This window comes from Nuphar pumila, chromosome 4 (assembly GCF_984573655.1).
Source record: "Nuphar pumila chromosome 4, dmNupPumi1.hap1.1, whole genome shotgun sequence".
In the NCBI taxonomy this organism is placed as follows: Eukaryota; Viridiplantae; Streptophyta; class Magnoliopsida; order Nymphaeales; family Nymphaeaceae; genus Nuphar; species Nuphar pumila.
In genome coordinates, this window is record NC_143252.1 from 5,721,603 (window position 1) to 5,865,781 (window position 144,179).

At 37.2% G+C, this 144,179-nt stretch overlaps 3 protein-coding genes and 2 pseudogenes across 4 annotated transcripts; 3 read left to right on the forward strand and 2 right to left on the reverse strand.

Annotated features, from left to right (window-relative positions):
* Positions 1 to 16,568: 16,568 nt before the first annotated feature.
* On the forward strand, positions 16,569 to 21,055 carry LOC149839162 (DNA replication complex GINS protein SLD5-like). Its single transcript, XM_090003941.1, has 5 exons — positions 16,569 to 16,709; positions 18,581 to 18,703; positions 18,790 to 18,869; positions 18,974 to 19,083; positions 20,979 to 21,055. Exons 1-5 carry the CDS (start codon positions 16,569 to 16,571, stop codon positions 21,053 to 21,055), a joined length of 531 nt encoding a protein of 176 aa, XP_089860067.1.
* A 2,108-nt stretch (positions 21,056 to 23,163) lies between these two features.
* LOC149839163 (calcium-binding protein CP1 pseudogene) lies at positions 23,164 to 23,616 on the reverse strand (annotated as a pseudogene).
* A 28,596-nt stretch (positions 23,617 to 52,212) lies between these two features.
* Positions 52,213 to 102,169, forward strand: LOC149839164 (uncharacterized). Of its 2 annotated transcripts, XM_090002332.1 has the most exons (16): positions 52,213 to 52,512; positions 52,767 to 52,961; positions 66,849 to 66,923; positions 67,053 to 67,217; positions 67,467 to 67,630; positions 70,339 to 70,554; positions 83,886 to 84,012; positions 85,220 to 85,408; positions 86,534 to 86,620; positions 86,750 to 86,907; positions 99,115 to 99,234; positions 100,172 to 100,397; positions 100,725 to 100,784; positions 100,848 to 101,021; positions 101,204 to 101,313; positions 101,799 to 102,169. In XM_090002332.1, the coding sequence occupies exons 1-16, from the start codon at positions 52,336 to 52,338 to the stop codon at positions 101,962 to 101,964; spliced, it is 2,409 nt and encodes an 802-aa protein (XP_089858458.1). In that variant the 5' UTR covers positions 52,213 to 52,335; the 3' UTR covers positions 101,965 to 102,169. The 2 variants fall into 2 exon arrangements, with proteins under 2 accessions (XP_089858458.1, XP_089858459.1); XM_090002333.1 differs by lacking the exon at positions 85,220 to 85,408 and having other exon boundaries at positions 52,220 to 52,512.
* A 1,905-nt stretch (positions 102,170 to 104,074) lies between these two features.
* On the forward strand, positions 104,075 to 111,130 carry LOC149839165 (GDSL esterase/lipase At4g16230-like). The gene is made up of 5 exons (XM_090003942.1): positions 104,075 to 104,128; positions 104,683 to 104,811; positions 110,683 to 110,734; positions 110,799 to 110,846; positions 110,907 to 111,130. Exons 1-5 carry the CDS (start codon positions 104,075 to 104,077, stop codon positions 111,128 to 111,130), a joined length of 507 nt encoding a protein of 168 aa, XP_089860068.1.
* Positions 111,131 to 118,715: 7,585 nt separating this feature from the next.
* On the reverse strand, positions 118,716 to 124,400 carry LOC149839166 (GDSL esterase/lipase At4g16230-like; annotated as a pseudogene).
* Positions 124,401 to 144,179: the final 19,779 nt, after the last annotated feature.

Here is a 144,179-nt window from a genome sequence, read left to right on the forward strand (position 1 = left end):
TTTAATGAAGTTACTCTTTACTTGTCTCTCTTTTGTGACTCTCTTAGTGAAACCCCAATGCACCTTTGATTCTTGAATAACCACAAAGCAATACCATAATTTTTAGCATAAAAAAAAAAAACTTCATATTGTGGACATCCAGTATAATAGAACAAAGGATAACAGTAATGAGAATACCTTAATTGTCAACTAACAAATTACAAAATGCAACTCGAGTTCAAGATCCATTAGGAGGAAAGAAAAGGAGTGTGTGTAGTGTGTACAGCTACAAGAGAACAAGTTAGCACATGTGGCTTGAAAACAATTAAATTGATCACAAAACCAAGATGAGCTGTAAGTAATGTAATCAAACAGGGCCACATCCATGCAGAATATATGACTCAAGTCTGCTCTAAGTTGTTCAAGCCTCAATTCTTATCCAAATTTCCTCATGTTTACCAGCATAAAGATCTAAATTGCTTCATGAAGAATCATTCTGCATAATCTGAACCCATTAAGACAGTCAGTTCGTCATGATGAAGTAATGAACCCATCCACCTTAGCATTTGGCTTAAAAACATAATCACAATATCAGCATTTTTTTCCCATTAAAATCAGTTTCAAGGAGCTTCCTAAAAATGGAAAAGAACTATAAATATATCATGATAAATTGAAAATGCACCAAATTAAACTTCTTACAGTATAATGCCCAAGAAATTCATTCAATTTCATTTTTGCTATTGTTTTGATTCTTTAAATGCCAATATTTTTGCAAGAAAGCATTCTTTTTCATTCTACCAAATAAATAGTCTTATTGGTTTAACCCCAGATTCATTCTAGTGTATGAATGAAATACATTTATTTCATCATTTATAAGAAAGACGAATAGACAACAAGTTACGGGAACAACATAGGTGGCTATAGATTAAACAACAAGCACTTCAGCCAGATCTTCAAGACCTTATCCAATGCCTATATCCTTTAAATATGCAATGATATCTTTATAAACCTTGCATCCTATCAACAGCTCAACTTTGAGACAACAAACATTGGAAAGCTTTAGGATGAAAAACCAATTCACTTTGCTACAAGAAAGCAATGTCCTGGTATAATATGAATAACAGTTTGAAAAGCACTGAGATCATGAATATATTAACAGTAGTACTACATGCATACCATAAGATAAATCCTATTTTAATCTAATAATTTCAACATCATGATAAACCCTTTATATCTTAGAATGGACTCATAACTATGAGAAGCGCCACAATGAGGAAGCGGTGCCATACAGCATGCCTCCAAACATCATTAGAGAAAAATTAATTATATTAGAGAGATATAGATCATGGTTAACATGTGATTCAACATCCACTGCCATGGATACGAATTCAATGTTTTTATATCTAAAAGTAAAAAACAAAAAAACGGCTACAGAAAACTATTGCACGAGTCCAATTATGGTATGAACTTGTTATTGTTTCTTTGAATACATAGATATCCTTTCGTGACTTCAGACATGGAATTGTCGTGTATTTCCCTATGGCGAGCAATGTGAAATTTCACTACAGTGAGCAGTGTAAGTTCGGATGATCTACATCACAGACTCCTCCAGCAATAGTAGTACTAGAAAAAGTTCAAAATGTCGGAAAGAAAAAGAGATTGATTCATCTGTGAATTTTTCCCGGTCAGATCACAACGGCAACAAAGTGAAAGCTAAAAAAGGAAAAACGTTTATACAGTACTACTATATCTTCTCTCTTAGTTCAATTCCCACGGCACATGCAACTTACGCGCGAATTCTCAGGTAGGAGCCATGCTGGAAGACGAAATCCCAGCACTAGAATTCCACGGCCAAAACAGAGCCAACAGTACCGCAAACAAGGTGAAATACACGATGAAGACCTTAACACAGAACAGATAGTCGACATCAGACGTCTTGCTAGAGACGGAACCAAAATCATCCAGAATCATCCCGATCATAGCATCCAGGTGCTTCTTGACATGCTCTTCGACGTCAGCCGAGTTCACCACCTGGAATCGAGCCTTCTGCATTGCCCTAACGACGGCTTTCACCTCCAGATCATCGAATTTCTCGGTGTCCCTCCGTTCCACCATCGACGCATCGTCCAGATCGCCGATGACGACATCTGAACAGAAACTCACTTCTTCGCTGGCTTCCGGCGGATCAAATACCCCTGATTCCGAGCGATTGACGACGCCCTGCAAGAGGAGAAAAGAGACCGGTGAGGAAAAGAGCAAATCGCCTTCCAATAGATGGAATCCGAAGCAGAAATCCTTGGACACTTCATGATCCGAGCCGGAATTCCGCAGTAAGGACAATCAGATTGTACACGGGAAAAAAAGGCTTGAAGAAAAATACGAACGTACATTCTCAGACGGGGTCTCCGGCGTCGATGCCGTGGAGGCGTCTGGTTTTTTCGGCCAAATCACGACCGGCCGACGAGCTACGGTTTTGCGGGGAGTCCTCATCATCTTGGGCGGGAGTGACCCTCAGAAGTCAGAACCAATATTTCGGACCAAAAGGAAGGAAGATGGAGGGAAACAACAAGAAAGCAGCAGCCTTTTATACTGCCGTGGCAATCATATGCGCTATTAACGAAAAAACCCTCCATTCTTCTTGGAAATGACGTAAAAGCCACCCCGGCACGAACTTGCGTAGACCCGACGCTCCATTTTATGGGACTCGGGTCGGGTCTACGCAATACAGAGTCCGACCTAATAAGATTCAGATTCGGATTCAGAGTTGGATAGGAATGGGATCTGCTAACACCAAATCTAGATCCAACTAAATTAAACTCTAACATTTATATATATTTGGATTCAGATTCTAGTCGGATTTGGATCATAATTAGATGACTCAGATTCAGAAGCAAAATCCAATACCAAGTTTGGATCCGATTATTAATAAGGTCCTGCTTTGACTACCGGATCCAACTAATCTGGTTCCCATTCAGACCGGCCTACCTGTTGGCAACCCTACCGAAGTTACAATCTAGGGCCAACATCTAAATTTTAATTACAGAAAGGGAAACCAATACAACCATATTGGCATGTCCCGTGTGTCTATGTTACGTGTCTTGTGTCCTTGCTACGTATCCCGTGTCTGTCTCTAGCGGGCTGTGGGTAGTTTTCATAATTTTAAAAAAAATAGAAAAATATAGGTAATGAGAAATTAAAATTACGTTGGTAAAAACAAAAATAGCCACATGGAGAAATTATGCAAAATTAATGTTACCATGAATTTTGTGTTTAACTCATTGCATTGAGATAATGTTAAATTCATATCACAATAAAAACGTTGGGGGTGCCTCACATGTGGTATACTATTACAAGGAATTTTTTGAATATTATAGGGTTGACGGGATCATACCTCAAACTACAACTCTGAGCATACCTCAACAAAATGGTGTGGTTGAATGATACAATATGACTCTTCTTGACATGGTTAGATGCATGTTGTCTAATGCTTTGTTACCCAAAGTATTTTTTGAAGAAGCGATACATACAACAACACATATTCTAAATAGGATTCCTTATAAGGTTATTGTTTCTATACCTTATGAGTTACGGATTGAAAAAAAACCTAACCTAAGTCACTTTCGTAGATAGAGTTCAGTAGCTCATGTAAATGTCATAGAACGATCAAGAGATAAACTCAATACAAGATTTATAAGGTGTATCTTTATTGGATATTTCAAAAGATACAAATGTTATAAATTTTATCATCCTCATAAGGATTTAATTGAAAGTAGAGATATTGTAACATCCCAAATTTTAAGTCCTGAAAATCATAAAAAAAAATAAATTATTTTATAAAATTTGCAGTAGTGTAAAATCAATCAAGAATAAAACTTGGTGCGTCACAATTATTTTTAATTTACATTCAAACAGGCATTTGAACTTAAAAATTTAAGCATCCATAATTGAAATAAATGATTTCACATGTTCATCAATAATAATAATAATAATAATAATAATTAAGAATTAAATCAATTTATATATCAGAGTCCTAAGCAACTAATATGCTATTGTTTATTAACTTTAGAGGGTTGGGAAAGTTGTGACTCAGTTTCCGTCGCAACTTCTTGCTATCTCATGTGAACTCAATCACCTCCTAAAAAATATTATAAATTCATATAGTTAGACAAACATGTCTCAGTAGGGCAGAGCTATACTAAATAAGTAATCTAGAATTCATAAGTAGGAATCTCTTCAAACTTTTATGCATTTACAATTTAAATATGATAATGTTTAATAAGTAATGCAACTATCTTTAGTAAGCAAATATACTCTTCATAGGTGAAACTTTGACAAAAACATGGTCTCCCCCATCGAAAGTGACCTCGTGATGTTTCAGATCTGCATAGCTCTTTTGAGGACTATGAGTAGTCAAAAGTCTTTTTAGAATTAACACTACAGAACTATATGTGATTTGATCGTTCTCTCACCAACCTCGTTCCAACAAATAAGTGACCTGTAGGGTCGTCCATACAACGCCTCTTAAGGGGTCATACCGATACTTGAATGGTAGCTATTATTATAGGCAAACTCGACTAGCTTCAAATGTTTACACCAATCGCCTTTCCACTGTAAGGAACAAGACCAAAGCATATCTTCCAGTGTTTAATAGTCATTTCTGACTGTCTGTCCATGTGTGGGTGAAAGGATGTGCTAAACTTAAACTTTATTCCCAAAGCTTTTTGAAGTTACCTCCAAAACTTGGACGTAAACATTGAATCTCTGTTAGAGATGATCGAAACAAGTACTCCATGTAACATGATGATCTCATCAACATACAAATCTGCTAGACTCTCTAACGTCTGGTTCACCCTGATTGGTAAAAAGTGTGTCAATTTCGTAAGGCAATGTACAATCACCCATATGGAATCGTACTGTTGGCGAATCCTAGGCAAACCCACCACAAAGTCTATGGTAATATCTTCCCACTTTCACTATGGAATCTCAATCATTTGTAACACTCTGTCGGATCTCTGATGTTCTATCTTGACCTATTGGCACACTAAACATCTTGATACATATTCGGCAACGTCTATCTTCATATCATGCCACCAATAATGTCTCTGAAGGTCCTTATACATTTTTGTGCTACCCGGATGTCTAGTGAACATAGACCAATGTGACTCGTCTAGAAGCTCTTTCCTCAACTGAGGCTCTTTTGATATCCAAAGTCTTTGGTCATACCATATGCTAGCATCTTCCTCCAGATGAAGGGTTGACTCGTTCTGCTTGCATGCTGCAACCATTTTCATGAATCATGGGTCATCCTTCTGTAGAGAAATAATTTGATCTATAAGTTTTGTTCTTACTGTCAAACCGGACATCTGTATGTGACATGCTTCAGTGGCAAAAGCCTCTAATCGATTAAGTCTTTCAGTAATCGCCACTCGAAGCTAATAAGGCTCGCAAGACTCTCTTCCTTTCTACTCAAAGCATCTACAATAAATTGTAGGCTAGTAAAAAAAATAATAAGGAACCAAACAATTTTCTCAATCATAAGTGTCGAGGTGTAATACCTTAGCAGGGGCTACTTCCACCTCATTTTTCAAGATCACGTGACCCAAAAACATAACCGGCTTCAACCAGAATTCGTATATTGAGAATTTAGCATATAATTGGTGTAGTTGAAGTATCTCAAGGACAATCCTCAAATGCTCTCGGTGGTCTTCCTCACTCTTAGAGTATACCAGGATATCGTCTATTAACATAATCACGAATAAATCAAGTTAAGGCGGAAAGATCTGGCTCATTAGATCCATGAAAGTTGTTGGAGCATTGGTTAGCCTGTAGGGCATCACCAAGAACTCGTAATGGTCGTACCGCGTTCTAAAGGTCATTTTATGCACATCTGACTCCTTAATTGATGGTAACCCGATCGAAGGTCTATCTTAGAGAAGACCTTAGCATCGCGAAGTTGATCAAACAAGTCATCGATCCATCGAAGAAAGTACTTATTCTTAATCGTTGACTGATTCAGCATACGATAGTCAATGCACAAACGTATTGACTCATCCTTCTTCTTGACAAACAAGACTAGAGCACTCCATGGTGAAACACTTGGTCGTATAAAGACTCTGTCCATCAACACTTGCAACTGCTTCTTCAGTTCTTCTAATTCAGCTGGAGCCATGCGATAAGGTGCTTTAGATATTGGGGTCATTCCCAACATCAACTCTATGGCAAAATCAACTTCTCTTACAGCGGCATGTCTGGAAAGCCATCCAAAAAAATATCTGCAAACCTCTGAACCACATCAAAGTCCTCCATCGGGGTCGTACTAGGGTCTATCAAAGACACAATGGCTGCAAATGTCTCGCAACCCTTCTCTATAATTACTATGCTTTCAATGCCGAAATCATTTATCCCTTACTTGCCTTTTTACTCGCCTTATACTCAAGTATAGGATGATTTGGGCAAATAAACTGGATACATCACTCACGACATATCATACAAGCATAGTGCTCATACATCCAGTCTATGTCGAGGATAGCATCATAGCCACCATATTCAATAATATAAGATTGGCAGAGAGATTATGCCCTTAAATTAATACTTCTACATTAGGCAAAAAGGTAGGAGCGATAGAGCTATCGCTCGATGGTCTGATTACCTCTAAAACATATCCCAGTAAAATCAGTGTGATATCAAGTAACTTAGCAAACTGTGTAGATACAAATGAATATATAGCGCCAGTGTCAAATAAAACTTTAGCATCGAACTTCGTAATGAAAATAATACCTTCAATTATGTTTGCATCCTCTTGCAATTCCTCTGTAGAAGTCGCATAGACGCGACCAGTAACTCTCTTTTGTCCTTGAGCCTGGGAAGGATGTTGCAGTTGTTGAGGATGTGGCGGCGGCCCTCGAGGTATAAAGGTTCCTTCTTTCTGAATCGGCTCCTTAGGGCAGTCTTTGAAGAAGTGTCCCATCTCTTCTCATCTCATGCATGCTCATGTTAGCCTGCGGCATACTCCTTGGTGAGTCTTGTTACAGTATCGACAACTTGTAACTGGTTGTTGTGGTCGACTACTTCCCAATGGCCCTTTGGCCTTCTTCGTAGGTGGTGCTTTATTGGTCTCGGCATCAGGTATAGGGGCTTTGTTTATATTGCCCTTCAACCTATCAAAATGCTTGGGCTGAACCTTCTTAGAAGACTCCTAGTTGTCCTGAAGTACCATGGCCATCTCCATGGTCTGGTTGAGGTTCTAAGGATGACTCATAAGCACTTGGATCCTTAATTTATCTCGTAATCCATAAATGTACTTCTTTGCCCGCACTTCGTCAGAAGTGTACGTGTATAGACAATACTTCTCTAGGTTCCAAAATCATGTGGTGTACTTCACCACTCCCATGAAACTCTGTTTGAGATCTAAAAACCCTTGCATCTTGTGATCTTGAGCAAACTGAGGAAAGTAGGTGTCCAAGAATACCCCATAAAACTCCTCTCAGGTCAATGTATGTCGCTCCTCTAGTGTGTAGCGTACCTCTCGAGTAATTTTCCACCAACTCTTGGCATTGCCTTGGAGTCGATAGATAGCAAAGGGTACCTGCCTCTCAACGGAGACCTCGAGAATCATGAAGATCTCACTGATGGCATGGACCCACTCTTCTGCTGAGTTTGAGTCCTCCTTTCGAGTGAAGGCTTGGGGATTCAGTTCCATGAAACGTTTATAAAACACTCTGTGGGTCATGGAACTAGTCGCTTCATTGTCATCCAAGTGATGGCTGCTATTGTCATTACCCCCGTTCCTAGCGAGGTCTTGGCATCGGACAATGACTATAGCGAGGACTTCCACAAGGAAGTCCCTCTTGGCGATCCATCCACAATACGGGAAGACATCTACAATACAATTTAAATTAATTTAACATCTAAGTTTTGCATACATTGTTTACTTATTTTGACCACCCTACTAGGCATCTAAATTCAACTTTTACACAGTTCATATATGGCAAGCAAATTTGCATAAATCTTCATGACAATCATAAAAGAAATGTAAAGATTAGAACATACTCACATTGATAGGAGTCGATTGGACAAGTTTGAGTCATACTTTCCCTCTGTTCTGATATCAAGTTTGTTTTTATCTAAAGACAAATTGGTATCTTTAGAGAATCTAATCCCTGCTTTGATACCAAGTTTGTAACACCCAAAATTTTAAGTTTCAAAAACTATGATTTTTTTTTGAAATGCTTTTAAATTTTATTAGAAAATTTGCAGCGGGGTAAAATCAATCCGGAATAAAACTTGGCGCGTTATAACTATTTTACATTGATATTTAAATAGGTATTTGAACTTGGAAATTTAAGTATCTATAATTGAAATAAACGATTTCACATGTCCATAAATAATAATAAAAATCAAGAATTAAATCAATTTATATATCAAAGTCCTAAGCAACTAATATGCTCTTATTCATTAACTTTAGAGGGTTGGAAAAGGTGTGACTCGGTCTCCGTCGCAACCTCCTACTATCGCATGTGAATTTAATCACCTCTTAAAAAATATTATAAATTCGTAGGGACAAACAAACATGTCTCAGTACAACTGCGCTATACTAAACAAGTAATCTAGAATTCTTAAGTAGAAATCTCTTCAAACTTTCATGCATTTACAATTCAAATATGATAATGTTTAACAAGTATTGCAACTATCTCTAGTAAGCAGGAAATTACAAAAGTTAACATTTACCAATCATTCATTCAAGTAAAATGCAGGGACAGTTAAATATGTATGAACTTACCAATGCAGAAGCCCTTCTTATGCATAAATCAATTCTTATATTTTCTTTCTTATATGATGCATGTCATGGCCATCTAATGTGCATACAATTAGGTTTTACTTGTTATCCCTATGAGTACGAACACAAAGTGAGTACCTGGTGAAGGACCGTGGCTTAGAGATGTTTTCATATAAAGTGACTTTGGCCCGGTCGGGTACCCTTCCACCAGTCGGTGTACAGGACGACAAGAGCGACAGAGACTCCCAACAACACACGTTCATGATGCATCAAATTTCCCTCATGAGTTCTATATCATCTACGTTGCAGTCTATGTAGAGGCTTTTCCTCTCTTCGTGGGTGGAGAAAGGAACAACCTTACGTACTCAACAAGTTTTCATGAAGCCAACTCTGTACCGCTTGTCCTCTCTTAGTAAGTCAATGATTTAGTGTTATGGTTTCACTTATTTGCATTAATTTCTTCCATGTAATGCCATAACCAAATTTATGAAAACTGACTCACCCATTTTAGGCCCACAAATTGCAAGCTTTAAATAGGCATACAATCATCCATTCATACATCTTGCTCAGTAACCATGTACACATACATAACCATTATGATAAGCTTCCAAAATTTTGCATGCATAGCATCAATTTTAATAAGAAGTCACATATATCACAATTTGCAGTTTTGGGGTTCTATCAACCCGATCTTGGAAATTTCATTAGGAATTACAAGAAGTGAATTTTACTTTCTCAGTTTTTTTTAAATATACATATGTCTTAGGAAGGCAATCCAAGAAACAGAACTGAAAAAATCATTATATTAAAATCAGGAAAATTATGAGACTAAACCTTGTTCAGAAAAAATATAAGACAATCCTTGTTTGCTACATAAATTATTTCTCGGTTTGAGGAATTTCTCTAGACTTTCAGATAAATCTTTTCACAAAATCGTTTTTACAGGATCATCTTATATATATTAAGATTCACCTGGATTTTTCTTGATTAATCTTGATTGGGTCTTTATAGCCCTCAAAACCATGGGTTGGAACAGTCTTGCAGACAATGCAAAAAATTTATGCTATATTGCAAGGGACATTTTAGCCTCATGACTGATCCAAACGAAGCAAAATAAGACTCCAAATTCAAGCCTTGGATATATAGAACACTTCAGTATTTTTATTTGAATTTATTGGCTTCATTAACATTAAGATATCAATGTTTTGTTTTAAACAAGTCAGATTTAAAATGATGACAGAAAAGAACAAGATGCAAACTCATACAAGATTCATCAAGAAAGAACAAGACTCAAGGTAAAGATCTATACCAATCATGATTTTTGATGGTCTAAACATGTTTCCATCATCATACAATAAATATTTGTTCAAACCCATACTAATCTTGTTAAAACAACAACATATATCATCCAAGAATCGTAAAATCATTAAAAAATAACTCAAATAAGATTACACCTATGCAAAAATCATAATAAACCCTAAACAATAAAAGAAATATGGATTCTTTGTACATTAACATGTTAATAATGCTAGATATAAAACGATCTACCCTATCTACTCAGATCTTTTTTCTTTAACAAGAATGACCAAAACCCTATACTGAGGGTCGGTTCTTGAACCAAATATTGGATTTTGCAAAAAAACCCAACTCTATCCGACTATTACAAAGACTAAAAATGTTTTTGTATAGTGGACAGACTTGAAAAAAATTTAGATGATTGTAAATTTTGTCAACTTTTTGGTGTCTTAAACCATTCATAAAAACTCATCTGTATGCGAGAGTTACGAACATTTTGTTGCAGACTTGCACTTTTCTATTTTGACTATCACAAATCCATGCTCATTAAATGAACAAAGCTCAAAATTTTACAGTAGATGCAAAATTTTATTAGCTTTCCAACGCAATAAACCACTGATTAAAAATCTTTCGGATGAGGAAGATTCGTGTGTCAGGTCAGAAATATGATATTGGTTTTTTTTTTAGAAATCCGAATTGTAAAACATATATTTTCTTAGAAAAATGCCCATAGAAATTCTTTAAAATTTTACAAAACATTAATATCATTATAATCTACTGTCCCAAATCAAAATATTTGGAAAAAGAATCAGCTACCATGGATCTTTTACAGTTTTTACAATTTTATTTTATGAAGAAACGATTTGTAGAGAATTTTTCTTTCGAAAACCCCTTCCAACTATATGATCTGACAACTCTAAACCAAACTCATATATGGGAGGAATGATTTAGCGTCTGTACTCATGAAAGATTGAAGGTATTCATACCCACAAATTCTGAATTACGTGTAGAGTATAAAACTCCCTACCTTAATGACAAAAATCGATTCAGTGAGAGTAGATGACTCTCCTTACGCAAACCGGCCATTCCACATGAACAATGGCCTCACTCACAACCTTCCAATGCTTCTCTCATGTGCGTGGAAGCCTCCTATGCTGAACCAAAGGGGGAAGATCCAACGTTTTTGGTATAGGGAAGAAAATAAAGAATGGGAGGTTCTTGGGAGAGTGAGAGTTATAAAAAAAAACAAGGGAATAATGTGGGGGCATGGAGCCCTCCTATTTGTATAGGATTAGGCATTTAGAACAAGGGATTAAATTAATTCTAGCTTTTGATCGTAAGGCTAGAATATAGTATCAATTTTTTTTTCTTGCTTGCCAAGTAAGCAAGTTGACTAGTCAACTTAGAGTTCTAATTTTTTTTGTAGTGTGTTTCCTTCTTGGTTCAACCCTGAACCTTAATTTGGACTCTCTCTCTAGAGGTGATGCCACCCCTTATGGCGCCCTCTAGATGGACGTCCCTCTCTAAGAGATTTAAAATAAATAAACTTTTAATTCTACTTGATAATTAGTTTTTCGATTTTAAAGTTTCACACTTTTATTTTTATACCATATTTTTAAACCTTTATTTCAGACTGCCACATAGGATGGGATGGCCCACCTATGAACTCCTACCGATTTATTGAACTTAATAAATTTCTAAGTTTCGCTCCATTACATAAAATTCCTGATTAATTTCAACTAAATGCACATTAAATTCCTATCAAATTTGAAAGTACATGAAATGTCGATAGCTAAACTTGAATTTAGGCCTTTACTTAATTACATGTTACTTACTAAAGTTTGAAAGCCCTTATATTTGTTTAGGTATTCTCTTAGAGGATAGTTCGAATTCTTCAGAAATATTTTCTGAGAATTTCGAATTCAATAGGGTCGGCTAGACCCCTGGGAGAGCAGGGTATTTTTCTTACCTTATTTTTTTTTCTAAATCCCACAACTCTATAACATATTGCCTATCAAAATTTTTGATTTACCAATTCATAGAGAAAATAAGAAAATTCCTCGAAAAAAAAGTGTGTTACAGATATTGTATTCTTGGAATATCAAAACATGAAACCAATTATTCCTGAAATAAATAAAGATGATCATCGTGATTTATACTATGACTCTGATGACTCACAATAACAATTAAGTAATAATGAACCAACTGTTAGTTCTTCATCTTCTTCTCATCATACTCATGTTGGTCACAAGAGGTCTAGAACTCCTTCGTTATACTTAGATGGCTATTATCTCTATTTGTCGGAGGAACTGTGTTATGTCTTGGAGCTTGATGACATAGATTATAACCTGTCATATAATATGAAAATAAAATCACATAAGTCAACAGACATAGATTATAACCTGTCATATAATATGAAAATAAAATCACAGAAGTCAACAGACTGGGTATATGGATTAGAAAATTTAGTCAATTGAGAAAAACCAAGTCTAAGAATTGACTGATTAATCTAAGAAAAAAAAGTCATTGGACGTAAATGAATTTTCTGAATATTGTAGGGCCAACGGGATCAAAACCAATATTTCAGACCAAAAGAAAGATGAAGGAAAACAACAAGAAAGCAACAACCTTTTATACTGTCGTGGCAATCATATGTGCTATTAACTAAAATACCCTTCATTCTTCTTGGAAATGACGTAAAAGACACCACGGCAAGAACTTGCATAGACCCGACCCTCCATTCTTCTGGGACTCGAGTCAGGTCAATGCAATACAAAGTCCGGCCTAATAAGATTCAGATTGGGATTCAGATTTGGATATGAATGGGACCAGCTAACACCAAATCTAGATCCAACTAAATTAAACTCTGACATTTATATATATTTGGATTCGGATTCTAGTCGGATTTGGATCTTAATTGGATGACTCATATTCAAATGCCAGATCCAATACCAAGTTCATATCCGATTATTAATCACGTCCTGCTTTGACTATCAGATCCAACTAATCTGGTTCGGATTCGGATTCAGATCAGCCTACCTGTTTGCATCCGTGTCGAAGTTACAATCTAGGTCCAATATCTAAATTTTAATTACAGAATGGGAAACCAATACAACCATATCGGCGTGTGATGTGTCCTTGTTACGTGTCCCGTGTTCTTCTCTAGTTGTCTGTAGTCTTCATAATTTTAATAAATAAAAAAATATATGTAATGAGAAATTAAAATTACGATGGTAAAAACATGAATAGCCACACGGAGAAATGATGCAAAATTAATGTTACCATGAATTTCGTGTTTAATTCATGGCATTGACGTAATGTTAAATTCAGATCACTATAAAAACGTTGGGGGGTGCCTCACATCTGTTGTATACTGTCACAAGGACACCAGTTTAAGACGTGAGATTGTAAAGTTTTAAAAATAAGACACAAGAATATGATTTTTTTTATTTGTCAGTCAATTAAAGAATATTTTTTGATATCCAAATAAAGTAAATTAAAATTTTTAATACTATTTTAGTTAAAATTACTTTAACCATATTAAAGTCTGCAATTAAAGGCTCTAAACAGCAGTTGTTCAAGTGCACTTTCCAAAGTAGGGATGGCAGTGAACAGGGGGAAAAGGGGACCCCGCCCTGCCTAGCCCAGTTTGGACCGGGGATGGAAGACATGAAATGGGGATGGTGGTTAAAATCAAAACTCGTGAGGGGATGGACTTGCGCTTCCCCCCCTCCACCACCAACCTTGCCCCATCCCGCCCCCAGGGGCGTAGCTAGGATTCATGTGGGGGGGGGGCAAACAGGAGTGTAGCAAAAAAAAAATTATTTGTGTGATAGTCGGGGGTTCTGGGGCAGTGCCCCAAAAAAAAAAATTGAGATAAAATAAAAAATGGCTACAATTATTAATAAAAATCTATTTCATATGGACAAATCAAACTATTTGCTGCAGTTAGGGCTGGGCTGGGCTACAAAAATGGATAAAAATCTATTTCATATGGAATAAGGGCTGGGCTTCTAAAAAAAATATTTTAACTGTTTCGGGAGGCAGGACTGGGAGCTACGCCTTTGCCCGCCACATCCCCAATCTTTCTTTAGGGATGGCAATGGACTGCGAGGAAACAGGGCCCCACCCCGTTTGGACTGGTGATGGAGGACATGAAATGGGGATGGAGGTTAAAATCAAAACCGGGTTTGGCAGAGTTATAAGTCCCCTTTAGAAGTTAAAGGGCAGTTGCCCCAAGGGGGTTGGCAGAGTGGGGTGGGACCTTGGCAGATAGACGGGCAGTCAATGTTCGATTCCCATGGGCATCACCCCTCTCTGCAAGCCAATGCCTAGTATAAGCCCTAAGGTAGGGGTCCTAACCTTGAAGTTTTATGCTGCCGACATGATGACTTAGGTATGTCAGGTTGAGTCAACTGGATCAGATCTTTATGTCAAGTGCAGTTTCTTCGGGTTATAAATAAAAGAAGAAGTTATAGGCAGTTATAAATTTCTCTCTTAGGATGATAATTTAAAAATGTAGTTTTTATTTTCTTTTATTTATTAATTATTATACACAGAAGCTGCACTGAGTATCAGGTACCAGACTGTGCTGGTCTCAGCCTATGTCGCAGAGAGACACAAGCAGACAAGTGTACATGGACACTGATGTGCACAGACAAATAGAAATAAACTTTTTTTTTTTTTGAAAGGCAAGTTGGGGTTAGGCAGACCCCTACCAGATATCTTTCAACCCCAATGTGGCAGAGGGATTCGAACCCGGGCCTTCAGCTTGGCACAGGACCCGCTTACCACATGGGATACCACCTCGGTTGTAAATAGAAATAAACTTAACTTGGAACATTTTCCAAATACAGGCTGCTCCAGAAGTTAGTTGGCTACAAAAATTTTCACTAGGTTTTTAAATTCAAATAGAATAACTAGTTTCCTCTATAAAAAAAATATTATTCTACTTGATAAGTCACAATCGAATAAAAAATACCAACAAAAAAAGTAAGAGATCTACACGGTTTTCTCCAAATTCAACATGTTATCAGCACGTGTCAATCATAACGTGACACTGTTAAAGCCAATAAATATTTTTAAAATAATATTAAAAACTATTTTTTAGTATTTTTATATTTATTAAAAAACAGCCGATTCAGGCTTGCATCATATCGATTTTTTGTTGGATACTATGCGTATCGGTCGATACAGGCCGATTCACATGACAGAAGGGCGCATGTGTCATAACATTTTGAAATGTAAGTATCATTAAAAAAAAATCAAATAATGTAGGTATGTTTTTGGGTATCGTCTATTATGTAGGGGGCAGTTATGAAAAAAATCTCAAAAACAAACAGCAGGCCTACTTACCCAGTAGCTTTGAGGGAAAATCAAGTGCAATGTGATTGTACACTTTAGCGTGCTGCTGCACCTAATCGCTATACAACATGCCAGCTGGTGGGGCCAACAGCCGAGGTGGGTAATCAGGCACAGCAGCACACCAAAAATATGCAATCGCATTGCACCTTATCCTCCTTTGATTTCCTAACAATGGGGTAGCCATGTATTTTTTTTTTTTAATAATTCAATAGAAACCTCCTTCCCACAATTACTGACCGCATATTGGCTGGCCTCCGGTTGGTAAAACCCTTGAGGTCCCGTCTGACTCTACTCATCACAGAGTATGCTCGGCTTTGATCTTACGCCAATGGATGTCAAGTGTGGGTTTCAAACTTGTGACATCTCGTCAACTTGGTGACATTCACAAGTCGCCTCTACCAGATGAGCAAAGCCCTAGTGTGCGCCATTTTGATAAATTTATGGCGACAAATCCAATATGGCAATATGTCATTGATTTAGAGAAGAGCTGGACCCAGTATGAGCTAGATCCAACTCATATCAGGAGATCGTGTAACAGACATTGGAATCCATTTAAGATTCAGATTTGAGAACATATATGGTCCGGTCTTGTAGGACCAGGGTCCAAAAAAGGGCAAGCACACATAATTGGATCTGGGTGGAAATAAAGTTTAGCTCAACCCATTCAATATTTTTTCTTTTCTTTTCTTTTCTTTTCACAAAAACAATAGACATTTCCATTCTTATCCCAGCATCTGAACACTTAGAACTTAGAAGTCAGAACCGAATCAATACTGGGATCATACTATGTGACCTGAATCTTATTTAGACCCAGAACTGGACCCGATTTACAAAAATGGTCACAATAGTCGACTCAAGCATCTGCACGACTCGGCCAATATCTGATTCGGTTGCGCACCCAACTTATATTTGCCACTGTGACAACAATCCAAGCACCCATTTTCCCCAGCCGGTTCGTCTTTGAATAGAACCGTCTAGTTGAATCGGTCCCACTCTCGAATCGCTCCTATTGGCGGGAAAATAATACGCCCTAGCTCAAATAGAAGGAAACGTTTTCCCTCTTTCAGAGAGAGAGAGAGAGAGAGAGAGAGAGAGGAAATCCGGCGAGAATCGCAGATCCGAAAGTTCCAATTAGGGACTTCGTTCGTTAGCAATGGCTTCTTCCTCATCACCATCGTCCTTCTCGGGCGTGGAGCTATTGAAGCGCGCGTGGAGGAACGAGAAAGCGGCCCCAGAGATCCTCCAATACGAGGAAGAATTGGTCGAGACCTTCCCCGAGCAAATCCGATCGCGAGTGAGTTTTTCTTGAACGGATTTTGATCCAGTAGGGCCTAAGCAGCATTCCCTTTTGAGACAATCGCAATTCGGTCTCGTTTCCGCTTCTTGTTTCGGGATGCGTTTGGATTCACCCACTTATCGGATGAAAAATTGGATAATTTGCCTTTTCACGTCCCAAATTTGTTCCCATTTTTGGAATAAGTGGATGCATAAGGCCCCTCATGGCGTGTTTGGATGCACCCATTTATACAGATACACGGGAATCACAGCGACACTCCATTCTGGATCCTAATGCAATATCCCGACTTATCCGGATTTTGTGGGTATGTGGGTGCGTGTGAATTACCTCCTTACAGAAACAACATCTGATGGGAATACATGTCGATTGAACCGCCATCGTGGAATTTGATGAACTAAATTCCTTATTTGTCTCTTGATCGTTGCTCATCGCTTAAAATTATTCTTCTTCCATAAAATAACTTGTATTGAATCACTTCCTTAGAATTCGACGAATTGAATTCAGTTTATCATTCTAAAACTTGATTTTTGCTTATCATTTTAGATGGCCACTGTTCTTAATACGAACCGGTTGCTTGGACTTGTTGATTTTGATTTTGTAACATTCAAGTTCGCATTAGGATCTTTTCATGTGCAGGCTAATATTATTGATGATGCTTATGCTAGTCAAAGGCACTGAAGTGTAAGGACAAAACAAAAAAATCTACCATTCTTGAGTATAATTTTCTCAGATGTCTCCTTCTTCATTGTAGAAGTTAGAGTTTAAAAAATGATTTGCTAGCATGGTGGGAATATATAAGTATGTTCTTATATTTCCTATCTGGGGCATGCTTAGTACCCTCAAACTACAGATGTAGTGTGCAATTACCACATTCTTGTAGGTCAAATATCAGTGACGTGATTGTTTCTCACTCAACTATGATCCAAACGATGAACATCTCATCGATAGTGCCACGTTATTATATTCTATTTACTTATACGGTTACACCATTCAGTGATGATGGTTGCCGAAAAAAATCAGAAACAACTTTGTACTAGATCAGGAAGCTATGCCAGTGAATGTAACCTATTTTGGCAATAACTTGGTCATTTTACTCCATTTATCATCATTAGCTAACTTTGGAAACTATTCAAATACTACCCTTTTCTTCCTCCAAAGACCAGAAATGGTTCATCACTTCATCCTGGGTTAACTATGGATAGTTTGAGACTTTATGTTGGGATTTACTTGATGGAGACATGGAAGGTTTATAGCTTTTTCGCTATTTGATGCACGTGATTACCTCGCTTAGGTGTCAATGTTTGTTTTCAAGTTTGTTTAATATTTTAATTTCAAATTTGGTGATACATATTGCATTGGTATTTGTTTCGTTTTATCTCATGCTCTCATATCACAAGTATGTTTTGATTTTTCAATCCGTTATTCATGAATGAGACAATTTGCCTATGCAATTTTCTGAATAGGCATCAAAATCTACAGAACCAAATAGATGTGCATCACTGTGATATACTAAAGTAGACAGGTGTTTTGATCAAATGACGGCTTGTATTGACTGACAGATTGAAATATTTTTTTATATATTATAAGACATAATATAAGAAGCCAGAATTTACATGATGTATTTCATCTTTCAGGTGACACTATAAGCCTAACAACTGAATGCAATTTCTGCTTCATGTCACATTTAATAGCCAAAGAACAAGCTTCACTAAAAACTCTCAATTTTATCCAGATTTTAATGCATATCAACTGTAGCTGATATTTCAATGTGTTGCATTAATGGTCCTTTTTCTTGTTTTCCATCTTCATGTCCAATTTGATGTGCAAAGGTTGAATGGTGTTATGTCTTGATGACTGAATCTGTTCAGGACGATATCATGGATAAGTTTTCTGGGGGTGGAACTGAAGATCTCATGCTATCCCTTTTCCAAATGGACTTGGACCGTACATTATTTCTTTTGCGGTCCTATCTCCGGATTAGGCCACAAAAGGTACCTATCAGCTGTTGATTGGATACTATCTCAAATCTGTCATGTTTTAATTCTTTAGAATTGTTTTTATTTGTTCAACTTTACAGATTCAAAAGCATGTGTTCCACATTTCTAAAACTAAACTTTGGAATAGGCTTTCTAAGCAAGAACAGAATTTTGCTGCAAAGTGAAAGCTGTTCCCTTTATCCAATATGCAATCAAAGTTGTATGCTTGTGGACTGTATTCTTGTTTTGGATTTGATATTATTTACTCATCATGGTGTTGGCCAGGTGTACAGATATCATGGAAAAACATCTTGAATGGTCTGTGCTCGAAAAATTGCCTTATGGTTACCAGTCTATTTTGAAGCAATCCATCTCTAGTGAAGAGATTGACATGGGTATTTACTGTTGCCTGCTCCTATTTGTGAATGTGTGGAATCCTTTCATCCATTTATGTCTACCTGGTGTTTTGACTTGAATTGGATGTGTTTCTTTGGATTTTTGGTTATGTTAAGCTCCTTTGAATGTTGCTGTTGGTCTTTAATGCTTTGAAATGTTATTAAAGGTAGAAATCTTTGAAACTTTGTTAACAGAAAGAAAATTCTAACTCTTGTTCAATGGGGATGTTGCTCATGTAACATTTTTCATAGCTTTATCATGAACCTCTTGTGGGCTTGTCATGCTACTGTAAACCGGCAACTTATTCTTGTGGAAGTCTTCATATAAAGTTATAAACAGTCCCTAAAGGAAGCCCTATATACATGATTTTCTCAACCGTTGTGATTCACTTGCATCATAAAAGCTATGATGAACTCCAATGATCCAAGTGCATCATTTCTGTTATGTGCTTTCGCTCATGGATGTGCACAGCATGTTGAGGCTTTTGCAGTGAGAGTAGCACATGACTATGATCCATCTATTTCACTTTTTCCACATGCATTCTGATAATTTTATCAATATAATCTGTGCACTATTTATATTGTTTGAGAACCACGTATTTAGGTTATCACCATAAACTTATGCTGCTCATGAATGTGTTCTGTTTTTTTATCTTCAAAGATAGCATGATGAAGATATGCTTACGTAAAAAATTGAGGTTAATGATAAAGATGTTGATGATTAGAAAACTCCGTTGACAGATTTGGGAAGATAAACAAATCTGCTACAGGACTTGTGTCTCGTTAACTTAGACAAGGTATTATCAACTGATTTTATCATAAATCTTTTCTTGTATTGGGTCTTTGTAGAAGCCTTAGCACTGCATGTACATCATGCATTATAGCAGTCCATCAGGCTCACCAAAGCCTGAAGTTTGAGCCAGACCTTGCTTTTTCACCAAAGGGGCCTAAAATTGCTGGACCTTGTCTCATAGAGCAAGCTGAACCTGCTATGGTCAATCTAACTGGCTTGCATGTATATATTTGTCTTAGCACTTTGCACTATAATGCAAAAGGGCATTTCAAAGCTGCTGTCACATAAAAACTGCTAGAAGGATAAGAGTTGTTACTAGGACCTCTATTAATGACTGAAAACCTCACCATGTTGGAGTCTTGGTGCTTCAAATGATCTTACACTCTTTAATGGTGTCTTGAGAATTGGGAGCAATGAGTTTCATAATGCCTGACCCTAGCAACTGCGCTTGATACCTCCACCTGTTGAGGACCTTGAGGAGTTTTGCCTCACAAGTGCATTTAAATGCATGCTGCTTCTTTATTAGAGGTGCCACTTATTAATTAAGGTCCTTTATTGACTTGTAAAAGTTTTCATGTAGACTATTCTCTCACGTGTTGACCTTTGCCATGGCTCTAGCTGTTTGTTCTTCGTTAACTTGGCATCCATGTGAATGATCAACTCTTGCATTGTGTTGATTTTTTCTGGTACTGACTTGTGCAATTTCTGATTGACTATTTCTGAGTTTTGGTTGGAGTGTGCACCATGCTTTAATGTCAAAGTACCTGATGCTACGATGTTCCTTGCAGGAGCACACCAAGATCAATGGTTTCTTTTATCTTCATGATCTTAAGGCTACATCTTACAATTAGGTGTCCCTTTTCTTTATGCAATTTGTTTGCATTTGCTACATTATTGACTATTCTGCTGTTCTTATCATCTCTCGCTTGTGATTCACACTTTTTCTGCTTGTACAATGTTGGAAGGAGATTTTGTGGATGAACTGGTGTTGATAAAGGCTACCTGATTTTTCCGTCTTTGTGTTTGCCTGTTGGTGGATTGCAATGAACATGTGTACACGTATGGATTGAATATTTCCCTGACTTTGGCTTTTGCTCTGCAGTCCCTGAACCCCAACTGGACACATTTGTTTTTTACAAAAGCAGGCAGTCTGTTGGATCCTTCCAGCCGGATGACTAGTAAGTATTAACTCTCCCTTTCTCTATCCCTTTATTTTTGTACACATAATATTTTCATTTTTCATCTTGAAATTGGATGGCCAAAAGGCTATGCTTCTTCATGAAATTTAAATCCTACCATTAGTTTAGGCTGTCAGTTTTGAAGGTGAATCATGGTGCTTTCATCCATGATATATGAGCAGGTCGCTTGTGTCAGAGACTGTGGCTTGCATGTCTATGCAAGTGTGCATGTGTATGCCCCTGATCAGTGGGAATGACAAATGGTTGGAATTGATTCAGATATTCAACCAGTTGATTGCTGTTTATCTCAGATTCATTGCATCCTTACAGATCTAATCATTAATGTGATCAGATCTGAATTGAGTTTTCAAATGTGAATCAGATGATCATATGAAGCCCAAGTACTTGCAAAATTGTATCTGACAAAGACAATTAGCTTGATTGAATGTGGGGCTGTAGGGGAGTGTTTGAATTCCTTGGATCAAAGAACCAAGTATGAGATCTACACATGGGGCCGGCACTAAATCTAATAGACCCAAATTCCGGATCTCATATTCCCTAAAAACCAGGAATCTGATTTCTCTTTCTGGTTCAAAATGCAGGGTTTCAGTTACATAAATTATATAGGATTTTTTATAATATTTTTTGCCAAAAACATAAATACCGTATTTTTTTATATTTACATGGTGAAACCACCTACAGGATCAGAGATCTAGTAGTGCTGGCTTTGCCTGCCGTACTTACAGTCGTTGTCTTGGCAGCTTAAAACTTTGCAAGCTTATTTATATTTGTATTGATTATTTATAAAAAAACACTTTTTTTTATATTTTATAAATTTTATTTTTTATTACTGGGATTTTGCGCAAAAATGTGAGATTTACAAAAAAAATAAATCATTTTTCGTGACTTTTTGCTGCCAAGATTTTGGCGTTTTTTTTTTCTTAAAGTTTTGTAACTATGGCACTATGCCAGTGATCCGGTCAAGCATTGAATACCATGAGTCCAGTAGGGGGATGAGAGTATGTGGCGTGGCATTCAATCATTGGGCAGCAGCTGATTGATGATCTGTTCTCTATGTTGGGACTCTTTGGTATCAAGCCAAACGCAAAATCCAATGGTATAATTACATAAATCGCGGTATTTATGTTTTTTCATAAATTTCACGATATTTTGAAAATCTTTCAAGAAATTGCCGTTTTAAACTTTCAGGCGATTTCTTGCGATATTTGTCGCACTGTGAAAATCTTTGTGCGACCCATTTAAAGCGCAAAAAAATGAATGACTGAACAAACAAGGAAAAAATGCTGGTGTTTTTGCCTGCCGTTCATTTAATTGATGAAATTACCGGCGGTGCCGATGACCTGATACGGTCTCCAACTTCAGTATCCTCAGATCTAGATTCTAGAATTCCTAGATTTTAGCATCTCTTTCGATTATAATAAGTTAGCCTCCGAATCTACCAACGGGGCTCCACGTGGTCGGTAGGAGCTGTCAGTACACGTTTCCTTGTGATGGGACATTGCAAGTTCAAAACCCAGTGGTATGTTGAATAATAACTGATAGTTCTGCCCTTCAAACAAAAAAGAAAGCCTCCCAAACTTAGTTTTTTTACAATGTTATTAGTATCGGTGCTTATCGGCCAATATGCATTGAAAAAAATTAGATACGCTGCAGGCCTGAATCGGCTATTTTTAATAATTATAAAAATATTTTAATGGTTTTAACATGTGGCACGTTATAATTTTTATTCTTTTTAGGCCGATACAGAATGATTCACTTGAGTTGCTGTATCGGGCCCATACAGTTGAATCGGTGGCCTATACCGATACTGACAACATTGGTTTTTTGTGGTTACGAAACTTGAACCGTGGCAACCAAATTGAACATAATCAAATTATAACTTATTCCATCAGAGCCCACAAATACGAGAGAGAGAGAGAGCAAAAACTTTATCACATGACGAAGAACGTATGTGTATGACAAACTCTTTTTTTAATGAGCAAGAAGCGACCCAAGCAACGGTCGATCGAGAACCGAAGCAACCAAGAAACGTCAGATCAAAACGCGCCCTTCAACGTCCTCCTCCACCCAGATCTACGGTCAGGAACTTTACCAAGGCGTCGCACGAGACCCCGTCGTCTCGTCGCCGCCGCACATCTCCAGCATCGCCCTGATCTCTCCGTCGCCCGACGGGAATCCCGTCCAGCTCATGTATCCCTTTAGGTCCGAGAATCCCACGATCCCGTCGCCGTCGCGGTCCATGACCCGGAAGGCATCCTCCAGCGCCCGCTGCTCGGCTGCCTCCGGCTGCGACCGGCGGCTCAGCACCCGTTCGAACTCCTCGAGCTCGACGAACCCGTTCTTGTTGGCGTCCGCGATCGAGATCATCGAACCGATCTCATCGTCGTCGGAGGCACAGTCGCCGAAGAAGCAGGCGTAGAAGGCTCGGAGGTCGCCGGGGCCGATCCGACCGTCACCGTCCGCATCGAGCACGGCGAACACATCCCGGAGGTCGGGTTTTTCGGCGGCCGCGGACGGCGGGTGCCTCTCGGAAGGGCACATATTGAACCGGAGTATTCGTGAGGGAGGGACGGCCCGGACGGGAAATGAGAGGACCCTCCCTTAATTGGTTTCTTTGTGGTGCTGAGTCGGTAGTGGAGGGGACCGAGGAGGGGCTTGGCTTTTATGGAGACCGGGGGTGTTCTTCTGGCTCGGACAATTTTGGTGACCTGTGGCGTGATGTCACTATGAATCGTGTGGTTGAGGACTTGGGATCTAGGGATGGCAGTGGATCCGGGCGGGGGCAACGGGCCCGCTCTTAAAATGGGGATGGATACGCTTTCTCCTGCCCGTCCCAATTCCCCCCTTCCTCAGCCCCACCCCGCTCCTAATCCTTCTTTAAGGATGGCACCGAAAGAAAATGGGGCCCGCCTCACCCCGTTTGGATTGGGATGGAGGATATGAAACAGGGATAGAGGTTAAAATTCAAACCCGTGTAGGATGAAGATCCGGATTTTGAGACGGGGCGGGGTGGAGACCTTGTCCCCCGCCCCAGTCCACTGTCATCCCTAGCGGGATCCCAGATTCCCAATTCTACATGAAAGTTCAAAAAACTTTTCAAAAAAATGAGAAGGAAGACGCGGGATTTTTTTTAAACAATAAAAAATATTTTACCACCGGCCACTTGGCAAGCGGAGTGAGTGTGAGGATGCTGAGACGAAGTCAGTCACTGAATCAAATCCCATTGAAGCCCGGGTGTGTCTGTAGCTTTCAGAAGTGGGTCACTTAAGTCAGGTTTATCGTGGGGCCCCACCTGAGTTTTCCTTGCTTTTGTGAGGGTTTCTCATCATAAAAAAAGATAATAACAAATAAAAACATTTTTTTAGCATTTAATATGAAAAATAAATTTTTATTAAAATAAAATTAAAATAATATTGTATGTAGTGTTGGTGTCTTGAGTTGGTGTATCCAAGTGTGTCCACTCGTATCAAGCAGCTGATATGGTGTGTCCGTGTGTCATAGGGTGTCAACGGGTTCAACGGTTTGGTTCGGATCCAGGTGGAAGCAGACCTGAACCTGATTTTAATCGGACCCACTATTAGAGAATCCATACTTAGATCCGATAAAAACTACATGAACCAGACTCGGGCCATACCTGTTAAAATAATATTTATCATTTTTACATTAAAAATTATGGGTTTGGGTCGAGCCTAGGTCTGGACCTAGGTCTTTATATTTATCACCATACCTTGACCATATAGGGTGGTTTGGTAAGGGTCGGATAAGTTGACACCCCTAGTCATAGTTGTCCACATATCCCATTATCGGGAAAAACTCAACGAAGCAAAATCTCGTGATATTTTAAATATTTTGAATTTTTTTTTCTTATGGATAACCAGAAAAAAAAAAGCGAGTGACATCAGGTTGGGCATACAGTAGGCTTTTGAGTGAGACGGATGAAGTAATTTTAAAAAATATTATGCGTCAATCAGAACATGACACATGTTAAAATTATTAAAAAATATTTTTAACATTTTTTGTATTTATTAAAAATAATAAATTCAAGGGTGAAGCATATCGATTTTCTGCCGATACAATACATATCAGCTGATAGACCCTCATACTGACAACATTGCTTGGCCCAGCCCAATTATATAACTAGGCCAGACTAGGTCTTGACCTCGTTAAAAAGATATGGAAACAAACTCAACAATAATCAAGCCAGACAAATGATGGGCCTGAGTAGGGATGGCAGTGGACCGGGGCGAAGGCTGAAGACAAGGTCTCCACTTTGGCCCCGTCTCAAAATTCTGCCCTCCATCCCTGCTTTTATCTCTGTTTCATGTCCTCCATCCCTGATCCAAATGGGGCGAGGGGGGGTGGGGCCCCATTTCTCCCCGGTCCACTGTCATCCCTAAAGGTATTTTAGTTATCTTACTAACGGGGATCGAGGACGGAGCAGAGAAAATGCCTCCATGCCGCACGGGTATGGGTGAAGTATGGACGGATTGAGGTTTTAAGTAGGAAAATGAGAAATTGTGAATAAGCTGACAAGTTTGGATCATGACAGCTAATGAATCTGTCATGCATTTTGGATAATGGATCCAAGATCTTTCCAAGATCAAGAATTGGTTTAGATGATGGAATGGGTACCGGGGAAAAAATCGAGACCTGATCCAGTTAGACTGGCACATAAAACAAACAAACACCAACCATTCAAATCCTTAGCTACCAAAAATTCCTAGTTATTTGGTTCCAATACTCTTTGACAGGGGGCATGTGAAGTCAAATTTATTGTGTTTGCAAGTCTTGGACACCAAGTTTCTAGACTCTGGAGTCTTCGCCAATGAATCATAAATAAAATGAGAAAATAGTCACTCTTTAAGAAGAAAATGAACAACCCAACTAAGTGGGGACCTTCAGTTTAATGGGGTTTTGTTTTATCTTACCAATTAAAAATCATTTTTATAAAGTTTCCAATATGACTTGCATATAAGTAAATATGGGACAGGACTCAAAACTAAGTATCCTTGTGATTGAACTATGCCCATCGAGGTGGTATCCCATGGGGTAAGCCGGGTTGGGTGCCAAGCTGAAGATCCAGGTTCGAATCCCTCCCCACGTGGGGCTTAAGGATGTATTTGTGCATAATTTTGCACTTAGTTATCAATATGGGTCAGATCATGCTTAACCCAAGTGCAACCATTTTTTTGAAGAGGACACCTAGATTTGGATTTGCATCTAGACCATATTCAAATCATTTAGTGAATATTCAAGATTGGCTAGAACATGAGTTTTCATACTGAATATGCCTCAAAACAATTGAAACCAATGTTGTCAGTATCGGTATCAGCCCTGTATCGTTTGGCCAATGATTCAGGTGAATCGACTCAAGTGAATCACTAACAAATAATTAAAAATGATTACATGTCAGTCAATCAGAATGTGACACATGTAAAAGCCAATACAATAATATTAAAATATATATAAAATAATTTTAAGTACTTTTACATTTATTAAATAATAGATGATTCAAGATAAAGGGTATCGATTTTCTGCTGATACGATACGATTTTCTGCTGATACTATACATATCGGCCGATACACACCAATACTGCCAATATTGTTTGAAACCTATTGCCTTCTACGTAGAAAATGTAACAACATTTGGAATAAACCTAGTTACAATCTTCACTTTATTGCACTTGCTTACTTGATTCAGCCTTGATGCAGAGAGTGTCGTGTATGCTTACTTCAAACCCTATCTGATCTTGGTCATTTCTCCAATCATTTGCATTCCTATTTATGTTTTAAGTAAAAGATTAACTTTTAAATAAAGGAGAGAGAGAAAACCCAACCAAGAACTTCCTACGTCAATAAAAATAACCTTGACAAAAAATCACAATTAAAAAAAAAATTGAATATAACATTCCTACATCACAATTAAAACCAAAATTCAATATAACATTCCTACATCAATAACTCTGATCTATTGGAATCACCGTGGCCCTTTTAAAAACATGTTCTACTACCCAACCAAGAACTTCCTAAGTATTGTATATGCATTTTTAAGATCCACTACAAATATGATGAATTAAGATAGTTCACCCACAACCAAACAAAAAGCATACCAATAGTGAATCTCACTATGATCTCTCTTAGCTGATAAAAAAAACCCTACATCATGCATATCAAAGATGCAGGTGACTATATGTGCATAAGACCATGCAGTGGGGGGGGGGGGGGGGGGGGGGGGGGTAGGAATAAACTAGGGTGGACACAAATGCTGAAAAGGGAAAACAAACACAAAAAACTTAAAACTTGATTAAATATTCATGCTATAAAAAAACTAAATAAAAACCCATTTCCTTACGCCTAAATTCTAACAATCATCTTTCATATATGTAATAATTAAAAAAACCTTAAAATTCAAAGCTTATAACCAAAATCAAGCAAGTGGAATCAAGTTTAATGTTGATTGAAAAAAAAATACATAACTAAATGCTAATTGGAAGAAACACAAAAAACCTTAAAACCTAATGAAATATCATGGTTCATACTATTTAAAAAATAAAAATAAAATAAAAAACTTAAATCCTAAACAAACATCATTCACACACACACAAATATATATATATATATATGTATATATATATATGTGTGTGTGTATGTGTGTGTGTGTGTGTGTGTGTTAATTGAAAAAAGAAACCTAAAATTCTAAGTTTCTAATTAAAATTAAGCAAGTAAAATCATGTTTAATATTGATTAAAAATAAAAACACTAAAATACATAATTGAGTATTCACCTCATTTAAAAAACAAAATAAAAAACCTAAATGCTAATTAAAAAACACAAAAAAACCTAAAACTTAACTAAATATTCATGTTATTTTAAAAAGCTAAATATATAACTTAAAGCCTAACCCCTAAATCCTAACAAATGCCATTCATATATATAATAATTAAAAATCCTAAAATTCTATGTTTATAATTAAAATCAAGCATGTGAAATTAAGTTTAATGTTGATTGAAATGTAAAAACACAAATGCTTAATTAGTAATTGAAAAAAAAGGCACAGAAAAACGAGAAACCTAATGAAATATTCATGGTTCATGCTATTTAAAAGATAAAAACTAAATAAAAAACTCAAATGATACTATTGGGACTTGAGAGAGAGAGAGAGACCACCATATTCCAAAGGATGCGACCTTACACTTGCACTAGATAAAGTCGTCGAATGGGAGAAGATACTCGTTTGATGGTCGGGGAGTTGGAGATATATAGGGGTTGAGAGAGAGAGAGAGAGAGTCGAGTGGGGTTGGGGGCACTTTCATGACCCTTGACTCAGGCCACTATTTAGAGTGTCGGGTTAGGGTGGGCACTACCCACCTTGACCTAATACCCTCATAAAGGGGTTTTTCCAGATCAAGGTGGGTACGTGCCCACCTTGGGTCCCATGTGGCTCCGCTATTGATACCATGATTGGTCAAATATATACAATGGTAAATAGTAATTATTTGCATATATAGCCACAAATATTAAAACCCAAATGGCGAGTTTGCCAACATTGTTAAAAAAAGATGCATGAATCATTTTCATAGTGTCCCTTCAATAGCAAGTTTGCCAACATTGGTTTGAAGAATCATTTTTCCCATGTCTTATATTTAAAAGAAAAGGATAAAAACATTACTCACTATTTCCCACTATCTATTATCCTCTTTCAATCATCTTCATTAGCCGATAATGGAAGATAGGTGGATGTTAGAAAGCAGATGAGATATGGTTTCAAATGAGACTGCCACAATGCATCCCTCCTTAGGTGGGATGCAATTAGTGACAATCTTCACTTTGTCGCACTTGCTTACTTGATATTGACTCGATGCAGAGAGTGTCACATATACTTCTTTTAGATCTTATATGGTATTGGACATTTCTCTAATCATTTGCTTCCCTATTTTTATTTGAGAGAAAAGATTAATTTTTAAATTAATGAAAGAGAGAGAAGAAGGGGGAAAGCACAAAGCATGCTCAAATTTAATAGATTATAAAAAGGTCTCAACTTATCAGTTATTTGCAAAGCATGCTCAATTTTTTAGTTATTTTATTTTATCACTTGTGGTGTCATGTTTGCGTGAATTGCTACAAGAAAACACAAATTATTCACTTGACCACTACTAAACAATATTGCTCAAAAATAAATTACATCAATTAAGCTAGAATCCTACTCCATTTAATTGCAAGATTTAGAAACAAATTATGCTATAAAATTAGATCATTTTGAATCGAGCTATTGCAATGATTTTCTATTCAATTTGTTTATAAATTTATTTTTTAGGTTTGTAAATGACTCAATTCAAGACAAGCCAGTTTCATCGATTTTGCAAAAAACATCAGCCAACTACTACAATACCCAAAACGTCTTATGTTTCATTTCATGGTTTTATGGGCCAATTTAGGTCCATTCAAATTGGTTTTGGTAACATTGTTGCAAACTGTTCATTGACAAGTTTCTAAAATCTAAATAAAATTTGGTTAAATATAATAATAAAGATTTCAGGCATATTTTCTTAAATACCTGATATGTTGTGTGTTTTATTGTAAACTTTCTATTAAGAAAAAGACAATTAAAAAATCAATAGTCTGTCTTTGTTTTATTTTTTTGCACTTAGAATTTTTCTTAAATACCTAATATGGTGTGTGCTTTATTGTAAACTTTCTATTAAGAAAATAGACAATTGAAAAATCAATACTCTGTGTCTTTGTTTTATTTTTTGCACTTAGAATTTTAAGTCATGCCCTATTGTCAATGTAGTATACTTAGAAATAGTTTATGGCCAATGAAATATACTTCAAATTTTAAGATATGTTGAAATACCTTCAATTCCTAATGGATATATTGAATTTGCTATGTAATGCAATTGTCAGATTTAGAGCAAAGCAAATGAATTTCAAATCCACTAATAATAAAAAAATGCTTAATTTTTCTTTAGAAATTCAAAACTACTTAGCTATGTCAAACACACCTCCTTGATTTAATTCTTTTAAATAATTTTATTATATAGCTCTTTGACATAGAAATGCTAGATTTTATTGCTAAACTTAATGTCTTAAAAAATAATAAATTTATTTTGTATTTTTAGTTTGCATAAATTACCTCATGCGATATTCTTTAACACTTAATTTGGAATCTTCACATGCCTAGTTTGGTCGCATGCAACCTCTTCCTTTTAATCATTTTTTACTAAAAAACTCTTTTATAGTATATTATAGTCCATTAGTACATTTGATGTGTCACAAAAAACATTAAATTCCTTTAAGATGAGGTTTCTCTTTGAGTTTTGCATGAATTGTCTCATACGACCTATTCTGATGCTTTTACTATATGAATCCTCATATGCTACTAATCTACCTGTTATATATAAATGTTTATTTAAAAAAAACTGATATATAAATGGAGAATGAGATGCATGCAATCCAGTTTTTTTTAATAATGGCAAGAATATGCAAAATATTGTTTTTTATTTTTCTTCTTCTTGTCTATTGGGTTGCTGGCATAAGGGCTTGACAAGTAGCATAATTTTGGTTTGAAGTTGTTTTATTCCAGCAATAGTAGTATATGATTCAAAGTGCTTTGTTCCATCATGCGCAAATCCCTTCCATTACTAGTATTAATCTTGGTGTAATTCCTTATTGAATGCATTGTATTGATTTATGATTCATTTATTTATTTTTTTGCACTTACATTTTTTCTAAAATACCTGACACGTTGTGTGATTTATTGTAAACTTTCTATTAAGAAAACAGACAATTGAAAAATCAATACTCTGTCTTTGTTTTATTTTTTGCATCATCAATGATAATGGTTTGTGATATTGTGACATAGATACAACTAAATTTTGATTTGGGATGTAATAGTTTCATTTAATTTTCGTTGATCATCAAGAGACCTTTTGTAACCAATGCATCTTTTTCAATAAATTTATTAATCACAAGCCTAGTGCTTTTATACCTTTTGGGATGTTTTTTCCTTGCTTTATAATAATGCTAAAGGATGTCTACTGGAAATTCCTCTTGAGTGCAGAAATCAGTAGCATACCAATTATCATCAATTGGTTGCCTATGTCTGTCACATAGACACAGACACAGACACAACAATAGAACATGATATGAGCACAAATGGTGGTACGGCATGAGTCTTGAAAAACTAGGACAGATGTACTCCACCATATAATATGCATAAATGTGCCCTACTCTGATCCATGCCTACCATCATTATAACATTATAAAGAGTTTTTTGTTCATGTTTTTCTCAAATCTACCCATACAGATGTGTTCTACATGTCTGATTTTGTAGGAATCAATTCTTGCATCATCTAAATCCAACATGTGGGTAAATTTTTATAAGTTTTGAACACAAGTCATCCATTAAAATTTGGAGTGTTATACCCACCAAAATTAATCCATGTGCTTATCAGATCTATAATTGTACTCGCATATGAATCCTGATCATACAACCTACTGTGTTAATTAGACCAAGTTGTTGATCTTTTTTGAGGATTTATATGAAAAAACTGTACCCAACACAAAGACCTGGTCGCGTTGGCTTCGCCTGCCATACTTACGTTTGTCATGCGAGTGGCATAAAACTCTGAGGCTAGGACCCCAACTAGAAATCATAGTTGTATGTTGAATCTTCTCAATTATACCTTAAAGATGTACTTAACATAGTTTATTTGATAAGAATCATGTTTTGGGTCATATTTTTTGTGTTGGCGTATCTGCAGAATCAAACACAGAAAGCATACCTAAAGACTCCATGTGTGCGAGTGTGAGAGCTCGGCGTTCTCCTCAACCGATTGACGCTCACGATAAGCTCAGTCCTTAGGTCGACGGTGAGCAGGACCTTATACCACGTAAACCTTATATGGAATTTGGGTAAGCTAATAGCTATGAATCTTTCATCATTTTCATGGCAACCTACCCCCTTATATAATGGGGAAAAGAGGCAATTACGGGAATGTGGCATCTCCGCATTCACGTAACTCTCACCCACTAACTCCTTGTTATGTGGCCCACTAATGGTGTCAAACCGGGTCACCCAATGGGTTGGACCTAAATCTGTTATGTCCAACATTCTTTCACTTGATCCATTGACACCAAAAGTGCACTGAATCAAGGTTTATACCATTATCTCGATGTAATTCTTTATGTGGGTTCACATGCTACCCTTTATCACAAGAATGAATCATATGAGTCATGGAGATGAACACTCGTTTATGAAATATCATATTTCCATGTACTACACTATAATTCACCTTTAGTGCTTTAGCAAGTTGAAATTACTTTTATGAATAGGTTGGTCTCTTACCTATTATATTGGTCCTTCAATATTGTTAATTTGCTATTCTTTCTAAACATATGAGAGATTCTGTATGCAAAATCAACAATATACAAAGCCATAGAGAATCAAATTCATATACACAAATGTGATCACACAATGTATTGTTATATATAAGAAGGAATAAAAAAGACCCATCCCCTTTACATGTTGAAAATATAATCTCGGTGCTAGCCCTTTAGTAAAGAGATCCGCAATCATTTTCTTCATCCCAATTATATCAATACATACTAGATGATTCTCAGTCCTTTCCTTAACAACAAAGTATTTTAACTCTATGTGTCGACATGAGGTTGTGCTTTTGTTGTTAATTGAAAAGGACACGACTGCTTCATTATCACAAAAGATCTTTAGTGGTCTCTCAATAGAGTCCACAATACCAAGACCTATAATAAAGTTTCTTATCCAAAATGGCCTGTGACAAAATCTCGTATAGAACAATAAATTCTGCCTCCATGGTATGAGCAGCAGTGGTAGACTATTTTTAGTTCTCTATGAGACATCACCACCCGCTAGTAGAAAAATGTATCTAGTAGTGGATTTTCTATTGTCAATATACTCTCCCAAGTCCGCATTAAAGTATCCAATGAGCTCTAGGTGGTCAGCTTTCCTGTAAGTCAACATATAGTCTTTCATTTCTTGTAAATAGTGCATGACGTTGCCTTCCAGTACACAATGCTTAGATTTGACTGATATCTTCCAAGCATTCTAACAACAAATGCTATATCAGGTATAGTGAAGGTATGCGCGTACTGCAAACTCCTAACTACTGAAGCATATAAGACAGCTGCCATCTGAGCCTTCGCAATATCATCCTTAGGATAGTCCTTCAAGCTCAATTTATCCCCTTTCACTATGGGTGTTGAACTAGGAGAACAATTCTCCATCTTATATCTTTTAAGAACCTTAAGGATATACGATTTTTGAGATAGGCAAATGACACCCTTAGTGCTGTCACAACGGATTTTGATTCCAAGAACATATATGGCCTCACCCATGTCCTTCATATCAAAATGAGAGGAAAGAAAATCTTTTGTTGCATGTAATAGACTCAAATAATTAGTTGCAAGAAGAATATCGTCAACATATAAAACCAAAATTATGAACTTACTCCCACTAGTCTTTATGTAAATGCACTGATCAACAATGTTTTTAGTGAATCCAAAGCTCATAATTACCTGATTATACTTTTTATACCACTGGTGGGGAGGCCTGTTTAAGTCTATAAATTGACTTCTTCAATTTATAAACTAAATTATTTGAGTCATCTATACTGAAACCAGGAGGTTGTTGCATGTATACCTCCTCGTTCAAATCCCCATTCAGGAAGACAGTTTTCACATTCATCTGATATAGCTCTAAATCAAAATGAGCTATAAGCGACATGATTATTTTCAATAATTTCTTAGTTGAGACAAGAGAAAAAGTCTCATTATAATCAATGTCCTCTATCTGTGTGAAACCTTTTGCAACAAGCCTAGCCTTGTACCTCTCTACATGACCTTCAGAATCTTTTTTGGTGTTGTAGACCTATTTACAACCAACAAATCTAACTCCATCAGGTCAAGGTACAAGATCCTACACTTGGTTCTTTGCCATAGAGTCAAGCCCTCCTTTCATGTCATTGATCTAATGTATTGATCTTTCACTTTCAATGACTTCTGCAAATGTGAAGGGATCTTTATCAATTTCTATGAAATCATTAGACTCTTACAAATATACCATATAGTCCAGATGAATAGCAGAGTTTATGATTCTTGTGAACCTCCATACAGGCGCTACAGGTGATTCAAAATGATCACATGTATCCTGTTGTTGTATATCCTCATCAACAACCGGATCTATTTGGAATTGATGTTCATTGACCGAAATTTCTCTTATATTATCTAAAGGGACAATGATAGAAAAAATCATGTCTTTATCCTTAACAGGTATAAAACCTGAATCTTGTATTTTCTCAAAATGAATATTTTGAGATGCATCTATCCCAATAGAATCACTTTTCAAAAATCTCGCTTTATCTGTTTCCACTATTTGTGGTGTATGAGATGAACTATAAAACCTAAAGCTCTTTGACATTTCTTGATAACCAATAAAAAATCCACTAGTCGTCATACGATCAAAATATTTTATCTATGGGTTATACAATTTAGTTTCTGTCGAACATCTCTATATGCGCATATATGACAAAGAATGTTTCCTACTTGTTCATAACTCGTAAAGAGTTTTCTGAACAGCCTTCGTAGGAACCTTATTCAAAATATGCACTGCTATCTTAAGAGCCTTACCCCACAAGGTTAAGGGAAGGTTTGAGTGATTCAACATCACTCAAACCATTTTCTTAAGTGTACAATTTCTTTTTTTAGCTACACTATTCTGGTAAGCACTAGCAGGCTTGGCATATTGAGGTATAATACCTTCCACTTTAAGAAACTGCGCTAATGGTCATTCCTTTTATCTCATCTCAATGAAACGACCATAATATTTGCAACCTCTATCAGACTTGACAACCTTAATAACTTCATCGGTTTATTTCTCTACTTCTTTCTTAAAGTTCTTAAAAACCTGAAAGACTTCTGATTTTTTAAATAATAAGTAGAGATACATATACCATGAGTAATCGTCTATAAAGGTGACAAAATACTTTTCACTCGTATAATATGGTGAAAAAGGTACGCAAACATCCGTATGCACTATTTCCAACTTTCTATTGCTACGTTTGACATTTTTTTTATATGTGTTAGATTGCTTAGCCTTTATATAATCAACACATGAATTTATATATGTGAAATCAAGAAATCCAATAATTTATTCTTTCACAAGTCCTTGGACTCTCTCTTTTGAGATATGTCCTAACCTTCGATGCCAAAGCTGATAGAATTGATAATCTTTTAGGTCACGTTTCTTACCAATCATTATGTTCTCAATGGAGTGAGATTCTCAAATTTAGAATTTGGTTCTTAATCGATACAAATCATCACACATGTATGCAGAACCTATATTCATTGAATTTTTCATAATAATAAGCTTGAAAATTTCAAATTTAAATATAAAGCCAAACTTATCAAGTTTTAAAATTGAAATCAAGTTCTGACTATAGGATGAAACATAGAATGTATCGACCAAATTCAATATGAATCCCGACTCCAACATAATTTTGCAGGTCTCAACATTCTTGACATGTGAACGAATCTTATTTCTTAAAAAGATGTTTCATTCATGCTATGTTGGTTTCCTCTTGTTCAGAAATGCCTACAAAGAGTTGGTAATGTGTATCGTGGCACCATAATCAATCCACCAACTATGCAATGGAACATGAATTAAATTAACTCATGAAAAATAAATGACTCGTTACCTTTATTTTTGAGCCACTTCTTATACTTCAAACAGTCCATCTTCTTATGCCCCTTTTTTTGCAAAAGAAACACTTCATATAAAAGCTTTTTGACTGGGATTTGGCTTTCACCTGAGAGTTGAAACTCTCCTCAGAGGCTTTCTTCTTATTCTTCATTTTAAAAGAGCTTTTCTTTGGCCCCAACCTTTGTTTATTCTTATGTGAGGTCATATGTTCACTTGGCACCCTCTCACCCTTCAATCTCTCCTCTTCGTCAACACACTTGGCCAATGGGTCAATAAAAAACCACTCATCATTATGTGTGTTGTAAGAGATTTTAAAGGGTCCATACTCAGTAGGTAACGAGGTTAAGATCAGATGGACTAAGAAGGAGTCAGAGATGATGAACTTCATGTCATTCAGTTGAGATGCAATGTTTCTCATGTCCAAAATATGTTGTCGAATGTGACTCTCACCAGTATATTTCATAGACACTAATTTAGACATGAGCGTAGTGGCCCTTGCCTTATTAGAACTAACAAACTAAGTCTCAATGACTCCCAGAAATTCCTCTACTATTTTATAGTGAGGAATAACACATCGAATATTCTTAGCCACTCTTGATGGCAAAAGCAACAGGCTAAGTCTATTCGAATGCTCTCACTTCTCATAAACAATCTTTTGTTCGGCTATACTCTGTTCTGTAAGAGTGGAGGGTTCATCAATTCTAAGGGCCATATCAAAATCCATATAGCCCAAAGTGAATAACACATATTTTTTTCAATCAAAAAAATTTGATTCATCTAAAAGGGGGATATTACTGAAACTTTCGATAAGAAAAGAACATGATACAACAAAGAACAAAAATCGAAGACATTATTATTATTGCTCAGACGAGACTCGTGATAAAAAGGTAAAAGTTACATTCTTTATTTTCACCTTTTCTGAGACATGCATATTTGAGTCATTATCGTTCCACTTTGGTGAAAACGACAATACTCATAGCGGCTCTGTCTCTTCAATTCTCAAAGAATTAACTTCAGTTGGTGAAACTAACAGATCACGTAACCATGAGGCAATTCAGCATTGTACCTTTGGGTATGAACATGCTTCATGGGCTGAAATACACATCTACTATTACATCTTGTGTGAATTTGGAACACAACGACCTACCTTTGGGTAAAATCGATGTTTCATAAATTCACACATAATTATAATAATGAATCTTAATACGGTCTAAAGAATTCTTAATCAACACAACTCAAATCACTTTGGTGATTACATGAATAAGTAAATGAAGATCTTTTACCAAAAATATATTCATATTATGGAGCATGTCCATGCACACATTTTAATGCATGTATATTCATGACAAAATATACTTTATATTGTTAAAATAACAGTTCATGCTTCAACTTATATGCATAAACTAGTTTTGATAATAAAATATCATGAATTTAGTCATAATTCATGCCTCAAACATTATGCATAACTTAACCAACATACAACACATGAATTAACATGTATAAGACATGCATTCTTTAGAATAAATACTTTATAAAGCATGAAAAAATAACAAAAGCATGCTCATATGGGTAAAACCTGGAGTCCTCAAGCAGGAACCGGTCTGTAAACACCCTAAACCGGTCATCTAAGGTTCTGAACCTGATGAACTGGTGCATAACATGAATAACAACTCATAAAACCCTATAACCGAATGAGAAAATCCCTGTATTTTCATAGATTCATGAAAACATTGTCTTTATATCTCAAAACTGGTGAAAATTTGAAAGAAACTAATAAAAAATGTTTTCAAACCGGTCTTGAAAAGGGCCATATCAGTTCCTCATCCGGTTCAATTTTAAATAGTGTTTGGATCATGTTATGGATCTTATCCAGTTGAAAAAAAATTGGGTCTGACCCAATCCAAAGAGGATCTGGGTCATTCAGATTAGATCCATACCCGAATACTTGATGGGTCTCGATCATAACCCAGTTCAAATATAGCCTTGAATCTTAATCCGGTTCAACCAGATCGGACTAGACCTAGAACAAAATAGGTCTGCATCTGATCCAAAATACTATTTTAGACTCAGACCCATACCCGCTACTAAATGGGTCTAGGTCCACAATATCAAACCCAGACCTGGATACCTTATGGGTACGGGTTCGGTCCTGGGATAAAACCTCAGACCGAAACCAGGTGGATCTAGGCAGACCCGATCCACTCAAAATGGGTCGGATCGGGTCTCCACCGGGTCGAAATACCCAGTCCAACCTAGGTTACCTCTTTAAGAGAAAATAAAACTTGTGTTCAGTTTCTGAGAAACTGACACACACGTTCATCCTCAACAGCGATTTGCGCCGCCTACCACTGCCGATGACCCACGTCGTCTGGCGACTCACGACGACAAAGTCTTCCGCTCCCCGACGATGGTAGACTCCACAACAACCCCACGACTGAAGGAGCAAAGAAAGAAGGTTTTCAACCCCGGATGCCACACGTCGCTGGATGGACACCGACAATCCTGCAAAAACACCCCCTGCCTTGGCGACGTCTGCAACAATGCTTCAGGTGACGACCCCAACCAAGGTAAACCCCTCTGCAGCCATATGTAAAACAAAGAAGATGGGTAAAAAAGGTTTTTTTTTACAAAACAGGATTGTCGCATGTCATCGGCAATTTGGCTTTCCGGCGAAGACATCCCTCCGCTCGACGAAGGTCTGCGGCATCCCCAACGCTAATCGACAACCATGCAAATCGATGGCGTAGGTAAAATCCTTAAGGTGACTATTTTTTTTAATTGTCAGGAATAATAGTCGCCTTACTGCAACAGTCGCCTTACTGCAACAGTCGCCTTACTACAACAGTCGCCATCTATAGGCGACCGTTTGCCGAATACCGATGAGCCACGTCGCCCCACGATGACGGGCTGCCGAAAAAATATTGTTGCTCCATGGCGACTGTCTCAGTCGCCCTACAACGATAGACTGCCAGAAAAAATCAGTAGCCTCACGATGACAATCGCTGTCAACCTACGACTTACGTTGCCCCACGACAACAGTCGCAGTCGACTCGCAACGCCAAAAACAATGCTTTACGCATGCGCAACGAAAATGCACGGTGTGGACCCATAACCCAAAGTTGGCATATCTATAGAATCAAACACATAAAGCATACCTGAAGACGCCATAGTGTGTGAGTACGGGTGCTCGGCGTTCTCCTCAGCCGGTCGACGCCCACGATGAGCCCAGGCCTTAAGTTGACGATGAGCAGAATCCTATACCACATAAACTTTATGTGGAATTTGGGTAGGCTAATAATAGCTATTAATCTCTCAACATTTTCATGGCAGCCTACCCCTTATATAATAGGGGAAAGATGCAGTTACGTCAATGTGGTCTCTTCACATTCACGTAACTCCCACCCACTAACTCTCCATTATGTGGCCCACTAAAAAGCCCACTAATGGTGTCAAACCGGGTCACATAATGGGTTGGACCCAGATCCGTTATGTACAACATTTTGGACATAAAATAAAAAATTTAAGTTGTAACATTTTATTACATTATGAGCCATTGATTTTTGAAGATCATAAAAAACATGCATGTATCTTATAATCACATGATACAAAACTTGTTTTCCACTAAATAATGATTGTAGATCATATCTGTAGAGTTTGATCAACAAAAAATGTTCAAATTTTTTGAAAAATTGTAGCTTTTATTAGTTGCAAACAGGTGCTCCAGGAGAGCCCTATCATTATATATATATATATATATATATATATATATATATATATATATATATATATATATATATATATATATATATATATATATATATATATATATATATATATATATATATATATATATATATATATATATATATACAACAACAACAACTACGCTTTCATCCCAAAACAATTGGGGTCGGCGATATAAACCAAAAAAGAAAATCATTCTGAGTCTTCCACATGAATCCTTCTCCTCCAATCATTTCTATCCAATGCCATGTCCTCAGTGAGGTTCAAAGCATTCATATCCTTTTCTATCACCTCCATCCATGTCTTCCTAGCCCTACCCCGACCTCTTTTAACTAATATATTTTCCCATTTCTCCATCCTTCTAACTGGAGCATCATTAGGCCTTCGCCGAATATGTCCAAACCACCGTAAACGATTCTCTCTCATCTTATTTGAAATGGGTGCAACGCCTACCTTCTTACGTATCTCCTCGTTCTGAATCTTATCTTTCATTGTATTTCCACACATCCATCTCAGAATACGCATCTCAGCTACACTCATTTTTTGGATATAATGTCTCTTGGCAGCCCAACATTTCGTACCATATAGTAAAGCGGGCCTAATAGTCGTCCTATAAAACTTTTCCTTCAACCGCAATGGCATTCTATGATCGCACAACACTCCAGTTGCACTTTTTCATTTCATCCACCAAACCTTTATCCTATGATTTACATCTCCATCAATTTCTTCATACTTTTGAATGATAGATCCCAAATATTTGAAACAATCATCCACCAGTATTTCTTGCTCACCAAGCTTCACTACACTCCCATCACTACTTCGTTGCTTACTAAACCGACATTCCATGTATTCTGTCTTACTCTTACTCAACTTAAAACCTCTAGATTCCAATGTCTGTCTCCATAATTCTAACTTAGCATTAATCTCAGCTCTAGACTCATCAATCAAAACAATATCATCAGCAAACAACATACACCACGGTACATTTTCTTGAATTGATCTCGTAAGCTCATCCATCACTATCGCAAAAAGGAAAGGGCTTAAAGCAGATCCTTGATGTAACCCAACCGTTATCGGAAAATTGGTTGTCACCCCTCCACACGTGCGGACATTGGTTACTACTCCTTCATACATATCTTTAATTATACTAATGTACTTGAGAGAAACACCTTTCTTCATCATTGTCCACCAGAGAACGTCCCTAGGTACTCTATCGTATGCCTTCTCTAAATCAATAAAAACCATATGCAAATCTTTATTTCTCTCTCTATATCTTTCAATAAGTTGTCTAAGAAGATGTATAGCTTCCATAGTTGATCTACCAGGCATAAAACCAAATTGATTCTCCGATATCGTGACAACCTTCCTCAACCTAGACTCAATAACCCTCTCCCAAAGTTTCATAGTATGACTCATGAGTTTTATACCATGATAGTTTGTGCAATCTTATATATCACCCTTATTCTTATATAGAGGCACCAAAGTACTCTTCCTCCACTCATTAGGCATCTTATTTGTCTGCCAAATCTTGTTAAAAATATTTGTCAACCATTCTAAACCTTTCTCTCCCAAGCATTTTCAAGCCTCGATAGGTATACCATCTGGGCCAACTGCCCTTCTTGATTTTATTTTCTTCAAAGCCTCTGCAATTTCTTTCTTTTGAATCTTGCGCATGAAGTCACGATTCATCTCATGAAAATGAATGAAGAAGTCTCCATGATCTTGAGCATGATTTTTATTAAATAGCTTATCAAAATAATGTTTTCATCTCTTCTTAATCTCCTCATCTTTGACTAAAACCCTTTGTGTTTCATCTTTGATACATCTAACCATATCCAGATCCCTCGATTTCCTATCTCTCATATTTGCAAGCCTATAAATATCCTTTTGGTCCTCTTTGGTATCCAACTTGTCATAAACCTCCTTATATACCTTATCCCTCGCGTTCCAAAATACTTTTTTAGCTTCCTTTTTTGCTATCATATACTTCTCCAAATTCTCATTATCACGACTCTTAGATTTCTATAACACTCTCTTTTAACCTTAATAGCTAATTTGACATCCTCGTTCTACCACGATGTATCCTTACCTAACGGTGCACCGCCTTTAGACTCACCCAATACCTCCTTAGCCACCTTTCTCATGCCACCCGCTATCTTATTCCATATTGATTATGAATCCTCCTCGAGACACCAATCAACTTCATCAACTACCTGCTCTACAAACATTCCTTATTTAGTTCCTTTCAGTGCCCACCACTTAATTCTAGGATCTATCATATTTCTATTCCTTTTGCGGCATTGTCTAATTCTAAGATCTAAAATTAAGACTCTATGTTGTGTAGCTACACTTTCTCTCGGTATAACCTTACAATCGATGCAACAACCCCTCTCTCTCTTTCTAAGTAGAAAATAATCTATTTGACTCGTATTAACTCCACTTTTAAATGTTACTAGGTGAGACTCCCTCTTCCTAAACTAAGTCTTTGCTAAGATCATATCATAGGACAAACCAAAATCTAAAATCATTTCTCCACTTTCGTTTCTTTCTCCTATACCATAGCCTCCATGAATACTCTCAAATCCATCCCTACTAATGCTATATATATATATATATATATATATATATATATATATATATATATATATATATATCACATAATTCAAGCTTTTATTAGTTTTAAAGAGGTGATCCAGGAGCGCCCTATCATTATATATAAATATATATAACACATAATTTCCAAATTGAAAAGGAAAAATCTTGGAGAATTAAAGCCGGAAACAGTTCACTTTTCACCTTGTGCGGTCCATATTGAACTACAAACAAAGTTCAACAATATTGCGGAAGCTTCCCTCAAACATGTATTACCCTGATTTTTGAACTAAATCCATATCCGAAAGTTATTGGGTGAACACATAGTTTTGACCCAGTATGGAACCAGATTGGATCAATGATGTTACAGATAGTTTTGTGCAAACTCATGTCAGATTAGGAATATATATGGTTGGGTCTAATTGGGTTCTCTTCAAACTGGTATAAAAATTTTATGGTTGGATATGGATCACATATGATATAACTCAATTCATTTTAAGTTTTTTCACTTGAAAATCAATAGATTCTACCAAATCGTGCACCCAATGGACTCGGATTATAACCAGATTCGGGACTGCACATTGAGTTCCAAGTTGGATCTGAAAATAGGACTTGACTCACATTTCAACTTGGATCCAGAGTTGCTTGACATGACCTGAACTGGACCCATTTGGTTAGACCTGTATGAATTTCCTAAACCATATCCAGGTCCATTTATTACAGTGATCATTCTGGTCTAAGGTCCGAATCGGCCGGTCATACCCGATCATGTACTGGTGTAACTGACGAGCTTAATTATTATTGAATAGGTTGGCTAAGACTATTGGGGCTGTACTGAACGACATTAATTAGAGCAGGAAACCACATAGGTTAGGGAAGCTAAACGACATTAGACATAACATCTTGTGGACAGAGCTCACAAGGACACTCCAGAAAGGCGACCTCTTCCTCAAGTCTTTCTCTTGGTGCAGTCCCTCCCTATATGTACGTGCAATCACCAACGGCCACCTCTTCTATAGCACTTTCGTCCTTTCTTCTTTTGTTAGTTTTTTTTTTTTTGAGAAATGGTTTTACTCAAGTTTAGGGTAAAATTTTTAAAGGATATGTTAGAAGGGTATTTAAGTAATTTTATCATGCAAGACTGGTAGAATGTCAACTGATCAGGTTTGGTTTGGACCTTGGTTGTGGGTCTGGACTTTGGTCTAATCAGGTCCACTATAAGAGAAATCATACCCCAATCTTTTAAGGATTACATGAACCAGACTCGGACCATAATCGATAAAATAATACTTTTTATCTTTTCTACATTAAATAACTGTGGATCTTAATCGAAACACGGGACTCGGTTTGGTGTGAAATTTCACAAATCATACCCAGTGATCCATATATTAATTGAACCCTGCAGGTCTGACCCATATTTTAGCCGGACCGTCTTATTTATCAGCAAACCCTGACACTATGGGGTTTGATATGGGTCAGATTTGGATCACAAGTTGATGCGAGAGCGGGGCAGAACACCCGGGTCCATAAAAGGTCCAATTGGATCCATTTTTATTTTGGGTTTCTATCTTGATATTTTTGTTCTTGTGTTTGAATCTTGGATTCACATTTTTAGGATAAATCTTATCTTTTTATAAGGTTATCTTAAAAGAAGTTTCTTTTCTTTTTTAATTAAATTAAATATTCTTTAAAAGGAAATTAGATCTCATTGTTAAGGCAAAGTTGATATGAGAATCCCAGTTAATTTCTTTTGTTTACATTTCTAGTTGAATTTTCCAGCTTTTTTTAAATAGTTGGTAGAGATAATTGTAGTTTGGTAGCTTAGCAACGGATTTACATCACAAGTGATTTAATTCAATTCGTTTTAAGTTTTCCACTTGAAAATCAATAAATTCTACCTGTTCTCAGAGCACCACATGGACTCAGTGGCGTAGCTAGGATTCATGTGAGGGGTGGGGGGGGGGAGCATACAGGGGTGTAGCAAAAAAAAAATATTTGTGTGATAGTCGGGGTATCGGGGGCCCGGAAAAAAATTTGAGATAAAATAAAAAAATAGCTACAATTATTAATAAAAATCTATTTCATATGGACAAATCAAACTATTTGCTGCAGTCAGGGCTGGGCTACAAAAATGGATAAAAATCTATTTTATATGGAATCAGGGCTGGGCTAGGACTGGGTTTTAAAAAAATATATATTTAACTGTTTCGGGAGGACCCCCCCCCCCCCTAGCTACGCCTTTGCATGGACTCAGACCATAACCAGATCCAGGACTCCACATTGAGATCCAGGTTGGATCTGAATCTAGGACTTGACCCACATTCAACTTGGATCCATAGTTGAATCAAGCACGAGATGACCCACGCACGTACCCGTTCACTTCTCCATCTTCAACTAAAACTTTAAACTCATTGATAATTCAGGGGAAGAGTTTTTGCCCATAAGGATGCTGGACTATTGGAGTCCGACCAAACCCCAAATACTATCTTTGTCAAGGGTTGGACCCGCACCAGACCCGGGTGTCCACGGATTGGGTCCAACTATGAGCTGGTGGTACCAGGAATGGTTCACCAGACCTGGGTCTGGATAGATAACATAAAACAGATACTCCAAATTTTAATATTTTTTACAAAACCAGATCTTAATTAGAACCTCGGTGAGACCTGTGTTAGGTACGGAATTTTCCTAAACCATTCCCAGGTCCATATATTACCTGGACCAAGTGGGTCTAACACTAATATCCAATCAGACCCGAACCAAGCTCCATATGGATCCGAATCAGGTCATACCCCCTCGGTGACTGGTCTAACTAGGAAGCTTAAGTATTAGGTTGAGTAAGACGAATAGGACACTAAACCACACAGAATTAGGCAACTAAACGACAATATTGGACATTAAAGCTCTCAATTGATAGCCTAACTTCATTTTGTTAGTGACTCTCTCTAGATAGACTTGACAAGGACACACCAAAAATGAGGCCTCTTCTTCAAGTTGGACTCCTGGCTGCACTCCGTCGCTATAAATACATATTCATGAAATCAATCCCCACCCTCATCTGTAGCACTTACTTCCTTCTACTGTCACTACAATCATGATACTCCCTCAAGAGTTCTCCTTCTCCACCATCTTCATGTTGATATCACCAATACTTCTTGTTCTGTATGTATTCTGTGTCTCCATTGCACACCATAAGAGGACCGTGATAGGTTCCAATAAGGAGGAGGATAGAGTGGAGAGAGAGCAAGATTTCGGTTTTTCTGTTCCTGTTGGTTACAGATTTGTGCCCACTGATGAGGAACTCATAGATTATCTGTGGGAGAAGAACTGTAAAGGGTCTTCATCCATCACAGGTTGCATAAAAACTGTGGTAGAAGACTTGGAATATTTCATATTCAGGCCATCGAATGTCCCAAGTAAGCAAGTTTTAGATCTTATCGTTGGAGATTTACATCTCCCCCCCCCTTCTTTCATCATCTTCTTTTTAACGACAAAGGAATGCTCGCCAAGAACCGGCACACTTTTTTTTTTCAACAGAGAAAACTGGGGTTAGGCAGACCCCTACCAGTTATACAACCATACCATTTGGGTTTGAACTTGCAACATCTTAACACAAGGTGACATGCACTAGCCTGCACAACCATTTAGCCGTTGATTGGATGTCTAGGATTGAATGTACGATGGAACACATCCTATTTAAAATGATGGGGATCTGTGTTCTACTTGATGAGGCCGCCCTCATGTGAGATAAACCCCAAGTGGGGTTAACTTTTTTTTTTTTTTACTGGAGGAATTCTCGCTGAAGCCAGGAAAACACCGGGTGGGCCCCACGACCACCTTGCCTTCTGTAATGTGACCCATCTCTGAAAGCTACGGACATACCTGTGCACCAGTGTCATTTGATCTGGTGCATTCACCTCAGCACCCTCACAACCACCCCGCCGGCCGCGCGGTGGTAAGTGGGGGTTACTTTTCATTTGACTAAATATAGCCAGCTAGGATTGCACCCATCTCTATGGCGTCCATCTAGATCCCCACTCGGGACCGAACACCATTAGGTGTTTGGCCCTGTGCCACCTAATGCCTGCTCCCTGATTTAAGAGTGGGGCTCCACACCTCCCTCTCCCCCCAATTCAAAAGTAATGTGTTCTGCCCGATCACACAACCACACCTCATTCATAATGTGCGAAGTTGGAGGTCATAAATTAACAGTTTTTAGTCCTAATGCAAACTAAAGATTTCTTTCCATTTGTGTTTGTTTTGGTTTTACAGCTTGTGCCAACATAAAGCAGAATACGAGATACATGTTCACCCTCAAAGATCAATTGTATTCAAGCATGGAAGAAGATCACCGATTAGTAGGTCCTGATAGTTACTGGCAAGATGCCACTGATGATGAGGTTTTCATCAATAAGGAGGGCATTCCTTGTGCTCTAAAGAAGAGATGGGTTTATTATGAAGGGTTACCTCCAAGCGGGTCTGAAACCAACTGGATAATGGAAGAGTATCAAATGTGCTCACCTAAGCAAAAAAGTGCAGTAGACTCACCAACTGAAATAAGTGTAAATTCAATATGCATCTGACCTCTCTCTTTTTGAATTTTTAGAGAAAAAATATTGAAAGAATTCTTTTCTTACTTTTGTAGTCTCTTAGGGCATGTTTGGTTCAGCCCCATGAGAATCACTCGCATTTGTATGAGATAGAGATTCTCATATGGCCCCATTTCTCATGCCAACCGAACATGAAAAATGGTGCAATTGATTTCGAATCAACTCCAGCCCATGAGATTTTGAATCTCATCCAATTTGTCTAGCCGAATTTGTAGTCTAGAGAGAATTTGGTGAACATCTAACTAGTTCAGTTTTGGAGCCATGACCATGCCTATATTTGTCAAAGCTAGAGAGAAAAAAGGCATATTACACCAAAACTGAACTAGTTATATGTTCACCAAATTCTCTCTAGACTACAAATTCGGGAAACATGAGAATTGGAACCACATGAGATTCCAAATCTCATGTTTTATTTTCACTTTTGAAAAACGCAACCAAACATACCCTTATGGTGGCTTACAAGTTACAACTGATCTTTTGCGTCCAGAAAAACGACTATATCCTATGCAAAGTATTTGACTGGACTATAAACGATGTGGAGTTTGACTATGACTCATTCGATAGTGATTGTGAATCAGATGATAAGAGTGAGATGCCAGATGATGAAAAGGAAGTTGAAGAATGGCCGAAGACAAAAAGTGTAAGATCAAAGATTTCTTCTTCGTGATCATTGCAATCGAGTCTTACACCAATTATATGGGGTCAGCTTTATGAGTCATGTTCATCTATTCCTTTCTATCTAGAACTAACAACTTGGTAATTAACATTGTGACCCTTCATATCAATTTGGTTTTTTCTTCCTCCTACATAATCTCTTGTTCATGATGGCTGACAAGTAAGATTTTTGTAACAGAAGAACAGCAGAATCCTGTGCAAAGAATTTGACGAGGCTGTGAATGATCCGCGGCACGTTGATTATGGACTAGTTGATAAACATGAGGTGCTCAATGATGAGAAAGATTTTAAACATCAGTAAAGAAAAAAATTGTAAGATCAAACACCTCTTTTTTCCTTCTTTTTATGTTTATTACACAGAGAAACCACACCTGATACTGGAGACTTGGCTGCGCTAGTTTTAGCCAGCCTTACCAACACTCCCACTGGTGTAAAACTTCATTGGACCTCCCTCCAACCCTAGAGAGCCTCTTGCTTCGCCTTGGAAAGGGGCGGTCACATGGGTACTCAAACTTGAGCAGTCCACTTCCATCCCTAGGGGGCGCTATGTGGTTCCCTCTGATTGGGCAGAACCAAACACTGGACCTGCTCCTTCTGCCCAAGACCATGGAGAAAAGATCCCATCATTTGACATAGAATGGTCCCATCTTATATTCAGTCTTTGCGTCCAATCAACAGCTAATATTGGTCCACATTTTCACCTGGATGTGGACCTAGCCTAACCATCCAGATGTGGCTAGGATCAACATAAGATGGAACCTATCCTATGTCAAAGGATGGGATCCTTTTTGAGGATTGCGTGGGTGATTGTTTCGGGTTTTCTTCTTCCTTTTCCCTTCAGTAATTACTTATGTTGGCTTACCGATGATATTTTTGCTTGCGGAAAAGCATTATCATGTGCGAAGCATGAAGACTCAGATTATATGGGACTTGACAATCATTCTTCATATGATCATTGTAAATCAGATGGCAGCAAGTAGACACCCAATGATGAATAGGAAGCTGAAGTATGTCAGTAGATGATGCTGTGACAACTATAAAAAGTTGCAAATGATTGGATGGTAGAAAGGAGCTCTCTCAACTTGAGGATGGCAACTGATTGTTTTTGAAGGATTAATTTATTTGGTGGAATAATAAGATTCTTTGGCATTTATTATCATATTTTCAAAAAGCAATAAAGACAAACATTTGTTTGTGATGGACAATCGTGTCTCCAAATATTGGCAAAATAATGATTATGCTCATGTTAATATGCCTAGGTTAATCTCTCGGGCAAAGGCGAATACTTGGCTTCAAAAGGAAAAATAAAGTAAATTAACAATTTTTTCATATCTATATTTCATATGTAACATAATAAGTTTCATAAGGTGCAATGTGATTGCTGCACCTAATCACCCACCATCTTCCCCACAGCTCACAGACCGTATCCCAAAGGTGATGGCAGGTGCAGCAACACACTTAGAGGAGAGGGTGTTGCGTGTGCACCCCCGGAACACGAACTGTAGCTACAGTGCGTGTTCCTAGGGGGAACATATAACCTGCCCGCCACTTAGAGTGTGCAATAACATTGCACCTGATCTCAACTCTCATATAAAATTTAGGTTTTATTTTTTGCAAATTGGTCCCAGACTTATAGCTGACTTGAAAAGTAGTCCTTGCCTTATACCATTTTGCAAATCTGTCCTTGCCTTTTAATTAACCCTTACAAATCACTCTTTGAGGTTAGGGATGCACACGAGCCCAGATTGGCATGTTCAAGCTTGGCTCCCCACTTAAAATGGTGCTCAGGCTCGGCTCATGTCGAGCTCTGGAGAAGAGGGCCAACTATCCTTTTCCGGCCAAAGCGGATGCACTGGTGCCGAAGGTGGATGATGCTAGTTGGAAACGTGTCACAGAGGAGGGGCACAACAAGGTTCGTTGGTGGAGAGGTGACTCAGGTGAGGGGGATGCCGGTTGGAGAGCACTATTGGTGGGCGCAACACTTTGCTGCCACCTCGCTCCCCAGAATCAAAGAGAGAGAGAGAGAGAGAGAAGGGGGTTGAGGCAGGGGGGAGCTTTTTCTTTTTAAATTAATATTATATAAAAACAAGCCAAGCCTTACCGAGCTCGATAGGCAGATCAAGCTTGGATCATTTGCTGGGCCGAGCCTTAGAGCTCAGTTCAAGCTCGGCTCATTTATTGGATGAGCCGTCTGGTTGTGCATCCCTACTTGAGGTCATTGGCTGGTAAGGTCTAACTACTATGATTTCTAGTATGTGGAGTAGGAGCTTTACTCATAAATAATAATAATAAATAAATAAATAATCTCTACACTTTACCAAAAGTCCATGCAAGCGCACCGACCATCTCTGAAACAGTGATAGCGGAGGCGACCTCTTACTATTATCTCGCGTCTATAAACCTGTGAAATGATCTTGGTTGCAGAGTGACAATCCTCACACAGAGGAAGTTTTCTCGTGATTCTGATAGGTGTCCCTGGACCTGTGTTAAGTATTCCAAAAGCAATAGCTAATTTGTCACTGTGGTGGTATCACAATGCACTTTCCTTCTCTTCCTCATCCATGTCAAACAACACCTGGGCAGTGTTTGGCAGGTAAACCAGCCAACTTCAACTTTGTTAGTATCTCCTCCAACATCAAATATATCTCCTTTATCTGTGGGTGTGATCCATCACCCATAACAAATTTGTGAGTCATGCCATCCAGTTGGATCAAACTCTATCCTGTGTTCATACTTCATGGAATTGAAGTAGTGGAGCCCCTCTTCTACCATGCCTGCATGAGCACAGGCACTTTGTACACCAACAAAAGTTATCCCATTCTGCCTCACTTTTTCATTCGGCAATCTAAGAAACATCTCGATTGCATCTTTGGCACGCAAGCCCACTGATCATAACATTCCAAGTGAAGACCTCTTTTTTACTGATTTTTTCAAAGATCTTCAATGCCATTGGCAGATACCCACACTTTGCATACATATCTACAACTGTTGTCCCTATAACAGCATCGAACTGCATTTTGTTCCTTTCTATGTAAGCATTAACCCATCTTCCTTGATCCAAGGCTCCAAATTTGCACAGGCAGAAAACACGCTCAATAGCACGAACCTTCTTGACTGAATACCCGCTATCTGCATTAGTTGGAAGACTTCCAAGGCATCCTCAAAATGACCATTTTGAAGATAACCATCAATCATTGCACTCCAAGTTACATCATCTCTCTCAAGCTTTCGTGGAACATTTCCTGTGCAGACTCGATTATTTAGACAGATTTGGTAAGCCAAAACCATATCTGATTATAATATGATTTGTTGCTATTGAATTTGACAGATATCCAGATTTGATGGATTTCTGAATTCAATTACACTAAACCAGATTTAATATGAGTTTTTCACCATTTGACAAACATCTGATTGAGAGAAATAGAGAGAGGAACAAAGATTTGCATATGGTTTTTATTGATTTGGAGAAGGCATACGATAGAGTACCTATGAACGTTCTTTGGTGGACAATGATGAATAAAGGTGTTTCTCTCAAGTATATTAGTATAATTAAAGATATGTATGAAGGAGTAGTAACCAATATTTGTACTTGTGGAGGGGTGACAACCAATTTTTCTATAACAGTTGGGTTACGTGAAGGATCTGCTTTAAGCCCTTTCCTATTTGCTATAGTGATGGATGAGCTTACGAGATCGCTTTAATAAAATGGGTCATGGTGTATATTGTTTGTTGATGATATTGTTTTGATTAATGAGTCTAAAGTTGAGATTAATGCTAAGTTAGAATTATGGTGACAACCATTAGAAGCAAGAGGTTTTAAGTTGAGTAAGAGTAAGACAAAATATATGGATTATCGGTTTAATAAGCAACGAAATAGTGATGCGAGTGTAATGAAGCTTGGTGAGCAAAAAATATCGGTGGATGATTGTTTCAAATATTTGGGATCTATCATTTAAAAGTATGCAGAAATTAATAAAGATGTAAATTATAGAATAAAGGTTGGGTAGATGAAATGGAAAACTACAATCGGAGTGTTGTGCGATAGTAAAATGCTATTGCGGTTGAAGAAAAAGTTTTATAGGATGACTATTAGGCCCACTTTACTATATGATACGGAATGTTGGCCTGCCAAGAGACATCATATTCAAAAAATGAGTGTAACTGAGATGCATATGCTTAGATGGATGTGTGAAAATACAATAAAAGATAAGATTCAGAACGAGGAGATACGTAAGAAGGTAGGCGTTGAACCCATTGAAAATAAAATGAAAGAGAATCGTTTACGGTGGTTTGGACATATTCGGTGAAGGCCTAATGATGCTCCAGTTAGAAGGATGGAGAAATGAGAAAATATATTAGTTAAAAGAGGTCGAGGTAGGCCTAAGAAGACTTGGAGAGAAATGATATGAAAGGATATGAATGCTTTGAACCTCACCGAGGACATGACATTGGATAGAAATGATTGGAGGAGAAGGATTCATGTGAAAGACCCAAAATGATTTTCTTTGTTGGTTCATATCGCCGACTCCAATTGTTTTGGGATAAAGGCGTTGTTGTTGTTGTTGGCCAACATCTGATTATTCGAATCTGGTATTGACCACATTCGATCCAAAATCGTACCATTTGCATCAATACCAGCTTCTCAGGATCCAAACCGATTCCAGTAGATCTGGATAAGATCCACATCCAATTGAGACTTAAATCAAGACCCGCTCGGTTGCGACCCGTTTACGGCGCTGAGTAAACCCCTCATGCAGGTATATAAGGGGAATGGAGCCGTTTTTGGCGCAAAGAAAATCCATCGAAGAGAGAGAGAGAGAGAGAGAGAGAGAGAGAGAGAGAGAGAGAGAACGATGAAGGAGTGAGTCCGAATGCTTCCGAGCAACCCTTCTTCCCGTCTCAGAGATGGCATCCGTTCTCCCCTCGATCCTCTCCCTCTTCCTTCTCCTATCGCAATCTGTCGCCGTCCGGCAAGTTTTCCGGCGAGATCCCGGCCACCCTCACTGGCACCACGGCGCCTTCCACGACGTCAAGGACGACATCAGGCATGATCTCCACAGGATGCTTCATACCCGCGCAGAGGTGATCCAGAAACCCTAATCCTTCTCCTCCGAATTTCTTCTGCAGGTTTTCGTTTTGATCGGGCCTTTTTTCTGTTTATAATTTTGTTCTTCTTAGAGTTTAGTCAATGGATTTCGACTTCGGAGAATAGTTTCAGTTGTATATTACGCAAATTTCGAAGTTCGTTACTGTAATTTCTGAATCGGAGTTCGATGGCTTGAGATTCGTTTTCTAGGGTTTTCTAATTGAAGATTAGTGTTTTTCGTTTTCCTCAGGTCCCTTTTCAAGTCCCGCTGGAGGTCAACATTGTTCTGGTCGGGTTTAACGGGGACGGAGGGTACAGATACGCGCTCGATTCACATAAACTAGAGGAGTTTCTGAAGATTAGCTTCCCGACGCGTCGGCCTGCCTGTTTGGAGACGGGCGAGCTGCTGGATATCGAACACCGACTGTTCTACAATGTTTTCCCTGTACGTTGTTGAATATTGATTGCTTTGTTTAGGATATGAAGGATTCGGTTGTTGTTGATTAGTTTTCCCTTTGGAGATTCTGATGTTGGAAAGCAGTTGAGATTGTGGCATAGTGATGTTGTTTCGCGTTGGTTTGATTGAGAATTGGATTTTCTTTGGGTCATTTGCTTCCATGTGATCCTGCGATTGTTTTGATAGGGTTTAGGGTTGGTCGAAATTTGGATTTTCTTTGGGTCATTTGTGTCCATGTGATCTTGCGATCGTTTTGCTAGGGTTTCGGATTGGTCAAATTTCTGGTTGCGTCACTTACTCTTTAAGCAAGCGTGACTGTTCACTTTGTCAAGTAAAAGAGTAGGTAGGTGCATACAGATACTTTCCCGAGTTTGTTCTGTTAAAGTGGTGTAGAATCATTGATAATGCATGAAATTGAAAGATGGGTACTAACATTGTGTCTCCTAGGTACTATTTTTATCAGAACATGTCCAGATGATAAAAGTCTCACCAATCAGTTGCATAATTAAAAACACTGTTGATCCAAACTATGATTCCGATATGACTTAATATGTTCAGAATGAAATTAAATTGAATGTTCTGTTTTTTCTGCATGGACTGGTAATGTATGTAAATCAGGAATGCCTCGCCGGAGATTGAGAGAGGAAGAATATAGGTAGGAAAAGAAGAGAGCTGCAGCAATGTCTTCACACCTTTTGTGGGTCATGGGTTCCTTTTAATATCAAAACATGTAATACAATAATGCCCCTAAGCGGGCAGTATAAGACCTCTTACATGAGAAGGGAAAAACATGAAAAAACAATTATACAGCTTTTACATAATCACGTCAGTCTGGATCAAGATTCAGATCCAAAGTCACTTCTCAATAGCCTCCCTCAAGTTGTGCATGGTGAGCATCATGGACAACTTACTCTTCAAGTACCAAAATCTCTGCGTACTTAGCCCTTTGCGAATAGATCAACCACTTGATCTTGGGTCCCAACAAACTGAGTTGTAATCTCACCACTTTCTACCTTGCTTCTGATGAAATGTTGATCTATTTCAATATGTTTGGTTCTTTCATGTTGGATTGGATTAAGCGAGATCTTAATTGCACTTTGATTATCACACAACAATATAAAAGATGGCATCTTCTGATTATCACAAACAGAGTTGTAATCTCACCACTTTCTACCTTGCTTCTGATTAAATGTTTGATCTATTTCAATATGTTTGGTTCTTCCATGTTGGATTGGATTAAGCGAAATCTTAATCACGCTTTGATTATCACAAAACAATATAGATGACGTCTTCTGACTTAGATACAACAATAGGTACCTTATCCAAGTCACCTCCGAGGAAGCTGCAACCATTGACCGATGTTCAGCCTCCGTGTTAGAACGAGCCACCGCCTTTTGTTTCTTGTTACTCCACGAAACTAGATTTTTTGCCAATAAAAATACAATATCCAGAGACTGATCTCCTTTCATCGGTGTCTCCTGCCCAGTCCGCATCTGAAAGGGCCATTACTGTTATCATGTCCTTACCATTGTCCTTTTTTTGATAATGATGCCCATCTCCGAGCTTACCCTTCAGATATCAAAACATCCTCTTAACTGCTTCAACATGATAGGTTCGTGGACAATGCATGAATTGTGAAACTTGATTCACTGCATACACAAGTTTAGGGCGGGTAAAGGTGGGATCTTGGAGCATACCCACTATGCTCCTATATCTTGTGGGATCATCATAAAATTTTCCTTCATCACAGTCAAGTTTCTACTGCAATACACTTAGGGTTAACAACTTACAATCCTTCATTCATGCTTTTTGAGTAAATCAATGGTGTATTTGTGTTGAGTCAGTGTTAATGCATATTTTCTCCTATCAACTTCCACACCTAGGAAGTATTTGAGATCTCCCAGACCTTCATTTTAAATCTTCGACTCAACACTTCCTTAATCTCATTAGTATGCTCTTCAGAGTCTCCTGCAACTATGATATCATCAACATAGATTAACAACACAGTTATCCATCCCTGACCTTTATAAATAAAAAGAGAGTGATTTAGATGGGATTTGCGGAAACCATGTTTTTGAATTTTGAGTGAAAGCTTTTAAACCAAGATATGGATGCTTGCTTTGGACCATATATGACCCTGTTTAGCTTACACACGACTGATCCCTTTCACTGTACCCTTGTGGTTGTTCTATGTACACTTCTTCCTTGAGGTCTCCATGCAAGAAGGCATTTTTAACATTTGACTTAAGAACCAACCATGATTAACAGCAAGAGAGAACATAGTAGAATAGTCTTCATTTTCACCACCGGACTAAAAGTTTCTTCACAGTGCAGTCCATGTTCTTGAGTGAACCCCTTCGCAACCAACCTTGCTTTATACTTTTCTATGCCGTTGTCTAGTTTGTATTTGATTTTAAACACTCACTTTGATCTAACAACATTCTTTTCTGCAGGCCTTTCTACAATATCTCAAGTCTTACATATAACACTTGCATTTCTTCATTCATGGCTTCAACCCATTTGTTGGATTTTGCAACTTGATTGTAAGACCGGGGTTCTTCTTGTCTAGAAATGACAGTAAAAAATGCTTGATGCTTAGCACTAAAACTCTCATAGCTTACCCACTGATCAATAGGATGTCACACTCTTCCGAATCTTCTCGCTGAGAACATTTTCTGCACTATTTTTGTCCCACTGTATACGATACCTTTGAATTTACCATCTACTGAATCTGATTTGCCGATTTGTTGGTCGATAATAGGCTGCACTCCTCTACTCTATCTCCTGAATCGGCAAAATCACCATTAGCTTGATTAACTTCATCAGACTCCATGACTGGTTCCACGGGAAACAAATTGTCACTCTTCCAAGGTTGATATAACTGATTTGACTATGATTTCCCATGTTCCAACTTGCTATCCTTGTAATCAAAATTCAGTTCATCAAAGGTAACATTTCTTGAAATGCGAATACACCTGTTCTCAACAGCATAACATTTATACCCTTTGTAATCGTCAACATATCCAACAAATGTATAAATGTATGCTTTCTTATCAAACTTATTTCTTAAAGATGCATCAATATAATCATAACAAGTGCATTCGTACACTTTTAGGTTGTCATAATCTGGATGTTGTCCAAACATCTCATAATATGGTGAGCTATCCTAAAGCACTTTTATTGGCAGCATATTAATTATATGAACTGTTGTATGGAATGTTTCAGTCCAGAGGGACAAAGAAACTCGCCCTTCATGCATCATGGCAAGAACACTCTCCACTATATGCCTGTGTTTTTTCTCAACAAGTCCATTTTGCTGAGGTGTTTGGGGACAATGCACTCTCCGATTGACTCCATTCTCTTTAAGATATTTAATAAAGTCATTTGATGTGTACTCGTCCCCACCATCACACTGAAAATTAAGGATAGACGAGGAAAACTGATTACGAATCAAAGCATAAAAGTTTTTAAAGATTTTAAAAACTTCATGTTTGTGCTTCATAAAATATATCCAAGTGTACCAGGAGTAATTGTCAATGAAAGTAACATAATATCAACTCTCAAAGAAAGAAGAGTTAGGAGTCGGTCCCCATACATCAGAATAGACGATTTCAAATAATTTAGAATCTCTTTTATTCATGGAAGTAAGAGGTAATACATGACTTTTTGACACTTGACAGATTGGACAAATTTTATTGCTTGACTCTTAACTCAGACTTGACTTTGAAACCAAACCACTAGAAACAAGCTTTTCAATAAAAGCTTTATTTCAATGTGCTAGGTGACTATGCCAAACTCTAGACTGACTTGACTCTGACTCGTTCACAAAACAAGAAAAAGAGCTTTTAAAGTTTTTATCGGGCTTGTTTTGAATATTGACAGCCGGATTTTTTTTAAGAGACACATATTCCCTCTCCTTTTTTTGAAGATCCTTCGTATAAACAGGATTAAAAACAATGCCAAAGTTGGTATCATCAACAAATTTAGAAACAGAAACAAGGTTCTTTGTTATATTAGGAACGAGAAAGACATTAGACAATTGAAGACTGGAATTGGACACAAGAATGTGAACTTTTCCTGTGTGTGTGATGGGGTGACAAGTGTCATATCTAGTGATAACTCTATCTCTACCAAAGTAAGGAGTCAAGTTTTTAAACTTACCTTCATCCCCGGTAATATGATTCGCTGCCCCTGAATCCACATTACTAGACTCTTTGATCATTCTATCTTAGATTTAACCCTGCAAGGGCAGCCAATAAAAGCTGCATATCCATCAGTATCTGTTGTTTTGTCTCTGATCCCCCTGATTTGCTTGCAACATTCTTCATCGGTGAATTGGATTTACTAGTATACCTTGGGTCATCTTTAAACCAATAGTTGGCTTTAATGTGACCCAGTTGTTAGAAAGTGACTTTGAATATTTTAGGTTCGATAATGAACCCATACACATGCGCATTAAGTGCGAATATACCCACTCAAGGGAACAACACAAGCACATCAAGTGCTAATACATAAACTCATAAAAGGGATAAATATGACTTAAAGTCATAAGTTGAATATTATTGAAGAAATAGGAAGAAAAGGGTAAAAACCCTATACAATGGAGCATAAGCTCCTCCAAGGAGTATACAATACAAAGGGGGAGACCCCTATTTATAACACAAGAGAGGAGCCACATAGGGGGCTCCCCAACGACTCTTTGGGGAGCCTCCCTAGGTGGCACAAACCACAAAAAATAATAAAAAAAGAAACTAAAAAATAAAAGAAAAATTACATGCATGTTCAAATTGGAATATGCGTAAAATGACAAATTACAAGAATACCCTTGAGGGTATTTTAGGAAGAGAATATATATATATATATATATAAATAGAGATACGTATACATATATATATGTATACGTATCTTTATATATATATATAAATAAATATATACTTGTACATTTAAGGATTATATTTCAACATACATATATGTGTACGAGTACACATATTTTGACACCCCCTCTCAATCTTTGCGGGGAAATGAAAAGATTGAAAAAAGGTGCAAGACTCCAAGTGGCTTCCCTTAAGGATGCTATTGAAACTTGTAAATGCCTTCTTTCAATTGCCTTCTAATGGTGAACATATGTCCCGATCCATCCGGGGTACTTCCTTTTATCCTATCTCCGAGATCCTGTAGAATAACAACAAAGAAACAAGTAAAACATATCTTTGCACTTTAATCAAATGGAACATTTCTAACAAGATTAATTGAAGCCATATCGGATGGCACATCCGCAAAACAATGGTGCAAAAATATAACTTATGCATAGAAATTTGAAGCACATGATAGGATAATTATTTTAGCATGAAAAGTAAAATTAGAAAACCAAAGTTTCAAAATCATACATCATGTTAAAGAGTGAGCGGAAGCAAATTATGCGGAAATGAATTGCAAGAATGCATAATGCATTCATAAGGTCCAACATTGGACAAAGATAACCCCATAATGGAGAATAACACAATGGTCCCCTAAGGGACACCACAGTAAGCCTACGAAGAGGCATAAGTTACATATGCTTTATTGAATGAGAGCCTAAAAGGCCATAAAGAGCATATGCATATACTATCATGAAATGAATTAATACTTAAATGAATCATTAATGAACATGCTCTAAACATGTAATGAAGTGTCAAACAAGAGAAACGAAGTCTCCAAGCATACTAAAATGAACACAAGAGTTCAAAAGGTTTTAAATCCATTTAGGAGGCAAAATAATGAGTGGTATTTGAGTAGAGAACCTTATACATTTAGAAAAATCTCACTCAAATGACAAAAAACTCATTTTTCATATCAAATACAAAAGTAGCCAAAAATATCAATTTGATTTTAAAATATGCATATCAAATATATGATTCACTTGTATCTAAAAGAAAGCGACATATGAATGAAATTTCATAAATTTCAACAATAGTTCATCCATTACAAGCAACTACCTCATTAGTCCTCCAAAAGCCCATAAATCAAGTGTATAAGCTACTAGATCAAGAATAAATATAATGCCATTAAAGGCCAAAGACACACACAAAGGTGTGCCAAAGAACCTCTTGTCTACATGTAATAATACTTGAAATGAGTGCATCAACGACAAAAACAAGAGAATACCCGTCAACATGGACCAAAAGCATCTCTTGTCTACGTAAAAATACACTCAAGACCAAGTATGTTCAGCTACTAGATCAAGAGTATCAAGCCAACCATGAGCTAAAACACAATACGTCTCTTGTCTACATAAGATGACACTTGAAATGAGTGAAAGAAGCCAACCATGTGCATACATCTTAGCGACTAGAACAAGGACACAAATGCCAACATAGGCTAAAAGAGAGTACTACGTGAAAACAAACACAAGCCCTAAAGAAGGCAATAAAAACATATCTTTATTGAAAAGAGAGTACTATGTGAAAATGTCTATGAATAGACAATACACATACAAGCATAAATAGTTTATAAAAGAAGTGTACGAAGACACTCTCACAATACTTGAACAAAATATGAAAAAAAAAAACGTAATAATATCAAACATGCAATAATGCATGTATTTCATAAAAGATGCAAATGCTTGAGACTCTCAAGCTTTAATGCAATTTAAGACAAAGAAGACCATATTATGGCCAATGTAGGCATCCTTAGAGATACAATCAAGAGATTTTTGAAACCTTATGTGAAAAACACAAACAAATACGTTTGCATCATTAGAAGAAAATCAAAAAATAAATGAAATCTTTTATACCAAAGGATGCAATAGATACACTATGCATTCTATATAGTGTGGGAAATTCTTTTAAAAGATCTTTTTACAATGGTTCGAACAACCTATTTATCATAAACAATTTTTCAAAAATCCTTTAAATAAACCAGAAACATTGAAACATCTTTAGGAGTTCTCATAAATAGTTATCATTAACAAGAACTACTTATGATTCATAACAAAGATAAAGATGTGAGAGATTCTTATATAAGAATTATATAAAGTTTTTTTATATAATTTTTAAAAGGTAATTTATAGGTCAATCATGAAATACTTATGTAAACATCATAAATTCCACATAATTGAAGACAATTTTAACAACATAAATTACTATTACATGTGATGAGGAATCAATAGCCAAGAATTATACATTTGAACAATAAACAAGTTCACCAAATTTAAAAATAGATATTTTAAAATATACGAACACACGAAATGTGAAAGAAAATGATTCAACTATCAAAAAACACTAAATGTGCAAGAAAAATAGTTTCATAATGTATAATATGTTAAGAAAAGAGATACATACCGAAAAACTTCTAAAAAAGAGAAGGAACAATGAATACTTCACCATTTCTTGAGCACCACGCTTTCCGTTGCGCCAAGAGACAACCCCATCGTAACCGGGCTCTGATACCATGTTAGAAAGTGACTTTGAATATTTTAGGTTCGATAATGAACCCATACACATGCGCATTAAGTGCGAATATACCCACTTAAGGGAACAACACAAGCACATCAAGTGCTAATACATAAACCCATAAAAGGGATAAATATGACTTAAAGTCATAAGTTGAATATTATTGAAGAAATAGGAAGAAAAGGGTAAAAACCCTATACAATGGAGCATAATCTCCTCCAAGGAGTATATAATACAAAGGGGGAGACCCCTATTTATAACACAAGAGAGGAGCCACATAGGGGGCTCCCAAAGGAGTCGTTGGGAGCCCCCAACGGTCACATTTGTGACCGTTGGGGGCTCCCCAACGACTCTTTGGGGAGCCTCCCTAGGTGGCGCAAACCAAAAAAAATAATAAAAAAAAACTAAAAAATAAAAGAAAAATTACATGCATATTCCAACTGGAATATGCGTAAAATGACAAATTACAAGAATACCCTCGAGGGTATTTTAGGAAGAGAATACAACAACAACACAACTGAGGTTGTCCACACTGTTGTTATTAATAAAAATACAACAACAACAACTACGCCTTCATCCCAAAACAATTGGGGTCAGCGATATGAACCAAAAAAGAAATTCATTTTGGGTCTTCCACATGAATCCTTTTCCTCCAATCATTTCTATCCAATGCCATGTCCTCGGTGAGGTTCAAAGCATTCATATCCTTTCCGATCATCTCCATCCAAGTCTTCCTAGGCCTACCCCGACCTCTTTTAACTAATCTATTTTCCCATTTCTCCAACCTTCTAACTGGAGCATCATTAGGCCTTCGCCGAATATGTCCAAACCACCGTAAACGATTCTCTCGCATCTTATTTTCAATGGGTGCAACACCTACCTTCTTACGTATCTCCTCGTTCCGAATCTTATCTCTTATTGTATTTCCACACATCCATCTAAGCATCCGCATCTCAGCTACACTCATTTTTTGAATATGATGTCTCTTGGCAGCCCAACATTCCGTACCATATAGTAAAGCGGGTCTAATAGTCGTCCTATAAAACTTTCCCTTCAACCGCAATGGCATTCTACGATCGCACATCACTCTAGTTGCACTTTTCCATTTCATCCACCCAACCTTTATCCTATGATTTACATCTCCATCAATTTCTCCATACTTTTGAATGATGGATCCCAAATATTTGAAATAATCATTCACCGGTATTTCTTGCTCACCAAGCTTCACTACACTCCCATCCCTACTTCGTTGCTTACTAAACCGACATTCCATATATTCAGTCTTACTCTTACTCAACTTAAAACCTCTAGCTTCCAATGTCTGTCTCCATAAGTCTAACTTAGCATTAACCCCAGCTCTAGACTCATCAATCAAAACAATATCATCAGCAAACAACATACACCACGGTACATTTTCTTGAATTGATCTCGTAAGCTCATCCATCACTATCGCAAAAAGGAAAGGGCTTAAAGCAGATCCTTGATGTAACCCAACCGTTATCGGAAAATTGGTTGTCACCCCTCCACACGTGCGGACATTGGTTACTACTCCTTCATACATATCTTTAATTATACTAATGTACTTGAGAGAAACACCTTTCTTCATCATTGTCCACCAGAGAACGTCCCTAGGTACTCTATCGTATGCCTTCTCTAAATCAATAAAAACCATATGCAAATCTTTATTTCTCTCTCTATATCTTTCAATAAGTTGTCTAAGAAGATGTATAGCTTCCATAGTTGATCTACCAGGCATAAAACCAAATTGATTCTCCGATATCGTGACAACCTTCCTCAACCTAGACTCAATCACCCTCTCCCAAAGTTTCATAGTATGACTCATGAGTTTTATACCACGATAGTTTGTACAATCTTGTATATCACCTTTATTCTTATATAAAGGCACCAAAGTACTCTTCCTCCACTCATTTGGCATCTTATTTGTTCGCCAAATCAAGTTAAAAAGATTTGTCAACCATTCTAAACCTTTCTCTCCCAAGCATTTCCAAGCCTCGATAGGTATACCATCTGGGCCAACTGCCCTTCTTGATTTCATTTTCTTCAAAGCCTCTGCAATTTCATTCTTTTGAATCTTGCGCATGAAGTCACGATTTATCTCATGAAAAGGAATGGAGAAGTCTCCAAGATCTTGAGTATGACTATCATTAAATAGCTTATCAAAATAATCTTTCCATCTCTCCTTAATCTCCTCATCTTTGACTAAAACCCTTTGCGTTTCATCTTTGATACATCTAACCATATCCAAATCCTTCGATTTCCTATCTCTCATCTTTGCAAGCCTATAAATATCCTTCTCGCCTTCTTTGGTATCCAACTTGTCATAAACCTCTTTATATACCTTAGCCCTCGCGTTTCGAACAACTTTTTTAGCTTCCTTCTTTGCTATCATATACTTCTCCAAATTCTCATTATCACGACTCTTACTTAGATTTCTATAACACTCTCTTTTAACCTTAATAGCTAATTTGACATCCTCGTTCCACCATGATGTATCCTTACCTAGTGGTGCACCGCCTTTAGACTCACCCAATACCTCCTTAGCCACTTTTCTCATGCCACCCGCTATCTTATTCCACATTGATTCTGAATCCTCCTCGAGACACCAATTAGCTTCCTTAACTACCTGCTTTACAAACATTCCTTGTTTAGCTCCTTTCAGTGACCACCACTTAATTCTAGGATCTATCCTATGTCTATCCCTTTTGCGGCATTGTCTAATTCTAAGATCTAAAATTAAGACTCTATGTTGTGTAGCTACACTTTCTCCCGGTATAACCTTACAATCGATGCAACAACCCTTATCTCTCTTTCTAAGTAGGAAAAAATCTATCTGACTTGTATTAACCCCACTTTTAAATGTTACTAGGTGAGACTCTCTCTTCCTAAACCAAGTGTTTGCTACGATCATATCATAGGACAAACAAAAATCTAAAATCCTTTCTCCACTTTCATTTCTTTCTCCTATACCATAGCCTCCATGGATACTCTCAAATCCATCCCTACTAATGCGTACATGTCCATTAAGGTCACCGCCGATGAAAAGCTTTTCTCCATAAGATATCCCTTGTACTACTCCATCTAAATCTTCCCAAAATTGATGCTTAATGGAATCATCTAAACCTACTTGAGGTGCATAAACACTAATAATATTAATAATATTAATAATATCCGTACCTAATACTAATTTAATAAGTAAAATTCTATCACCCTTCCTACGGACCTGAACTACATTATCTATAAACTGACGACTCATAACAATCCCTACTCCATTCCTATTCCTATTTATTCCTGTATACCAAATCTTATATCCCCAAGGTTCTATCACTTTAGCTTTCTCACCTACCCATTTGGTCTCTTGAAGACATAAAATATCAATCTTTCTCCTACACATAACATCTACTAACTCTACCAACTTACCAGTTAAAGACCCTATGTTCCAAGTGGCTAACCTAATTTTAGGAAGAGAATATATATATATATAAATAGAGATACGTATACATATATATATATATGTATACGTATCTTTATATATATATATATATATATATATAAATAAATATATACTTGTACATTTAAGGATTATATTTCAACATACATATATGTGTACGAGTACACATATTTTAACACCAGTTTCTTGCAGATAAAACATGTGGGATTTTTCATGCCTTGATATGGGGTAGGAAGAGTGTTGGGAAAAGGAAGCAGCCCACGGTCTCCCTGGTTTCCTCCTCGTCCCCATCTCCATCCTCCTCGGCTGCCTCCTCTTCCTCTTTCATACTATGTTCCTGACGTGAGTACATTATGGCTATCTGCTGTCGTTGATGAACTTTCTGATATACCTGTCAAATTCATTTCAAACTTAAGAAGTTTGGGACGCAAGGCTTCAAATGTGGTCAACTCATCAAAACAAGACAAAGTGGTGTATAGTACATTATATTCAGGCCTGAGTCCATCGAAGGCCTTTTGCACCTTATCTTTATCGGGGATCTTACAATCGACCATGGCAAGCTGTTCCATTTTTTTTAATCTTATTGAGGTACTCCATGATTAACAAAGAGCCCTTTTTAAGATTTAGAAACTCTTTCTTTAATAACATGATCCTGGCATCCGAAACCTGTGAGTATGTCTGTACAAGTCTGGCTCATAGCTCCATGGCTGTGCAATCATCATAAATACTCACTAAGTCCTTTTGTGATAGGGTAGACATGATATAATCTACAAGTGCTTGATCACGTTTCATCCAAGATACATACTCTTCCGAACATGAACTGTAGCAATAACAACTCCCTTTTAATCATTTTCTTCCCGCAACACAAATTCTGGTGGGATTTTAACCGACCCATCTAGGTGTCCCGAAAGATCTTGGCTTCGACTAAATGGAATTATTTGCCTCTTCCTGTTAAGAAAGTTGGAAGTAGTCAATTTTTCCGAAACTAACTGGTTAAGAAAGCTGATAGATATGACCAAAGAAGAAAAAAAAGAAAAATCCATAGCAAATAGAGTAATGAGCAAGGGGAAAATGGCTCGAATGCTGCTGCTGTAAAAGTCAGATAGACTGAAAATTCAGTCGTAAACAGAATGCTGATCTGCCTTTTTTTTGCAGGACAGACTCAGTCACGAAAAAGTTAGCAACAGCAAGTCAATATATTAATTTGTAAGCAGGAACAATTTATATCCCCCTCCCTTTTTTTTTTGAGAAAAGAATAATGAAGACTTTGAGAAAAATAGAGGTTCGTGAGTTCCTGATCTGAAAGAAGAGAAAACAGGTTCAGATCAGGAAGCCTGAACCTGGATTCACCCTTTATGGGAGAAAACAAGTTCAGATCTGGATTCAGATTCAGATTTGAAATAAAAAATAACAGATTCTCCGATCAAGAGATTAGGGTTTGAAAACAAGTTCAGATCTGGATTCAGATTCAGATCTGAAACAAAATAGGACAGATTTTCAGATTGAGATATTTGGGTTTGAATATAAGTTCAGATCTGAAACAAAATAGGATAAATTTTCAGATCAGGAGATTAGGGTTTTGAAACCAACGTGAAAAACAGATTCACGTCCTTAAGAAAAGGAGCATGATCTAAATCTTGGTTTGAGAAAAGAAGTAGGACCCAAAACCAAAAATCGTGGTCTAGGGTTTCAAATAGAGGAAAGGGAAGGAAACACCAAGGGTTTAAAACACCAAGATCTTTCAGAACTTACTGCGATGTGGAGATCGAAACCCAACCGCTCTCTGATACCATGTAAATCAGGAATGTGTCACCGGAGATTGAGAGAGGAAGAATAGAGATAGGAAAAAAGAGAGCTGTAGCAATGTCTCCACACCCTTTGTTTGTCACTGGTTCCTTTTAATATCAAAACATGTAGTACAATAATGCCCCTAAGTGGGTAGTACAAGACCTCTTACATGAGAGGGGCAAAACAGGAAAACACAACTATACAACTGTTACATAATCATGTCAGTCTGGATCCAGATTTGGATCTAGATCCAGATCCAAAGTCACATCTCAATAATGTAATCTAAATCGAGGAAGTCCTATTCTCTTCTCTAGTGTTTGGTGTCCTAAAGTTCGAGGTGAAATTCAGCTCCCATGCAATCTCTGAACTTCTATAGTTTTATTTCTCCTCTATATTCCAATTTACAGTTACAAGTTTTTTGGTATGTGGCATTTCGATGTGAAATTTGGCTTCCATGGGAAATTTGAGCTTCTGTAGTTGCTTGCCTACTCTGGTGTAGTGTTTGGTGTCCTAAAGTTCGAGGTGAAATTCAGCTCCCATGAAATCTCTGAGCTTCTATAGTTTTATTTATCCTCTATATCCCAATTTGCAGTTACAGGGTTATCATTTTGTGCCATTTCAATGTGAAATTTGGCTTCCATGTAAAATCTGTGCTTCTGTAGTTTCTTTCTCTCTGCTCTAGTGTTTGGTGTCCTAAAGTTCGAGGTAAAGTTTGGCTCCCATGGAATATCTAAGCTTCTATAGTTTTATTTCTCCTCTATATCCCAATCTACAGTTACAAGGCTTCGGCATGTGGCATTTCGATGTGAATTTTGGAAAGTATGAGCTTCTGTAGTTTATCTCTGCTCTAGTGTTTGCTGTTCTCAAGTTCGAGGTGAAATTCAGCTCCCATGGAATCTCTGAGCTTCTATAGTTTTATTTCTCCTCTATATCCCAATTTATGGTTACAAGGTCTTGGTATGTGGCATTTTGATGTGAAATTTGGCTTCCATGGAAAATCTGAGTTTCTGTAGTCTCTCTCTCTCTCTCTTCCTTAGGTGCTGCATGTCTGCAACACCTTCATCACCATAATTTTAATTTTGGGAATGTTTAGGTAATTGTAAAATTTGTATTTGTTTAGATTTTGCCTGATGCTGAGTTTTTGCCATCTTAAAATCAGCATATATGCCTTGTAAACATTGATGCCAGGTGGGACAACCAGAACTTATAGCCCTTGAGAAATTATTGAAGGAGGCCATGGTTCCTGCTGGAACTGCAAGAGAGGTAATTATTGTACTTTCACCAAGCTATGCATTTTTTTTTCATTTTACATCGGTACCTATTGGTCTAATCTCTTAAGTGAGGTTGCTGGCACAATTACTGAAGTAAAACCACTGTTCTTTTGCACTCCAGAGTGAATATGGGAGGGAATTACCTGTCTTTGAGGTGGAAGCAACAAAAGTGGAGCCTGTGTTTAAGCAATTATACTCCTTCATGTTTGATGTGGAAAGCATGTCCTCTATGGCTGAGAAGGATCGGCCTGTACCTAGTGTTATATTCATTGTAAATTTTGATAAGGTAAAAGCATATCTCTACTTTTTTGTGTCCTAAGTTCCAATATCTAGAATGTGTAATTAGTATAGGATGTAACCCCCGTCCTGTTTGCTCTTGATGCTTAACTTGTAAGATAAGATATGCTATTGATGTTTCCTGCGGTTATTTGTTCAGTTGATAAAAGCACATTCTGAATAGATTTGAAGCTTTTTGCCTTTATTCTTTTAAGATTGCAGTTATGATAGTTTTGTACTGCTTCTTTTTCTTTTGCAGGTCAGAATGGATCCTAGAAACAAAGAAATCGATCTTAACAAGATAATGTATGATAGAATGAATGAACTCACAGATGAAGAGCTAAAGAAACAAGAGGGTGATTATATTTATCGTTACAGATATAATGGAGGTGGTGCATCTCAAGTTTGGTTGGGTTCTGGCAGGTAAATGTGATTTGCATTTGCATGTAACTATAACATGTTTTAGTAATCTTACATAAGGCCCCTATTAGTCATAATGAGATCTCAACCAGGTTGTGGCAGTGATATATTGATCCGGCTGCTACAGTTTGTTTTTGACACATGGAAAATAACTTTGTGGCCCTTTGAAAATGATATAGCAGGAGAACAGAAGTCGTTTAAAAAACTTTGCTCCTTTTCCAAATATGCTACATCTCATTGAAATGATTTACTATTGATGGGCTGAACCTATTTCTTCTTGAATACCCGATTCAATGCCAATGAATTTCCTGTGATCACCATATAGTATTAATCTCCACTTGGTGATAAATAAACCATCTTTACCTCTTTTGGTCTCTCAGATATTCATAAAGGCAGGATGTCTATAGAGTATAGACCCCCCTATCACCAACCCTTGCATGAATAACTATGGGTGAATAAGTCCAAAATTGATTCCATCAGATGTGTCACTTGGACGAATATGTCTATATTGACCATGATAATCTCATATACGAATACTAGCAGCTGGTCCTGTCAATTCTCAGGGTCCAAATAACTCAAATTTTGCCCATGAACTATTTGTATCAATGGATTAGCTTGATCCAGGGTTTGAAGATAAAGGCTGTAGGCTGAAAATGATCCATTATTTGATGTTAATGGAGTCAAAGTTACCAAATTATGAACAGTTAGTATCGATATATGCCAAACTGCTCCTCATGTAGTTTCTCAAACAACATTTTCCAAGTGAACCAAAGTCAAATTTTAAATATCTCCAGTATTTTACCTGGAAACTAGCACATGTATCTTTCATTAAATATGTACTTATGTTTCCTCATTCTGCACTCATTTTAGTTTAAATGGTGTAGCTTCTCTTATTTTCTTGGAATAACATACTCTATGCACAAGGGATATAACTTATATGGGTTGAACTGCTCCACATATAGTTTCTCAAACCACATTTTTCAAGTGAACCAAAGTCAATTTTTAAATATCTCGAGTATGTTACCTGGAAACGAACACATGTATCTTTCATTAAATATGTACTTTTGTTTGCTCATTCTGCACTCACTTTAGTTTAAATGGTGTAGCTTCTCTTATTTGCTTGGAATAACATACTCTATGCACAAGGGATAACTTGTATGGGTTGAAATATGCAAATATGTCACTATTAATAATTGTGTAAGTGATCTAATGGTTTTGATTGGACCATAAAGCATGATAATTCTCTAGGATGCTGAAGATCTGCTGTTAAGTCATTTGCACAAATGGAGTCATTTACACAAATCGAGTCATTTGCACAAATCCACCTATCCTACTTCCAGAAAGTATCGATGTGTAACTAACTAAGCAAGCACCAGTTGCATCTTCACTAGGTGTTGGCTACAGTTCATGTTTATGGAGAACGACACTAATGATCAACATTAGTCCCAAATTTTCAGCATCATTGAGAGAGGAATGAAAACATTGATCTTCTGGTTGACTGTGTAACCAAATTGAAGAGGGTACCATGATTATTCTCATATCTTGAGTCATCCTGCAAAGTCTGGACCAATGATCTTCAGTTTCCCAATTTATTCACGCAATCTCTGTTTATTTTTGTCACCATTGAACATCTGCATTCACCATCCATGCTCTTATCCACAACTCTCTGTGAATGTTTTTTGTTATAGAAACAAAATATCATATTAAATATGATACTCTCTGTGGATGAACAATCACGGGTTTAGCGGTAGAGACCTTCTGATGCCTTATCTCTGTATGTTGGTGTGTATGTATATCTGCTGCTTCATGAGATGGGTTTATTAGAGAAGTTCTTAATATCTTTTCCTTCCAATTATTCTTGTTTCCAATATGATGCCTTATCCTCAATTTGCTTTTGATAATGGAACTGTCTAATGGGGGAGGTTTATGTGTGGAACTTCCGTTTTCTTGAAGAGTTTATGGCTGAACTGATGGGGTCATTCCTACCTTTCACTGTAATAGAAAAGATAGAAGAGACTGAATGGCAGTAAGCCAAAGGGTTGCAATATAGCATCAGTAAGGGGCTTGGTTTTAGGTTGTTTTTGGGTGGTGGATTCAATCAGTGGTTCTTGAGAAAAGTAATAAGAATACTTACACAGAGGAATCATTGAATGCAAGAGACATATCCAATCAAGTTGTTGGGGACAGGGCTAAGGTGCTACCTCTCCTATATGGTGAACTTTGCTGGGGATATCTTTGGGCATATATGAATTTTGCAGCTTTTCATTAATGTAATGTAATGAAAATGCTTGATTGATTATTTTGGTTCTACATTAGTTGATCTTTTTATTGGTTTTCTCAAACTTAATTGAATTCCTAATGTTCTGTTTTGAGAGAAATATCTAATATCGTCACCTAATGATTATACTCTTGAGTGAACCTGAAGTCACTTTATAGTTCATAAAGTTTTGTGGAAATTTCTCTTTTCAGTTTCTTCATTGTGTTCCATGCTTCCAGCTGCCACCTTGAGCCAAGTCCATAGGTGTGTGTGTGTCGATGCATGTGACTGACAACATGGGCTGAAGTTTGAACATCCTTGTCCTTTATTTTTCTAGGACTCATAACTTCAATGATATCCCTTGTTCTTCTATTGTAAATTGTAATATGTGCGTTTTTTCATGTCTTTTTTGTTTTTGTAATGTTGTAAATTGAAAGTTTTATACACTATGCAGATATGTTGTGATCGACCTTTCAGCAGGCCCTTGCACATATGGAAAGATAGAAACTGAAGAAGGAAGTGTCAGTTATAAGACAATTCCTAGGTTACGAAATTTGATTTTTCCAAGGGACCAACTTGTGAGCGTTAGTTCTACTCAGGATGTCTTTGTTGGACAGCTGTCTGCTCTGGTTTCATCCACCATTGAGCATGTTATGGCACCGGATGTTCGGTAATTTTCTTTGGGCTTTCTTTTTCTGCAGTTGTCTTCATACTGTAGCTTTTGTAGACGTTATTTTAGTTTATAACTTTATAGATCCCTCTTAAGCACTATTCTTTGGGTGGTTTAATCTATCAAAGGATGATCATCCTTCAGAATGCACTACTTCCAAATGCATGTACATAGCATACATGCTGTATCAGACATGACATGTTCACACAAAGAATTTGCCAACACTTTCTAAGTGACATGATACTTGATACTGTATTGTATATTTTTCCCCAGTTTCTTGGTCATGTAGGGTGCACTGAAAGATGTCATTTTGCACTAATTATACAATATGTAATTACTGAGTGTTCCATTATGTTTTTTCTTGCTTGTTTATTGATGCCTTTGTCAATTGCAAACAGCGCTCAGTTATAGAAAATCTAAGAAACATGTACTTGAATCCTTAAAAATAATCATGATTTTAGATTTCTTGACATTTTAAGGTTATTTAGGGTGATTGCTGTAGTTGGTAGATGATGAAAATTTATCTTGAGACCCTGTTTTCATGTTCTCCGTTTATGGCCAACAATGTCAGTCTGAATCTTTAAAAAACTGGCATTCTTATTGTAATGCACTAGTTTATGCTGTTGACTCTTTCTATTTCATTCTTGGGACTGCTGGACTGGCTGTTACATCTTGTGGTATAATTCAGGTAGAGAAATTGGTTTTTCAGACAAATTCAAGGGGAGCTTGTTGCTATTTCTGAGAATATATTTCATTCATATCATATGCAATGTTGTGAAAAGCGTTGAGGCGTAGCGAGGCTTAAGCCTCGAGGCATAAAGCGTAAGCCTCAATTTTTTTTTGAAAACTTAAAAAAAAAACTATAAAAGAAATCTAAAAATACAAATAAAAAATGCTTTATTGATGAAGCAACAACCAATAAGAAATAGAAAATCTAAAATAAATACTAAAAATATGACATTAACATGTAAAAGTAACTGAGAAACTGATTATATAATTGAGAAACTAATTATATAACTTAGAAACAAATTATATAGCTGTGAAAAGAACTACACAACATAAAACTGATTAAAAAAAACTATAAAAAAGTCACTAAGAAACTCTTCTTATAGCTGTGAAAAAAAACTCTTCTTCTTCACGCACGCCTTAGGCTGGTGCCTTGAGGCATAGAGGGCCTCACCTCAAGGCGAGGCGCGCTTTTGACAACACTGATTCATATGTTTTAGAACTTAGTTCTGATAGACTGTATCACAGATATTGATATGGGAAAAGTTAATATCATTATTAAATCCTGTGACTTTCTCTTTGTCTCAATGATCAACCAATGGGAGCACTTTTTAGGTAATCCGGTTCCATGCAGTTTGCACTTGCTTCTGCTTGTGCTTCATATTGCACATTCACGTTTTTAATAATTCTATAATGTTTTCTCATAAATTTTACTGCTGGTTTTGGTTTTTCTCATCTCTGGCCTTTGCCTGTGGCTTGAAAAAATCTCAGACTGGGTCTGCCCCAGGTTGAGAAATCCTAGTATGAATACCTTTGGCATCCCACGGCAATTTTTGAATTGATCTTAAGTCGCTGTTCCCATTTCTTCATTGACCCATTATGCAAAAGGTACGCCATTAGAGTGAGTGCATAGGAATGCACACGAGCCAAGCTTGGCATGTTCAAGCTCGGTTTGCCCAAGTAAACGGGTGTTCAGGCTCGGCTCGGTTTGTTAAGCTCGAGCTGAGTACAACGAGCCAAGCTGGCCCAGGCTCGGCTCGTTGAGCTTAGTTGGGCATCAAAAAGCAATCACAAGTCCCAGTTGGGACACAACCATGGAACCATCACAATGAATCACAACCAAAAAGGGGTTTCTAATTTACTGAACTAACCTAGGAGGGCTCGCCCTAGGTGTCATCATGCTCTTTCTAGTCAAATGCCCACAACTGTCAAACGGGAGAAAAGGGAGTCAGAGACCATCAATAAGACGGTTGGGCTCCATGTCGACTGCACGAGCGATCTTTGCAAGTGACTGCAGGAGTGACGCTGGCAAGCTGTGCTCCTTCCCATGTGTCGACAAGTTGTGGTGCTGGTTGTAGTGGTTGGAGGCAGAGGCGGTCGAACCACCACCACTGCCGCAGCCTGCATAGTGTTGGCAGCATTGTCACACATGGTGGTACAAATTAACCAAAATGGGTAAGCAGTCGGGAGTTCGCTTGAAGATGATCGAATGAAAAACCGTAGGGCAAGGTTTTAAAACCCGTGACTCGGAACTCGACTCGTTCTTTATTGACTCATGACTCGGCGGGTCAACTCGATGACTCGGACCGGGTTTTGTTAACTTTTGATTTTAAAAGAAAAACAATATATAAATTGTCAGTTCATGGGAAAGATGTATTATTCAGTACAAGAGTGATTCATCACGCCAACACCTTCATAGCCCTTGGGAACTACATGATCCCAATGGCACTGGTATCCTGTGTGATTATGGATTGCAGTCACTTGGATCATGCAATATACAGAGAATGGCAGGTCGAGTTAAGAGATTCATTATTTTGGACAAACAAAGAACACATAATGGAGTTGGACAGATTTTCTGCACCATGCATCACCTTGAAAGAATTCAAACAGCTATTAGCAGTTCGAAAGAACATAGAATAAAATTTTCAATGCCTAAGATTAGAGGTTAGGAAAAGTGAAATTGCTGCAGGCCTTAGATTCATGATGCCCAGCTCTTAATAAAAAAGATTCCAATTAGACAAAGGACTGAACAGAGACAAATGATGTTGGTAAAATGGCCCAGAAGCTGCACCAAATGCTACAGATTGGGGAAAAGTATCACTGTATAAGATGAACTATCATTTACAAGAACATAAAGTGGAAAACTAGAAGTTGCCTTGGACCTCTAGTGGTCCACGAAAGGGTGGTGATGGGGCAATGTTAGTTATAGAGGCAGAGTTATTTTATGAAGTTGTATCATCATGTATGTAAAGTAATATGTGATATTCAGATAAGGAATCCTTAGGTCCTAACTCTCCAATCTCCATGTGTCTTGAAAGAAATCTCTGCTTTTAGATGCATAGAATTCTTTGTTAATTGGCTTTATAGACTAGAATGCTTTGTTGTTTGATTTATATACTATAACAGTTATTTGTTCAAAAAGATCTTTCCTGACAGTCCATGGGAAAGATGTATTATTTAGTACAAAAGTGAATATGTGTGTGTGAAATACCCAAAAAATCAAATTTCAAACATCCCAGAACTCGCCCGAGTCAGGCCGAGTCAAGCTGAGTCTGGCCGAGTCAGCAACCGAGTTTTCGCAGCCCGAGTTAAGCTTGCCGGGTTGACTCGCTGGAGGGCCGAGCCGAGTCAGCCGAGTCACCGAGTTGACTTGGCGAGTTTTAAAACACTGCCGTAGGGGGGAGAGAGAGAGAGAGAGAGAGAGAGAGAGAGAGAGAGAGAGAGAGAGAAGGGGTTCGATTGAGTGATAAAGAGTAGCAACAACAATTGCAACTACTACTGCTTGCTTTGCTGCTCGTCGGATTTCAGGAGTTGATGAGACGAGTTATCTGGTAGTGCGCGCGTGGTCCGAGCTAGCTAGCCAGGCGGAAGGAAGCAGCGAGTTGGACTTTTTTGGCTGTTTTTCGTCGTCTTGTTTTTTTGTTAGGTAGATAGATTCTTGAGAGCTGCACATGGCTCGAGGGAGAGCGGGATAGGGCCCGAGGGCAAGGATGTGGCCTGAGAGAGATGCATGGGGCCCGAGGGCAGGGATGAGGCTCGAGGGTGGGCAATTTTAATTTTTTAATATTTAATAAATATATTATACTTTATATTGTTTGTTTCAAATATTTGGGATCTATCATTCAAAAGTATGAAGAAATTGATGGAGATGTAAATCATAGGATAAAGGTTGGGTGGATGAAATGAAAAAGTGCAATTGGAGTGTTGTGCGATTGTAGAATGCCATTGCGGTTGAAGATAAAGTTTTATAGGACGACTATTAGGCCCGCTTTACTATATGGTACGGAATGTTGGGCTGCCAAGAGACATCATATTCAAAAAATGAGTGTAGCTGAGATGCGTATGCTTAGATGGATGTGTGGAAATACAATAAAAGATAAGATTCAGAACGAGGAGATACGTAAGAAGGTAGGCGTTGCACCCATTGAAAATAAGATGAGTGAGAATCGTTTACGGTGGTTTGGACATATTCGGCGAAGGCCTAATGATGCTCCAGTTAGAAGGATGGAGAAATGTGAAAATATATTAGTTAAAAGAGGTCGGGGTAGGCCTAGGAAGACTTGGATGGAGATGATAGGAAAGGATATGAATGCTTTGAACCTCACCGAAGACATGGCATTGGATAGAAATGATTGGAGGAGAAGGATTCATGTGGAAGACCTAGAATGATTTTCTTTGTTGGTTCAAATCGCCGACCCCAATTGTTTTGGGATGAAGGCGTAGTTGTTGTTGTTGTTGTATTATATTTTATATTATATAAAATAAATATGAGCTTTATCTAGCTCAGTAGGCCGATCAAGCTCGACTTGTTTGTTCGGCCGAACCTCAGAGCTTAGTTCAAACTCGGCTCATTTACAGGTTGAGCCAAGCTTTACCAAGTCGAGCCCGAGCCAGCTCGGTTTGTTGTGCATCCCTACGTCCGTTGGCTCTAAGCTTTGCTTCTTCGATTGATTGTTCTCATCAGATCTCAAGTTCTCTATTTCACTCTCGTCATTAGGGTTCTTTTCACCTTTCCCTCACGGTACTTGTACGCTATCAGTCATTGAGGAATACTTAGGCTTAGAGAGCGGTCCCTCTTTCTTGTGTAAAAGTGATCATTATTCCAACATGCTGCGTTTTATTGAGAATGATCGAACCATGGGACGAATCTACAAGGCTATCACCTTCTTTGGCTAGATCTTCCGACCTTTTCAGAGGACCAACGGTTTTTCTATTATCCAATCCACAACAAATTGAATGAAACCTACTTGTTATGCCAAGTAACCTGTGCCACCCTACACAGCTGTGAGTGTAGCACTTATGCATAGAATGAGCCTTGTCAATGAAGCTTCGCTACTCCGCACCTTTGCGTAGTTTGGTCCATCCATAGTAGTGGAAGGCTCCACACCTGAGCTTCATTCTGCTTTGCTAACACAATATGAAAGAATAACTATTTCAATGCTTTGCTTCACACTAACGAAGTGGTCTTCGTCTTTCTTTTTCTCCTCCAATCCGCGTCTTGGTTGATTTCCCTTTAGCTACTTAGATGTTTCAGTTCATTAAGTTTGAAAAGTCCCAAAGAGGGCAAACTAGCCATGGAGCTTGGATACGGTTTTCCGATCAGAGATCCATGGATCACAAACGGTATCTCCCCATGGTCTTTCGCCTCTGAAAGTGTCATTCCTTCTCAATGCCTGAGCATCCATCCAATGCATTCTTTTCGATGGGTACACAGAATATTGAACATTGTTTGCTTCGTAATATGAAAGTGTACCATATATATGTTTAGTAGTGTGCTTCCCTCTTTCGAATTATACATAAGATTATTTATAAGGGTGTTGTATTTTTATCTGTTGGCTAGAGTCAACAGTTTTTGTCCTTTTGTGTAACTATGAGGGGTCGACCCTCACAAGAGTGTGTAATTTCTCTTTTCTTGGCAATGTAGTTCTTTGCTTCCCTACTTTGTGTTTTCTTGTGAAACCCTAATATGGCTCAGATTTGAAGATGGTGTCAAAGCCATGTTGGATTGAGAAGAAGATTGGAGGAGGTGTGTGAGAGCAAGAGACACTTCATTTTGGTTCATGCTGAAACTGCGCAAGGTGGTGCTAACATCAGCATCACAGCTCGGAATTTCAGCTTTGGGTCATCTAATGCTTTGGGTTGTAAGATCTTGATTTTAGAAGACTGTAGAATCCAGAATCAGCACAATCGGGTTTGATTTGGATTTTTGACAACTTTTTTTAGCATTTTTTCTGTTCCACGATTTTCTGGTGGCTGAATCGCTTTTCTGAGCATATCGTCTAACTGGAAGTGATTTAATACATGCGTTTGGGTCATAGGCTAGTGAAGCAAGTTATTTGTAGTTGGGGGCTGAGTGTGTTTAGATCAGAGTTACCGGAAGCTTCTTAGATAGGTGGGAAGCTCGCTTCCCGGAAACTCGCTTCGGAAGCGTGATACTCCTCGCTTCCGAAACTTAATGAGAACCTTGATTCCCCCACGCTTCTCCTATGCTTTCCACACGCTTCATTTATTCTTATTATACGTTATGTTACTCAACTGTTCATGCTTTTTATGTGTTTTCTCTGACTCTTCTTACTCACTTCCATGTGCTTTCACTAAATTGGCACTTGGTAGTCATCATTTTTAGATTTTGTTAAAAATTTATTTTTTACACTAAAAAACATGAAATTTAATATTAGTCACTTTTATTTTAGTTTGTATTTGTGTTTTATTTTGATTCTCATTCAATTCTTATATATATATATATATTTATTTTCTCGCTTCCCACTTCCTATATATTTTTAAATGCATCGCTTCTCGATTCTCGCTTCCGCTTCCCGTATCGTTTCCCGCTTCCGCTTCCTAGTTTGACAACCTTGGTTTAGATGGATAAGAAGGAAAACATAGAGATCATTCCTGTGAAGTTCGATGAGACTAACTTTGCATATTGGGCCAAATTTATGTGAACCGTGATTAAGGGCTATGTATACATTGGTTTCTTGGATGGAACCAAGTTGAAGCCTAATGCGGGAGATGTCAACTATGAGGCAAGGCTTGTCAATTGGGAAAGGAACAATGCCAAGGTGAAATCATGATTGTTGGGGTCAGTGGAGCATAATATCTCAGTGAATGTCATGAAGTATGAAAATGCCAAAGATGCTCGGCCTTATTTGAATCAAGTGTATGAGCAGTCTAATTGGGCAAAGAGGTACCACTTAGAACAAGAGCTGAAGTCTCTAAGGCAAGGGAGCGAGTCTATTCAGGACTTCTATGCTTTCAACAAGCATCTGATGCCTTGACATTTATGTTGAAAATTTTAAAGTGTGACATGCAGTGGGTGTGTTGAATGCAAGAATTGGGATATTGAGGCCAAAGATAAAAAACAAGTGATTGATTTTCTTATGGCTCTTCATCTTGATTTTGATGGTGCTCGCAACAACATACTTCATCAGTCCTTTTTGCCTACCATGGTGCAAATCTTGGGTGGGCTACTTGCAGAAGAGACCAAACTCAAGTCTCTCAGTATCCAGGCCTCATCAGAAAGTGTGCTTGTCGTGACTTGTCAGTTTGGTGGAGTGAGTAGGAGGGATAGAGACTCTAGTACTACGACATACCTGTGGAGGAGAAGAAGATATGGAAGAAGACTTCAAACTTACATTCTCGGAATCAACTGTAAGGGGATCAAAATTGGCCTCTATGTTTCCTACTACTACTACAATTTGATCCAAAAATAGTATCTCCACTACATTATCTTGTCTCCTTAAACAAGCTTGACCAAATCTACAAACTCTTCCTAGATTTTCCTCCTTCCCCCTAAGCCCCACATTTCTCTCAACTCCATCTTCTACAGGAAATGGTATCAAAAGAGAAATCAACAGAATTCTTTCCTTAATCTTATCTTTACTGAAATAAGGTTTATCCTCATGAAAAGCATCTTTGGATATCCAAACTCGCCTCTCCATTTGGTCATAACACTTATATCCCTTTTGGCCATAAGGAAAGCCCAAAAAACAACACTTGACATTGCTAAGAGAGAGTTTATCTTTGTATCTACTAGGTAACAACACAAAACATGTGCACCAGAATACTTTCATCATACTATAATTAGGAATTGTTTCATATAACTTTTAGAATGGAGATATACCTTTTAGTGTTGCAGACGACATATGATTAATCTGGTAAATTGCCATGCAAATTACATCTGCCTAGTATTCTTTTGGTACACAACCACCAAAAAGCAAGCCCTTAATGGTCTCTAAGATGTGTCTATTGTTCGTCTCAGCCACACCATTCCGCTCAGGAGTGTAGGTGTAGGGGCAACTCTTCTGATGCTCAATTCCCTTATCCTGCAAAAGACTCTCAATCATGACACTGATATATTCTCCTCCAGAATCAATACGAAAAGTTTTAATTTTAGCAGAAAACTGATTTTCAATCATTGGACAAAATTTCTTGAATATCTAAAAAAGCTCACTTCTATTTCTCAGGAAATAGATGTGACAAAATATGATGAACCTCCCTTAGACAAAATAGGAGATGGACCTCATACATCAGAATGTATAAGTTCAAATGGACTCTGAGTTTCTCTCTCTAATCCCAAAAGACAAAGTGTGCCCCCTTAGCTAACCTACAACTCTCACATTCCTGCATATGACTAGAAACTACCAACTTGGATCCTCTTAAACTACCATAAGTGACATGATATTGTAACCTAGAGCACCTAAACCAACTTAATATCTCTTTTGCTTGCCCATGTCCAACCAATCCTGATAATATAGATCCCCTTTTTATTGCCAAATTCAATCCTCCTCCCTAATAGTTGATCCTGCGCACCACAATCAACAAGAGAGAAGGTAACATTACAATTAAGCTTAGTTATTTGACCAATGGAAATAAGGTTCATGGCTAAAGAAGGAACAAAATAAATTTGTGAGATATTAAAGCTTATTCCCAGAAAAAGAGGTGGAAGACACAATACCAACTTTAAAAATTGACAGAGGATCCATTTGCAGTGCGAAAAATGCCACTGCAGAGATGACAATTAGTTAGAATAGACCAGGGTTACCGGAAGCGCCTATCTAAAAGGAGAAGCGCGAAACGTCGCGCTTCCGAAGCGTGGGGGGAAGCATCCCCCTTTTTTGGGAAGCGCGCTTCCCTTTAATGGGGGACGCGTTTCCCTTTAATGGGGGACACACTTCCCTTTAATGGGAAGCACACTTCCCATCACGCTTCCCCCTCGCTTCCCCCACGCTTCCCCCTCGCTTCCTCTGTTTTTCCATTTTTTTGTATTTTTTATTTTTTATTTTTATTTTTTTCGCTTCCGAGATGCTTCCGAGGTCGCTTCCGAGATGCTTCCCGAATCAGTCCTAAGTGGTCCCACGCTTCCCCGCTTCCTAAAATTTTGAAAGTGCCTCGCTTCCCGCTCCCGCTTCCCGTATCGCTTCCCGCTCCCGCTTCCTCAACTGACAACCATGGAATAGACTAATGAGTTGTCATATGACAGGATGCCCCTAAGTCTATTAACCACCCATGGGGACTATTAAGGATACTTGCATAGGCAGTACCAGAAGGAGGACCAGAAGTAGACGAGGCAGTGGCAGACTGTCAAGAAGTTGAAGCTACTGAATTTGTTGGTGCATTTGCTGCACCAACTTCAACAACTGTTGTTGAGTGTTGCTCACACTCTCAACTGAGCTAGACAAGGAAGGCAAACTAGCATGAGACCTAACACTACTAGTCTCATTTAGGCCAACCTTGACCTTTAGAAGCATGTCTTCAGATGTGACATATACCACTCCACCCTTTTTCTTCTTAAGCATTGGGCACAAGTTCTTCATATGCTCATAGTTCTTGCAGTAATGACAATGGATAGAGCTCATATATGCATGGCCTCCACCAGACCGACCTCTCGCTCTACCTCCACTTGTATCCTATGAGTCTTTTACTCTTAAGCTACATGTCTTCTTAGCTCTAATATACTTCTATGTTGAGCCTGGTTCTTATGCAGAGATAACTTCTAAAGAGGAGCGATATCGTGCAATGGCTGAGAAACTAGAGGCTCTTAAAAGAATTCATGCTTGGGATCTTATGCAACCTTAGTTGTCATAGGTGCTAGGCGGTGAACCCCTAAAAAGGCCTAGGCGAGGCCTAGGCTGTACCCTAAATAAAAAAAATATAAAAAACATAATAAGAAACATGTATACAACATAAAATCAATCAACAATAAGCAATAGACAAATAATATGTTGTTGAATACTCTAAAGCAATTATATTACATAACCTTAACTTGTTCAAACAAATTAAGAATAAATTAACAATTGAATAAACAAACAATACAACTAACAATGTGAAGAACCGCTTTCCGGAAACTCGCTTCGGAAGTGCGATACTCTTCGCTTCCGAAACTTGATAGGAATCTCGATTCTCACACGCTTCTCTTATACTTTCTACATGCTTCATCTATTCTTCTTATATGTTTTCTCACTCTATTTTTCATGTTCTTTATGTGTTTCCTCTCACGCTTCTCATTCACTTCCATGTGCTTTCTCTAAATTGTCCATCATCATTTTTAAATTTTGTTAAAAATTTTCTTACACTAAAAAATCATAAAATTTAAGAAGTCACTTTTATTTTAGTTTTTATTTGCATTCCATTTTGATCTTATATTATTTTTTTATTCCTCCCTTCCTGCTTCCTATACATTTTAAAATGCATCGCTTCTCGCTTTCGCTTTCCGTATTGTTTCCGGCTTCCGCTTCCTAGCCTAGCAACCTTGGGCTAAACTAGTTAATGACTTAAGAAAGGTTACTACCCCAATGGAGGCAAATGTTAAGTTTAGAGCAATTGATGGTGAGATCCTTGAAGATCCTATGGTGTATAGACAACTTGTGGGGTAGTCTAATATACTTGACTATCACTAGACTTGACATCTCATATTCTGTCCATGCAATTTAGTCAGTGTGCGAGTGCACCTATTTCAGTTCTTCTTAATGTTGTACTGAGAATAATTCGGTATGCGAGAGATACTATGCAATATGGGATGTTCGTTTTGGCATCATTCTCTGAAGACATTAGAGCCTATTGTGATTCACATTTTGGAGAACCGATTAAGGTTCATCTCTCGACTACCAGATTTTGTGTTTTCCTTGGGAGCTCCTTGATATCCTGGAAGAGCAAGAAACAACACTGAGTTTTTCTGTTGTCCACTGTAGAAGCAGAATATAGAGCTATAACTCAAGTGATGCTGAGATTATTTGGATTAGATGACTCTTGGGAGAACTTGGTGTGGTGGTTTCTAATAAAACATTCTTGTATTGTGGCAATAGGAGTTTTATCCATATTGCTAAGAATCCAGGGTTTCATGAAAGAACAGAGCACATTGAAATCAATTGTCACTTTACCAGGAGAGCCTATTAAGATGGGATTATATCGTTGGAACATGTGGCCTCAAAAGAGCAAATTACATATGTGTTTACCCGGAGTTTGGCTTGTCTACAGTTTCAATCACTTCTCTGCAAACTTGGGATGATTCTGTTAGCATCATCTCAAGTTTAAGAAGGTGTGTAATATGGAAGTGTACCATATGTGTGTTTAGTAGTATTCTTCCCTCTTTCTAATTGTATATAAGATTATTTATGAGGGCATTGTTGTATTTTTATCTGTTGGCTAGTCAACAATTTTCATCCTTTTGTGTAACCATGAAGGGTTGACCCTCATAAGACTGTATACTTCCTCTTTTCTTGGCAATGAAGTTCTTTGCTTCCCTACTTCTCCTTCTTTGTGTTTTCTTTGTGAATTCTCATGGAAACTCCAATACAAACATCTTATAACTACAACAACCACTTGAAGTGGATGGCTGCTTTCTTGCTTGTAACGCCGAGAGGGAAAAACCATCCTTGGTTCATAAACACATTTGTAGTTTTTCGTTCTTTCTATATTCAATCGGAAGTCGGAGTTGTGGAGTCAAGTGTATACCCCTTGATAGGCTTTCTTTCTTGCTAAGCCTTTGGTAACTACGCTGCTCGACAAGTAGCCTTTGGTAACGATGCTTCAATCGACTAGAGTCTGGGCAGAGGAATAAAAAATCTGAACGGGTAAAGCTGGGGAGATCATTCAGTCATGTGCGGTGAGTTTTGAGACTTTCCTTTGCCAGAAAGAATAGAAAGCGAGTTAGGAAGGAAATAGGAATGAAGCCGATGTCCATGCCCAAAGAAATCTTCCAGCCAATTTCCTGAATGAAGATGGATTCCCTATAGGATCTCCTTGATTGTGGTTATGTCATTCCAGAGGGTGTCTGCTGGTCTTGCAGTAAGGAAGCCTGTCATATTTGAGTAGGAACATGGCATACTTGCACTGGGACAGGACGAAACCTTCCTTGGATCTCGCCACTGCCATACTGTGGTTTAAATGAACCTTTATTGGCTCCTTTTGACTTCATTATAGTGGTGTTTTAGGGAAGGGAATTCTGAATTAAGGTATGGTTTCTTGTTCAGTGGTTTGGTCAAAAATGTGGTTCCAGAAAAGATTGTTGTTGGGTGTTGTGAGCCATTTTTCTTAATAGTTAATCTTTATCATCTATTGATTGGGGAAAGTAACAATGCCAAATCTGTATTCTTTAATATTATTTTGAAAACGCGCAGAGATGTTCCCTAATTGTCTGTAGTTTGCTAAAGATTTTTTTTTCATACTCATGAAAGTGAACTTAATCTGATTATGTTATTGTGTTATTTACTTTCCCTAAAAGGGGTGGTGGGTTCAAACACCTCCTTGGCTTTCAAAAATTTTCTGCTAAAAAAATTTATATACTTTCATAAGAAACATACTTGAAGATGGCAAGAAACTCAATCATATGTAATCCTTCTTGTTGGAACTTCACATATTTATATGGCCGGTAATGGCATGATTACAGTTTAGATTGCTGCATCTCTGCAGCAATCTTGTATAACCCTCGGAAGCATTGAACATTATCTATGTGGTGGCAGCAGATGTGGTCCATGGTGTATGGAGGTGACAGTAATTCTAACAGGCTATTTTCATTCATTTGGTATTATTCCGTCTCCAGTGGCTTCAAGGTGTTGGTCTACAAGGAGGGAATATGTTCAGAGCCTATTCTTTTTGTCATTAATGGTTTTTGGTAGCAGAGAGTCTGTTACAAGGGATGCTGTGGCATGAAATTCATGGATTACTAATGATTAGCATGTATAGCTTGTATATTCATTCCAAGTAGTAACTCCAACCCTGTAAGCTCAGCATCTGTAGTTATTTAAGTTGATAGAGCAACACTCTCAATAATCATATTCATTGTACCATAAAATGAATTAACCAGTGGATTTTCCTTTAGAAATCAACGGAGTAGCGCACAAGGGATTCTGTGGTAACCTTCTTAATCTATGTTACTCAAGGATTCATGAATTCGAGAAGCAATCTTATTGTTGTAAACTTGATTGGTCCCTTTTCTCCGTAATAATTTTTAGACAAATTGTTTCAAGAATACGAAGTCAAATTGATAACCAATTATGAAGAAATGGAAATTCTCTTCATATTTTTTAGATGTGAAGAAATGAAAATTGTCTTCATTGTGTTTGTATCTTGGTTACAATTGAATTCCACATCTCTATTTTATGCAGGTTTGAAACTCTTGAGCTGAACACACGGTTACTTGTACCTATAATCATCCTGCAAAATCACAACCGCTATAATTTGTTTGATGTTGGCCATAATTACAGCATTGATATTCAAGCGATTGAGAGAGAGGTATGTCTCTTGCGTCATGGATAACTTTTGTAGCCAAGCTTTCGCTTCTTTAAGTTCTTGATGAAGATTTAATGTCCTTTAATCTTCTTGTTTAAAAATGTTCTCTGGGTTCTTTTTCCAAAACTTTATACACATTTGCTGGTGATTTTACATGCCTAGGTTGAAGTTATTTTTTGTCTCTGTGATTTTTTGATTAATTATTTGAAATGGTGCCTGTATGCATGTTCGTGCTTATGCTTGCATTTCATTTAGGTAAATCTAAATTGATCGAAATCATATCCATGTGCATAAAGTGGAATACAAAACTTCAAGAATTATGAACATAAATGGACGTGTGTAAAAAAAGGTGACTAGGTTAGAAGAGTAGTAGACAGGGTGTGGCAAGTGTGAATTTATTAGTACTGACAAAGTACATATAGTCCATTGCTGGGGTGCATCTAAAGGATGAGTATCATGTCAGAAACTCCTAATCCATGCAGCACGACTGGGCGTCTTGATGGGCTTTGACTACCCAGTGTGGAATCGGCAGAGTTTGTGTACAAAGTTGGGGCCACTGCAGAACTGGACCTGGAACTAGGCAGGATTGGTAGGGAATCGGGCTCTGCTTTTCCTGGACCAAATTCTTTTTAACAATCCTTGACCAGGTAGGTTTGGGGCTGTGCTTTTGTCCATGCCTGATTGGGCAAGTTTTGGCCCATCCTAGCCTTTACCTGGACACATATTTGACATTGCTATGAGAGTATCGATATCATCTTGATATTGCCTTTGTGGTGACTCCTGAACGTGCCTTAATATCATGTGTGCTTGCTTTTGTTTTGTATCAAATTTAGTTATATTCTTTTGCCTTCCTCTACTTTGATTGATATTTTCACTTCACAAAATCTTGACTTAATGTTTCATCTTTGTTATGGCCACAGTCAAAACAATCCTAGAAATATGTCATTTAGGATTTTCTAAAACTCTTGGAAAATCTTGAGAAGTATTATCTTAAAATATATTTTTCACATACAGCAACAAAATCAACAGTTCAAAATATTGTGATATTTGATCTTTTTAATTGTTTCCCCATTATATCTTGGTAATATTGTGATATTTTAAACTATTGATGGTTCTGCTACCATGGTTATGATAATGAAATTTAACGTGCCTGATATAATCATCTTGGAACTGAAACCACTTTGTTGTTCTACCGATTTTTCAACATTAGGTGAGAAAACTGGTTCATGCTGGGGAAGAAGTAGTAATTGTTGGAGGTGCTCATGCACTACATCGCCATGAAAAGTTGGCAATTGCAGTATCAAAAGCATTACGTGGTCACTCTCTTCAAGAGACAAAGAAGGATGGTCGCTTCCATGTTCACACTAAAACTTTCTTGGATGGTGCAGTTCTCAAAGAAGTAAGTCCGATCTTACTGTGGATTTTTTAGATGCAAATTTGTCACTAACTGGCATTCAGAAATGCCTCTGTTGGCTATAGGTGTAGTGATTCACGTCACTTGTTCCTGTGAATAATAGGTGCTATTGTGAAATAAAATTTGATCACCGTGAAATCCTTTCTAATAATTCTGAAAACATTGTTCTGGATTAATCAGGAATGTGACAGTCTCAACTCTCAAGGTTGACACTGAGATGGAACTGAGTATAAACTATAAAGCCTTTAACCTCTAGGTAGGGTCTTGTATAGGTCAGATTGCAAACATGACAAGTTTTATAACCTTCATGCTATGTCACAGGGACTCTCCAACTAGGTGCTGCACCCACGTCGCACCTTCACCCACTCCCGATGTGGTCAACCTGACCCTGGGTGCAGTCAACACACCTAGGGTCATTTATGTCCAGCTTTTGGACTTTATATATATATATATATATATATATATATATATATATATATATATATATATATATATATATATATATATATATATAATTTTTTATATTTTTGCCGCAGCCCCGCACCCAAGTTTTTTGAAAGTGCCGCACCCCCACCCCCGCTCCCGCTCCCATGTGACATAGCCTTCATGTGAAAGTGATGTAACTTTAGTTTTCCATGCATGTTATCATAGGTGGTGGCTTCTTTGTAATTTTATCTATATGTACCTTCTGTCCCTTCCCAACATTTCAAGGCTGTTTTTTCCCCTTGATTATGGGAGAAACCACCACTTTGGTTGGGACGTTCTGTTATGGGCCAAGAGGTGCCACACTGAGTGTGGCCCTGTTTTGGCTTCAGGTGATGTAAGACTTAATGGTACTCATCCTTTAGAAGTAAGTCTGGGAAAGTGGGACATTTAGAATCACCGACTGCTTTATTTTTTTCTCTTACCTAAAATGGTAATTGATCTTTTTTGTTGGGCCTGTGTGATTTAACTTCTAATTAAGCCCATGAGATATATATAATTTTTTTAAGTTTTGCCTTCGTTAAATCTTTCTTTTGCTTTGCTTCTCAGTGTTAGAACTATGTTTTCTCCCATGTAGTGGTAACTTCTTTTCATTCTAATCTTGGGTGGAAGATTATTAATTTGTAGGAAATGGAACGATCAGCTGATGTGCTTGCTGCTGGTTTGCTTGAGGTTTCTGATCCTTCCCTCTCAAATAAATTTTTCCTTCGCCAGGTTGGTGGTGTTTACTCTCTTTATGTTTTTATATGATTACATTGAGAACAAAAATTCAGGCCTTGGTTTTATTGTTTTCAATGTCTTGTTGTACTTGAGAATTTGTTAACTTGAGTTGTGCCTTCTCAGCACTGGATGGACGAGTCTGCTGACTCAGATGATTCCATAATCAAGCATCGGCCACTTTGGGCTACTTACAGCCCTACCTCTGCCAAAGATAAGAAGAGGAGTAAGAAGCAGAAACATGGGAATCTGTATAGAACCTACGGGACCAGAGTTGTACCTGTGTAAGTATAGGTTAGACCTTAACTAATTTTTGCATGAAATTAAAATTCTCAGGCATGTATTCTTTTTTTTTTTTCCAGAAATACCTCTTCGGTTGGAACTGTTGATCTAGCGGTAACTGTTATATATCAGTCATGAGATCGAGTTGTTGAGTTCTGTTATGGAATTTTCTACATACTTTCAGGAGTCAACCTAGGCACTTCCGAAGTTAGTTTGCCATCTCATGTGAAGCACATCTGTGAATATGTTGGATTTTTGACATGAGAAATCACACTACCATCAAGAAGCAAAATGACATATTTATATAATCAGTGAATTGAGTTCCTATGGGAAAGGGATATATCATATACTCCTATTTAAATTATAAATGACAATCCATTTTCTATATCTTCTTCAAGTCACTGGGATGTATCTGTTAGAAAATGACCTTGAATGCAATAGGTTAAAAAATGAACCCATAAACATGCACATAAAGTGCGAATACACACACCCACTAAGGGGTAACCAAATGCACATAAAGTGAAAGCACATAAACCCACAAAGAGGTTAAGCCAAAAGGCTAAAAAGAAATATTCTTCATTGAAGGTGAGAGGTCAAACTCTACACAATTGAGAGGGGGGAGACCTCTTTATATACAAGATGAAAAAAGGAGAGAGAGGGAGCCATTGGGTCTCCCACTAGGTAGACGTTGGGGAGCCCCAACGGTCTACACAAGTGGGGCCCTCAATGGTCCCATGTTGGAACAATAAAAATACAAAAAGAGAAAAATAAAAAATAAAAAAAGAAAAGAAAAAACCTAAAAACTATAATTACATGATGAAAAGACCAAAATACCCCTATCAAGCATTTTGGATGCAACCTAAAATATACATATATATACCAGAGTTACCGGAAGCGCCTAGGTAAAAGGGGAAGCGCGAAACGTCACGCTTCTGAAGCGTGAGGGGAAGCGTCCCCCTTTTTTGGGAAGCACACTTCCCTTTTATGGGAAGCGCGTTTCCCTTTTATGGGAAACACACCTCCCATTTATGGGAAGCACGCTTCCCCATTTTTTCATTTTTTTCGCTTTCCCCTCGCTTCCTTGGTCGCTTCCGGTTCACTTCATAGGTCGCTTTCGAGACGGTTCAGAATTTTCTTCTAAGTAGTCCCACGCTTCCCCGCTTCCTAAAATTTTGAAAGTGCCTCGCTTCCCGCTCCCGTTTCCAGTGTCGCTTCCCGCTCCCGCTTCCTCGACTCGTAACTCTAATATATACACATGTATATATATGTATGTATATATGATACACGACTGCATTTTAACACGCCCCCTCAAACTTTGCGTGGGGGAACAAAAAGTTTGAAAAAATACAACAGTAAGAATTTCAAGTCTTCAATAAAAATACCATCTTCATAGAAGATCAGTGAAGTTAGTAAATGTCTTCTTCCAATTGATCTTGCCAATGAGCTCCCTTAAGCACTTTTTCAGATAGACTTTATATATAATAATTATTCTTTCATCTTATCTTGAAGGACCCAAAATAAACAAAACAGGAAGCTCAAAGTATACAAGAAAATATATTTACTTTAAAACATGTAAGAATCTTCAACTCATAATCACATGGTGTAATGTGCATTCAATGATTCACGTAAGCTTAAAAAGAAAAAAAAACATTAAATGCAAGATTGAGTCATACAATACTGAAAATAAGCAAAAGAAAGAAAATTCCAATAAGTGCCTAAGAATAATAACCATTACTAGCATATGCATACGACATCATATAATGAAATAAATCAATACTAAAATAAGTCATTTATGGATATGCCCCAATGACACTTCTAACCAAGTATATTACTTGAGCCTACGAGAGATGAAAGACAAGTTTTATTCAATAGAGAAATTTTCTTGAGGGGGATTTTTCAAAGGAAATGTTTAAAAGAAAAGATTATGATAAAAGAAAATGTATGAACCTTACACCAGAGCAAAGTTTAAAAACACATGTAAGTCCACTAATGGGACAAAGATATATCCTTAGATACAAAAGAACACGTGCACATACAAATTGTGCAATATTATGCATATTGGCATATGAAAGAAAATACATAATTCAATAATGACGAGACAATTAATTTTATCAACACATCTTAGAAATTAACACCAACAGATGTCATATATGACCTTGCAAGAAGACACTCCAATTAAGTATAACAATATTATTTGAGTAGAGAACCTCACAGGCTCTAGTGGGCCGAAAACCATAAGCACTTAATGTGTAAAATCCATTATAGGATAAATGCCAACAAGGCAATGCATATATTATCAATGATACATAATGCAAAAACATGTTGATAATTATTTTTCACTTAGAAAATTTCATTGATCATACAATTTATAAGTTAAGACCCTCTGAAAAAGCACAAAAATCTTCACAATAGTTTTTCCACTACAAACAATCACCTCATTAGGCCTCCAAAACCCACAGATCAAGTGTATCAGCGACTAGACCAAGAGCATAAAAACATGTCACTAAAGGGCCAAAGACACACACGAAGGTGTGTACAAAACACCTCTTGTCTAGATAAAATGATACTTGAAGTGAGTGCATCAACGACTAGAACAAGAGTACAAGAGCTAACAATGGGGTAAAAAGTCACACACAAAGGTGTGAACAAACATCTCTTGTCTACATATAATGACACTCAAAATCAAGTATGTTTAGTGATTAAAACAAGAGTACAAAACCAATCATGGGCTAAAAACATACACGAAGGTGTGACTAAAACACCTTTTGTCTACATAAAATGACACTTGAAATGAATGTATCAACGACTAGAACAAGAGCACAAAAACCAACCATGGGCCAACATCGCACACAATGGTGAAAAACAACTCTTGTCTACATATAATGACACTCAAAACAAGTGTATCATCTACTGGAGCAAGAGTACAAAAGCCACTAATGGGCTAAACAAACCACACACAAAAGTGTGAATCGACATCTCTTGTCTACATATGGTGACACTTAGATAAGAGGCATAAACGAAAAAAGCTAATCGAGGTAAGAATGCTTGTAATGAAAACACTAATGCAAATAAAATTTACAGTTTTAAGCATATTTCGAAACACTATGGTTCCAAAAACAATAGATATCCATCACAGGTACTCATAATAAAAAACATCCATAATAAAATCAATGGCTAAAGAACAACCGAGTGCTACCACACAACATACAACCGTCAATTTGAGTCAAACCATATGTGACAATAAAAAACTGACCTAAACCGAGGTGCCCATAACTCACCTTAACAAATCTATGATAAAACAATAGTAAGGCCAAAAAAGGAGTTGATGCATCAAATAACAACCTATGATGGATAACAAAAATGCCATAAAAGGCAAGGAATACCCATAAAAGATAACCTTTCAAACAAACAATGCCATGTGTAAGAACCAATTTGGAATAATTCAAGAATCAATTCAAGCCTTAACTATGATAGATATAACGTGGAATTACATGCACACCAAATAATAATAGATGCAATTTTGTGCAATACAAGATGTCGAATGACGATAATGAGCAAATAACAGATTTAGGCTAATATAAGCATTCTCAATAAAGGTGGTAAGATTATGAAGTATGCGGAAAGTAAAAGAATGCTAAAAGCATTCACAATGTCCAACAATGGACAAATACAAAGCGGATAATAACCAAGTCCACTATGGGACAATACCTACACAAGCTTTTAAGAAAAGTATAAACTAAAAATATAAAAGAATCTCAAAGAGACTAGCAAAGGCATAAGCAATCAAGCAAATAGCCACTAATGGGCAAAAATACAATAAGCCATTAAGTGGCAAAGAAACACAAAGAGAGAAAATTCAAAACTTATACGTTTATCAAAACACATGACTTAAAAGGTTAGAACCAACTCATTCAATAATTATGCAATAAGCATTAAAAACCATAAATTTTATCATGAGAAAAACACTTGAAGACAATCAAATTGAAGAATCTTTAAGGGCATCAAGATGCAAAAAAAACAAACCATATTTCATACGATAATGATACAAGACTACTCCTTTTAATAAAAACTAATCTTAATCATGCGTCATAAAAAATACTTTTTCAAACAAATATTGCTCATATGAAATGATGCATTAGGCAAGCCTTGTTAAAGGAATTAAACTTTAATAAGGATCTTTTTTCACAGATGATATATGCCAAGATTTTTTTTTCGAAAAACACAATATTATAAGAAGCCACATAAAAGACTCTTTAGCGAATAAGCACGTTAGGCATATATCACAATTTTAAATAGTTTAAACAACACATAAAAATTTAAATAGTTTTACACTACATATATCACAATTTTTTTTAATCTCAAGACGACTTTCTTTAAGGACTTACCATTCATATGAAAGGAATGCTTACAAGCAAAGTTAGGCATAAAATATAAATTCAAAGCTCTAACGGCCGTAAAGTTTGAGATCAATAATATAATCACAAAAGCTCTTAAAGCCATACACAGACGTTCAAGTGAGATTGACATCAAATTATGCTTGAAAGATAAACATGATTAACGACCATTAAAGCAAGTTTTGAGCAATCATATATCTAGTATTTCGAAAAAACAAGTTTATCGGTTTAAATTTTTTTATCATTTAAGAATCTTCAAAACATACAAAAAAGTGTAATGTGATATACGAAAAAGGAAAGGTTCAATGAAGAACCGAATAACACAAACATTTAATGTGCAAAAGTAATGTGATTTAATTTTTTTTTTAAAACATAACGACAAAAAAACACATACATATAAATGATCAAATAAGTAGATATTTCTTTTATAATGCATGATACTTAAGGAAAAGGAATACATATAGAATAACTTCAAGAAAGGAAAGAGAGAACGATGAATACTTCACCATTTTTCTTAAAACTTCTTGAGTAGCACGCTTCCCGATGCACCAAAGAACTACTCGATCACAACCTCACTCTGATACCATGTTAGAAAATGACCTTGAATGCAATAGGTTCAAAAATGAACTCATAAACACGCACATAAAGTGCGAATACACACACCCACTAAGGGGTAACCAAATGCACATAAAGTGCAAACACATAAACCCACAAAGGGGTGAATCCAAAAGGCTAAATAGAAATAATCTTCATTGAAGGTGAGAGGTCAAACTCCACACAATTGACAGGGGGGAGACCCCTTTATATACAAGAGGAAAAAGGGAGAGAGAGGGAGCCATTGGGCCTCCCACTAGGTAGACGTTGGGGAGCCCCAACGGTCTACACCAGTGGGGCCCTCAATGGTCCCATGTTGGAAAAATAAAAATGTAAAAAAGAGAAAAATAAAAAATAAAGAAAAGAAAAGAAAAGAAAACTTAAAAACTATAATTACATGATGAAAAAACCAAAATACCCCTATCGGGTATTTTGGATACAACTTAAAATATACACATATATGTATATACACATGTATATATATGTATATATATGATACATGACTATATTTTAACAGTATCAGTGTAGTCTCTTGAATAGCTCATGGAAAGAGAAGTCAAAGGAAAGAACATTCAGAATTTTCTTCTCATTGTAGAAACATGTACAGTGTACACTAGTATAATCTCTTTTACATGTGATTTTATATTTATATGTTGAAGTTCGTGTATTATTTGCCATTTAGTAAATATTAATAATTATTGTTTTTTCTAGATTTAAGGCATTATAAAACTTGTTTTTTTTGTTATATTTAATTTACAATAATAACCTAACTTTATAATTATATATATTTAGAAATAAAAAGATTGCTTTTGATCACATGGGTATGATTTTAGCATTTATTTATTTCTAGGACCAAAAAGTTTAGTTAGAAAATCTTGGATGCAGTGGTAATATCTGAATGTCATGTAGTATGACAGCTTAACTCTTTTTCTTTTGAATTCTACATAACTTCTTAGACACTGGTTTGTCACTTCCTGCTACCCTTTTAACTATGAACTTAGAAAACCTTCACTTGTCACTTCCACCCTCTTAACTGTGAACTTAGAAAATCTTCACTTGTCACCTTCACTTCCTGCCTTCCTCATGTGTTGCTTCCTTCTCTACTAAGTCACACGGACTCGACTAAAAGGTCGACGCACCCGCATCGACACGCCCCGACATGGGTGTGGCTTCGGACACGAGGCGGACATGGTCAACTAAGTGTCGGACTCGGTCAATGCATTGGGGCTGAGTTCATCCATATTTTAGACTTGGTCAACTTTGACTGAGTCTATTCTTGTCCATTTATTAAAATTAATTTGGACTCGGGTCAGGTCTGGATCCGGACCAGACCCAGATCCAAGACAGTATTAGGGTCGGATCTTATATATATATATATAGCCGTGTCCCCGTGTCCAAAAATTTTGAAATTGCTTTGCACCCGTACCCGCACCCATGTGACATAGCTTCTCTATCAATTTAGGACTTCCGACTATTTTGGTTTGTCACCCATCATAGCTAGATGAGATCCATGTGTAAGAAAGTGGTGGTGGAACACGAAATCACTTGAACCAACCAAACAAGTGTCTAGAAAGACACTTCACACAAGACCCGTAAAAAGGTAAAAATGGAAAACACAAAAATAAAAAGGGATTTTTTATTAAAATGTGAAATGCTTAAAAAGCATTTTCTACAACAATAATACAATGGGGGATGCACCCCTATTTATAATAGAGAGGTGAAGAGAGGAGAGGAGAGCTCATAAGGAGCTCTCCCTCTAGCCATTGGAGCTAATCCAACGACTAGATTTCTAGCCGTTGGACTAGCTCCAACGGCTAGAGTTTGGTCAAGTTTCAACTGGAACTTTATCAAAACCCTAACTATCTAGTTCTATTTAAACTAGATTGTTAAAATACAAAATAAATAATTAAGAAAAATAAGAAAAAATACAAAAATATATTTATATTTTACATTTTAACACTCCCCCTCAAACTTACGGTACAATGAGCGAAAGTTTGTTTAAGAGAAAGGGAAATCAGGGGGCTGCAAGAGGCTTGGAGAAGAAGTCTGTTAACTGGTATTCTGATGGAACATATGACACATCAATGGTTTCATTCAAGTACTCCTCTCTGACATAGTGATAATCCATTTCAATGTGTTTGGTGTGTTTGTGGAACGTTCGGTGGCTTGCAACGTAGATTGCACTCTTGTTGTCACAACATATTCGTGAAGCATGTATTGCTGCTGCTCCCATGTTTGCAAGTAGACGACGAAGCCAGAACCTCCATTGTGGCTCGATATTCGACCTTAGTGGAGGATTGAGAAACCTTCTGCTGCTTCTTGCACCTCCACGATATGAGAGTTTCACCTAAAAACACACAAAAACCAGTGGTTGAGTGCCTATTATTAGAATCACCTCCCCCGTCATCATCAGTATAAGCAATTAAATCCAATGATGATGAAGCAGACAAGAAGAGTCCTCGTGAAAAAGAACTCTTTAAATATCTAATAATACGTAAAACTGCTCCCATGTGAATAGAGGTGGGAGTACGCTGAAACTGGTTGGCTGTGTGTACGACATGCACAATGTCTGGCCTAATGATGAAAAGATAGGGGGGGTGCTCCAACAAGCTCTCTGAAGGGGGTAGGATCATCGAGACACTTTCCTTCATCAATTTTCATTTTAACATTGACTACTTCAGAACTGTCCACCGTCTTTTTATCTGTAATGCCAGACCTGAAAACAATATAAGAAGCAAATTTAGATTGAGATATCAGATATCCCCGATGAGAATAAACAACTTTTATTTCTAAAAAATATCTCAAAAATCCTAAATCAGACATTTTAAAATGAGTTTTAAGAAGAGTTTTGATATCTGTCACTCTGTTTGTCGTCACCAGTGATGATCATATCGTCCACATAGAGGAGAAGAATGATGATGCTTGCATCAGATTTCTTAACAAACAAAACAATGTCAGTTAAACAAGAATGAAATCCAATATCTGTCATAACATGACTAAACCTATCATACCAGGCTTTCGGAGCTTGTTTGAGACCATAGAGAGCCTTCTCAAGACGAAGAGTTTTACCCGTGGGAATATAAATACCAGGTGGAGGATCCATGTATACTTCTTCAGCAAGCCTCCCATTTAAGAAAGCGTTTTTGACATCCATTTGAAAAATATGTTACCTTTTAACAGAGCCCAAGGCGATCAGGGTTCTGACAGTAGTCATACGGGCTACAGGAGCGAAAGTTTCTTCGTAGTCAATGCCATACTCTTGAGCATAACCTTTAACTACGAGTCGTGCTTTATATCTTTCTAAGGTCCCATTACTTTTGGTTTTGACTTTATAAACCCATCTACAACCTATATGTTTCTTTCCAAGAGGGAGGTCTTGAATGGACCAAGTCTTGGCTTTTTCTAAAGCGTCCAATTTTACTTTCATAGCTTCGACCCATTCTTTATGAATTTTGGCTTTAGAGTAGAAGGTTCAACATAGGATTGGATTAATGCTAAGGCCGCCCTACATGATGGTGAAAAAGAGTCATAAGAAACAAATTTGTCGGGAGGTCTAGAAATTCTAGAAGTCCGTCGAGGAGGAACTTCGGAGAACCTTTCTAACGCACATGGAGGATGTGGTTCTCCTACTCTTCGTCTTGTATACTGCAATCCAACATCCCTACTGGTTTGGTCTCTGCTATCAGTGTTAGGAGTAACGAGGCTTCGATCATTGTCAAAGTTACATTCAAAATCCTCTTCACCAAATTTCGAGGTTAAATCAATTAGAAAGGAATATTAAATAATATCCTTAGGTTTTTCACTCTCAAAAGCATTCTCTTTTTTATAGAAAAGACACATTTCTTGATACACATAATTTGTCATTTTGAATATCATAGCACTTGTAACCTTTTTGATTCTCAGCATATCCAAGAAAGGCACATGGGATTGCTCGAGGGGAGAATTTATCATTTTTGTCTGTAAATACAAAACATTTGCAACCCAAAACTCTCAACCTAGAGTAGTCTGGTGTTAAATCATAAAGTTTCTCAATTGGAGAAATATTTTTCAAAGAAGAGGATGGCATTCTATTGATGAGATAGGTCGCAGTTAGGACTGCTTCAGCCCAAAACCCTTTTGGAACTTGACTTGCAATTAACAAAGTCCGAGTGGTTTTCATAATGTGGCGGTACTTGCGTTCAACATGACCATTTTGGTGAGGTGTGTGTAGGCATGATCGTTGATGAGTAATGCCATGTAGATTAAGATAATTTTTAAATTCTCCGGACATAAATTCTCCACTTGAGTCGGTGCGAAAAATGGCGATATTACTTTAAAATTTATTAATAATCATTTTATGAAATATTTGAAAATGAATAAAAACCTCAGATTTATGCTTAAGAAAATAAATCCAAGTGTCTAGAAAAAATCATCAACAAAGATGACATAATACGCATAACCGCCTTCTGGTGCGGGTCCTCAAACATCCGAATGCACTAACTCAAAAGGTTTTGTAGAAACAAAGGTTCTACTAGAAAAAGATAATCTTTTCATTTTACCAAGAATGCAGTCTGTAAAAGCAAATTTTTCATATTTACAAAATTTTCCTAAACTTGGGAAGAATTGGATTTTAGACATACGAGGATGGCCAAGTCTTTTGTGCCTTAATTCTATCTCCATTTTCTGAACATTTAGACAAAACATTTTTTGGTAATTCAAAAAGTCCATGTAATATAGTCCTCCTTCTCTATGACGTTCCCCAATAAGCCTCCCTGACTGACGATCCTGTACCCAGCAACCATCAGAAGAGAAGGATATATTACATCTATAATTAAAAATTTGTGAAACAGACAGAAGATACAAATTTATTTTTGGGAACTATCTAACATTGGAAATACAAAAAACGTTGATAATTTTCAAAACATTCTATTCCTTTTATTTCAAGAGATGTTTCATCTGATTTGAAAACTTTTGATATACTTGAGTTGTTTGTAAGACATTTGGATAAGCATTTGTCATTTGGGGTCATATGAAATGAAGCACCAGAATCTAAAAGCCACGGAAAATTACCTAGACCGGAAACAGATGCAACTGCCGCTCCAGTTGAGGCTTCAGTTGAAGATGATACCCCTTTGAGAAGAGGTTGGAGGATTTCCACCAGTTGAGCCATTGATATAGGCACATCTTGATCTTTGGGCTTGACTTCAACGGTGGTAACCCTTTTTTCATTCTTCCTTTTTAGTTTAGGGCATTGGGGCCTGTAGTGCCCTGACTCATGACAGTGGTGGCAAATAACTTTCCTCTTGTCGAACTCACCATTCTGTCTTTCAAAGTGAGGCGGCTTGCAAGTGTGAGTATGATTCTCAGGCCTAGATACTGCTAGGACGGAATCATCATCAACTTTAGGGGTGCTTTTTCGGAGACGATTTTCCTCCATTGTTAATTCTTCAATAGTTTCCACAATAGTAGAAACTTTTTCATGGTGAAGGAGGGCTGATTTGGTGATCTCAAATTTCGGCCTTAACCCAATTATAAACTGGTAGAAATGTTCAACATCGAGCGGCTTTTGGTGAAGCTTGATATCCTCGGCAGAGTGCCATTTTGGTTCCAAAAGAGATAGTTCTTCCTAGATGTCGGATGGCCCATTGTAATATTCTCAAATTGATTTGTCGCCTTGGGTCATCATCCGAACCTTCTCTTGAAGATTGCACACATGTGCAATATCTTTAAGGGAATACATATTTTTAAGGTATTCCCATGCCTTATCGGCATGTTCAAACTTGGCAAGACTAGACTTTTTTTTAATGTCAACACTATTGATAAGCCATGACATTATTTTTGCATGTCTCATTCTTCACTTTTTCCACTTTTTTTCATAGGAGGCTAAAGCTTTGATTTTCTCTTCCTATGATAATGAGACCTCCTTATCTCCCTCTTTCTTGGTAAGAGATAGTTTAGGTTCCGAATCAGAACCCTCCATAATTCCCAATAAGCCTTTACCTCATATGTGGTGCTTCATGATTGAAGCCCACATTACATAGTTTGTCACTTAATTTCATGGGGATGGTGGTGACTTTATCATTGTCATCCATCGTTTACAGGAGGTGAAAAAAAAGGAAAGAGATACAATACAATGATGTTGAAACCCTTCGAATGATATGTTTTGTAGCTGATAATGAAGTGATGAAACACTTCTCTCCAAGCAACAAAACACTTCTGCAAGAACAAGGTGATAACACACTTTTTGTACAAGGGGCACGAAAATCGAGATGGACTTTCTCCAAGATCTAATAATCACGCAGCTCTGATACCATGTAAGAAAGTGGTGGTGTTCAACCAAAGCACTTGAACCAACCAAACAAGTGTCTAGAAAGACACTTCACACAAGACCCGTAAAAGGGTAAAAATGGAAAACACAAAAATAAAAAGGGATGTTTTATTAAAATGTGAAATGCTTAAAAAGCATTTTCTACAACAATAATACAATGGGGGATGCACCCCTATTTATAATAGAGAGGAGAGGAGAGCTCATAAGGAGCTCTCCCTCTAGCCGTTGGATTAGCTCCAACTGCTAGAAATCTAGCAGTTGGATTAGCTCCAACGGCTAGAAATCTAGCCGTTGGACTAGCTCCAATGGCTAGAGTTTGGTCAAGTTCCAACCGGAACTTGACCAAAACCCTAACTATCTAGTTCTATTTGAACTAGATAGTTAAAATACAAAAATAAATAAATAAGAAAATAAGAAAAATAAGAAAATAAAAAAAATAAAAAAATATATTTATATTTTACATTTTAACACCATGCTGTGTCATTCTGATTTCATCATGGTCAGCTAAAGAATTAAAAAAAGGGTATCTCAATGTGATTTTTAATCCAAAGACTTTTTATTTGTTAAGTTATTTCATTCTATTTTAAATAGGTATTATCCTTGTGCCAGTTTTGCAAAGGAGATGCTTTTGCATCTATTATGCACATTCAACACTAAATTAAAATACAAAATGAGCTGGTCTCCCAAAAGGACCAGCTATGGTTTTTTAACTCAGCGAATTTCCATGAATGAGTGTTATGGGCCTTATGGCCTACTGTGGATTGTGATAGGTGGTTCTGGCAAATGATTCCTTCTAGTTTTAATGTGATTGTATCTGGTAACCATCTTGATTTCTTCACTATAATTTATCACCTTTAATTATGGATGAAGTATGTATTAACCAAAAAAATGTTTGTTGTTTTGTATCTTGATAGCTTTGTGCTGTCATTAGCTGATGTTGATGCGGACCTTCTGATGGATGATGAAAGTTTGGTGTGGACAAGCAATGATGTTGTAATTGTTCTTCAGCATAATAATGACAAGATACCTTTGAGGCAAGTGTCACATATTTTACAAGATTGTGTGTATATTCCCAATATTTGGGCTTTCTAGCATCATCTATGTTTTTTCCCTACTATTCAGCCTTTTGATATCAGCATGGTTCCGTGTTAAATGTGTGAAAGAAAAATTGCCTTTTTGGGTACACAGTCTTCCTTTTAACAGAATTATTTGGTGGTCTTGTCTCTGTGTAGTGCCTAAATCAGTGTGCATGTATTGTAGGCTAGAAATAAACCATTCGATGATTATATAATGGTTTAAGAGTGTTTCATGCCATGGGCTTTATGGCATTCACTGCTTTCTGCATGGTTTGTCTTGGATGCAGACATTGTGTATTCAGGATGTTCTTCTAACAATAAGTTTCTCTTTCATATTGAAGTGCAAAGGTAGCACTGAAGATGATTTTATGAATTTGGATATTGCTAATTGTATTCCTGGAGATTGAGAAAATATAAGCTATAGTGTCATTCATGAGTTCTTTTTTCCTTTGTCCATTAAGCAAATAAAGATGTAGAAGATTGAAAGAAGAATCCATACCATGTGGCTATTATCAAATGAGGTTAACTATGTTGGCAAGTTATCGACATTTTGCATAGATACCCCTTCTGCAATCCCTGATTTCCAACTTCATGCTCCAGGGTTCATGTTTTCTGCCTTTGCCATCAGCTGAAAATTCATTTTTCTTGAAAAGCTATAGGCTTCAAATATATGCCAATAGTTTCTGTATTCATTGTGGTATTATTTGGGGATATGAAATTGTTCATTAGAAAATCAGGCTTTTAGTGAGGAACTTTGTTCTTTATAGGTGAAGTGACTTCTCACGTTCTTAGATATTCCTTGTGGTTTGAGCTTGTTATTTGAGAGTATGCACTTTTATCTTTATCTGTGGGCCACAATTGGTTAGTTTTTAAAGTTACTGTTTTGTGGTGGCAGCTATGTTTCAGAAACAGAGAGAAGACATGCTCAGCCATCGTTAGCCCAACGCCATATTTTGGCTGGGTTGGCTTCTGTAGTAGGTGGACTGAGCGCACCTTATGAGAAGACCTCACAGGTGCATGAGCGCCCAATTATGAATTTTATATGGGCCACTGGCTGTCATCCATTTGGTCCATTCTCTAATTCATCTGAGATCAGCCAAATGCTTCAGGATATTGCTTTGGTGAGGATATATTTCTGCTAGACTGGTCATGCACTTACTACTGTTATGGTTCAGGAATCTGCTTGAATGAGGTTTTATTTAGTGATGATTTATGCTAGTTTTTTCTCCAAGACTTCTCAGCATTTACATATTTATTCTTAGCCTTGTACTTCTTTCCTTTTTTTCCCAGTAAAGAATGCCCAAAGTCAATGTGTGTGTGCGTGTTCATGAAGTAGCTTTAACTACTTGCACTAAACAGCTGATGTATTTATCATCCTCTGTCGAGGATGTTCAGCTGATGTATTTGTCATCCTCAAAGTTTAATTTTGACTGCACATTATGTTGCAGAGGAATACAATCTATGCACGGGTTGACTCTTCTCTTCGTAAAATACGTGAAACTTCAGAGGTAATGATTCTATACTAGTTTTTTAATGCCTTCTTTAACTTGACTGAATATTTATCCTTACAGGCGGTGCAAGTTTTTGCTGGAGAATATCTAAAAACCCCACTTGGTGAGCCAGTCAAGGGTAAAAGGAAGAAATCAGGCACTGAGCTGTGGCTGGAGAAGTTCTACAAGAAAACAGTCAACTTACCAGAACCGCTCCCTCACGAATTAGTTGAGCGTCTAGAGAAGTATTTAGATGTGAGAACCTTTCCCTCTTCAGTTTGCTGAACATGCATATATATTACAAGGAGTTTCTCTAATGATTGGCTTTCAATTGCCAATATGCCATTCCTGGGGTTCTTTTGTTTTGAGAGTTCCTGACAATTACATGGTGCTTAGATGCACAACATTTAAGACATCCTGATATTTCTTCATGACAGAGCCTTGAAGAGCAACTTGTGGATCTTTCATCACTGTTATATGATCATCGGTTGGAGGATGCACACCTGAACAGCTCAGACATATTCCAAAGCACTATATTTACGCAGCAGTAAGTAGTTCTATTCATTAAATCCTCACTTTAAATCAGAGGTGTTATCAATTCATTAAAACCTTCTGTATATAAGCCTTTACAGAACGTTATAGATTGTTTCTTCACTGTCTTTCTACCTCACTTTAAATCAGAGGTGTTATCAATTCGTGACATCTTCATATAAGATTATGAGAATTTTTTACTGTATATAGAAGATTTGAAATCACAATCCATACTGGTTGATAGATTTGCAGTCAAGGTGTTCAATCATTATTGATTGTGTATTGTCTTTTTGGTTGCATGTGCATTTTTGTCTGATATCTTTTAGTATGCGTTGTTTATCATGCAAAATTCATGCAAATTAAAGGGGTAATTTCCATGCGGACTTCTGTCTCCTGAATGTTGTCTCATCTCATGTTTGCTTTCCATGACATATCGTTAGCTTGTGTCGCAATCACCTCCTGTCTTTTTACTCCCATTTATTTTCCCATTTTATGCTTCAGGTATGTTGACCGTGTTTTGGCATCGGAGAAGGAGAAGATGAGGTGCTGTGAAATCAAGTATAAGATGCCTGTGCAAGCCTCGCAAACATTCATCTACGGAGGGATACTCATCGCTGGGTTCATTGTTTATTTCCTAGTAATTTTCTTTTCATCTCCCGATAGATAACTGCTTAGCAGGATAAGAGAAGGACTTTCTTAGTCAGAATTTGCAATCACATTTTTGTTAGTGCCTGCCAACCTTATGCTTTTGTTTCTGTTCTAAAAAAAAAGAATAGAGGAAATGTGAGCGTTAGAAGTGTATTGAGGCACTGTTGTAGCTTATCGTTTTTATTGTGAATGCAAAAAAGGTATACAGGTAGAACATTCTTTTTGTTCTGTGCTACTTGCATTTTTTATTTTATTTTCTTTTAGTGGTGGTTGATTTAAATAAATACCTTTACTCTTGTACAAATTCTCTTTGGGAGCATATTTGTGGGCTTGAACCCACACGATATTAAGATGTTCACATTCATCTATTGCTCAATTAAATCAAGTTTTACCAACCTGGCCTCCACTTGTCTGGTAGGAGCAGCTAGTGCAGGTTACCTTGTGTTGGGACGTTGCAGATTCAAAACCCAATGGTATAGTGTAACTGGTAGGAGTCTGCCTAACCCCAGCTTGCATTTCAAAAAAAAAAATTTGTGACACCAGAGTTTGATTGGTTTTGTTTTCTCGGGTTGGGTTCCAAGCTTGAGAGGAATGAATCATGGGAACTCGAAAAAGATTTGGTGAGGTTTTGTTAATGATCCAGGCCATTTCCGATGGGTTCATCTGCAAAGTATTCGCCAGCATTTCAGGGCGTTCACACTTTTAGGCTCTGTTTGGGTGGTGGTAGCTGGATGGGAGTTAAAGATTTAGATTAAATGTGTGCTCAAACTACCGTGGTGGTGGTGGTTTGGGGAAATGATGTTGAGAAGGTAGTTTATGCAAATGGGAAAGAAGATGAGATGATATCTCCTTTATATTTGACTGGAAACCAGAATTGGTAGCCCCACAAGGGATGAAAATAGGTCGAGTGTTGGCCTGCATCATGCTTGTCTCGAAACCGGATGTGATTTTTGAAGCCGATTCTTTCTAGATCTGGATCCAACTTCCATATCACAGTTCTGCCTCAAAACTAGCTATGATATGAATCCCTACCCTGTAATGCAGCCTGTTGAAAATGAGCAAAATTATCATTTTTTTTATGGAAAAGATAAAGCAGGTTTGTGTTAGACCCAGACCATGCTCAGATTTTACAATATCCATTTAACCTACTCTGACCTGTATGCACATCAAATTCATATATATAGTGTCTGGATCTAATAGTACGAGTCATTCTGGACCCAGGCCAAAACTTAGACTAATTTGCATCGCTATGTCACAGAGATTCAGGTACGATCTGATACGCGACTTAAGTTCACCACCCGTTGACAAAGAATTTTTTAAAAATACGTGGTGACAAAGATTTCTTGAATTTTTAATCAATAAAAAATAATTTTAATTTTGTAATGTATAAAAATGTATTTTTATTAAAAATGGATTAAATAATATTAACAAATATTAAAAGTGTTATGTGTCAGAATCATGTTAGCTGTGCCATATCGTGTCCAACTCGTGTCATTCACGGCACACTCTCTAAATGGCGTATCAATGTGACAGTCCACTAGCTGCATCTGGTTTTGAAAAGCGTGGGTTACGGGCCGTATACTTTTAAACCAAGAATAAACCAACAAAAGATTCCCTTACACGAACCTTCTTATAGGACTAGCATTTAATAGTGACAGGGAAGTTAAGGATCATCATATGAATCAACCGAGGAGTAATTCTTAGGAAAATTTACGGAGGGAGTTTTAGAGTAGGTTTGGTTTGATTGCATGCTAATACACTTTAGAAAGTGAATTTTATTTGAACAGAACCTCAAACGCAATAAAACATAAATTTTTTTTTTGGAACAGAACCTGAAAAACAAACCTCATAAAAAATGAGGTGACACATAACTCAAAAGTATAATTTAAGGCAATTTTGGTTTAATCCTTTGATTCTAAAATCGCTGAAATCTCAGGACCAGCCGAACATGAAATCACAGGCGCCCGTGAGATTTTGATTCTCATGAGTTGCCTTATGAACTCGTGAATGTTTCACGGGTCTGCAACTGCAACGGCTAGTAGAGGAGCTTCACAACGTCTTTACAAGACGATATTTCCCTCTCTCTCCTGTATGAAGGCCAGTAGAGGAAGGAGCCACCAGTCCGCTGCATGTCGCTGGAAGAAGTTGCCAGAGGTCTCGTTCCTAATCGCCGGAGAAAACAGGTAATATTTTTTTTTTAAGTGGCTGAGATAGCACGGGGAGGGGGTGAAGAGGGAAGAGCTCGCCGAACGATGCAGTTGTGAAGTACCGACTAAATTAGCAGTTCAAAATCTTTCAAGGGAAACACGATTCGGTAGATGGGCATCAAATTCTTCATTTCCTGATTGCTCCACCTTGAGTGATGGCATCTCTCCGAAAGCTTCATGCTCGCCTTATAGTATTAGGGCTAGAGAGAGACGCCCGTTCCATGCAGAAGCTGTTCAGCTATTGCGCTCTCTCGGCTTGCGACTTGGAATATGCGTATCTGATATTTAAGCGAATCCACCACCCACCCACATTCACCTGAAACATCGAGATCAGAGCTTGGGTTCAGAGCAAGAAACCTGAAGATGCCATAGGCCTCTAGAATCAAATGAAGCAAATGGGTGTCGAGCCTGATAACTACACATTTTCGTTTGCCCTTAAGGCTTGTGCCCATTTGGCAGAAATTGCAAAAGGATGTAAAATGTATGGGCATGCGGTGAAACTTGTGATTTCCTTGGATGTCTTTGTGCAGAACGCTTTGATCCATATGTATGCTGCTGGTAAGAACATGGGTGATGCACGCCAGTTGTTTGATAAGATGCCTAAGAGGGATCTGCTATCCTGGAATTCTTTGATCGTTGGATACAGCCAGAATGGTCATGTATCCTAGAAATGCATCTATTAGATCTAATCTATAATCCAAAATTTTAAAACATGAGAAAATGAATCCATGTCACAATGACCGAACAAAAGAAAATGAATCACATTTGTATGCGATTCTTTCCTCAAGCCAACCGAACATGAGAATCCCTTGTCATGAGATTCCAAATCAAATGATTTAGAATCTCATGAGAATCACTCTCTTGAGATTCTAAATCACATGCAAAAGAACATGCCCTTAGAAATCAATCCTATTTGCACGAGATTCACTTTCTCATGAGGTCTCATGAGATTTTGAAAGTAAATCTCTTTTAAAAAATATTTTTACTTTTCAAAACACAACTAAACGTACCCTTAGTTTTCGGTTTGAGCTTTCCTTTGTCATAAAAAAAAATTTGCGTCCCCTCTTGGTGATATATACATTGGCATGAGGAAGAAGATTGTGTCAATCTACCTATGCAACATTGCATTGGGTGGGGTTCTCACTTATGGGCAGATTCCAATTGATAGCATGCTCAGTGGTGGGGGCACTGAATGATTTCAGAAGATGCTCCTCCATTTGATAGCAAAGCTCAAATATAGAACAAATGAAGGGCTATAGAAGCTTGGTCCCCGCCCCCATCATCTTGCAGTTACACCTAAAAATCATGGTCATTCATGGATACTCAATCCACTTATTGATCAAAGGATCATTTCCTTCCATTTATGGACCAAAGTTCAAGTTGAGGTTGTCAAGAATAATGGATCAGGTTCTTCATCAGAAGAACTCTCAAGCTAGCAAGACTCGAGGGGAAAACATCCAGAGAGTTCAAAACAGTCGCAACTCTATCTATATAATCCAAAAAAAAATTCTGGAGTTCAAAACTCTTATGTATACTCTCAAGATAAACATCCATGTAACAGGACTCTTGATGATGTAACATATTATAATAAGCAAGGAAACCTCCCTCTAGAAATAGTCTAGAGAAAGAGGTTATTTGGTGGACGTAGGTCATATTGACCGAACAAGTAAAAATTGTGTTTTATCATGTGTGAGTGATCTTTCCAAAATCGTGTTCCTGTTCATCTATGGTATCAAAGCCAATAACTCTTTGGTCATCTCAGTTTTTATGTCACATGTGTTTCGATCCCTCATGGCCTTCGGTTCTATGTCAATGCCATCAACAGTTGCTTTTCTCATGCTGAATCCTTCCATTCAATTAAATGTGTTTTCATCTTCGGTGTCGAGACATATTACTTGCTATGGAAGTCTCAAATTAAGGTTGTTATGTTCTTGTATGATCTGATCAAATATGATGATGGATCTTTTCTTGCACCAAACAAGCTTGTTCCATAAAGGAACAAGATGAAATAAAATCTTGAGTATTTTGTTTGGAAAAGAGCAGATCAGCTTGCCCTGAGTTGAATGCATGCCACTGTTACTGAGCCTGTGTTATGCCAAATTGTTCAGATATCCCCTGCTCATGAAGCATGAACTACGTTAAAGCCATCATATTCTTTTCAACCCAGTGTTTGTATTCTTCAATTAAAAAAAGAGCTTCAAGATATCAAGAAGGAAGATAAGAGTATGGTAGAGTATCTTGATCATATAATTCTTTTTTTAGATTTTTTGTGTGTCATTTGTGAACCTATCTTTGATGAGAATCTTGTTCACTATACTTTGAATGGTCTATCGTTGAATTATGAGAGCTTTGTCACCTCGGTTACCACTCGAGAGTCTACCCACGTTTGTGGATATTTATGAAATGGTCAACAAAGAGAAAACATTACAAATAATAAACAGTCAATCTCAGCATGGAAATGACCAATCTTCATATGGAGAAACCTCCTCCACTGCCTTTCTCTCTTAGAGAAGACATGGTAGAGGTAGAGGTTGATTCAAGGGGGCAGATCGGTTCTTTAAAAAATTTAAAAATTTCAATTCTCAGGGTGGTCAGTTTGGTTCTTCTTGGCCTCCTCAAAATTCAAAAGAAAGACAAGTTATTTGTCAGTTTTGCGATCTTTGTAATCATATCATGCACTTGTTATGACATTTTGAAAGCCTTTGCAACTATGGCACTCAACAACATCCAAAATTTTGCTTGGTACCCTGATACTGGAGCTTCAAGATCAAGGTATGACAAATAAAATTGAGTATCAAGGTATTGATAGTGTTATAGTCGAAAGTGTTACGCAACTTTCCATTACTGGTATAAGTAATCTTTTGTTGCGTCATGAAAATAAAAGTTTTAAATTAAGAGATGTGTTTTTTGTTCCCTCTATTAAGAAAAATCTCTTCTCAGTATCTCATTTTGCAAAGGATAATTGATGTTTATTCTATTTTGATGTTAATGGGTTTTGTATAAAGGAACCGAAGAGCTGGACTACTCTCATAGGAGGACCGGTTAAGAGAGGACTATATTTATGGCCATTTGTACAACATGATCAAAAGGTGCTATCTCCTATAGTTTACTTTACTAGAATATGCACAAATAAGTTTCAATTTTCGGATGAAATTTGGAATTATCGTTTAGGACATCCTAGTTTTCATATTTTGAAAAATCTTGGAAAAATTGAATCTATTTCTTTTATGACCAATGATAATATGAAATTACCTCTTGTGCAATTAGTAAGAATCATAAATTGCCTTTTGATAAAACTGAATATTTTGTTCAAGTTTCATTGGAGCTCATTCATATTGATTTGTGGGGTCTTGCATCAACCCCTTTTCGAAAAGATTTTAAATATTACATGAATTCTCAAATTTTTTTTGGTTATTTTTCTTTAGCAGAAAATTTGATATTTTCCCTTGCTTTCTGAATTTTAAGAACATATTGGAAAAATAATTTGGAAAAGAAATTAAGATTTTTCATAGTGATGGTGGAGGTAAATTCATTAATATTAATTTCACCAATTTTCTGAATAATTATGGCATTAAAAGATGACTCTCTTGTCCTCACACTCCTTAACAAAATGGTATTGTTGAGAGAAAGCACAAACATGTTGAATAAGATTTGCCCCTACTATTTTATGTTGGTCTTGGTAAAAATATTTGGGTTGATGCCTTTAGAACCGATATTTACCTTATTAATCAATTGCCTTCATCAACCTTGGGCCAGAAATCTTTCTATGAACTTTTGTTCCACTGTACCCCTTGTTATGAACATCTTAAAATTTTTGGATATACGTGTTATCCACGTCTTGTTCCATTTATCAAATTCAAACTTGAACCTAAGTCCAAACCCTATGTTTTCTTAGGTTATAGATCTAACTACAAAGGATACATGTGTTATGATCTAGTGAGCTAGAGGACGTTTGTTTTGAGACATGATTTTTCGAGACATTTATTTATACTAGAAGCAAAGAACCTCTCACATTAAAAGTTGTTAAGTAGATTCAAAACAAAAACTCCAAACCGTCTAGTCACCCTGTTGAAAACCTTAAACGTAGAGAACCACTTAATTTGATCCAATTGCCCAATCCAGTAGAATATAGTTACCCAAGTAACTCTTCAATTTAACCACCATCTCCATATCCTAATCTTGCACCAAAAGTCGTGTATCCTATTATTGACTCTTCCTTAGAAGAGAGGTCTAGTGAGAATGTGTTGTCCTCTCTGGGTTAAACCTCATTATAGGTCTCTCTAACCATACACCCACCATAACTCATTATATAGCAACCAGGTCTCATGATGGAACCCTGCGACTTAGGTTTTTCTTTGGATTCAAACATCCCATTGCTTTACTCAGTGAAATTACCCAGTCCGAACATGAGCTATCCAATTTTGAATAAATCAATTATGATTGTAGGTGGCGTCAGGCTATGGAAGAAGAAATTAGGGCTCTTTATCAAAACCAAACTCGGACCCTTGTTTCTTCAGAGAATGTTACTAATTTAGTTAGATGTAAGTAGATATATAAAATCAAAAGGCATGTTGATGAAACCATTGCTAGGTTCAAGGCCTGTTTAGTGGCTAAAAGGTACAGTCACTAAGGAGTTGATTAGTTTGAGATCTTTAATGCAGTCATTAAACCCACTTATGTAAAATGATATTGTCTATTGTTGTTAGTTTGGGATGGCCGATTCATCAATTAGATGTTAATAATATTTTTCTTCATGACATCTTCATCGAAGAAGTCTATATGGCTCAACCAAAGGGGTTTGAAGATAAGACTCATCCTCACTATGTCTGTAAACTTGATTGAACTTTATATGGACTAAAACAAGCTCTCAGAACATGATTTGAAAGATTCTAGGTTTATTTAGAAAAACTCAATTTTATTGAATCAAGAGTTGATTCATCCCTATTCATTTGTCATATCAAGCAGTTTCACATGTTCGTTCTGGTTTATGTTGGTGATATTATAATTACATGGAACTCGTACGACAAGGTCAATCATATGATACAAAGTTTCGGATCTGAATTCTCTATTAAAGATCTGGGTCATCTTTATTACTTTCTTGGCATTGAAGTGGTTTCAGATTTCACATGTGGCATGATTTTGTATCAAAGGTAATATATCTTGGATATTCTTACAAAAACAGGTATGACACACTGCAAGCCAATGATCATTTACATTGCTCTTAATGTTGTGTTATCCAGACATAAAAGAGTTTTGCTAAAAAATCTTACTAAATACAAGAGTGTTGTTGAAAGTCTTTAAAATGTTACATTCATCAGACCTGACATAGCATATGCTATAAGCAAAGTGTGTCAGTTCATACATGAACCAAGTTAGGACCATTGGACTCATGTGAAATGGATTCTTCAATATTTGAAAGGAACTTTAAATATGGGTTTATAAATCAAGAAGTCTACATCACTTCAGTTGAATGCTTATTCAGATGTTGATTGAGCATGATGCTCAGATGATGAAAAATCTATAGGAGGCTATCTAGCGTTCCTGGGTTCAAATCTCGTCATGGAACTCAACCAAACAAAGAACCATTGATAGGTCTAGCATTGAATTGGAATACACAATTTTTGTTGGAGCAATTTTTGAGCTAATATGGCTTAAACTGTTAAGAGAGCTAAATGTTACTACTGGTGAACCATCCATAATTTGGTGTGATAATCTTGGTGCAACCTATGTTACAAGTTTCATGCTCGAACCAAGCATATAGAAATTGACTATCATTTTGTTAAGAAAAATATTGTAAATGAAGAAATTAAAATTTAGTATGTTCCAACTCTAGGTCAGTTTGCAAATGTCCTCATTAAACCGTTAGCAGGGCCAAAGTTCACACAGTTTAGACACAAGCTCAATGTCGTGGAGATTGGCTTGAGGGGGCATGTCAAGAATAATAGATCATATCGAACTCCCATAAAAAAAGGTCCATCCTCATGAAGCATGATCATGAGCTTGGCTTAGCTAGGTGGTTTGGTTTAAAGAAAAGTTAACATAATCAAGATTTTAAACCAGGTAAATGCATAATTTTGAGACACAATTCCAATAATTGCCCACTTAATCAAAATTATGAAGAAAATAAAGTTACTCATGAAGCTCATGTACATAAATGAATGTACGGTTTGGGTTTGAACCTTTACTCATAAAGCTCCTGTGCATAAATGAATGTACCTTAGTAGCTTAACTTTGGACACACATGTTAACTTAAGGTGATATATGTGTCTACTATATATGAAGCGACACAATAATGGTCCTACATAGTATCCCCAATTCATGAGTACTCTAAAGATAAGCCTAAGTCTTATAGAAGACAACCTCAAATTCAGATAAATCCAAATCCATTTTATTGGATATTTCAAAACCACCTTGGACCCTTGTAGCTCCATATCCGAAAACCCTATCATGAAACTAAACCTGAGTCCATTTGACTCAATTTCAAAAGAACATTTTCATACATTATCTCTTATCCATATCCAAACTTGCAGACTTTTACAGCGCGCATCGTTTCCGATGTTATTGAGAACTATCAAAGCTATGGTATGATGGATTTTCTTTCTGCTACTCTTGAACCTGAGCTTGAGTTTGCAACACCACTATGCAGACGTTTACCGCATCGTTGCAGATGTTATTGAGAACTATCACAGCTATGGTATGATGGATTTTCTTTCTGCTATTCTTGAACCTGATCTTGAGTTTGCAACAGCAACAGGGTTTGAAGTTGCAGATTCTCCATGTTGCTTTGTAGCAGGGAGGTTTGGTGGTCTGATTCCCTGTTTTCCATCATCAAAAGTTTGTCCCGACAGATCTAAATATGTCTTCTGGGATCCTTATCATCCATCTGATGCCACGAATGTGATAATTGCAGATAGATTGCTGGATGGTGATAGTGAGGATGTGTATCCAATTAACGTTCGCCAACTGGCTTATCTTTAATATTTGCATTCTACAGAGCAACCCATTCCTTTTTTTTTTCTATTTTTATGTTTTTTTGTATTTTTTTGGGGCAATTTTTCAGCTGAAGAAGGTTGATGGTGTCCGTCAAACTGAAGGTAATTTCTCTTTCTAAGTTGTACGTTTGGTTGCCCAAAGGGGGTTGGTTTAGTGGGGTCGGGAAGTCAAGGTTCGATTCTCATGGGCGTCATCCCTCTTCACAAGTCAATGCATAAAAAGCCCCGAGGGCAGGGGCCCTAGCCTTGGAGTTTTCCGCAAGATGATCGTAGGTAAGTATGACAGCGCATACAAGTCTTCATGCCGGGTGCTGTTTCTTGGGGTTATAAATTAAAAAAAACAAAAAGCAGGTTCAAATAAGATAAGATTCGGAACGAGGAGATACATAAGAAGGTAGGCGTTGCACCCATTAAAAATAAGATGAGAGAGAATCGTTTACCGTAGTTTGGACATATTCGACAAAGGCCTAATAATGCTCCAGTTAGAAGGATGGAGAAATGAGAAAATATATTAGTTAAAAGAGGTCAAGATAGGCCTAAGAAGACATGGACGGAGGTGATAAGAAAGGATATGAATGCTTTGAACCTCACCGAGAAAATGGCATTGGATAGAAATGAATGGAGGAGAAGGATTCATGTGGAAGACCCATAATGATTTTCTTTGTTGGTTCATATCGCCGACCCCAATTGCTTTGGGATGAAGGCGTTGTAAAAAGCAGGTTCAAAACTTAATAACAAATTATTAACCGTTGCTAGGAAAAACTTCATTTAGGGGCTAACCCTTTATCCCTAATTCCAAATATAGGCTTCACTTTTCTAAAATTTCAGATACTGGCAAAAAATTTCCCGAAAACAGCCAAAATAAGGACCTCAGGTCAACATTTGCATCTTGGAAAACTTGGTTTCCTGTACTTTCCCTTGAAAATTGAAAATACTTATTCATCCTTATAAAAAAGAAAAAGTCAACCGTTTGAACTCTCAATACTAAAGGTTGCTATTGTAATTTGACTTATGATTTTACTTGAGTTGTTGAGTTAAAGGACAATAATAAATGTCGGCTTTTATTTAGCAGTTTCTACGAAATCAGAGGCCTAACATGAGGGCAATATTTGAAATAGGGGTAAAATGTTGGCCTATAAATGAAATTGTCCCTTTTAAATATTATATTTAACTAAAGAAATGTCAACTTGTTGATTTTAGGGGGTCGCCCGGGTGGCCAATGGGGAAGTTGTGAGGGTGCTGAGATGAAGGTGCTGGACTGGATCAAACCTCGCTGGCACACGGGTGTGTCTGTAGGTAGGCCACATAAGTCAGGGTGGTCATAGAGCCCTACCCGAGGAGGTTTTCTCACTTCCGTGTGGGTTTTTCGTCATAAAAAGAAAAACTTATAGATTTTACGACCAAAGAGTGTTTTTGAAACACAAATAAATAAAGTAGGACGTTGAATGTAATAACTGAAATATCGATTGTTTTTTAAATATCTGATAAGTTTATCAGCTTTTCGTAAGAAATATCATAATAAAATCACAATGATTTCACTTAAACATATAAAATAGTACGATATTTTGAAAATATCATGTTATTTTGCATTTTAAAGTATGGTGACGCTTTTGAAATATTTTAAAAACATTGCAATGTATGTCCCTACAGAGTAGGGCTGCAAACGGTTCGGATATCTGATTGTGTGCCCAAATAGCAAGTAGCTGGTTTGGGATTCTAGTTCTGATCAGGAAAATGAAATCCAGAACCCGACCTATATAATTTAAAGAGTTTCAAAAATATGTATATTTATTAAATATAAATATAAGTATGCAGATGGAGCCAGGTCGGCTTGGATATCCGATAAGGATCATAACTCAAACTCAGCACTTCAGTCGGGTTCGGGTTGACCCAAAAAATATTCAGGTGGACATTTTTCATATCCGTACACAGGTATCGGGTTCAGATCAAGTTGGTACCTGATACAAACCCCACCCATTGACAGCCCTACCTACAAGTAAGACTAAGATAGTCAGACTGGACCCCGTGTCCACCTACTCTAGAATAAGTTTCAATGGGTCAGATCTGGTTCAGATCCAGGTGGGTCCGAACCCGGGTCTGCCTTTGAGGTGCTGTAGCGTTGTCTGATCAGCTCCACCACATGGAAAAACCATACTCGGATCCCATAGTGGTTATGTGAACTAGACCCTGTCCATACTCGATAAAATAACTTTTTGTAGTCTCTTTTACATTGAAAAATCACAGGTCTTAATCGGAACTTGGGTCAGATCCTGATCTGGTATGAAAATTTTCAATCCATACCCGACTTCATATACAAATCTAACCCTTTTGGTCCAACTCAGTTTCTACTCAGACCTCCTTTGTCACCAAACCCTGACCCTGTACGGTTCGGTATAGTTCGGGTATGAGTCAAACCCAAACCATTGACACCCCTAACCTACTCCCAAAACATGGATGAACAAATAGAGTCCGGTTGACTATTTCTTCCTCCATTTCTTCATGTATTTTTGGAGTATAGATTGGTTATATGGTCCTCAACTCAAGGATCGGTGAATTCTTAGGCAGAATTTTTTTTGAACTAGCATGGACATATTGGCAACGAATTACATCGATCCAAGAAGAAATACTTATTGGTTTATTGATAATTCATGGACATATGGGCATGCCCACCCGATCTTCATCATTATGTCAAATTAAGACTCACCAAAATCTCCCATGACCCGATCCAAATCTTGTGGATTTGGTCCGAGTCAAATCGCTTGAGATCAAAACCGAACCGGCCGAACCTGAACGGGATCCCCGGACTCGAGCCGAGACCGAGTCCACATGTGTTAGTTCGAAATGCCCACGCCGACAAATGTTCGAATTTCAACCGTCGATGCGATAAAAAACAATTCTTCACCGTCGATGCGTTACACGTGGTCCGCTACTATAAATATTCCTTCCATGACGACCCTCTCTCTTTCTCTCCCGTTCCCTTTGTAGCAGAGAGCTCTCTTCTCTGCGTGACATTCCCGCCCAGACGATGCACGAAATTTCCGACGAAACCCTAATTCGGGACGTCTCCGTACTCGCCGGAAACCGTTACGGTGCCGCTTCGGAGGGTCCGGAGGGTGCTGGAATCGATTTTCCGGTGAGAATTGCGCCGGAGAACCTCCCCGTGGACCACGACGCTCTCGTGAGAAACGAGGCGTTGTTCTACGAAAAGCTTTGTGAATTCCACGCTTCTTTTCCTGAAGAGAATCTAACGTGAGTACTAAGTTTCCCGGGGTTCTAGTCCCATCCCTCGATCGGAACGGGCTTCGAATCCTTCTTTTGGTTGTTTTCGCAGAAATCTCGTGTTTTTCTTTGTGGAAATCTTGAGTTTTGGTTCGATGAATCGTTTAGTTTAACTTCGGATCGTTATTTTAATCCAAATGTGTTACTCGGATCCTTATTTTTCGTTGCAATTGCAGAGCATTGATGGCTTTTTTTGGTGGGATTATGGTAATCTCATTTATTCCATAGTCTGGTTTAGGATCTTCATTGTTGTTTTCTGTTTTGACGTTGCCGTTAATTTCTTTCTTGTGAACAATGTTTTGATATTTTAGGACGAAAAAGTTTTGTTTTTGTTGTTTTAAGTCTTATTTATGGAAGCAGTTGCCATTGGCTATTGGTAAACATTGATTGTTTTGTATTATATTATGGAGTTAAAAGAGTTTCAAGATGTTTGCATGGTGTTCTTTGCATGTCACTTAATGTTGTAATATAAAGCAGGCTTGAATATAGGGTATTTTGTTTATTCTTGCAGTTTGTTTCTATTCGAGAATTCGAGGACAAAAGCATTGAATTGTTCATTTGAATGAAATTTCCTGAAATTTGCTTATGTTATTATTTGTTTATACCCATTGGTTCTGAGAAATGCTTTAGCAAAAATATTTCACGAGTTCTCTGCAATACCAAAGTATGTTTTATCCTGCTATAAATCACAGAGGTAATGAGGGGTTTCAATTTTGGTAGTGTGGGAGCTGCGGACAAGGTTTTGGACTTGTATATCTTTTACAAAGAAGTAACTGCACGAGGAGGAATTGAACGGGTAAACTGTTTGGCCTTTGACACTTTTCCTTTGTAGATCTTTGCGCAACGTGGCACCGAGAATTCCTAAAATGCATCTCTCATTTTTCACATCCTTTGATTTCCTGAAGTTTACAGTAGAAAAAAGTCATGCTTCTAATTGAATTTTATTAATGCAAAGTTTCTGCTTATTATTACCAAAAAGAGTCCATTCTGTTCTTTACATTTTTCATGTAATAGGGCATCTAGCTACTAATGGTGATTGAGGATGAGCTTGTTGATCTCTTACATAATGCGTTTACTAAAAAATGTGTATTTCATGCTTGTGTGATTTGAAAATGGTATGTCTGGTCTAGTCTCCATTTTGATCCAGATAAGCTTATGTTGTTGCATTTTATGCAATCTGGTGCTACTGCAGAGGTGATATATTTTGTAATAATTTCCCAATAATTTGTGGTTTCCCCATTTAAGTAAACTTTTGGACTTGGAGATTGGCTGTTTATTGTGAGCATGCACCAGAAATGTTAACCAAAAACATTCACTTAGTTGTTTGCTACGGAACGACATGGGTGTGTTCTTGTTCTGTTACCATGATAAGAATGGCCCTTGTATATCTATATGCCCACATCGATGGCTAAGATTTTCATAATGGGTTACTCATGCTTTCAGATTTTTCTATAATACCAATTGCATAGCATTCTTCTATCACATGTTTCTGAGTTTTTACTATACCATGCAAAATTGCAAATTTTCGAAGTACTTTCCCATTTGCATCTGATATACATCTCTTTGTGGTCCTCGGATAGATGGTCACCCTAAGGTCATATTCAAATTGGATTTGACTATTTTTCATGAATTTACGTTTAGGTTATTAAAGAGAAGAGATGGGATGAAGTTGCATCCGCTTTAAACTTGATGTGCAGGATGCCAGATCCATCATTTCCACTCCAAAAGCACTACATGGATCTGCTTTATCACTTTGAACAAGTTCACTACTTTCAGATGCAAGGGAAGCAGAGTCCACCTCCTGGTAAGTGAAATGATTGAGTTTCCTCTACCAACGAATAGTTTTGATCATCATGTGCTAATGTGCCTATATAGATGGTGTTCTTTTTCTCCTAGAAGTAGTTTGTATCTAATAAATTTACATCGTTCTTGCCTTCTGAGCGTACTCTCAGCCGATGCAGGATCTCTTCTTGGCAAGACTGTGAGTGGCGTAATCCAAACCAAGTTTGATGGTGGTTATCTCGTTTCAGTCACAGCTGGCTCTGAGAAACTGAGTGGCTTGCTATATTATGCAACAGAGGGTGAAAAGGAACAGTTTGCCACTGTCCCTGGGCTCACGAGTGATGCAGATTCTGCAACCAAAAGTGCGCCAGTGGAGGTCTGTGTGACAACCTCGAAGAGAAAGCGAAATACAAATGCTAAGAAAGACCCAGATGCTCCGCGGGGAATTCGCACAGCTTATCATTTCTTTTGCGCTGAACAGCGTGAGAATCTGAAGAAGTGGAACCAGGTATCAACAGGAGGGATACGGAAGATGGTAACAGATACATGGAAATGCCTTTCAGAATGTGAGAAAATGGTAAAAGCAGTTTTTTTTTCTCCCATTAAACATGTTAAATTATCTAGAGTCTAGACTGCTGGCAGTTTGAAGCTCGAACTTCTTGATTGGCAACTTTGATCTCTGCTACTCACCATATAAATGTGTATCCGGTGCTTTTATGACGACATAAAAATGATAGTTCCTTTTTTGCAAAATCTCCCTCATAAAAATGATGGGTTTTTTTTTGCAAAATCTCTCTCTCTCTCTCCACATAAGCACATGCACCCTGAAGAAATCTTTTTTCCAGGAGTCCTTGGTTAGAATGCTAAAATTAACCATTTTGGCCACTTTGGTTGCGCCATCCTTGCAAAACATTTGTACCATTTCCCTTCATACTCGTTGCTGCTATGAATATCCTCATTGTGTTCCTTTGAATTTCTTCTCGTAGCCATACCTGGAGATGAGTCGGCAGGACAAAGAACGTTATCGTCGGGAAATGCAGGCTTATAAAGAGTGCCTGAAGAAAGTGCAGGTACATGAAGAGCACCAGGAAGAAGAAAGTATCAGTGGCGTGGGCATGACCTCAGTTGATGAGCAAGCACAGCAGGTGAAGCATAGGCCTTATTATCTACAAGAAGATGACAATTGCTACCGTGTGTCATTGGATATGGAGGCAGAAACTGGAGTCTCCGGCGGTGTTCCGCCGGACATCCAAGCGTTGGCCAATGATCTCTTTTGCTCAGGCAAGTTGATGGACGACTCTGAGCTGATGGATCATGTTAACAGGGCATGGAATACCAACACAGACGTTTTCAGCGGCCTGCCATTGTTTGGCAGTGCGTTCATCTGAGCATGGAAGTTTGCTTAGAGTGCTCAATTTTTGCATGGTGGGAAATGCATGACTGTAAATCCAAAATCTTCTCCAAATGACTGGTTTTTGTGGGAGGTGGTGGTGCTGCCCTGGTTTTTGTTGGGATCTGCATGGTCTTGTGATGTAAACTAGGAGGGCTCGATAAGAAAACTACATTATGTAACTTTTGTGCATGAAAATTGAGAAAAACAGGAAATACCGAAAAGAAATTATATAAATTTAAGAAAAACAATAAGTTTAATCATGATTTTCAAAAATCCCTATAATGAGTATTTATAGGAAAACATGATAAACCCTAGGTCTAATTGGATATGAGATGAATGCTTTATATAAAAATATTCAATTCTAAAAAAAGTTCAAATAAAAACTTTAAATTAAATTAGATCCAAATGAATATTTATGACATGGGTCTTCTGTTTTGCTCTTGCATCATTCAGAAGGCTTGCCGTCAAGTCTAGATTTTGCTTGCGCTTTTTTTTCAATTTTGCTTTACTTTGTAGGTTATTGTCCCATAATATGAAATTAGATAATTCTCCTGCTGTGTAAACTAGCAGGATCTGCTTTGATATGTATTTGAAAATCCAAAATATTCTTCTTGAATCATCCTGCATCTTTTTGTTGATTTGGATCAAATGGAGTTAGCAAAGCAACAGTTTGAAGGATTCTATGTTTTGTAAGATACATATGTGCAGCCAGCCCCCACGGGGATGCCCGGTTGGTTAGCGTGATCATCAGGATGTTCGGATGCCCCGAATGTCATGAGTTCAATTATCCCTGGGATCAAATCTGTGACAGGTATGGAGCAACACTGTGAGGCCAGCCAATTCTCCCGGAGTTCACAGCTATAGGGTGGGGCCAATTAAAGTCTCAATGCTAGCAGGTTCCTTGCCATCCGAAAAGAAAAGAAAAAGAATACGTATGTGCAACACCTTGTTACTCAGACTAAATCGCCCTCTTAATAAGCCATCTCACGGTTAATTCTTCAGGTTTTTGCGGTTTTCGCCAACTTGGTCAGTTTCGAATACCAACATGAGCACTTGCTCAGACTTTGTGCAAAGTTAAAATGAATTCCACAAACCAAGTTTTTGAAATACCAAATCATTATGCACCAATTGTTACAGAGAAAAGTGAGTTTCTGAATACATTCAATGCTGCTCCCATGCCAAGGCTTGAGATCAAATCTTGCCGGGTATTGGCTAAGTTGTCCAGCTGTGCATCCAAGTTGATACGGCCAATCTACAGATTAAATGACACAATCAGCAAATATCAGGAAAATAAGCAAAATAACTTGTGCTTCGGAAGTCAGTAGTTAATAGCAATTGTTTACCAGAAAGCTAAGAAAAGAGAGGGACGGGTTATACATTAGCAAACAGCTAAATTCAGTATGTGCAAGAATCATACAGAAAGAAAACATACTTCCATATTTGTACAGATTATAGCATTAGCAATTATCATTATCAATAAAGCAAAGTGATCACTGAGAGCAAGCAGGTTTTTTATGTGCTCACTGCTCAGAAAACAACAACAAACAACAACAACAACAACTACGCCTTCATCCCAAAACAATTGGGGTCAGCGATATGAACCAAAAAAGGAATTCATTTTGGGTCTTCCACATGAATCCTTTTCCTCCAATCATTTCTATCCAACGCCATGTCCTCGGTGAGGTTCAAAGCATTCATATCCTTTCCTATCATCTCCATTCAAGTCTTCCTAGGCCTACCCCGACCTCTTTTAACTAATATATTTTCCCATTTCTCCAACCTTCTAACTGGAGCATCATTAGGCCTTCGCCAAATATGTCCAAACCACCGTAAACGATTCTCTCGCATCTTATTTTCAATGGGTGCAACACCTACCTTCTTACGTATCTCTTTGTTCCGAATCTTATCTTTTATTGTATTTCCACACATCCATCTAAGCATCCGCATCTCAGCTACACTCATTTTTTGAATATGATGTCTCTTGGCAGCCCAACATTCCGTACCATATAGTAAAGCGGGTCTAATAGTCGTCCTATAAAACTTTCTCTTCAACCGCAATGGCATTCTACGATCGCACAGCACTCCAGTAGCACTTGAGATAGGCCCACTGCTCAGAAAGCAAAGTTTAAAATGATAGGCCCAACTTGAGATATAGATGAGGCGTGCCTGGTCAGGCATCGGCCAAGTAAAACTGATTTCGTTCTGATTTTCAGGTACATGAGCACTCCAACTATTGACTTGGGCCTCAATTTGTCTCGAAACCTGGAAATTCTGTCACCGAGTATGAAAACACCATGACAATTTGGACTCTAGTTGAACCTTGATCCTTTACAAATGGTTAACCAATCAGGTATCAAGTGGGTTGAGAGCTCATATATTGGAAAGTCCTTACTCCCCTTGTCTATTAACGTTCTAATGGGTGAAAGGGATAAGAAGCAGAAAAAACAATGCAAAAAGTAATTGGAAAAGGATCTGTACAAACTAGTAAATGAGAGATACCGGAAGAGGTAAAAAACATTTAAAATGAGTGACATGTTCAAAGTGAATTTTCCTCAAATAAAAGGAGTCCTTTTTCATAAGAAGGAAAAGCACAAGGCCACTTGGCTAAGATACTGTGGCCTTTAGTAATCTACATTGGACCCTTAAAAGCATGATAATGCCCAGAACATGGGTTCAGCTAAAATTAATAACAGAAGAGTTTGTAGAAAGTATGCTTAGCAAGTTTATTTATCAAGACATGACTTGCAGTTTCAGAAATATTGTACTTGAGTACCAAACATTAAGGGAAAGGAAGTGTTGCACAGAACATCAAATTGTCTACTTAATCATTTCCGAAAAAATTTGCACTCTTTAACAACACATAAACAGTCACCAATTGGTTTGGCAGAGATTTAACACCTGAAATTAAGATTCTGTGTTGAATCAAAGTTTTAAGAGAGTAAGGAGAGACAAGAGCTATCAAAAAAGAAAAGTGGGGGAAACAACAAGATATAAACTTTTATTAATCAAAGAAGAAAAAGGCCCAAAAATTTAATATCCAAAATAATGCAACCCTATATCTGAAAATAGACCACAGCAGGGTAATGCACCAAGCAACAAGGAATCCTTCCATCAACAAGCTGAGAGAATGAAACGTCTTTTGACTGACTCTCTATCTAACAGGACTAGATGCCTTTTTTTTTTCTATTTTTAGGTAAACTTGTGAAGCAACCATGAAGTGAAGCATGTATGCTTAAAGTGGTTCCACTAGAAACGACTATAGATAAGGCAAGTAATCCATAGCAAAATGCCAAACAACCAAATTTCTTCGCTAAGAAACTGAAAACAGCTCCAACCTACCATATGACATTCTTTTGAAAGTCTGACAAATACGGTGGATCAAACTTACAAAGAATTTGCCAGTAAAATTGAGGATTCCTCCTCCACCAGAAGCGTAGTTGACACCACTTAGTAATGCAGCTCCAGTAGTGTCTGGATCCAAATAAGGAGGAGCAAAACCTTTCACTCCTAGTTCTTTTCCTGCTCAGATACTTCAAACATTTGAGCAACCAATGTTCAAACACTATAACTTAAATGGAGACTTATTTTTATTTAACCATATAGACCAACACAAGAGAATGAAGACAACTCCAAACCAAGCACATCACTACCTATGATATCTGGAATTGTTCTTCCATTAGTATACCGACCAGTAGGCTTCCCAAAATCAATCCCATTTGGAATATAATTGGTCTTTGACAAAGAAAAATGAAATTGTTGTTCCCCAAATCAACCAATGAATCCACAAGAACAAAAGAAGCAGGGAAATAATATGCAAAGCAAGTCCCAAACAAAAGGAATCCTACAATGGGAATGCAGAGCTCAAAGTTGAAGCAATTTTCAGAGAAAACAAAATTCTCAACAAAAAAGCCATTTAGAAAACAAAATTCTCAACAAGATCACTGATACATCTTCAATGAGAAAGAAGGCAATGCAAAAACTGTCAACCAGAGGTTCATCGGCAATTCACAAATTGAGTGGCTTGAATTATCAACCAAAGCCCCCCCCCCCCCCCCCCACACACACACACATATATATATATATATATATAAAGTAAATTGAAATGGTAGTTGTAGATCAAAGACAAGTACTGAATACTTGGAACCACTCAATCTTCTCAAAACATTTTTAATGCAAAAACCAATTTGAGTTTCCAATTGTAAATTTGAATGGTACAATATTTAGTGCTTAATTGGGAGCGGTTAAGCAAAGAAAAGAAGCAAAACTATGGTGGTATTTTTTGGGAATTAAATTCCCACTCCTACACATAGAATTACAAGCTAACAGACAAACAATGACCAATGAGAATCCAATAAACCAAGAAAAAACTCAAAAAACAAAAACAACAAAAAGATGAAAAGATTCTTTTCCTTTCCCATTAAATGGGCATCCAAAACTCAATCTAGAAACAGAACCTAACAAACTTGTCATACTTTTAGAGTGATTCAATTCAACAACTTTCATACATGCAACCAGCAATAATAAAGAGAAAGCAGATATATGTTCTCCTAAATGGTATTAATTATGTTCCTTGGTCAAGAGTAGTGATCTTATCTCTTGGCGGTAAGAAAAAATTGGGTTTTATTTATGGAACAAAAATTTGTCCTGCATCCACTGAAAATGAGTATGAAGATTGGATTTCTAGTGATCAACTTGTTTGATCATGGATTCTTAATTCCATGGAACCTCAAATTTCTGAAATTTTTACCTTCTCTGAATCTGCAAAGGAATTGTGGGATTCTTTGTACGGTAGTTAGAATAATGTTGCCTACATATTTGAACTCAAGCTTGAGATTGCAGCGACACAACAAGGTGAAAAAACATTCAGTGAACATCTTGGAAATATGAAAAGAATGTGGGATGAATTAAACATATATCGTCCACATACTATTGATACCAAGATACTCTTGCAAAGGGCGGAGGAAGATAAAATCTTTTTATTACTTAGTAGCCTGAAACCTGAATATGAAAACATTAGGAGTAATATTCTTATGGATGCTACCCTTCCTTCTTTTTCCAGTATTTGTGCCATTATTCAACGAGAATAAACTCGAAATAAGACTATGAAGATTAAACAAAAATCTGAGAAAGTTGAATCAAATGCTCTTTTGACATAAAAAGCTGAACAAAGGAAATTTTTTGGTACTGAAAAATGAAGGAATACTTATCGAAATAAAGAAAAAAGGAGACTTATCATTGTGATCATTGTGGTAAAAATGGGCATACTAAGAATCGATGCTGGGAATTACATCCACACCTCAAATTGAATTTTGACAAGAACAAGAAAGATCATGCTGCAATAGCTGATACATCCATCTCAATGAGTCAATTGAGTCACCTCCTTCAACAAATCAGTAAGTCCATGTCTTCTGAACAAAGCTCTTCTGCCTCTACCTATGCTTCAGGTAATTTACAAACTTGCCCTACTCTGTCTTCTAAAGATAATTTTTGGATTATTGATTCGAGAGACACTGATCACATGGCCAATAGTCCATTCTCTATGTATGAATTTACCTCTAAGTCTGATAAACCTAATGTTTCAGTTGCCAATGGAGTTACTGTTCCTGTGTTAGGAAGTGGCAAAATTATTTTTTTTCCAAATAGTGTTACCTCTGATGCTTTGGTTATTCCATCCTTTCCAACTCAACTACTTTCTATTGGAAAAATTACTAATTCCTTAAACTGTGATGTTATTTTCTCTCCTAATTTTGTCATCTTTCAGGATCGAAAGTCGAAGCAGACGATTGGTGAAGGAATTTATTCCCATGGACTGTATTTGCTCAAACCCACTAATAAGGCGTGTCATACCAGCAGTTGTGTGGAGAGTCACATCTTACATAAACGGCTTGGACATTCATCCAACCATGTTTTTTCGAGTCTTTTTCCTTCCGTATCAATTGAGTCTAGTGTATGTGATGTTTGTCAATTTGCTAAACAAACACGCTTACCATTCATTAATTCAATGTCTATGTCTGTTAAACCTTTTGAACTCATTCATTCTGATTTATAGGGGCCTGCTCCAATTGATTCATATGATGGATATACGTACTTTGTGTTATTTATTGATGATCGGTCTCATGCTACATGGTTATACTTGTTAAAATAAAAAAATGTGGTGTTATTTGCTTTCAAAGACTTTCACACTATGATATGTACTCAATTCAATGCCAAAGTTAAGACTTTCAGGATTGACAATGGTTCAGAATACACCAATGACTCATTTGCTGAATTTCTTCGGAGCCAAGGGATTATTCACCAAACTAGTTGTGTTGGAACACCACAACAAAATGGGGTGGCAGAGAGAAAAAATTGGCACATTCTTGAAGTCACAAGAGCTCTTATGTTTCAAATGAATGTCCCAAAAAGGTATTGGTCTTATGGAGTTTTAATGACAATATATTTGATTAATCGACTTCCTAGTCAGGTAATCAATTTTAAGTCTCCTCTGAAAATTTTGAACAATCAGACGCCTAACATATCTCATTTGCGGGTGTTTGGTTGTGTGTGTTACGTGCACCAACAAGCAATCCATCGTGATAAGTTGGATGCTAGATCAAATCAGTGTGTATTTTTTGAGTATTCTTCTATAAAAAAAGGGTACATTTGTTATGATGTGACATCCAAAAAAATTTATCATTTTTTGTGACGTACAGTTTGCTGAAACTGAACCATATTTCTCATCACAGAACGATTGTGAGAATCAAACCCAGAGGGAGTACTTGTCAGATTTGGTACCGCTTCCAACAATAACATCTGATGCCATTACCCCACATATAGATGGTATACCTCTAGAGAATGAATTGAATGTTATATCTCCAGAGGAAGAAGTGACTACTACAGTTGATCAAACCGAAGCACTTCCAGTTCAACAAAAATCAAGTAGAGAAATTAACTCATCCTCTGGAAAGACTAAAAGATTTTGTCACGTATTATACTGTCTCTTATCCTATACAATCATATCTGACCTATGACAATGTTGCTCAATCTTACCATACTTTTCTGAGTGCAGTATCTAGTGATAAAAAACCAAAGACTTTTCGAGAAGCTAATTTCAACACTATTTGGAAAAATGCTAGGAAGGATGAATTGCAGGCTCTTGATGAGAATAAAACATGGGACATTGTTCGATTTCCTCCAGGAAAAAAAATAGTTGGGTGTTGTTAGGTATACAAAATAAAATATAAAAGTGATGGAACCGTGGAACGACATAAGGCAAGACTTGTTGTTAGAGGTTTTACTCAAACTTATAGAGAAGACTACAAAGAGACATTTGCTTCTGTCGCGAAGATGAATACTTTTCGAGTCCTTATATGTCTAGCAGTAAATCAAGACTGAAAATTATTTCAGATGGATGTTATAAATGCATTTCTGCATGGTGATCTAGAAGAGGAAGTCTATATGAGTGTACCACCCTGTCACCCACAAAAAGCCAAACCCAGCTCAGTGTGCAAACTAAAAAAGACAATTTATGGACTCAAGCAATCACCACGAGCCTGGTATGCTAAACTCAGTTATGTTCTCATAATTAACGGGCTAAAAAAAAGTGTTTTAGACCCTTCTCTATTTGTTAAGCAAGGTATTTATGATACTACTATTGTTTTGGTTTATGTTGATGACATTGTGATCACCGATAATGATCAAGGTGAGATATTAAAGCTCAAGACTCTTCTACATAAGCAGTTTGCTATCAAAGACTTGGGAACTTTAAAATATTTTCTTGGATTAGAAATTGCCTACTAAAAAAAGAGCATATTTCTTAATCAACAAAAATATGTGTTAGATCTATTACATGAAACTGGAAAATTAGGAGTAAAACCTTCAGACACTCCTACTGATAGCGAAGCTAAGCTTAGTAATGATGGTGAATTATTGTCTGATGTTGGTCAGTTCCAAAGATTAGTTGGCAGACTAATCTATTTGACCATTACTCGACCAGATATCTTATTATGTTAGTTTGATCAGTATATTTATGCATGCTTCAAGAGTGAATCACATGAATGCAGTCAACCGAATTCTGCAATATTTGAAGCGATCACCAAGAAGAGGTATTTGGATGCGTAAGAATAAACACAATTTCATTATTGCCTATACTGATGTTGATTGGGCCGGATGTCCAGTTGATCTAAGGTCTATCATAGGATATTGTATATTTGTTGCAGGTAACTTGGTAACATGAAAAAGTAAAAAATAAAATGTTGTTGCTCGATCAAGTGCAGAAGCTGAATATCGAGCAATGGCATCAACTACTAGTGAAGTTATTTGGTTGCGAGCCTTATTGCAGGATTTGGGTTTTTGTTCATCTCAACCAACAAGAATGTTTTATGATAATCAAGCTGCAATTCACATTGCTTCAAATCCAGTTTATCACGAGCGAACTAAACATATTGAGGTGGATTGTCACTTCGTTTGAGAAAATATTCAAGCTAATGTTATTTGTACCCCTTTTGTTCCTAGTGATCAACAATTAGCAGATATCTTCACTAAAGGATTGCCTTCTGCCAAGTTTCAAGAGATATTGTCCAAGTTGGGCTCTATCGATATTTTCGCACCAACTTGAGGAGGAGTGTTGATGGAGAAGAGAGATTTTGGGAATTTGTTGTTGTTTGTGGGTGATTTGATGAATCACATTTTTTAGTAATTACTACTTAGAGCAATTTAGAAAATGGTAGTTACTAAAAAGAGATCTTTGTTGTATCTATATGTACGTGATCTCCATTGTAAAATAAATCAATCTCTCCCTCTCTTCTCCCGTGGAGTAGGCTAAGCCGAACCACGTAAATCTGTGTCGTGCATTCTTTTTTGTTTCTTCATCTACATGCTTGTTTTTATAAGAACCCGCTCTTGAATCATCCGATTTTGATGCATAAACGAGATTTTTTCAAAGCTTTAAAATCAATAGCTCATAATCTTCATAAATACACAAGCATTCAAATATCACATTTTTTTATGAAAATACACGATCCAATGATTGATTCCTAGCAAATTCACCATGACAAGCACATCCACATGGTTAGATTTACTATGCTTATATTTTTACTTCTCATATTCTTCGCATATTTCAGTTCTCATATTCTAGTGACTCATCAGCATCGACTGTCCATATTTTCAAGGTAAGCACATTTAGCAGCTTGATTTTATGTACATGCACACACAGACATAGCATTTAGACACACAACGACAAGTTTACCACAAATTTATACCCTGGCAAATCTTAATGATACTGCAGTTTCATGAACTAATGGTGACTATCATGGACATTTTGATCATTTTTATAAATAAAATCCATTAATTCTTCATAAAATGACTAATTAAATTGCAGATGTGATATTACAAGTATTTTAGGGCAACATGCTATAAAGAAGAAAACCTCACCTTGGAGATGGTATAAAGGTGGAACGGGTGTCATAAAGCTCTAGTTCAACAACCTTATTTATTTAGTCTAGAAAGAACTCCCCACTTTCCTTGGATGGAATTGGAATAGAACTTGAGACCATAGTGACAAACATTTTTTTCGGCAAAATCTTGTTTGTCAAAAACTTGTGAGAAATTGAATTTTTTTCATAAATCTCGCATTTTTGGCAAAATCTTGGCAATAAAAAAATAAATTTTAAAATAAAAAAAATAAATTTTTATAAGAAAATATTGATAAAAATGATTTAAAAATAAAAATACATGGGTTTTTCACGATAAATAGCAGTTTAAAACATAAATATCACTTTTAAATTGCGGTATTTATGTTTTTTTTCATTACTCTCACGATATTTTGAAAATCTTGTGAGAAATCGCCGTTTTAAACTTTCAGGCAATTTCTCGCAATATTATCATGAGATTTTCATAAATCTCACAATATTTTGTTACAGATCTTGAGACCTCGTACGAGAGGATGAAGCTTATTCAGATAGCATGGAATTCCTCGAAGGAAATCATCACTTTGTTGCTAGCACACGGGGAGAGCGATAGTAATACAAATACAAAAAAGAACCAAAAGAGAAACCCAACTATTCGGCTTTGAATGCAATCCAGTGCTTCTAAAAGCATAATTATTCATTTTTTTAAAAAATAATTACTGTCTCTCGAGACCACAGAAGGAATTTCTTCTTTGTCCCTCGAGATATTTATTCACATAATTACTGTGTTATTTTGAAATTAGTGAGCGATAAATTGGTGGAGAATTTGTTAACATCCATGTACGGCGGTAGAGTTTTGCTGAAGAGACTCATGTCCGGGATTGGAATTAAAAATCCTCCTCCCCCCGTTATTATCACGGAATTTCAGATTCCAATTCCACCCAATCCACTAATCCAAACACAGTAAAACCGCCGCACCTCACGTCGTCGCTGTTCTCTTTCTTTCTATCATTCTCCCGCGAGCGACCCTGGTGCCCCTTTTATAGGTTTTGCTTTGAAGCTAGGAGATTACTAGGATGCCCATAATCTTCTTAGAATATTATCAAGCTCTTGGTTCGGGTAAGTTTCTTGGGTAAACCCGATCCGAAACATAGGAACCAAATTTGTTTTTTAAGGAAATAGGAACCGAATTTGTTAAATCCGAGTTTTTTTTTATGCCTTGTGAAAAGGGGTTGTTTTTTTGGGATAATTCAAGGAAAAAAAACTCTATCACCGACGGCACATTTGCTGGCCTTAGATTGGAGAAACCTTTGAGGTCCCCCATTCTCCATCCAGGAGTAAACCCAACTTCGACCTGGCCGCGAGGGACACCACCTATGGGTTTTGAACTTGTGACTTTCCATCAACTTGGTGACATTCACAAGTCACCCCTACCAGGTGAGTGTTCCTCGCTGCAAGGTCGAAGCTGGGTGTACTCCTGGATGGAGAATGGGGGACCTCAAAGGTTTCTCCAATCTAAGGCCAGCAAATGTGCAGTCGGTGATAGAGTTTTTTTTCCTTGGATTATCCCAAAAAAACAACCCCTTTTCACAAGGCATAAAAAGAAACTCGGATTTAACAAATTCGGTTCCTATTTCCTTCAAAAAGAAAAAAAGAAAAAAACAAATTTGGTTCCTATGTTTCGGATCGGGTTTACCCAAGAAACTTACCCGAACCAAGAGCTTGATAATATTCTAAGAAGATTATGGGCATCCTAGTAATCTCCTAGCTTCAAAGCAAAACCTATAAAAGGGGCACCAGGTTCGCTCGCGGGAGAATGATAGAAAGAAAGAGAACAGCGACGACGTGAGGGCGGCGGTTTTACTGTGTTTGGGTTAGTGGATTGGATGGAATTGGAATCTGAAATTCCGTGATAATAACGGGGGGAGGAGGATTTTTAATTCCAATCCCGGACATGAGCCTCTTCTGATGTTCTTTTGGAAACGTTGGATTTGCAAATCTGTTTGTGGCAAGTATTGTATCCCCCTAAATCTTTCTGGTTTGATATTGTCTGAGTATTGCTAATTATGGTTCCTAACTTTGGAGGGTATTCGGATTTCTTTCTGTTTTTGGTTCACTTCTTCTTCTTCTTCTGTGTGTTTTGGTGGAGGAACATGATATGATTGTCGTGTGATATAGAGTTTCTCTTGTGTGTCTTTGTCAAATGGGGATTGTTTTTTTCAATCTATAAACTTTGGTGTTTGCGGGTTGATAAAGATTGGTGGGGATTTTTTGTGGGTTTCTCATTTAAATTTTCTTGATTTCTTATTTTTTTTGTCTTTTTTTTTTTTAAAATTTTGCAGTCATTTTGTGTCATGTTCTGGTCTTTAGGTTGGTAGTTTTTTTTTTAATTGGGTTGTATCAGTTTTCTAAAGTAAGGAGGTTTTGAATCCTCTTTTTGGTATTCTCAATTTTGGTCGGATTTGAGTTATTGCTAGTGTTTTGTTTAGTGGGTGAAATCGCCATTCTTAATTTCGAGATAAGGAAGAGGAAGATTCTTGTTTTTTATGTGTATGCTTGTGAATTTTCTTGTTTTTGGGTGTGTAATTTTTGTTTAGATTCTCCCTACATTTGGTGGTTTTGTTTTTCTGTTTTATGGTTTTTTAGCTTATTTGAATAACAATGGTGGAGTCATATGTTTTTTCATGTTCTCAGCGACTTATTCTGCTGTATTTTGGCATTCTTTTGCTTGTATACTCTGTTTATGCCACAGCAGATAGTTATTTTTTATTGAGAAGAGTTGAGTATGATGTCTCAAAAACAGTGATCGTAGATCCTTCTGGGAAAGGTCATTTTAAGACAGTTCAAGCAGCAATCGATTCTGTTCCAGCCGGCAATCCACGATGGATTCATATCCACATTAAAGCTGGAATTTACCGGTATATATTTGTATTCTTCATATTACAGTCATCTTCTTTCAGTTCTGCATATGAATGTGGGTTTTCATACTTGAATGGTTTTGCTGATTAACTTCTCCATTTCCTTTGCTTTCTCTTTTTGTTCATAATTTGTTTCCAGTGAAAAAGTTTTTATACCGTCCGACAAACCATTCATTTTCCTAGAAGGTGAAGGAAGACACCGCACCTTCATTGCATGGGGTGATACTGCAGCCAAGTATGGCACAGCAGGAAGTGCAACTTTCACCTCAAAAGCACCTAATCTTGTGGCCAGAGGGATAAGCTTTAATGTAACCAATCTCAGCTTTTTATGTTCTAATGCCAGTTTAGTTTGATTCTACCTAAAACAGAATTGTGTTTTTGTGTGTGTTCAAGAACACTTTTGTACCCAGCTTACATAAATTGGAAGGCTTAAGTCAGGCAGTTGCAGCATTAGTTGCAGGAGATATGTCGGCATTTTATGGTTGTGGGTTTTCCAGCATACAGGATACATTATTTGACGTAGTAGGGCGACATTTGTTCCAGTCTTGTTATATAGAAGGTGTAGTTGATTTCATATTTGGCTCTGGGCGCTCCCTATATAAGGTACAACAGGGCTCAATTTCTTTAACTTTTGATAAAAAAAGCTTCTTTATTGGTGAATTGCATAATGTTTTGTGTGCAGAATTGCAAAATTTTTGCTAAGGCGGACCCAAACATAGTTTCATATGGTTGGATAACAGCTCAGTCGAGGGATCAAGACAAAGATTCATATTACAGTGCATTTGTTTTCCGTGATTGTGAAGTTTCTGGGAGTGGTAAAGTCTACCTGGGAAGAGCATGGAGGTCTTTCTCAAGAGTTATTTTCTCTAACACATATATGTCTGATGTTATCATCCCACAGGGATGGGACTCTTGGAATAATCCAACAGAGTAAATCTCTCTCTCTCTCTCTCTCTCTCTCTCACGCACACACACTTTTCCAGAAATGTTGTTTGGACACATTTTTCTATCTCCAATATTTGACTATTTCATGCACCACATATATTGGCATGGTTGATGTGTTGTCTATGTCAAAAAATACAACCCGTGCCAGATTCTCCCTACCCCCACATTGACGAAAGGTGTGAGAATAGTGGTCACAAAACACACACACACACACACACACTTAAACTCTTTGTAGTCTCTTGCTATTCTCATTTGCTGGTGTTGAACGTGTTCTGCGTGATGAGACACCCTTCTCCCCAAAATGATAGAATGATATGTGTGTGCGGTTAAATAAAATATTTTCATGTCATACATATGTGACTCAAGAAAGTGCATGGACTTTTACACAAATGCAAGAATACCAGAATGGTTTTCTTGAATGTGGAGACATTTATAAAACTAGACTCACCCACTCCGTGCCTGCACATACCTAATCGTTGCAGATCTGACACTTCACTTATTTTAGTCTTTACATACTTCTAATTGCAGTTTGTTTTGTCGAGTAATAAAAACTATTGCACTACTGTTGATTTACTTATTTGGACATATTTGTGTGGTGCTAGAAATCTAGTATATACAGAGTACAATTGCTCCGGACCTGGTTCTGACACTTCCAAACGGGTGAAATGGCTACGGAAACTTAACCCGCCAAGGGTGACATACTTCACTAGCTTCAGTTTTATTGGTTTGAGCAGGTGGACAGGGCCTCAACAGTAAGCATCACATTCATGATTTACTTGTTTACATTTTCAATTCTCTTTCATTGTTTTTTGTAACTTAGGCATGGTCTCCCTCTAATCCTTATTAAACTTAAACTCCTTTATGTGATATTTCTTCTGTTTTGATGTGCTTTGGCTTTTGCATATTTTGCCACTTTTTCTTTTTATACATTTAATGACAAAAGAATAACTGTCAGATTTTCAGGAACAACTAATGAAATATGTTTCTTAGATCTAGAAATAGTTATAGCATTACCTTTTTGACTCTACAATGCATTATTATGTATTACATATAAGTAAATTATGTAATTATTAAATGGGTTTGCCACAATTCACTTCATCCAACATATTCAGCAAGCATATGAGCAATAAAATGTGTGTAACTTTTCTATGGTGTTTTTGGTTGAATAAATCATATAAATTTCTTGTGGAGCAGCACTTTTTCTTTGTTGATTTGAGGTATCTGAAGATGTTATTGCTAACTTGATCAACACTTGATATTATGATCAAGGATTGTACTGCATGATTCATGGAGACATGTTTGTACCACTGTCACCGATATCGCTGATATTTTGAAAATATCACAATATTTTGAAAATATCGCCAGACACAATATCGTGATATCTTTTTGAGATTTTTTTTATTTAAATTTTAAGTTTGTGTTTCCTATTTTTTTGTTTCTTTTATATTTTAAAACCTTTAAAACATGTTTCTTTATATTTTTGAAAGAAAATAATGCAAAACTTATTATTTTCTTAGTTTTTTTTTGTTATTTATATTTTTTTAATTTTTTAAACTGCCAAAATATTCCCGAGATTTATCAACTTTTGAAAATCTCTCCGAAAAATACCCTTGCAGAGAAATTACCTTTAACGATACAAGTGACTATGGTTTGTACCTATTATTTTCTAGGTTCCACAGGTTGGAATCTGTATGGTACAACGTACACACTTTTTAAAAAAAAATTTATTTTACCATTAAATGTTATCTATATACACCATAGTCATCGATATCGCTGATATTTTGAAAATATTGCGAATCGGCATTTTCAGCTAGGCTAATAATATCAGCAAAATATCATGATATTTTCATAATATCGCCAAAATGAAAATATTACAATATTATCATGCTATTTTTGTTCTAATTTTTACAATTTTCTTATTTTTATATATCTTAACTTTAGTTTTTCTAATTTTTGGCTTATTTTGTATTTTAGAAACTTTTAGAACTTGTTTCTTTATATTTTTTGCAAGAAAAATAATAGAAAACCTATTATTTTCTTATGTTTCTTATTATTATTTATATTTTTAAAATTTTAAAGCTTTCGAGTTTTTTTCGGAGAAAAATCACTTTTTGAAAATACCTCCAAGAAAAAACCTGGTCAAGAAATTACCTTGAACTATGCAGGTGACTATGATATAAATGATCCTTTATCTAAAGAAATATGATCTAGCTCGGTCAATATACTCAACAATCAAGGGCATATATTTTTCTCATGTCTTGCATGCTCAGAACTATTCTTTAGTGCACATGGGTTGATTATCCATGCTCCTTGATTTTTGTTTCTATGTTCCATCAGTCCACTCTATTACAATTTATAGGTATGCAATATCTTACCTTGATTTCATTTAATAACTTGATGAAGAGAGCTTGAAAACAGTTGAGAAAACTTGAAATTCATAATCAGCAAAAAACTAGTATTAATTGCACCAATTTGCAGGTTAGTTGTCATATTAGAATCAATAACTAGGGTTCTTGCTCCATTCATCAAATCCATAAATATTCATTATCAAAAGTCACAGATGTCATATTATTTACCACAAAAGTGGTTTTGATGACCAGAATTGCAGATGGGCAATTGAGATTCCAAAATAATGTGAATTCAGAACTCAAACTTGTATCTCCATGGTAGATAAAATCTGTTTACAATGCTTATGCACTTGATTCCCCTTGTGTGATCTGAAAAACAAGGTAAAATGTTAGTTATCAAAAACTCATCCTTGCTGCAGGCTTTTTGCTCTTAGTGGGCTAATAAAAAACCCTTGCTTTTGCTATTTTAGCATAAAACTTTTGTAACTATATTGGTGGCATCACAAAATGATTCATAGTTTGAGATATCACTAGTTTAATTTAGATTCATAATGGTGGGAGTTTTTTTTGTTAGATCTTGTTTTTCATCTGAATTATTTTTTCAGTGTAATTAGTTCAATTGTAATAATCATCTCATAATTTTTTGTTTTGTTTGATCACATTCCTCAAAGGATACATATGTTGCATATTTTAAAACAACCAGTCTGTCTATCCTTTAAAGCTAAATTGTTTAGTATTAGTTAATGAAATTATTAAATGCACACCAAAAAAGGCAAATGTATCACTAGGGCTAATTAAGTTAATTGTCAAGATTATATGTTTGCTTATATCATGATTCTCAAGCTATCATTACAAAAAATTTCAATATGTTTATCTACATTTTTCATTTACCAAGGTTGGCTGAATTTTTTGAAGTCCATTCTATTGTAAACCTTGAAGATTGGCATTTCTTTAAATCATTTATAGGTGCATCATTTCATGGATACAAGGAATTTTATTAAGAATTTGGGGAGAAAGAGACATCATTTCATGGCTACAAGGAATTTTATTAAGAATTTAGGAAGAAACAGACTGCTGAAGATCGGTTAATTCATGTTATTGAACCATCCGCCATAAGGCCAACTTATAAGATATCGTGGTGGTAGTCCTTTTGGGATATCACATTCTTTGATTGTCTAATTTTGGATGCATGGATGCTGCCAATAGCTTAATGAACAAGTTCACAACATCCAAGTTTGCAGATCCAAAGCATGTCAAGTGCCAGTAACCATAGTGGTTTTCTCTTGTGGATATGATTGCATTTTGGCAACAGAATGATGGTAAATATGAGCCACAGGCTGTAGTGTTATGCTGTAGGTAGCATTTTTGCAACTAGTAATCTTGGGACCATCTATTTAAGTCCATCCTAGAAAGTTGGAAGCGCAGTTCATGACAATGGGTTCAGAGTTCATTATAAATTATAATTAATTCGCTCAATATGTCTTGCCATGCAAGACTCATGGCGGACACATTGTGTGTTCATGTGGCTTACCTAGAGTTGCTATTGTTTCTTCTACAGCCATTCTTTCGCTAGACAAATTCCGGATCGTCTAACCAATACTGATCATCAGAATCATTCCTACCCAAGTGAGCTCTAATACCTGTCCGAGCTAGAAGAAAGTGTCTGAGCTTCTACTCCAGGGCATTTATCTTCTATAGATACCTTTATGATTACAGGCTGGATCCCAAAGTTATTATTGGACTTCATATCAGGTATTGCAAATTTGGCAACGAAGTCTAGAAGGATGGAAGCATTACAGGCCTTTGTGGCAAATGAGTTTTTCTCTTTTTCTCCTTTTGTCATATCATAATCCATATGACACTAATTATTCAAGAAAATTCTGTATTATGCCTATGATTTATATGTGAATATGGTCTGTATTGTGCTTTGAAAGATCATGGCGCGCCCTTCTTGAGGATGTTAATTTATTGCTTTTGTTATGGCATTCTCTCTCTCTCTCTCTCTCTCTCTCTATATATATATATATATATATATATATATATATATATATATATATATATCATAGGTGCAAATCATAGGTGCAAGCTATTTGAACTCAATTTGACCAAATAGATGTATTCAACATGATTTGTTTTCTAGGAGGTGAACTATAGATCACGTTTCTCCAATACAAAAACATGTTCCACTATGGGCGAATGGGAGCTTTTGAAGTATTTTTCACAAATCTGACCATGCAGATGTGTTCAACATAGTCGATTTGCTAGAAAACAACACTTGGATCATGTGTTTTTTATGAAAAACATGATCTTTTTTAGCTTGAATACTTATAAAAAATTTAGACCAATGATTTTCATACCTTATAAGAATTGATCCATGTGTGGAGTCTAAAAAATGAAGTATGTAGAATACATATGAATGACCACCTTTGGGAAAAATATGAAAAAACCCTTCAGAAGCTTGATATATTGGCGATAGGCATGGATTGTAGTAGGCAGTTATATATATATATATATATATATATATATATATATATATATATATATATATATATATATATATATATATATATATATATATATATATATATATATATATATATATATATATATATAGAGAGAGAGAGAGAGAGAGAGAGAGAGAGAGAGAGAGAGAGAGAGAGAGAGAGAGAGAGAGATGAACATATTAGGCCCCATTTCTCATTCTGTTATGATAGATCTGAACCGTTAGATGTGTTCAGCATGATCAATTTAGTGTGAATTGACTTTTGGATCATGTTTTTTTTTTACAAAAAAACATGATTTTATGAGCCGAGAAAAATTGATACCACTACAAGAAAATTGTGGATTAGCGACGGACTATATCCATCGCTTATCTGTCGCTAAACTGTTTAGCGATAGATTAGTGACGGATTAGCGATGGATAGAGGCCATCGCGAATTTTTGCTCGCTAATTAGCGAAAAAACTTATCTGTCGTTAATTTCGTCGCTAATTTGCGACAACTTAGCGACGGACATTATCCGTCGCTAAATTTAAAAAAAAAAAAAAAATTGATCCCTGTCGGGTGGTATTCCGGCAGCAATAAGCTGAACTTATACCGCACTCGACAAGCATTGCACAGAATGATCGCTCTGCCTCATCGCCGGACTTGTATCATCCTCTGTGAACTGGTGCTCTCCGGCGTCGCCGTCCTCCGTGAACCGGTGTCGCCGTCCTCCGTAAACTGTCCTCCGTGAACCGGTGCTCTCCAGCGTCACCGTCCTTCGTCAACCGGCGTCGTCATCCTCTGTGAACCGGCATCGTCGTCCTCCGTCAATCGGCGTCGTCGTCCTCCGTGAACCGACATTCTCTCCGGCGTCCTTCGTGAACCGGCGTCGTCATCCTCCGTGAACCGGCATCGCCGTCCTCCGTGAACCAGCGTCGTCATCCTCCGTGAACCGGCATTGCCGTCCTCCATGCTCTCCGGCGTCGCCGTCCTCCAGCGATCACTCTGCATCATCGCCGTCCACCATGAACTGACTTGCACAGTGATCACTCTGCATCATCGAAGTCGGTTTAAATCGAGCGCGGTTGATTTAAATTTCGAACGGGGAGAGAGGGAAAATTTCGTGCTTGGTTTAAATCGAAAATTAGCGAGGGAATTTTTTCGTAGCTAATCCGTCGCAAATTAGCGACAGATTAGCGAGAGAAAAATTCCCTCGCTAAAATATTTTCTTGTATTGAGAATTAGCGACGAAAAAAATTGTTGTCGATAAGCCGTCGCTAATTAGCGTCGGATTCATGAAGAAAGTTTTCTCTAGCTAATATGTCGCAAATTGCGACGGAAAAAATCCGTCGCAAATTTCCGTCGCTAATTAACAATTTTCTTGTAGTGTACCTTTGTAGCTATTGATTTTGGATCACTGGAAAAACTTGTATACGGGTTAGATTTCAGTGATCCAAAAGTTGGTTCCCACTAAGCAAAACCTATACATCACAACTACTGTATTAGATATGAGAAAAAATACTTAAAACCATGTTTTTTGAAAGGGCCTTATGAGACCTAGTGAAAAGGGGGTCTAAGGAACCCATTACTCATATATATATATATATATATATATATATATATATATATATATATATATATATATATATAAGAACTGAACATATACTACAAGAAATTTGTGGATTAGCGATGACCTCAATACGTCACTAATCTGTCGCTAAATAGTTTAGTGACGGATAACTTTTATCATAAAATTCTAGTCACTAATTAGCGACATAAACTATTTGTCGCAAGTTTCGTCACTAATTTGCGACGAATTAGTGAATGCCATGATTCGTCGCAAGGCCGTCGTTAATATGCGGAGATTTGGTTTGGCGACGAATTTTAATTTGTCGCTAATTCCGTCGGTATTGTAGCGACAAAATTAGCGACGGATTAAAATTCGACACAAAAACATTGGCCGATTCACTTTTACGATAGATAAATATTCGTCCCTAATTCGTCGCCAAATTTGACGCCGATACTAAATAGCGACGACTAATTTCTGTCGCAAACAATAAAAAAAATTTAAAAAATTGTTTAAAACATAAATATCGAGAAAAAATTCTCATGATACAAATATTTCTTGTGTATAAAAAATAAAGTACACATAAAAATACGTATAAAAAACAACTAAAAAATTTATCGATCCACTATAATCCTCACCAAGTTCTAATTATTTACAAGTGAACATTTGCAAAGATTTTCTTTTGAAACAACAAGAAGGAACAACAAATTCAACACATGAATCTAATTATCGCTAAGATTCTATGCGTCATCTTCTTCATTGTCTCGATCTGCCCCTTCAGCTCCTCTATGTTGATTATCTTCAACATCCTACAAGAGAAAAGAAAGGTTAGTATTGATAAACAAAATATAATGAAATAAATTATATATAATGCACCTAAGTTAGAGCAATCAAAGTAACATGAATGAATTACACATAATCTAGCTAGCAATAAAGTGAAGGATATTAACAGAATTCAGATGTGTTCTAAGGCTGACATAAAAAATTCATAATGATTCAATTATGCAAATATGTGTTCTAATCATGCATATACTTGCTTGAAATCTAACGACATGAAACAAATCAATGAAACTTTCATACCTGAGAGACACCTGCAGACGAAGTTTCTTTGTCCCAAAAAAAGTTGCACAACTCATTACAGACAACGTCGAAAATTGCTTCATGTAAATAGTCATGCATTGTGTCCTTAACAAGCCGGCGGACACCATCCCAAGAATTAGGCGGGTCAGTCGGATGCTTAGAGCTGATGCTAACGGGAGAAGTCTGAGAGCTGTGACTGAAGGAGGCAACGACTGGTGATGTGTTCATATTACTATCAAACCCGAACACACAACCCTTTTTGGGTTCACCTGTTGCAGTCACCCATGCTACATGATCAAAAGGCGGATGTTGAGTGGAGTCATCGCCATATCGCTCTATTATCTGTTGCTCGTATGTCTCCTACAAAGTAATGATTACAATATGGATTAATAATTAAGAATTACAATGTTTATGACAACTTGTATATTATAATGTTTATTAATACAATAAATACATACCGTTGTCGTTCTCGCCTTCTCTGATACGAACTATTCCGTTGTCTTACGTTTATGTATTTCAATAAACACATCCTTGTATGGCACAATGCCTCATTTTTCTGCTTATTGCGAAGTTAAATGATAAAAAATTTATTTAACAGGTATGCAACAATACTTATATAATTGACAATATATATTGATAAGTTACCGTTTTCTTCAGGTGGCTCCCAAAAGTCCTAGATCCACCTGTGTGTAGATGGGCATCAGGCATCTTCGCTCGATTTTGTTCAGCCTTCGCTGAGCGGTTTTGAAATTCATGCCCCACTCACTTGTTACACATTGCATCCCAAACATCTGACCTGATAGTAGGAGGATCATGATCCTTCCACTACAGTGGATCATCTATCCCGTCAGATATTTTTCTTGTTGCAGTCTTCATATTATGTAGCATGTCTACAAATCGATTGACAACCACCTTCTGCCACACATTCCTCACGTCTTCCTCTTCCATCATAGTCGCGAAGCGATTCGAAGCCTAAAAATAATTTCAAAAAGTTAGTAGATATGACTATAACAAAAAATTAAATATAAAACACATTAACTATGAGAAACGATTATATACCATGAATGAGGACCACAATCTGTCCAACACCTCTTTCGGGTACTCTTTTCATTAAGCAATCAGTCCTGGTAGATGTTGAACTAGTGAATGCCTAATCTCTCGTATTACCTCTTGTGGCTCGAACCTCGCGCTACACATGAATTGGTACACATTAACAATCAATATATAATATTTATAAGATAAGTATAGGATAAGTGAAAATGAAATACTTATGATCGATTATCGATATACACTATTTGAATGAGTCATCGTGTGTCAGACTGAGAAGACCCTGCATCCAGCGTTGTCTCGTGACTTGTACGAACAACTGGTGTAGGTGGGTCATGTGCAGACAAAGCATCATCTATAGAAAAATGAGTTACAAAATTCACCCAATGCATATTTAAACTAATCAAGTATATAATTAGTTAAATGATATACCTATCGAAGTAGCCCGTGAAGATGAAGGCTGAGACTGACTAACACTGGGTGCTCGACCACTGTAACCTTCACGAACCATATTCTAACAAATAAAAAATGTCATGCAATACATTCAAACATTGTATTACATTCAAATCATTGTAATACATTTCAATACATTCAAATTATTCAAACCATTCACATCAAATATTGCAATACATTAAAACATAAGATGTGACATCACTTGCTAATCATGGATAACTTATCCTTAACTTGCAATACAATTTGATCAATTACATGACTCTATATAATCATGGATACATAATTAAATCGAAAATAACTTCATGCAAGACATTCAAACATTGCAATACATTCAAATCATTTAAGTCATTGCAATACATTTCAATACATTCAAATCATAACTTTATACCTATCGAAGATATATAATTAAATCGAAAATAACTCCATGCAATACATTCAAATATTGTAATACATTCAAATCATTCAAGTTATTGCAATACATTTTAATACATTTCAATACATTCAAATCATTCACACCAAATATTGCAATACATTAAAACATAAGATATGACATCATTTGCTAATCATGGATAACTTATCATTAACTTGCAATACAATTTGATCAGTTACACAACTCTATATCATCATGGATACATAATCAAATCGAAAATAACTTCATGCAAGACATTCAAACATTGCAATACATTCAAATCATTCAAGTCATTTAAATACATTCAAATTATAACTCTATACCTATCGAAGATACATAATCAAATCGAAAATAACTTCATGCAATACATTCAAACATTGCAATACATTCAAATCATTCAAGTCATTGCAATACATTTCAATACATTCAAATCATAACTCTATACCTATCGAAGATACATAATCAAATCAAAATTAACTTTATGCAATACATTCAAACATTACAATACATTCAAATCATTCAAGTCATTGCAATACATTTTAATATATTCAAATCATTCACATCAAATAGATGTATGTATTGCAAGGTGTATTTCACTAGCTCGAGAATTTTTTCTCATCACTTGTTTGACTTTCATATTCTTCTCCTTCGTCCTCCTCCTCTTCGTCATCTTCTTCATTGGGTGCCCATCCACTTGGTATATCATTTGGATCACATTCTTCCATGCATGTGCTATCGACCAATGGAGATATGACATGCATATCATGCGCGACATCGTGACCATAAAAAAAGTCATACATATCATCTAATTGATAGTAATCACTCTCTTCAGTTAACTTGTCTTCCTGTAACTGATCATACCCGGGGAATAGTTTAGACTTCACCTTGCAAACTGCTTACCATTCATTTCTATCTGACTTTCTTGTACTCGAATATGAAGTATAGTAAGCTTATTGAGCTTGCGAGACTAATATGAATGGTTCATATGTTTCAAACCTTGATTTATGATTCACCTCCGCAATGTCTGAGGCTTTGTCGACTCTTGTTGTTGTGGGATCAAACCAGTGGCGGATCCAGGGGTGGGCATGGGTGGGCGGTCGCCCACCCCAGAATTAGAAACTGAGTTGAAATATATACGACTCGGTTCTTCTTCTTCATTCCGCACGATTTGGTGGTTGCATTCTTTCCTTGCGAATGCTTGTCGAAGAAGATCAGAACAGGGTGGTGCAGGAGTGGAGATCAAGCCTCTCTGCGATACAGAGTACCCTATGGCACCCAGACGTAGGAGACGGTGGACATGGGATGGAGCCAGCCGAGGGAGTTGTTGCTGCTGGATCACCACCGAGAAGGAGGTGGCTCAACTACCGAAACAGGCTTTCGATCTCGATCTATGATCTTCACCACCACGGAGGCTTCGAGCCATTGCGCCACCGATAGAGGTCGATCATCACCACCCGAAGTCTGCCCACCCAACGAAAAACTTCTGGCTCCGCCACTGGATCAAACCAATGACACTTGAATAAAGTTATCCTATTATTTATGCCTAAGTAAGTCAACTTCATTATTTCTTCTATAACGTCGTAGTAGTTGTTAGATTTATATCTGTATTGGATATGGATCCGATTTCAGGATCCATATCCGAACAGATCCAAACGAATGTGGCATACTTGTAATTTCTGTGTTGTTTTATTATAAATACATACAGCAAAGAGGGTATCGATATCACGTACCCTATTTTCCCATTCAGCATCCTTTTTCTCTTTCTCTCTCCCTCTTCTCTCTTCTCTTCTCCCTAATTTGTATTTTCAGGTTGAAGGCAGATCTCCAAGGCTTGAAGGTGCAGATTCTAACATGGTATCAAAGCATCCGTGATCGATCTTTTCCCTGTATTCACGCCTGTCACGATAGAGCAAGTCCTCTTCACGATCGAACGAGTATTCTGCAGGATCAAGCGAGCCTTCACGCCTGTCGCGATCGAGCAGCGAGTCTTCACGCCTGTTGCGATCGAGCGAGCATTCTTCAGCCTCTCAGCCACGATTGATCACGATTAAACCTCGCTCCACCGAGTCACGACTGATCACGATCAGATAGTCTTCACGCCTGTCAATCAGACCTCGCTGGTTCGCTGGTTTTTCTTCTTTGCAGCTGCCAATCAGATCTCATTTCACCGAGCAACATCACGATCAAACCTCGTTCCACCGAGCATCTGTGGACACGCAGTCAAGTATTTTTACCTGTCAATGACTGCTGAGCATTGATTATCTCACTCCAGTTGAGCATTAGCAGTCGAGCATCCTTGCCTGTCCACGTCTGCTGAGTATTGAACTTCTCATTTTTTTTAGCCGAGTATTATTTTTTTTTAAGGGCAATATTATATCAGCATCATAATGTCTACCCTCTCTTCGAGTTTTCTTTCCCAACTCATTTCCCAAAAGTTAACCCATTCCAACTATTTGACGTGGAAACGTCAGATAGTCCCTTTCATTAAGAGCCATTGTCTGTATGGTCACATTGATGGCTCCACCCTAGTCCCGCCTGAATTCATCTTGGGTGAAACAAAGGAGGCTACCAGTTCAGGGACCGCTACAGATAATATCCCTAACCCAGCATATGCTGTATGGATGGCACATGACCAGGCTTTAGTGGCTTATATTACTTCTACTCTCTCTGAAGAAGTACTTGCAGGCATTGATGATGATATCTCGGCTTTCCAACTATGGAATACACTTGCAAAGACATACTCTCAAGTTTCAGAAGCTAGATATCTTCAATTGAAGCGTCAATTTCAAAGTATCAATAGAGGCTCTAGATCTGTACTTGAGTATCTTTATGAAATTAAAAATGTAAGCGATCAACTTGCTGTTATAGGTCATCCTATTTCAGACAAGGATAAAGTCCAGCAGGCCCTTAGTGGTCTAGGGTCAGAGTTTGATATATTTTGCACTGCCCTAGAGGTTCTCCCTGTCTTACCCTCTTTTGAAGACTTAAAGGCAAAACTGATTCAGCATGAGGCTAGTAGAGTTCACAGGCATGATGCTTCTATTCCTACTTCGGCTAGTATTTTAGTCACCTCTACACATGGTACGTCAGGGCAGCGTGCACACATCTTGGGTCATACATCTGGACAAGGAAAGGGTATTCTCCCTACTCCTCAGGGCAGCACTCATGTTAACTTGCCGAAGCGCATCCCTACATGTTTTTATTGCAACAAGAGAGGACATGTTAAATCTGAATGTTGGCACAATCCTCAGAACAAATCTAAGGGAGGTCGACGTGATCACAGGCCAAACCCCTCTGCCATTCCTAGATCGTCTTCCTCCTCCTTCACACCTGATGCTCAACAACTCCTAATGACGGCGATTTCTAATCTGAATCTCAAGCAAAACAATGATGGTGTCTGGTATGTGGACTCCGGTGCTGCCGCTCATGTGACTGATGATGCAGGTAAACTATCTAGTGTTTCTCCATACTTAGCAAGAGGTTCTGTAGTTACAGGTGACGGCACCCATCACAAAATCACTCACATTGGAAATGCACATGTGTCTTTGCCAAATACTTCTCTTCCTTTACAAAATGTTTTAGTTGTTCCTAATGTTAAGAAAAACATCATTTCAGTATCTAAACTCATTGATGACTCTTCCACATCAGTTGAATTCACTCCTTCCTCTGTTTTTGTCAAGGACCCTCTCACCAAGACGATATTCGCTGAAGGAATTCGTGAAGGCAACATGTACGTCCTCAAGGAAGCTCCTCCAGTGTCCAAGTCCAGTCCGCTTGTTTCTCCTTCAGTTGATCCGAATGAAGTCAATTTGACTCAAGTTGATATGCCGACCATTTGGCATAATCGATTAGGCCATTGTAGTCATTCTTTTATTGCCAGTCTTGTTAATAATGGATTGTTACACAAATCCAGTTTGAAATCTGTTAGTGAGTCAGGCATGTGCT

What these genes read in the sequence shown, in the direction of transcription:
- LOC149839162 (XM_090003941.1), top strand. Translation starts at nt 16,569, where the DNA reads ATGGCTTCTTCCTCATCACCATCGTCCTTCTCGGGCGTGGAGCTATTG. An exon ending in CCGAGCAAATCCGATCGCGA is followed by an intron (nt 16,710 to 18,580) that starts GTGAGTTTTTCT and finishes GAATCTGTTCAG; the next exon opens with GACGATATCATGGATAAGTT. An exon ending in GAACAGAATTTTGCTGCAAA is followed by an intron (nt 18,870 to 18,973) that starts GTGAAAGCTGTT and finishes GGTGTTGGCCAG; the next exon opens with GTGTACAGATATCATGGAAA.
- LOC149839164 (XM_090002332.1), top strand. Translation starts at nt 52,336, where the DNA reads ATGGCATCCGTTCTCCCCTCGATCCTCTCCCTCTTCCTTCTCCTATCG. An exon ending in TTCAAGCGATTGAGAGAGAG is followed by an intron (nt 84,013 to 85,219) that starts GTATGTCTCTTG and finishes TTTCAACATTAG; the next exon opens with GTGAGAAAACTGGTTCATGC. An exon ending in GGGACCAGAGTTGTACCTGT is followed by an intron (nt 86,908 to 99,114) that starts GTAAGTATAGGT and finishes GTATCTTGATAG; the next exon opens with CTTTGTGCTGTCATTAGCTG.
- LOC149839165 (XM_090003942.1), top strand. Translation starts at nt 104,075, where the DNA reads ATGTCGCTGGAAGAAGTTGCCAGAGGTCTCGTTCCTAATCGCCGGAGA. An exon ending in CTAATCGCCGGAGAAAACAG is followed by an intron (nt 104,129 to 104,682) that starts GTAATATTTTTT and finishes GTCTTTGTGCAG; the next exon opens with AACGCTTTGATCCATATGTA. An exon ending in TGAGAACTATCAAAGCTATG is followed by an intron (nt 110,735 to 110,798) that starts GTATGATGGATT and finishes ACCACTATGCAG; the next exon opens with ACGTTTACCGCATCGTTGCA.